This window comes from Marmota monax, unplaced genomic scaffold, assembly GCF_021218885.2.
Source record: "Marmota monax isolate L192 unplaced genomic scaffold, Marmota_monax_Labrador192_F-V1.1 WCK01_AAM20220418_F8-fsc00024, whole genome shotgun sequence".
Classification (NCBI taxonomy): Eukaryota; Metazoa; Chordata; class Mammalia; order Rodentia; family Sciuridae; genus Marmota; species Marmota monax.
In genome coordinates this window covers 35,541,067-35,673,045 of record NW_026695224.1, presented here as the reverse complement: position 1 = coordinate 35,673,045, position 131,979 = coordinate 35,541,067, and the positions used below count along the sequence as shown (strand labels likewise).

At 61.2% G+C, this 131,979-nt stretch overlaps 7 protein-coding genes across 23 annotated transcripts; 5 read left to right on the top strand and 2 right to left on the bottom strand.

The window, feature by feature from the left end:
- Positions 1-66: 66 nt before the first annotated feature.
- Galns (galactosamine (N-acetyl)-6-sulfatase) lies at positions 67-22,113 on the top strand. Of its 2 annotated transcripts, none has more exons than XM_046434342.2 (14): positions 67-275; positions 3,842-3,965; positions 4,618-4,692; positions 5,514-5,616; positions 8,410-8,553; positions 9,366-9,432; positions 9,503-9,630; positions 9,885-10,024; positions 11,297-11,400; positions 14,195-14,331; positions 15,172-15,274; positions 18,122-18,243; positions 18,801-18,918; positions 21,411-22,113. In XM_046434342.2, the coding sequence occupies exons 1-14, from the start codon at positions 156-158 to the stop codon at positions 21,495-21,497; spliced, it is 1,572 nt and encodes a 523-aa protein (XP_046290298.1). In that variant the 5' UTR covers positions 67-155; the 3' UTR covers positions 21,498-22,113. The 2 variants fall into 2 exon arrangements, with proteins under 2 accessions (XP_046290298.1, XP_046290299.1); XM_046434343.2 differs by lacking the exon at positions 67-275 and adding an exon at positions 1,699-3,172.
- A 581-nt stretch (positions 22,114-22,694) lies between these two features.
- Aprt (adenine phosphoribosyltransferase) lies at positions 22,695-25,284 on the top strand. 2 transcript variants are annotated; one of them, XM_046434782.2, is made up of 5 exons: positions 22,695-22,846; positions 22,989-23,095; positions 24,375-24,508; positions 24,600-24,678; positions 24,875-25,284. In XM_046434782.2, exons 1-5 carry the CDS (start codon positions 22,767-22,769, stop codon positions 25,015-25,017), a joined length of 543 nt encoding a protein of 180 aa, XP_046290738.1. In that variant the 5' UTR covers positions 22,695-22,766; the 3' UTR covers positions 25,018-25,284. The 2 variants fall into 2 exon arrangements, with proteins under 2 accessions (XP_046290738.1, XP_058431900.1); XM_058575917.1 differs by having other exon boundaries at positions 22,989-23,155.
- A 398-nt stretch (positions 25,285-25,682) lies between these two features.
- Positions 25,683-30,829, bottom strand: Cdt1 (chromatin licensing and DNA replication factor 1). 2 transcript variants are annotated; one of them, XM_046434744.2, is made up of 10 exons: positions 30,587-30,829; positions 30,062-30,172; positions 29,830-29,981; positions 29,160-29,357; positions 28,935-29,080; positions 28,694-28,791; positions 28,102-28,290; positions 27,679-27,819; positions 27,397-27,598; positions 25,683-26,610 (listed from the first exon to the last, which is right to left on the bottom strand). In XM_046434744.2, exons 1-10 carry the CDS (start codon positions 30,806-30,808, stop codon positions 26,450-26,452), a joined length of 1,620 nt encoding a protein of 539 aa, XP_046290700.1. In that variant the 5' UTR covers positions 30,809-30,829; the 3' UTR covers positions 25,683-26,449. The 2 variants fall into 2 exon arrangements, with proteins under 2 accessions (XP_046290700.1, XP_046290701.1); XM_046434745.2 differs by having other exon boundaries at positions 30,062-30,169.
- Positions 30,830-42,162: 11,333 nt separating this feature from the next.
- Positions 42,163-89,814, top strand: Piezo1 (piezo type mechanosensitive ion channel component 1). Of its 5 annotated transcripts, none has more exons than XM_046435258.2 (51): positions 42,163-42,317; positions 64,959-65,054; positions 69,714-69,836; positions 70,654-70,696; positions 70,796-70,934; positions 72,731-72,902; positions 73,028-73,241; positions 73,337-73,508; positions 73,604-73,714; positions 73,782-73,875; positions 74,478-74,578; positions 74,680-74,940; positions 75,455-75,566; positions 75,669-75,847; positions 75,938-76,086; positions 76,169-76,351; positions 76,688-76,794; positions 76,909-77,069; positions 77,173-77,349; positions 77,642-77,767; positions 77,839-78,039; positions 78,478-78,682; positions 80,329-80,433; positions 80,899-81,052; positions 81,135-81,378; positions 81,466-81,562; positions 81,652-81,823; positions 82,150-82,239; positions 82,315-82,415; positions 82,760-82,831; positions 83,143-83,243; positions 83,741-83,843; positions 83,912-83,965; positions 84,040-84,212; positions 84,313-84,419; positions 84,533-84,730; positions 84,808-85,066; positions 85,133-85,321; positions 85,453-85,744; positions 86,110-86,221; positions 86,301-86,448; positions 86,537-86,751; positions 86,838-86,996; positions 87,101-87,248; positions 87,871-88,059; positions 88,197-88,289; positions 88,383-88,555; positions 88,622-88,744; positions 88,824-88,903; positions 89,007-89,196; positions 89,277-89,814. In XM_046435258.2, exons 1-51 carry the CDS (start codon positions 42,254-42,256, stop codon positions 89,524-89,526), a joined length of 7,581 nt encoding a protein of 2,526 aa, XP_046291214.1. In that variant the 5' UTR covers positions 42,163-42,253; the 3' UTR covers positions 89,527-89,814. The 5 variants fall into 5 exon arrangements, with proteins under 5 accessions (XP_046291214.1, XP_046291215.1, XP_046291217.1 ...); XM_046435261.2 differs by lacking the exon at positions 42,163-42,317 and adding an exon at positions 43,292-43,310; XM_046435259.2 differs by lacking the exon at positions 82,760-82,831.
- Ctu2 (cytosolic thiouridylase subunit 2) lies at positions 88,517-96,380 on the bottom strand. Of its 7 annotated transcripts, none has more exons than XM_046435262.1 (16): positions 96,271-96,380; positions 96,046-96,120; positions 93,733-93,811; positions 93,504-93,563; positions 92,579-92,639; positions 92,063-92,172; positions 91,665-91,930; positions 91,456-91,591; positions 91,173-91,304; positions 90,759-90,850; positions 90,571-90,674; positions 90,358-90,496; positions 90,196-90,262; positions 90,044-90,102; positions 89,024-89,964; positions 88,517-88,625 (listed from the first exon to the last, which is right to left on the bottom strand). In XM_046435262.1, the coding sequence occupies exons 1-15, from the start codon at positions 96,336-96,338 to the stop codon at positions 89,826-89,828; spliced, it is 1,587 nt and encodes a 528-aa protein (XP_046291218.1). In that variant the 5' UTR covers positions 96,339-96,380; the 3' UTR covers positions 88,517-88,625; positions 89,024-89,825. The 7 variants fall into 7 exon arrangements, with proteins under 7 accessions (XP_046291218.1, XP_046291220.1, XP_046291219.1 ...); XM_046435264.1 differs by having other exon boundaries at positions 90,358-90,484; XM_046435263.1 differs by having other exon boundaries at positions 93,513-93,563.
- Positions 96,381-96,494: 114 nt separating this feature from the next.
- Rnf166 (ring finger protein 166) lies at positions 96,495-104,055 on the top strand. 4 transcript variants are annotated; one of them, XM_046435269.1, is made up of 6 exons: positions 96,495-96,671; positions 100,503-100,659; positions 101,058-101,170; positions 101,668-101,782; positions 101,959-102,122; positions 102,901-104,055. In XM_046435269.1, exons 1-6 carry the CDS (start codon positions 96,517-96,519, stop codon positions 103,124-103,126), a joined length of 930 nt encoding a protein of 309 aa, XP_046291225.1. In that variant the 5' UTR covers positions 96,495-96,516; the 3' UTR covers positions 103,127-104,055. The 4 variants fall into 4 exon arrangements, with proteins under 4 accessions (XP_046291225.1, XP_058432027.1, XP_046291226.1 ...); XM_058576044.1 differs by having other exon boundaries at positions 101,641-101,782; XM_046435270.2 differs by having other exon boundaries at positions 102,015-102,122; positions 102,901-103,101.
- A 7,345-nt stretch (positions 104,056-111,400) lies between these two features.
- On the top strand, positions 111,401-117,692 carry Snai3 (snail family transcriptional repressor 3). Its single transcript, XM_046434955.2, has 3 exons — positions 111,401-111,546; positions 115,194-115,814; positions 117,000-117,692. The coding sequence occupies exons 1-3, from the start codon at positions 111,471-111,473 to the stop codon at positions 117,179-117,181; spliced, it is 879 nt and encodes a 292-aa protein (XP_046290911.1). The 5' UTR covers positions 111,401-111,470; the 3' UTR covers positions 117,182-117,692.
- Positions 117,693-131,979: the final 14,287 nt, after the last annotated feature.

The following is a 131,979-nucleotide window of genomic DNA, read 5'->3' as shown; positions in this document are numbered from 1 at the left end:
CGGCGGCTGTGGCCCCGCCCACCCCGCACGCCGCCGCGCGGGCCCCGCCCCTCGCCCCGTCACTCTCCCCGCCCCGCGGCTGGGCCGGAAGGGGCGCGGGCCTCTTCCAAGTTTCTCCCGGCAGGTTGGGCCCTGCGGCGCCCGGTTCGGTTGTCATGAGGGCGGTTGCCGCGGCGACGAAGGGGTGGCGGCTGCTGCTGGTGCTGAGCACCGCGGGGATCGCGGCCGCCGGCGCTCGGCAGCCCCCCAACATCCTGGTGCTGCTCATGGACGACGTGAGTGCGGGCGCGGGGCGGGCGCGGGGCGGACTCCGCCGGGAAGCCGCGGCGCTTGGCCCTGCGCAGCCGCCCGCCGCCCCATTTCACCGCGACCCGCGCCGCGGCTTCCAGCATCTGGCCAGAGGTCCGGCGCGGAGAGTAGGAGGGGGAGTATCCCCGAGGTCCCTCGCCTGGCCGCCCTGCCTAGGGCAGCTCGGTTCCCCGGGGCACTTATCCGAGGAACCCGGTGTCACTGAGTGACCCGGAGACACGGGTCACGTGGAAGCTTGGCTCCCACTCTCCTAGGCTTGGACTTCAGTCTGCTCTCCCGTCGGGTGGACCTGGCTGTCCTAGGAGCACCCAGTGGGCAAAGACCTCATCCAGTTCAGGACAGTTGAGGCCATCTGGGCACCTATCAGTTCCCACGGGCTGCAGGCCGGCAGAGAGCTCCAAGAGAGCTTTCCCACCTATCCTGTGCTGAGCAGCACAGTGATCCCCAGCCATACCAGGTGTCCGCCAGTTGTGGCTGGTGGGAACTGAGAAGTGGCATATGAGTGAGATACACTTGGATTTCAGAGACTTGGTATGAGAAAAACAATATAAATATCACATTTTATGACTATTAAAGTACTAGTTATCTATTACAAAAAGTCAATGGCCCTCATATATGCCTGAAAATATACCCATCCACAATCCTCCTCCAGAGGTCACCACAGTCAAGTCATGCTGGTTAAGGTCACTGACAGCTTTCCACAGCAGGCTTTACCTAGTCATGAGCGGCTCCACAGTCTGAGAAGCAGTTTCCGTTGCAGTGTTCAGTCTTTCCAAAGTTTGAGTCCCTCTCAAGGGTAGCTGTGTGGTCTCTTTTGGAGGAACTAACTCTAGGGGTGTAGGGGTAGGGCTTAGTCTTTCTGCTCTGTGTGTCTTTCCTTTCCAGGATGACAGGGTGTGGAAAAGTCGCGTGTCCTGCTCGGAGTTCAATACTAACTTTTCACATCAAAGATCTGTTGAAATGATGGCGTTTGGCGTTATGTAAAATATGGTGTTAATCTTCATTTCATCTATATGCTGTTCTGCTGTGGCTAGAGAGTGTAAAATCACACATGGGCTCACAGTGTGATTTCTACAGGGCTGTTTTGGAGCAGGCAAGTTTTGGGTGGTGGAGTGTGACCAGCATCTCAGGGAGTTTGAGCACCACCCCCACGCGCCTGTCTGGGTTCCCTAGGGCTGGGGCAGGATGGCCCCTGCTGTGCCCAGGGGCTCTTTCCTACAGGTTCTTCTTGTGGTTTGGGGGTTCTTTGGCAGCAGAAATCCAAAGAGCTCTGGAGGATTTCCATCCTTCTACCCTGGTTAGTGCAGACGCATCAGAAAGACTGACAGCTGGGGGGGGGGGGGTGCTGGGGTTGTGGCTCAGTGTTGGAGCGCTTGCCTGGCATGTGTGAAGCCCTGGGTTCGATCCCCAGCACCACATAAACAAATAAACAAAATAAAGGTATTACGTCCATCTACAACTAAAAAAAAATATTTTTAAAAAAAGACTGACAAAGAACTCAAGGACTTTTTTATGCCAAAATGACAGGAAACAAAGTGATCTAAGCAGAAAATGGCAACTCCCTGGCTCTCCTAACTAACCTGACCAACTCACCCTGGCTTCAGGCAGGTGGGATCCCGTCTCCACCCTCCCATCCTCTGCTGTCTCTGAGCTGGCCCCAGAGTGGCCCTGTGATGGCCCCATGATGGCCCAGGTCACACCAGGTTCCCCCGTCCCTCAGTCAGAGACCTGGTGACACAGTGGCTGTACCCAGTAGTCCCACCATCCTGACGTGGGTCACAGCCCGAGCCAAGCACACTGGGGAAGGGGCCTGTGCTGACCTGTCCAGCTGGAACCCAGAGCCCACTCCTAGAAAGGGAGGCTGGTCCACCAGACCAGACAACACTTCGAGGGAGAGGGGGTGCAGCCAGAAGGGGCAGGGTTCTGGCGAGTGAAACAGGAGGCCCGACACGGCAGCTGCTGAGGGGGTGCAGGCTCCGGCAGCACAGGGTGCTGCTCTGTCCCCTGAAGCCCCAGCCTCCCTTTCCGCCTTCTCCACACATCCTCCCCATCTGCACACCACTGCCTGTCAGGTTGGTGTTGAACCTGAAACTGGGCATCGAGACTCTGGCCTGCTGCAGGATGACCTGGCTGACCTCCCAGCCCCAGGCCTGGCACCATCGGAGAATGAGCTTGTATCTGGTCGAGAGTCCCGAGGGACCATCACCCACTGTGGACTGGCTGCCCGAGGCTCCATCTCCTGGTCAGTTATCTGTGCCACCCCTTCCATCTGAGCAGATGCTGTTCCAAGAAAGGGGGTATCCCACAGCTTGGTACTGCACCTGGCAAGGTCCACTCCCCTGCTGACCACGTGACCTGCCAAAGGACCACACCCTCCCTGCAGGGGTTGGGGCCAGAATGGGGTACAGCTTACAGCCCCTCACCCATCCAGAGGCGCCCAGCCCTGTCTCGTCAGGGATGGCATCTGTTTGGTCCCTCCTGGGTGCTCAGAGTCTAGGACATGTGGGCGGGCTGGATGGATGAATGCGGGAACTCGGAGGTCTGAAGCCTTAGGGCTGCCGTCGGCCCTGCAGAGTGCTCCCAGGAGTGAGGAAGCACCCTCCTGCCTCCCAGGTCTCCTCTGGGTTTGCAAGATAGGATTAAGAAAAAACCTGCGGTTCCGGAAGAAGCTGCAGTCAGAGGCCAGTGCCTTCGCCACCGAAGTCTCCTGGAACAGAGGTCCTGAGCGGAGCCTCCAGCCCCCATGCACGCTGAGGCCTTCCACGCACCTTCAGCTGGGGAGCACGTCCTCTGCCTTCGTCAGGGCCACGCAGCCAGGAAGACATGCAGCACACTTTCTAAAGCCTCGACGTTCCACGGGAAGGTGGGCCAGGGCAGCAGAGGCCACTGCCTGGTTGTGGTGGCTTCACTCCTCTGGAACACGGACAGTCTTCAGTCTTTTGCACCCTTGACAGGAGAGAGGGCGCTGCCTGCTGCAGCAGCACCCCTCATGACCCGGCAGCCCCAGTCCTGGTACACGTCAGGCCTGGAGACCTGCGACCACACACAGGCTGGGCACAAGTGTCCACACAGTGCATCCAAACAGCCAGAAGCAGGAACAACCATGTGTCCATCCATGACCAATGGACAAGCAGGGTTGACGACACTAGCTTAGCTTGTGGGGAAACTTTGCCCCTGGGTTTGAGATCTGAGTTGGTGTGGCGGCTCTGTGACGACAGTGGGCGTGTGCGAGTTTGGCAGCTCATGTGACGGAGGGCGTGGGCCTGTAGCTGCCAGTTTCCCAGGGGCATAGAGGTCCGCGTCAGTCCAGGGAAGCAGACATGTCTACACCTTCCCCAAGTGAGGGCCAGGCAGAAATGGAGCTGAAAGCCTGTGAAGCCCAGTTGACCCTGCAGCGGTGCCGCCTGTGCCCAGGCCGCTGGTGTTTGGCACGAGCTTTGCTAGGGGGAAGGAGGCCCAAGACACACACTCCCCCGGTGATGGAAGTGCCACCTGCAAAAGGTTCATTCCGCATCTCTGTTCTTCCACGCAGATGGGGTGGGGCGACCTGGGGGTGTACGGAGAACCTTCGAGAGAGACTCCAAATTTGGACCAGATGGCTGCAGAAGGGATGCTTTTCCCAAACTTCTACTCTGCCAACCCTCTGTGCTCGCCATGTAAGTCTGCAGGCTCCTGGCCCAGGGATGGGGCCACAGAGCCCAGCCCCTCCCCTCCTTCCAGCCCTGAGGCCCGGACTTCTGGGCAGTGCCTGCTCTTCCAAGGTGCTAGGAGCAGGGGGCACTGAGCCTCCAGAGGCTGTCTGTGGGCTTGGGGACTGTCCAGGGCCTTCAAAGTTGACGTCCAGCCCTGGCAGCTGTTGTCTCCCAGCGCCAAGGTGGCCTCATCCAGGGAAGGGCCATGAGAGCCCTCTGGGTGCCTCCCACTCACGGGTATGAGGCGCAGGTGGGAGGCAGTGCAGCTGTGCCTTCTCCCTGCAGAGACTCGCTCCTGCTGGGGAGGCAGATACAGAACTCTGACCTTGAAGGGCTATGGGGAGCAAGGGGTCAGCACCTGGTGACGGTCCCTGTGGGGAGGCAGCCTGGTGGCCGTCCTGGAGCTGGGAGAGCCAGGCAAGAGCCGTGGAGACAGAGCTGAGCTGCAGGCCCAAGGTTCCACCTCTGCCTGTCAGCAGGCCGTTATGCCCATACCCCAGGACACACAGAGGCTGGCAGGGTTGCTGGACAGTGTACCAGGTGTGCTAGTGGGAGCTGCTCAGCAGGACACACCGTAGAGCTGTTCTCACCACCTGTTTGTATCACCTCCGTGTAGCCAGGGCAGCCCTGCTCACAGGACGGCTGCCCATCCGCAACGGCTTCTATACCACCAATGCACACGCCCGGAATGGTATGGCTCCCGTGCCCCTCCAGGGTGCCCTACAGGGGAAGGAAGGCTGGTGTCCCGGGCCTTCAGGCATGGGAGGCTGAGGGCCAGAATCAGACACCGGGCAGGGGGGCATTGGTTGGCCCTTGGCACCTGTGGCCTTAGTTCTGCAGAGCAGCACAAACTGCCCAGGGCCAGACACCGTGCTTCTGCGCTAAAGTTGCTTTAAGACAGATTCTGGCCCTTCCACCAAAAGCCGTTGTTCGGCAAGGTGGCACCTGGTCCCCAACACAGAGCCTTGCACAGGCCCTGCCTAGCCAGGCCTGCTTCTTTGTACTGACCCCACCAGGACAGAGCTGAGGCTGGGGCACCCCACCCCTGCCCAGCACCCCTCCTTCCACCCCCTTATGCTCCCTGGGACACTGCATGGCTACAGAGGGGGCACGTCCCTCTGTCCAGGGTTCCTGCACCACTCTGGCAGGCAGCCCTGCACCCACAGAGACCTGCGGAGGCTGGGGACCCAGGTCACAGCAGGGAATGTTCTGGAAATTACCCAGAGCTTGGGTGGGTTCTCCAGGACACCTCAAAGACTAAACGGGATCTCAGTGGGCCCTGAAGAAGAAGGGAGTGTAGGAATGACACATGTGCGGCCTGCGGGCAGGGGGGTGTCCCAGCTGGGAGGGCAGAGGAGTGGGAGGCAGGCCTGGGGCAGTGGCCTCCGTCCCACCCAGGCCATGGCGCTGGGTGTGCCTCTGCCTGTCGGTCCTGACAGGCCACTGTGCAGGTCTGTTAGGGGTGGGTGAGACCCCTGGGACTCCCTGCCCACACACACCACTGCCCTCCAGCCTACACGCCCCAGGAGGTAGTGGGCGGCATCCCCGACTCTGAGCTCCTGCTGCCTGAGCTCCTGAAGGAAGCCGGCTACACCAGCAAGATCGTGGGCAAGTGGTGAGTCCCAGATACGCCCGGCGTCTGCCCTGCGCGGCCCTGCTCACGCTATCCCAAACAAGGGGCCTGGGAACCCTGACTCCTGGGGCCTCTTAGATTGCCCACAGGTGCTTTTAAAAGCTGGTGTGGTCCCCAGGGCTATTGCTCTGATGTGCTGGTAGCATCTCAGTTTAGGCCTGAGACTGGGACACCAGCCCTGCAGAGCCACCTCATGGTGTCAGACTCCGTGAGTGAGCGGGCACATGGCCCCACAACACGCCTCAGCCCCTGTCGCCTCCCACCATGCTCTGCCACCTCTGCTCCTGCGGGACCTCCTGCCAAAGCCTGGTCACTAAAGGAAGCCTCACAGTGGCACACACAGGCTTGTGGTGGGTGAGGCGGGGCCCGAGCCAGCAGGAGGGAACTTAGGACGTCATGGAAGCTCGTGTTGCTACAGCAGGTCCTGTTTCAAGCACAGGAAATGTTTACCTCCTTTGCTCCCTGGGGACATTCAGGTGTGAAAGAGTCCTGGGGGCCCTTCCCCACGTTGCAGCCCACAGACCCCCTTCCCTCGGGAGGCTGCTCCTCTGCTGCCTGGGGCCCTCTCATGAGCTCCCTTGGGGACTCTTCTCTGGGGATGGTCATGGTCATGGGGATGTGGAGTCTGCTGAGGCCAGAAAATGCGTCCCATCAGAGGCCACCGAAGAGCACCGTCTGGCAGCAGGGAAGCCAGCCTGTTGAGCTGGGCCACAGCCAGGACTGGCGGCTGAGCAGAGCTGGGTGGGTACACAAGGACCAGGTCCTCTCGGGGAGGACAGGGCCCCTTGTTGCCTGCAGTCCCTGAGCAGGTGCAGGGAGGGCCCAGGGAGCCAACGCAGAGGCCAGGCCTTGAGGGCTGCACCAACGAGAGGAAGAGCCAGCGGTGGCCTCAGAGTGACGAGCCCCTGCAGTGACCAGCACACTCCGTGCCTGGCCTGGCAGCTCTGCCCTGGTGCAAAGCCGTCCGTTCACCATCCCTGACCCAGGGCAGCAGGAGTGGAACAGGGAGAGCATCTCCATGGAGCTGGCCGGAGAGGTGGCCAGGCAGTGGAGGAGGCAACAGGCCCAGAGAAGTAGCTGTGCTCTGACTTGGGACATGGGCACAGTGGGCAACAGGCCAGTGGGGTGGGAGGCCGCACAAGGGTGGGCTGCAGGAGGCCTGGGGGCGATTGTGCAGAGATTTCTCAGTGAGGGGGTCCTGTCCCAGCAGGCCCCATTGCAGGGCTGAGGGGATATTGTGGGCTGTGGCCAGGACCAACCTGAAGTCCTTCATCTGGACCTCAGCACCAAGGATCTGGATATTGTCTGCCTGACCAAGTCCTTGGGGCTGACCAGGATCTGCAGCGTCCTTGGAACGCTGCAGAGGCTGCACACACAGGCTAGTGGGGCTGGGACACACACCCAGGCACCACAGCACCCTGTTCCGGCTCTCCTGTTGGTCCACACCTGACCATTGTCATTTGCATCTGCGTCCGAGCAGGTCTATAGCATGACCCTCAAAGCTGAGGCCTTTGTGCTGACAGATGTGGACATGGGCAGCCACCTGCCCAGCAGTGTTCAGAAAGGACAGGCTGTCACAGCAGGGGGCCCACAAGCACATGAGACACAGAGGACACGGCCCAGGCTACAGCTCAAGGTCCATGAAGTCACAGGTGGTACAGGTGTACCATGGAGGGGAGAAGGTGGGGCACACAAGGCCAGTGACCTGCTCCAGAGGGCGGCCGTGCCAGCCAGGCCACCGTCCTGGGAAAGCAGCCAGCCTGTGCCAGCCTGTCCTCCCTGGTCCTCCAGCCCAGCCTTCCCCACAGCCCCCATGACCCTGCCCACCGAATGACCAATGATAGTGGTCAGGAGCTGCCTCCACCAGGGACTGTCCCAGGTGCAGATTGGAGAAGGACTCTTCGGCCTGGGGTCTCAGAGCAGTAGCTGCAGAAGGCTTCCCTTGGTGCAGGGGCGGAAGGCAAGCCAATAGGCAGCCCCCACTGGACCTGTAGTGGTCGGGAGCCAGCACGGGAGCCACCTCTCCGACACCTGTTCTGAAGACCAGGCGGGAGCTGTTCTTTCCAGGGCTGATGGCCTTGCCCAGCACCTGTGAGGCCACTGGCCCACTGACCGTAGGAGCTGGAGACGGGGGAGTGAGATTAGGTGCCCCCAAAAGTGAAGAGGGTGTGAGGGCCTAGAGTGCCAGCCCTTCTCAGGGTACAGGAGCCTCAGTGGCTTTTGCACATCCTCCTGTGACCACTGTGGCAGGTTACATCCAGGGCCTGGGGACATGAGCAGTAGCACGCTTTCTGGCTCTGCCTTCCCTTAGCTGGAGAAGAGACACGCGGTGTTCAGAGATAGCGAGGCCCTGCTGGACTGCAGCCCTGAGGAGGGACACTGGCGCTCTGTGTGCAGCTCTGGGAACATTCCTGAGAGCTCAGGGCAGGAGAAGCCCAGGGAACCTGGAGACAGCGGAGATGGGTGCTCAGGTCTCGAGTCGGTTGGGACAGTTCTGCTTCAGAGCTCCCCACAGCACCCTGCGGTCACCCAGCCTCCACTGAGCCTCCGGTGGACACCCTTGGCTGTGCCCATGTGCTCTGTGGTGTGGCAGCACTCTGTTGGAAAGGGAGGGTGGTTTCCAGGGCTCCCTGGGTGCTGTCCTGGTCTGTCTGTCTTGGTATGCCCAGGGCTCAGCACACACTGGGTGTTGGGGTGGCTTATGGGCGAAGGTGAGGTAGGCTGCTGCCCAGAGGGTATCTGGCAGGGCCCTGAAGTGCTGGTTCCTGTTCCTAGGCATCTGGGTCATAGGCCCCAGTTCCACCCCCTGAAGCACGGATTTGATGAGTGGTTTGGATCCCCCAACTGTCACTTTGGACCTTATGACAACAGGGCCAGGCCCAACATCCCTGTGTATAGGGACTGGGAGATGGTCGGCAGGTAAAGCAGTCTCTCCTTTTCCCTCCCAGCCCTGCCCTGCTGACGGGGTGCCCAGCAGTCCTCCCTTGGCCTCTGTAGCTGCCCCCAGAGCAGGATGATGGTTCTTGAGCCACCCGCTGGCCCATGCTGCATCTGCGCAGCCAGAGTCTCCTGAGACTCACACCCGGGCCACTGTGAGTCCAATGCCCGTCCCACAGGGTGCTTGCAGGACCCAGCAGTCGGCTGTGGCGTCTAGACAGTGGGCACGCAGGGGAAAGGATGGGTCGACCCTTGTCTGTGAGCGCAGCAGAAGTGGGGGGATGGGAGTCCCCAGGGAGGAGCCCTCCGGAGCTCAGGCCCGGTGTAGGGCAGCTCCTCCCGGCAGCACCTGGTCAGGGGCCCTTGTCTTTCTTGTTAGTTTAACTTTTCTTACGGATCACGGACCAGAGCTGGAACACCCATTGGCTTTTTTAAAGTGCAGCTTTGCTGGTTCGTGACTCTCACCCCGTAATGTTCACCAGGCCTGCAGTGGGTGTGCAGGGGTGCCCAGAGCTGTGAGACCACCACAGTCGATGTCCCGCCATGTTCACCACCGTAAAGAAGCCCTGGCTGGCGCTTTCCCGCCCCGCGGCCTCTGCTCTGCCCTGCTCCATCCTGGGCAGGGTCAGTGGGGCCAGGAGAAGTGTCCAGGGCAGTGCAAGCCTCCAGCTGGATTTGTTGCACAATTGGGACATTTCCACCTTCTTCTGAACAAGGCCATGGCTATAGGTGGCCTCAGAGAGAAGGGGTCTGGGCTAAACCCTGACTTCTGTCTGGGGCCGTATTGTTTTCAGATTTTATGAAGAATTTCCAATCAACCTGAAGACTGGGGAGGCCAACCTCACCCAGATCTACTTAGAGGTGAGGAGCCGGGTTGGGCAGGACAGGCCGCGGGGCTGCGGGCAGAGGAGGACGAGCCGTCTCCCCACAGGAGGCCCTGGATTTCATCAGGAGGCAGCAGGCCAGGCAACGCCCGTTCTTCCTCTACTGGGCCATCGACGCCACCCACGCGCCTGTCTATGCCTCCAGATCTTTCTTGGGTACCAGCAGGCGAGGGCGGTGAGTCCCTCAGGGAACCCAGACCCCGGGGGGCTTCAGGGTGCTAGATTGCCTCGGGACCGGCGCTAAGAAAACCCAGAGCATCCCCGCTGCAGGGCACTGGCCAGCTCGGGGCTGGTGGGCGGAGGCTGGCTCCCCTGTGACAGGCCACCTGGCTTGAGCCTCCCCTTCCGCTCCGTGGGCACCTCCTCAGAGGTCCCCCTGCTCACGCCACACTGCGTCCTGCTGCCTGACAAGCTGCCTGCTCTCCACAGGTATGGGGACGCCGTTCGCGAGGTCGATGCCAGTGTTGGGAGGATCCTGAGGCTGCTGCGGGAGCTGCGCCTCGGGGAGAGCACCTTCGTCTTCTTCACCTCGGATAATGGCGCTGCCCTCGTTTCTGCTCCCGAGCAAGGCGAGTGCTGGTGCTTGTCCTCCCGGCCGCCCAAGGAACCGGCCCGTGCGGCTCACAGCGCACACGTCAGAGGCCACCAGCCGGCTCCCGGTGGAGCGTGAAGGGACTTCCCTGCGTTGTCGGGAGATTTCTGAGCAGGGTGGAGGTGGCCCTTCCCGCCCGGGGCCAGCCAAAGTGTTGATCAGTTTGGCCTTGCTGAGGAGAGGTGGCAGGAAGTGGTGGGGGAGGACCTGTTCTCAGGAGAGGTTGCATGCCTCCTAGAGAAGGCCCCGGGCAGCCCGGGCAGCGGCCGGCGTGCAGGCGAGCGTGGCGGAGGTCGCGGTGCGTGGCCTGGGCCAGTCACCCATGAGACAGCGAGGGGCTCCACCAGCGCCAGGGTCCTCAAGGACTGGCCTTTTGTGCTCGCCCTCCCCACTCACCTGTCCCCACTCGGCCCTGGACGTCTCCTCTGGGGTGCACACTGGAGGGTGGAGGGAAGACAGCGGGCTTTCTGGTTTCAAGTGGCAGGAACCAGCACAGCCCACAGCTGAGTGGGCTTGGCTCTCAGGCAGGCCCCTTCTGTGCAGGCGGCGTCCCAGAGAGAGGCGTGGGGCCCGGCTCCTCCCAGCAGAGTTCAGGGTCAGCAGCTGCACACTGCCCACAGGGAGGGCTGCGGTCCAGCTCCTGTTCGGGCACTCTGAGGGAGGGAAATGGGATGTTGGTCACTGGCCACTCTAGCAGGATATGCTCTGGTGGCAAGGACAGCGCTTGTCCCTGTGCCAGACCCCACACACCCCAAGGACCAGGGAGAGACTGCAGCAGCATCCCAAGAGCTACGATGCAGGACCACCTGCTGCCGCTCCCTCTGGCTGGTGGGAAATACCCCTGGCCCACCCTGCCCACTGTCAGGACCAGAGGGGCTCTGCCCAGACCACAGGGAGCCTGCAGACCCCAGCACCTAACGTAAGCAGAGGCCTCTGTGCCCAGCAACCTGCTCCATGGGCAGTGTTTTCCAGCTCTGCCTGAAGAGTCAGCCTTGATGACTGCTGGCCAGGCCAGCAGTAGCTCCTCGTCAGAGCAGGTCTCTGGACACCTGCAGCCGAAGCATCTTAGGCAGCTGCCCGATTGGAGCCGTTTGAGGCCTCCCAACCCTGTGCTTAGAGCTGAGCTCCTTGGCCTGGTTCTCTCTCCATGATGGGTCTCGGTGACTACACTGCAGAACAGGAGCCAGCACGGGCAGTGCTACCAAGAGTGCCATGCCCATGTCCCTGATGGTGGTGGCTTTCTCCCCAGGTGGCAGTAATGGCCCCTTTCTGTGTGGGAAGCAGACCACATTTGAAGGTGGGATGAGGGTGCCTGCGATCGCGTGGTGGCCCGGGCACATCCCTGCAGGCCAGGTAAGTCATTGTCACCCACAGGATCTTACGGGGTGTGGGTGCCAGTGGTGGGGAGGACACTTCTGGGCCTAGTCCTGTGGCAGTCCTGGGTGAACGGTGTTCTGCTGCGCTGGTGGCACTGCGAACTCTGGAGCGGACACGTGGGGCCTGGTCTGTGAAGCTCACTGGGCCACAGGATCCCCACGGCTGGTGTCCTATGGACACGCTCTCAGGGAGCAGCACCCTGCCAGGGCACCCCTGATGTCCGTCTGTGGGGTGCAGACAGGGGTGTGTCCTGCCGCATCCCCGTCCTGGCCTGCCTTCATGCCAGGCACAGCGTCCACCCACCCACTCTGGGGACAGTGGCCTGGAGGTGTGATGATCTCAAGCTGCAGAAGCTTCTAGGCACTTGGGCCTGGACAGCACCCTTAACCCCTTGGTTCAGGAGTTGGGATCCCACTGTGACTGAGCCAGTTTGTAGGGTCGGCTGCTCCGGGGGCCCCAGCTGCCCCAGCCCCTAGGGCCATGTGGGTTCCCATTCCTACCGTGGCTCTCTGTGGCCTCCCTGGGCCTGTGCAGATAACCAGGGCCATCTCTCCTATCCGGGTCAGCTGATGTGTGGACATGAGGCCACGTGCACAGGGGGCAGGGACTGGGACACGGCGTCCCTGGAGCTGTCCTCCTGCCCACCACACTGTGCCCTACCACACACATTAGGAGGCAAAGCTTCAAGAAAGCAAGTCACGTACCAGCCTCTCAGAGCTGGGAGCAGCCCGCAGGCATCCTGCCCACCATGCATGGGACAGTCCCCGTGGGTGGCACCTTCCCCATGTGCCTGGTCTCTAAACCCCGCTGGGCTCTGCCCCTCAGGACCCTCTGCCCAAGACCTCCAGGTCACTCCAAGTCATCAGGACCTCCAGGTTTACTGCAGGCAGCTGCAGGCTCCCTGTCAACTTACCAGCTCCCTTGAAGGGCAGAAGTGGCCGTGGCAGTGACCACATTGCTGGGTGGGATACGTGTGGCCAGCAGGTAACATCTATGCACACAGAGGGCCACGTCCATCATCCTACTTGCTGTGCAAGAGGCACTGGGCTGCAGCTGGACGGATTCTGCCCCAGGGTCATCACTTCTAGGCCTTGTGTGGCCGAGGGAGTGACGGGCAGCGTTCCTGCCTTCTGAGGGAGTGGGAGAGGCGCGAGGGCCAGGACAGGCTGCAGCAGCCCTGCTCGCTGGTGAGGAGCCGGGTCCCAGCACTGCTGCACACGTCCAGCCCAGTACTGCCCTGCTAAGACACATCTGGGAAGGCGAGATGGGCTGCCCTTGTGCCCAGATACCTGCCCATCTGTTCCCATCCAGTGGGCTCGGGCATTCCCTCCCACCGCCCTCCTACCCAGCTGGAAGCCCAGGTTTGGAATCGCCTTGGGCCCTGAAGGAGACCAGAACACCTTGCAGAGCTCGGTGTCCACCTCTTCTCTGCCATTTCCATGGGCACAAACTGAAATTGAGTTAGACGGGGACCCAGGCCTGTGTGCTGTGGTGACAGATTTTGACACCAGGTGTCCGTCCACCCAGCATCACCTGCGTGGCGCTCCACTGCTGCTGCCGCCGCCTTTGGTTCGGAGTGGAGGCTGGGGCTCTGGGAGCAGCCTCCAGGCCTCCTGCTGGGCCACAGCCTCCTCAGCCTTCCTTCAGCCTCCGTCCTCCACAGGGCTGCCCACGCTGGTGGAGGGCGCCAGACCCACTCCCGCCACCCCAGCCAGGAGCAGCCACCTCTGTTGTTTGGAGACGGTGAAGGTCTCTCTTTGTCTCTTGTCCCCCATTTTTTCCCCTGTCCTTGAAAAATATGAAAACCCAGAGAGTAGTAAGGGACCTGGAGGGGGCACCAGTCGGGAGGCTCCTGCTTCCCCTGCAGTGACCAGAAGGCCTCTGAATCACGTTCCTGCCTGTGCGGAGCGGGGCCCCGACAGCTGCCACGAGGCTCCTCCTGTGGAGGGTGTCCCTGCATTCAGAGGCTCCTTACCCAGCTAAGGCCACGACTCTGGCTCAGCTGAGTGGGGCCAGGTGAGGGCAGCACCACCAGGGCTGAGGCCCTGGCCATCAGTGGGCTGATGCCTGCTCAGCTGACCACAGTCGTGCAGTCCAGGGTGGTGCCCACCCCACTCTGCACCCCAGGTCGCAGAGGGCAGGACCAGAGAGGAGCCTGCCTCCCATCCCCAGCACAAGCGCAGCGTCGCTGTGGACTCGGCATCCGGTGAAGGACCCGAGCCGGCCTGATGAGGCAGAGTTGTGGTCACTGCTGGTCACTGATGGTCCTGCCCTTGGTGTTTCAGGGTCTGGCCAGGGACCAGTCACTCTGCTGCCCACAGAGTCCAGCTTATTTATCTACAGAGGTGCACCGGTGGGTTCTGGCCCTGAGTACTGCCCATGTGCCTTGCCCACGTCAGCCCTGGCTGCCCTCGCTGTCCTCTACAGTATTTCTGGGGCCTGTTCCCAACTGCAGCCCGCCTGGATTTGCAGAGTTCACTGTGGCTGCAGGTGTCCAGTGTGAAATGCCACCATGTGTCTCAGGACAGCTGGGCCTAAGTGGACCCCCTGTGTCCATTCCCAGCTCTGGCTGTTTTCCTGTCTCTGTCCAGCCCTGGCTCCAAGGTCAGACATATGATCTGGGTCCTGTCTGCTGCCCCCAGGCCCGCGACTGAGCTTGACCTGACCCTGTGTGCGGGGGTGGCCCATGAGCACTTGAGTACATCTCCAGATCCAGCCACCCTCTGGCCAGGGTAGAGGTGCCCACAAGTGACTGCTCTGTCCATTTCAGGTGAGCCACCAGCTGGGCAGCATCATGGACCTTTTCTCCACCAGCCTGTCCCTCGCAGGCCTGAAGCCGCCCCGTGACAGGGCTGTCGACGGCCTCGACCTCCTTCCTGCCATTCTGCAGGGCCAGCTGATGGACAGGTTGGTGATGGACAAACAGCCTTCCCCCTGCCGAGCCTCCTCATCCACAATGTCAGCCTCTGCTGTAGCTGAAGGCCAACGGGAGGCTGGGAGCTCCTGGCCAGAGGACCTGGGGCCTCCGGGTGGAGCAAGGCCCCTAGGGCTCAGGGCACAGGGAGGCCCAGGCTCTCAGAAGCTCCTCAAAGGCGAGATGGAGGTGCTTTGTGCCTGCCTTCAGCCCAGTCACTGTGACCACCACCACAGTCCCTTGTGTGGGAGGAGGGCACTCCAGCCTGTGTGCCCAGCTGCAGACAGCTGGCTCCCGGGGTGTGAGCCCGAGAAGCTGGCACCTCACAGGCCTGCAGCCTGCGCCGAGCTCGCTGTGGGGCCTCTGCTTTGGGGAGGCTTGGGAGGAGCTTGCTTTTTTTTTTCCCCAAATTCCTTATGTTCTTTTCCTTTAAAATTCCTTAATTCCTTTTGAAACCTGAACAAGTAGCTCGCTTACATCGAGGAGAGAGGGGCCGATGCCCCGGCTTCACACCTGCACTTCTCCTGGTCCTCTGCGCCAGGATGGGCCCTTTGCTGCCACCCTTACCTCCCATGCTGGCCTGCCTTTGCCCCACAAGGGCTGGAGGTCCCAGAACGGGAGGAGTGTGCCCAGGCTTCGTGCCTGTCTGTGTGCACTAAGCCTCTGTCACTGAGCACCTCAGCCTGCCCTTCCTCCGGTGCCCGGTCTGCTCTCAGTGTGGTCATCTCTAGATTGTCAGCTGGGCCTGGCTTGGAGGTGTGGCTAGCTCACTGCTCACCCTGCCAGGAGCCCGTGCTGGGACCCGGTGGTGATCCTTACCCTCCCACCCACAGGCCGATGTTCTATTACCGTGGCAATACACTGATGGCGGTCACTCTTGGCCTGTACAAGGCCCACTTCTGGACTTGGACCAACTCCTGGGAGGAGTTTAAACAGGTACAGGGCTCAGGGTGCAGGGCCCAGAAAGGGGGCAACACTTGAAAGACTTATACCCACTTCTGAGCCGCTGTTGAGGCTGGCGAGGTGGGAGGTGGCCCTGTGGCCCCTGACACGCTCAGGAGGACCTTGCGCAGACCTCTGTGGTTGCCGAGGACTAGGTACTGGGGATGCCTCTTTCTGCCATGCATGTTGGCAGGATGCCCAGAGGGTGCTCAGGGCTGCAGGTGTTCTGCAGAGACCCTCAGGCCTTGCCACATCCTTACAGGTGCCCTGCCCTTCACAGGAGGCCTTCAGAGCAGGCACAGCCCAGGCCCACATCAGATGGCCCCATGGGCCTCAACATCCTGCCGTGCACATGAGCTCCTTTTCACTCCCTCCCAGACAAGGTGACAGAGTGGCCTGGCCAGGCCCAGGGAATAGAGCTGTGGGTGTCTCACCAGGGTGCCAGCCCAGGGTCGGGGTGAAATGCCACACGTTCAGGCTCTGGGCTCCTACTGCCTCCTTTACCCACTGCAGCCACCCCAGGGCCTGCCCTCTGGCCACTGGCTGGTCCTGCCTCCTCCAGCCCCCAGCCCCCCAAGGTCATTAGATACTTGGAGACCTTGCTAATTTTCCTTAATTGGGAAGGCAGCCGAGTTAAGCCAGTGCACAGTCTGAGTGCTAGAACACTCGGAGCCAGCTGGGGTCCGCGTGGCCAGCTCCTGGCTCAGAAGTTGGGCTGGGCAGGAGGCCGGCAGGTAGGCGTGCAACATAGAAGGTGCACTTGGAGCTGCTGGTGGGACTGCTGTCCAACCCAGGACACAAGTGCCTCCTGTGGACACATGGGCGGCCCAGGACAGTGTCCCAGGCCCTTGCTGGTCTGCTGCCTTGCCCGCCTCCTGCATGGCCCTAGCCCCTGCTCTTCCTTCAGGTCAGGATTCACCAGTGCTCAGGGGTGTCCTAAGCACTGGCCTTGCCCCACCAGGCCCTAAGCAAAAACTGGTGCCCCAAAGGCACCTGCCCCATTTCCCTTGGGCCCCAGAGGCCACACCTGGCCAAGTGGCTAAGAAATGCTTAACAGTGCCCTTGAGGGAGGGAGCAGGACCCCCAGAGATGGGGGCTCCCTCTACCTTTCCCAGAGGACCCCTATGTCCCCCCTAGCTTTCTCCGGGGTCCCTGTCGTCAGCTCCTTGAGAGTCTGGGTGGTTCAGACGTAGGAGAAAGGCCCCTGCCCTACAGCCTGGGAACAGGGTGGCTGGTCTGTCCCCTGGCTTCCCTAGCACACGGTCCTAAGGCCCAGCTGGGCTTCTGCCAGGCTGATATTCAGAGGGGATGGGGCATCTAGGTGGTCCACACCTGTACACCTGTAATCTAAGCAACTGAGAGGCTGAGGCAAGAGGATCACAAGTTCAAGGACAGCCTCAGCCACTTAGTGAGACTGTCCAAAATATGAGTAAAAGGGCTGCAGGTGTGGCTGAAGGGTGTGGCTCCCCTGGGTTGGATCCCCAGTGCCAAAAAAAAAAAAAAAAACACCAGAATGGGGGTGGGGCTACCTCCAGAAAGGTGTGGAGCAACTTCCACGGACAGAGCCCATGCCATACCATCTGGTGGCCTGGAGCTGTCTGCATGGGGAGAAGCCCAGGCTGGGCTCCTGGCAGGGCTTCTGCTCAGCCCACAGCTGTCCACTCGGTGCCCCTTTCATTTCCTGGCACTCCTGCGGGCGCCGGGGTCAGTGGCGCTTTGCTTCCTCTGCTCAGAGCAGGAGCACACTGAGCCCATGGCTCCAGTAGGTGCCCAGTGTCAGGGGCCCTGCCTGGCAGTTCCCAGGGGCAGACAGGTGGGAGCTGGCTGTGCTGTGGTGTGCAGGCTGGAGGGGGACACCCAGGGCCCATGAGCCACACACCAGCAGGTCAGCCTGGCCAGAGAGCCTGTGCCTACCAGCTCCACCACTGACCTCCAGCCCCTGGAGAAGGCCAGAGTGTCTGAGAATACCCAGTGGGAGGCTGCCCAGGTCATCGACAGGATGTGGAGACAATCAAACCCAGGTTCACCTGGTGGCCTCCACGCCCCCAGTCCCTGGGCCCACCTGTGGTCATGGTTCTGATGTCCTTGCCCCTCCACTTCAGCATCTGCCCTGGGTCTGTGGTCTCTTGGCTCTGGGACATCTGGTGACCCTTCACCCTGACTTGGTCTCCCACCAGAGGCCACCTCTCCTCCCAGACGCACAGGGGTTTGCAAGGAGAACTTCTCCATAAAGCTGGCAGCAGCCAAGGTGTCAGGCTGGTCAGGTGCAGAGGCCCACGCCTGTGATCCCAGCAACCCAGGAGCTGAGGCAGGAGGTCAAGAATTGAAGGCCAGCCTCGGCAACTTAGCAAGAACCTGTCTCAAAATAAAATAAGGAAGAGGACTAGGGTTCAGCTCAGCGGTGGAGCGTCCTGGGCTCAATCCCCAGCACTTCAGAAAGGAATCAAAGCTGGGCACCGTGGCGCACACTGTAATTCCAGTGGCTCCGGAGGCTGAGGCAGGAGGATCATGAGTTCAAAGCCAGCCTCAGCAACTCAGTGAGACCCTGTCTCTAATGAGACACAGAATAGGGCTGGGGTGTGATTAGTGAAGTGCCCCTGGTTCAATCCTTGGTACCAAAAAAGGAAGAACGTTGAAGAGGTTGACTAACGCGTTTCAGACCTGTCCTCCACAGGGACGGGATCATGGAGGGAGGCACAGAGGCAGGCTGCCAGACAGCGTCTGCCCCAGGCTTCACAACCTTTGCCCCGCGTGACCGTGGACTGTGTTCTGGAGAGCCAGGAGCAGGGCAGTGCAGGCAGGGCTTCCTGGGGCACCCACACTCCCTCCGGCTCCCCACAGGGCATCAACTTCTGTCCTGGGCAGAACGTCTCAGGAGTCACAACCCACACCCAAGAAGAGCACACAAAGCTGCCCCTGATGTTCCACCTGGGACGAGACCCTGGGGAGAGGTACCCGCTCAGGTGAGTCAGGACCAGGGCACCGGCCGAGAAAATGCTTGCCAACCCAGCCCAAGGCCAGGCCACACCCAGGCGCCTGAGCGGGCTCCTCTGGAGCACCCCGGAGTGCGGCCCTCCCAGAGCACCCTTGATGCCTCCTGGGTGGGGCCACCTTCTCTCCCTGGCCTCTCCCCACCTCTGCCCTCGCAGGCTCTAGCCCACTACCCCAACTCCGGGCCCCATTTGTGAGTTGTATTGTGGATGTCCTGACACCAAGAGCTTCAGGTCCCCAGAGAGCCTCCCCCCAGGACTCAGGAGACTGGCACAGGCCACCTGTCCAGAGAGGCCAAGTCAGCAGTCCAGAGGCCATAGCCCACACTGACCACTGGCTGCTATCCTCAGCCTGCCCATCTCTGGTGACCAGCTCAGAATCTGAGGCGTCCCAGACCCAGCCCCTCCCGGCCCTCTCCCTCCTAGAACAGCTGTGGGCCTTCCTGAGCACCAGCCAGGAGCCCGGGAGCGGACCAGCCCCAGATGCTGCCAGTGAACCTCTCAGTGACCCTGGGCTTTCTCATCTCCAGCTTTGGCAGTGCTGAGTACCAGGATGCCCTTGGCAGAATCACCCCAGCTGTCCAGCAGCACCAGGAGGCCTTGGTCCCCGGACAGCCCCAGCTCAATGTGTGCAACCAGGCAGTCATGGTGAGTGGACTGTCCTTGCTGGACCCGTCACTGCACCGGGCTGCAGCTACCCGCCCTGAACCCAGGGCCAACCATGGCCTGCATCAGAGCATCAGCACCCTGGCACACAGCCATCTTGGGTTGTAGTGTGTTCTAGAGCCCAGTGCCTCACGGAAGGGCCACAGGTGCACCAGGTATCACCTGGACCATGGAGCAGAAACTGCCCTCCTGCTGCTTCCCACGAGCTCTGCAGGTGGAGGATGAGCTAGAACCCTCAGGGGACCCAAGGACACTGTCTCAGGGAGGCAGCAGGCCCCAGGGTCCACCATGCCTTTCTCCTGCTGAGCTGAGCATGGCAGGGCCAGGCAAGCCAGCTGTCCAACCCCTAGCCCTGTGCACACTGAAGCACAGGAGGGACCACGCACCATGGCCCATGATTCACATGGGGGGCTGTCCCCAGGCTGGAGGTCCCACAGGGATCCCCAGAGGGAGTAGACCTCCACTCAGGTCGTAAGGGGCGTTGTGACAGCTTCATGGTAATGGTTAAGGACAGTAGATGTGAGGCCCAGACTGATGTTACCAAGGGGAGCAAGAAGGAGGCCTAAGTACGGAGAAACAGCCCAGGGCTGTGCTCAGGGCCATGGGGGCAGGGTGTGCACAGCCCCGGGGGTGCCCTCCTCCCAGCATAGCAGAAGCAGGTACCAGCTAGGAGGGACCTTGACCCCATGGGGGACCCCTGCAGTCCCCTTCAGACTGGAGTTCCAGTGGCCACACCTTGTGTGACAAAAGCAGCAGAGCCACAGGGTCTCCTGGAAGCCCCAGAGCCAGCCCTCTGCTCACCTGGCCACACCCAGGCTCCCGTGCCCACTGGTCATGCCAGCTGAGCCCTGGGGCTGCTCCAGAGAAGACCAAGCTTGTCAGACCTCCTTCCTCCTGTGCAGGACAAAGGCCTGATTTAAGGCCCTTCCAGGTCAGACAGTGCAGCCTCTGAGCCCCAGGTGCGGGCTTGGCCTTTCAGGGGCACTTCCACTCCCCTGAAGTGTGCCTGGGGCTCAGCCTGACTAGATGGACTCAGCACCCAGAGAAATCATTCTGGGCAGCAGGGAGGCAGTGCAGAGGAGCACCCTCCTTGGTGAATGTCCTTGTCCAGGGCCAGGGGGCCAGCCACCCTGCTAAGGGCTTACTGGAGACTGGGATGGGCAGAGGTTCCTCGGTTAGTCAGGGCCAGTGGGTGGCCTCATCTGTGTCCATGGCTGAGTCTCTCATGGGACTTTTGGGCCCTTCCTTCAAAGGGACACCCGTGCTACTGGTGTTTGGGCCTCTGTCGGCTGTGGAGCTGGGAGGTCCCTGTTTCAGGCCCGCTGTTTTTGGCCCCAGGAGCCCAGTGCCCTCTGGTCGGGCATTGCTGCTTCTGTGACTGTTCTGCAGGATCAAGCTGTCTCCAGAGAGCAGCTACCTTCCAACTGTGCAGAGGCCATGGTGGGCTTCCTGACAGGCGAAGGGCCAGGGAAGTGGGCGGCACTTGGCCAGTGTGCTGCTGCCATCTCCTGGGCGCTGGGAGAACTGCTGCAGCTAGCTGCATCCAGGCTCTTCAGTGCAGGAGAAGGGGTGCTAGGGTCCAGGACACCCCCTAGGCGAGACTCAGGGAAGGCCCCGCTTCCATTTCCATGGTGAGTGCTACCACGGAGCTTCAGGGGTCGCTAGTGCCCTGCCTTCTCCAGGGCCTCCCACATAGCTCTGCTCCTCAAATCCCAGGCCACACTGTGTGCGGGGCTCAGTGGCACCTCCTCAGTCTCTAAGATCAGTCCCCATGCAGCTTCTCACAGCCCCTGAAGAGGGACCTGTCCCACTGCCCACAGGACACACAGCAGCAGCCTTGAGAAGCATAACCCCGACCCTGAGTCTAGACACTCACACACACCTGCCACTTCTGTCCTGCAAAGGTTGGGAACAGCCCCCCACTCCAACCATCCTGCTAAGGGCTCACTGAGTGCCTTATGCCATCGGGGAGAAACATCAAATGCTCTGATTCAGACCATAGCAAACCAGGCTGCCCTCAGTCTCCCCACAAGAAGCCTCCTCCTAGGGGAACCTTAGGGGCACTCCAGTCTGTACCCCAGCTCCCTCCCAGAGAGATGCTTTCCTTTCCCAACACCGAGCTGGGGTGGTCCTCCACTTCCTTCTTCCACCTGGAAGCACTGCCCAGGACATGGGCAGGTGTCTGGTTTCCCCTGCCCACAGCTGGCCTCGTGCTGGCCTCACCCTGGCCGCTGACACTTGCCTTGATGTTCACCAGCCCTGCCCCAGCCACTCCCCCTCAGAGCGAGGCTGCAGGTTCCCGTGATGCCCAGCAAGGCCGCATCTTGCCTGACCAGGTGGAGATGGAGATGGACTCCCCACTGCAGCCCAGCTGTGGGTGTGAGACTCAACCTGGGCAGGGGCAAGCGTCTCACTGCAGCCAAGACAAAAGTGCCTGGAATAACTCCATGTTTTCTTGAATTTTCATTTCATAGAACTGGGCACCCCCAGGCTGTGAAAAGTTAGGCAAGTGTCTGAGGCCTCCAGAGTCTGTCCCAGAGAAGTGCCATTGGCTCCATTAGCACCTGCTTGAACCCAGAATCTCCACAGACCCTGCAGGTGCCCAAGAGCAGGAAGTGTCTGGCCTCTGCCAACTGCCAAGCGCTCACTGCCAGACAGCATCTGCAGCCAGCAGCAGGGCCTGCCAGACACCTGCCAGAGACCTGGTTCTAGAGTCCACTCCTCATTGCGCCTCCTCACCCACCTGGCCCTGCAGCCCATCATCTCAGCTGGCTATGAAGGAGGCCACAGGCGTGATTGCTGCCTCCCATGCTCCTGCTCGGTGATGAAGGATTGATGGCAGTGGTGTGATTGGATTCTGAGCCCCTCAGTGCTATTAGGGTGCTCTCCACACCACCCCACAGGGCTGTGGACAAGGGGGGATAGGGAGGAGGCAGACACTCCACCCCACATTGGACGCCCATGCCACTTCTTCTGTGGAGGGTGTCGGTGTCCTTGGCTCTCTGCCCGGGCTCAGCACACTGATCCTGTCTGCTGTGAGCCCACCTGTCTCAAGGCAGGTGGGAGCCGCCTTCCATGAGTGGGTTCTCACATCTGTGCCGTTCTGCCAAAACAAATCGTAAAAGTTGGGAAATGTCGAAGAAATAGGCTCATAATAAAGAACAAAACCTGTTTTAACTTTGTCGACTTGGGGTGTAGAAGGACACTGCACCTGGGGGAGGCAGGCATCTGGCCTAGGAAGGTGCCGAGGCGCTGACCGGGCACCTCGGGCCCTGGCTAGGGCGATTCGATGGTCCCAGCACAGGGACAGAAGGGCCCGTGGGCCTAGAGACCGGCCAAGCGTCCCACCCCCTGCACTCCGTCTCCGCGACCTGCTGAGGTGGGCCCCGGCCTCCCGCAGCTTGGACGGAGGCCCCGGCTCGCCCTTCACGAAGGCCGAGGGGCCTGTGGGGACAAGAGCAGGGCCACCTTCTTCCCGCCCAACATGCTTGAGACGGGAAGCAACTGTGGTGCAAGAAATGAGGACATGTCATGAAACTCGTCACCAAGGATTCGAGAAAACGGTACTTCCTGCAGGAGCCCCGCCCCTCGGCCTGGCCCCGCCCGCCAGGCGCCGCCCCGCCCCTTGACGCACTCCTCCCCGCGCGCCCTCCGTCTCCGCGTCAGGCCCCGCCCCTCTCCCGCTCTGCCCTCGTTTCAGACTCCGCCCCCGGTGTCCCGCCCCGCCCCCTCTCCGCGCCAGGCCCCGCCCCGCCCCGCGTCCGGCCCCGCCCCGCGTCCGGCTCCGCGGGAGCAGCCTAGCCCTCGCCCCCGAGCCCGCACACGCGGCCATGGCGGAGCACGATCTGCAGCTGGTGGCGCGGCGCATCCGCAGCTTCCCCGACTTCCCCATCCCGGGCGTGCTGTTCAGGTGCGGCCGCGGCCCGGGCGTCGCGGCACAGCCCGAGCGTTGACGCCACGCTCGGCCCCCGGCGCGAGTGCGTGGGCTGCTCCGGGGTCCCGCAGGCTGCACGCCCCGCCAGCTCGAGTCACCACCCCGTCCTTGTGCGCAGGGACATCTCGCCGCTGCTGAAGGACCCTGACTCCTTCCGCGCCTGCATCCGCCTCCTGGCCAGCCACCTAAAGACCACGCATGGCGGCAAGATAGACTACATCGCAGGCGAGTGTCCCGGCACGGCCTCCTCTGCCCCGCCCGTCCCTGTCCAGTGCTCCTGCTCAGGTCCCCCTTCCAGGCTCGTCCTCCTGTTCCGCGCCCAAGTTCCCGTTCCCCGTCCTTCTGTCGCCTAGCCTCCTGTCTTTCATCGCCGTGACCCTGCCCTCCCGTTCCTACATGCCCTTGGGTCCTGCTCCCTATACCTCTACCCCGACCCTTCTGTCCCCCCTTTTTTCCTATTCTTCTACCCTTTCTGCCCCCTCTTTCCCCGCTTAATGGGAGAATGGGACAGGGTGGGGTGACTTCCCGTTCCTCCCACTGTGGCCTGCAGTGTCTGCACAGCCTTGCACCTTTGCCCCCTGACCCCACTGGCTCTGCCTGCTTAGGGTGGCCAGGCATGCTGGGGGCAGGGCTGTGTGGGGTCCACGCATGAGCTTAGGGGAGGGCTTTGGGGGTTTTTCAGAAGACCGCCAGGAGGAGGGACCCATCTTGGGATCACCATCAAGGGTTGTAAGCCCAGGCCTGCTCTGGGCCACCGGACGCCCTGCTTGGTAGCGCTGAGACAGGGCTGCCCACCCCTACAGCCTCAGCCCTCGGGTGGCTGCTCCTGGGCCTGGCGGCACCAACTGGAAGCCTCCCTCTGGTGGTGCCCACTCTGGGTTCCAGGCCGGGTACCTCCTCCCCTAGAAGCTTGCTATATGGGACAGCCATGGCGTCTCTAGGACCGTCTGACCTCCTCGACCCAGCCACCCTCCTTCTCTTCTTGTTGCCTCTGCAAAAGCTTTTGTGTTGAGTGCCTGCTGTGTTCCAGACCCAGGACCCAGCCTGGGGCTTGGGAGGTGGCCCTGGATAGCTCAGTGCCCACCAGGGGCTATCAGGAGAGGTCACCCGAGGGGTACACATCCCACCCTGCTCACTGCCCTGAGGGACATACCCCAGGGGAGGGGTGACCTCACTTCCTGCCCGTGTGGGAGGGTACACTGAGCATCCTCCTCAGCTCAGTCCGCCTCTTGAGGTGCCAGCCTGATCACTGCCTGCTCTTGTGGACAAAGAGCTACAGAGCAGGCACTGCCCCTGGGGAGTGATAGGCAGTCTGTGAGCTGAACAGAGGCCAGGTGACCTCTCCAGGCAACCGTTCTCGGCCTGTAGGATCAACTAGGCCCTGGGATGGCTGTCATCAACCTTCTAGGCAGAGCCAACAAGACCAGGTGTCCCTTGTCACTGGCTGCTTGTCCCCATGCTGCTGTGCTCCGGGCTACTGCCTGACACCCTTTTCCCCTGACAGGCCTAGACTCCAGAGGCTTCCTGTTTGGTCCTTCTCTGGCCCAGGAGCTCGGCCTGGGCTTTGTGCTCATCCGAAAGCGTGGGAAGCTGCCAGGTCCTACAGTGTCTGCCTCCTACGCGCTGGAATATGGGAAGGTGGGCAGGCTGGGGTGGCCAGGGGGGCAAGAGCAGGTCCCTGAGCTCCCCAGGCTCACACAGCCAGTCACTGCCCACTTCCTGTCCACAGGCTGAGCTGGAAATTCAAAAGGATGCCCTGGAGCCCGGGCAGAAGGTGGTTGTTGTGGACGATCTGCTGGCCACTGGCGGTGAGCTGACTGGGTGTGGGTGGGAGGGAATGCTACCCACTGAAGTGGCATGGAGCAGGTGGCATCTCAGCCTTTTCTGGCTTACTGGGGCCAGAGGGGGCTTTGGTGCTGTGGCAACCACCTCTTCCCTCCCTGTCCCCTGGGGCTGGCCCAGCTCAGAGCCCGGGGCCTCACCCTACACCCACACCATCCCTAGGAACCATGTGTGCAGCCTGTGAACTGCTGGGCCAGCTGCAGGCCGAGGTGCTGGAGTGTGTGTGCCTGGTGGAACTGACCTCGCTGAAGGGCAGGGAGAAGCTGGGGGCTGTGCCCTTCTTCTCCCTCCTGCAGTATGAATGACTGGGTGACCAGGATGGCTGCCCACCCCCCCTGCCTGGCATCTTCAGCTGGACAAGACTGTGATTCTACCCCGAGTGCCTTAAATGACGTCCACAGGCCACCGGTGGCTGCCCTTGGAAATGTTTTACCTGTCCTTGGTTGAGTGACCTTTGGTACCCACAGGTATCCACCTGGGGCCCTTCCTGCAGGTTCTGGAAGTGCCAAAACCAGGCCACCAAGCCCAGTTACAAATGCAGCAAGATCACTCCAATAAACAGCTTTGCTACACCACCGTCTCTTGTCCATCACTTGGGCTGGGGGGAAGCCTGGGGCAGTGCTCAGCACTCTAGGCCTCACTTCAGTGGGAGGGCTGTACATCACAAGTCACAGACCAAGAGGTGGCTGCCACCTGCCCTGGAGCCCAAAGTGCCACAGCCAGGTGTCTGGAGATCCTGCCAGCTTCCCCAGGATTTCCATGACCTTGCAGACATCTTCAAATCTGGTATTCTAGAACCCTGTGGTGATACTGGGCCACCTGACAGTCCAGGGCCACCAGTGTTTTCCAGTTCCCCAGATAATTTGTGGCTGTCTGGGACTGAGACTGTCCTGGGCCACCCTCAGGTGGGACCTTTGCTCCCTTGTTGGCACTGTCCTGAGGAACTGAGCCCAACTCAGGAAGGCAGCCCTCTCAGCAGCAAACTTTTATTCAAATCTTTATGACAAAAAGCGAACAAGACTGGAAACTCCAAAGCCTTGGGTATTTGGAAGTTGACCTCAAAGTAAGCAAAAAAGATCCTCCTGGCGAGATACTTTTAAAAAGCTTAATTTTACAAGGCATTTTAGCTCAAAATCTAGAAAATCAAAATTCTCTTCATTCTTCAAAGGGAAGTCTGATATCATGTTCTCAGAACCTCATCTTTGTACATTAGATTTCTTTTGTAAAGAGGCTCCTTCAAGCAAGGTAGGAAGTGCCCTGGGAGGACACAGCTCTCAGCTGGCCTATGGAACATGTGGACCTTGATCCCAGCTTTAAGCAGGACCTTGAGCACCCTTCAGCAGCTCATGGTGGGACACCCAGCAAGCCTGTGTGTCAGTGTCCCCTCTGCTGTATGAGATCACAGCTCAGCAGGCTAGGACATGGACATCTGGAGGGACACCGCCCTCCCAGCCACAGAGCCACACTCTGGGTGGCAGCAAAGGCCAGCTGCCCCAGCCCACTTCCCTGATACACCCACAGGGGCTGGAAGTGGCTTCCCCACCCCAGCAGCCAAGACAGAGCCCACTGAGAGATCCCTGGAGCAGACCCACTCTCCACATGGCCAGAGGCCACACAGCCTGCAACCCATGTGCAGTATATGATGGGCAGGGCAGGCGGCCAGGCACCCTGGGAGGAAGATCCAAAGTTCATCCAATTAGTGGAACGAAAGGCTTGATTGTCCTGCTTGTCCGTGGCTCACAGCCCCTCTGCACGAGCCTGATGGGCCAGCCGTGCTGCGATGCTGGTCAGGTCAGTAGCTTTGTCCAGCTTGATGTAGGTGTCCGTGCGGATGCGGTGCAGGCTGAGCCAGTCTGGCAGCAACTCAGCAAGGAGCAGCACATGCTGCTCCATCTCCCCTGCAGAGATGGGTGTGTGAGCCAACCCCTGACTTCCCCCCCCGCCGCCACCACCCCCACCCCCATGACTGTACGCAGATCTTTAGCAGGGAGCCAACAGCCCTTCTGTATATCTATGTGCACTGGTTCCAAGCAGAAGCCCAGACGTGGGGTCCCTGGGCTGTGCTCCAAGAAGTGGAGAAAACAGGCTGGGGTTGTGGCTCAGCGGTAGAGCGTTCACCTAACACGTGCGAGGCCCTGGGTTCAATCCTCAGGCGCCACATAAAAATGAGTAAGTAAAATAAAGGTGTTGTGTCCAACTACAAGTAAACGTTATTTAAAAAAAAAAAAAAAGTTGAGGAAACAACGGCTGGGGACCCTCCAGCTCAGGCCCCAGTGCTGGGGAATTTGCCCAACTGTGCAGGCCCTGAGGCAGGCAGTACCCACCTGCTTGAGGCCTGGGAGAGTGGATGCTCAAACAGGGCTTTGGGTAAGAAGTCGGGATTATTCTGAGGACTGCAGGTAACTGGGCAGGTTTGTGAAGGTGAGGCTGAGCAGAAGCCGCCTCCATGGCGATAGAACAGGGGTGGAGCACAGTGGGGAGCACCTACCCTGCGTGCCTGAAGCCCTGGGCTGTCCCCAGCACCCAAAAAGCAAAGGCTCTACAAGCCAGGCAGGCTCAGGGTTCCTGGAGGAGTGTAGTGCCCAGCACCCAGCAGGGCACACAACAGGCACCCAGTGCACATTGGGCCAGTGGAGCGAGTGCACCACAGACAGCAGCCCACACCCACCCTGGCCTGCACGTACCTGGGCTCAGGGCAGCTCGGCAGCTGCCAACCATCCTGGCGCAGGCCACATCCATGGTGAGTGCTGGCTTGCGCTCGGACACAAAAACACCACGCAATACCCGGGCCAGCTCAGGTAGCCGCTCCAGCCGCTGCAGGCGCAGTTCCTGCTCCGGGGACCGTGTCATCTGTGCCAACTGCTTCTGGGCCTCCTTGGCCCGGATCTTGTGGCCAGGGAGGGAAGCAGGTCAGTAAAGCAGGTCACCACACGCCCCCCACCCCCTGCCCATCTGTAAGAACTCACCCGTTCCAAGAGGGCCTGGGACACACCCTTCAGGGCACTTGGAGGGGTGGCTGGTGGGGTGGCCGGCAGTACAGGGCTGGGGGGCCCTGGGCTGCTGGGCTCAGCTGAGCGCAGGGCCATGCCACTCAAGGCCTTCTCCATCTGCGGGGTGGGTGGAGTCAGAGGAGAGGTCACAGGAAGCAAGGAAGCCCCAACTCAAGACCCCCGTGTTGCTCTAGGCCTAACTCCATGCCCACGCACAGCCCACCAGCAGCAGCCCCAGGGATGCAGGCATAGGCTGCAGCTGGTGAACAAGGGCACATCCTGCCATTTTCTGCCCCTCAGCAAGGATGAGCTCGGTGAAGCCTCAGGAACCAGACAGGCACCCAGCTAGGCCTCACTGCCTCCAGAGACAGGGGCCAGGTCAGAGGTCAGCAGCCTCACCCTGGGTGACATCAAGCTTCGGGCCCGGGCCAGCACCTCCTGGGCAGTGGTGAGTCTCTCTGTGTTGGGTGGCTGGGGCAGCTCGGCCGGCTCAATGTCAGGCACACCATCCACATTGAAGCGTGGGTGCCAGCGAGTCAGTTGGTCCTCAGGCACAGCCAGTGGGGGGCTCAAGGAGGCCAGGAAAGCCTGTGGGAGAAAGGCTGGGTGTTGGGCCGCCTGACTCCCAGCAGGGCAGCCTGGGGGATGTCACCTAACCTCTCTGTGCCCAGATAGTGTTGCTCTAGGCCTAACTCCACGCACACACACAGGCCACCAGGAGAGCTAGGCAAGAGAACACGTGCAGTCTTGCACAACAAGGACTCACTGACCCACTGAGAGCCTTCTGGGGCCTCTGGTCAGCCCTGAGCAGCTATGTCTGACTGTGTAACAGGACATCTTAGAGTGCAGGGCAGCCCTTCCCCACCTGGGATAGCCATGGCGAGGGTTAGAGGGAACTTCAGAACTCCACCCTCCTGTGAGGCGATCACAAAGCCCAAGAGAGGGCTGATGGCTCACAAGGAGGCCCCAAGTTGAGGGCCTTGCTGCTCACCCTGTGGTGCTCCTTGACTCGCTCCACCAGATTCCTGCTGAAGAGCTGTCGGCGCTGCAGAAGGCGCGAGGCTGTGAGCTGGGGGGCACTGCCAGCCTCTGCGGGGACAGTCCAGGCCTGAGCCCCCGGCCAGGCCAGGCCAGCCCAGCCCCACAGGGATGCCTCATGCCCTCCCTCAGAGCATGCAGAGCTGCAAGGGGGACCCAAAGCCAGGTGAGGAGATCCAGCCACTGGCACTCACCTGAGTCCAGCACGGGCTCGATGGTGAGCTGGTAATCAGATCTTTTCACGCCATCCTTGAAGGTGGGGATGTTGCGCTCCTGGCGAAAGCGGTAGGACTCAGGGTACACAGTTTTGATCTGGCCCACGTTGCGCTCCTCAAAGCGCCTACAGCAGAAGGGGCTGGGTCAGAAGGAACCAGGCTTCCGGCTTAGGGTGGGCCAGGCCTGACCCTCAGCCTGCTCACCTGCGCATCATGTCCTGGACAGCCTGCTTGACCTTGGCAAAAGTCACAGTCTCAGAGCGGTTGTGGAGCATGCCCACGACGGTGTCCATGCTGCGGAACATCTCGGCCAGCACCTGGTACTTGTAGGGCAGCACAAGGCCTGGGGGCCCAGGCTGGGCCAGGGCATGGAAGCGCTGGTAGGCAGGTGCCTTCTCGCCACTGTCAAGTCAAGGAGAGCCAGGGTCAGAGGCAGGCCCAGATCACATCCCTTCAGTGCCCAGCCACAGGCCCCATGGCATGTACCCTTCAGAGAGCCCTTGCCAGCCTGCTGCCTGCCTAAGGAGCAGCCTCAGGGAGGCACACTTCAAAGCCTGCTCCACAACCAGCTCTACCACCCTCCCTCGGGCCCCAGCCCAGCTTCCTCAGCTCCAAAAGACATAGGGCTTGGGGAAGACAGTGACACTGGGATGTCACTGTGGGTGAACTGTCAGTGTTGAGCCCAGCGAGGCAGGAATGACCAGCACCCAGGGCTGCAGCATGCAGCTGGTGAGCAGCATGGTCTGTGCTGTCTGCTCCATGCCCTCTCCACATAACTAACGCCCTAGGAGAGGCAGCCCTGGCCCTCCACCTGCTCGGGCCCCTGCTGTGCCTGCTGGTCCCTGTCTTCTCCAGGGTGCCTGAGCACACTCACCATGGCTGCTCTGCAGATCCCTCAGCCTCCGATGTGCTAGTTTCCTTAGTGTCCTTCTGAGCACTGGCCCTCAGTGCCTGGGCCTGAGCCCCCAGCACCCGTGCCCGCTGCAGACATGACTGGAGCTCTGAGATGGTGTCCTTGGAGAGGGCCTGTGGACACAGGGTGGGTGAGCCATCCAGTCACCCCAGCCCCTCACACACTGCCTGGTCCAGCCTCACAGCCTCCTCACCTTGTCCTTGGGGGCCGCCAGGCAGGGCCGCTGACCTTCGGAGGGAGCAGTTCTCTTAACCTTCTTGCCCGGGGAGATAGGGGCAGGTGGGGAAGTGGGACAGCAGTCCTGCTGGGAAGGAAGCCACAGGTGAGCACATGACAGGCCTTGGGGAACCCCAAGAGAACCGACTGCCAACTAAATGGACCCTGCCAGGACCGAGCAGAGGTCCTGGGCATCCCTGCTAATCTGTGCTGGGCCACCGGCGGGACAGTCATCCGGCCCGTCCATTCTTGGGGCAGCTTCGAGGCCGACCCCTCACCCAGCACTGCAGGTGAGGGAGCTTCACGTGGCCACGACACTCCAGGGCCACGGTCCTTGGAGGCCTGGGCTCAGGCCCTCGCGACGCCCCTGCGGGTGGGCTCCCCTCCGGCTCCACGGTCCCCGCCCTTCTCCCCCGCCCCCACCCCCGTCCCCATCCCCCGCCCCGTCTGATCAGTCCGCGCTCCAGTTCCAGTCCGCCGTTCCGTCCCCATCTCCTCTGACCTCTGCCCGGTCCCCGTCCTGCAGCCGCAGCCTCCGGCGCGCGGGCGGCCCGGGCCGGCTGCTCCCGGGTGCGGCGGGAGGGCGGGCGCGCTTGCGGCTGCTGCCCGGGGTGAGCGCGGGGCCCGCGGCGGAGCTCGGGGTGCGGCAGGCCGACTTGGCCCGCCGCGCGGCGGGACCCGGGCGGCGGCGCACGAAGAATTCGGTGACGCGGCGCTGCGCCATGGTGAGGAAGCGGCGTCCGGACAGTCTCCGCGCGGTTTTCGCGCGGTTTTCGTAAGGCCCCGCCCGGGCCGTTCCATCCTGCGGAGCACGCGGGGGAAACGGACGAGGCCAGTGCGCGCACTGCTGCCTTGGAGTCACCTGCGCATGTGCCTCTATAGCCCCGCCCAGATCGTACCATCGGTCCGAGCGCGAGGGGGGGGGCAAAGGAACGCGGCCGGCGCGTGCGCAGTGCTACGCGGGCGTGCTAGCAGCGTCTCGCCCAAGCTGTGCTGCGCCGGGCAGCGCGGGACCCGCGCGGTGCAGCGGCACTGAGCCCGTGTGCGGGAAGGAGGGGCAACGTGCTTCCCTTATCCGGGAAGCCGGCGGCAAGGCTCTCGTTGAGAAGGCTTGGGGCGCCCGGAGAGCCCAGCCCTGGGGGACAGGCTCGTCCGCTGGGGAGCTGAGGGCCGACGGGGCCTTCTGCCCTCCCGCCGTCGACGGCTTCCGCAGGCGCGAATCGTGCCCTCGGGGAGCGCCGTCGGGCGTCGCGGCCAGGGATCGCAGAGGAGCTCGGGAGTGGGGGACGGGCCGAGGCCGGGCCGCACGGCGCCCGCAGGCAGGGCTCGGCTCGCCCCGTGGTGCAGACGGCCGCGAAGTCGCGCTGGGCCGGGGCGTGGCTCGGTGCCGGGGCGCTCTTTCCGCCCGACACGGAAAGCCACGAACGAGAGCCCAGGGCAGGTTGAGGCCGGCACACTGTTAATGGTCTTGTTTCCATACGTGTGCTCTGTGCCACCCGGTAAAGCTGCTTCTATTTATTTATTTTGAGCTGTAGATGGACACACTTTTTTTTAATTTATCTTTATGTGGTGCTGAGGATGGAACCCAGGGCCTCTCACCTGCCAAGCACGCGCTCTACCACTGAGCCACAACCCCAGCCCCGAAAATGTATTTCTTAAAACAAGAAGGGCCAGAAGCAACTCACAGCTGGTGGAAGTGGTCTGTATCATGGCAGTTGTGGGTTACCCAGATGTATGAATGCTCGGAGACTGGAGGGTACATCAAGATATGCATTTCAAGGTACATAAATTTGTACAAAAATCAAATTACAAACAAATATCAAGCTGTTATAAAGAGCATGAGTCAAAAAGTGTTTAGAAGTGACATCTGTCTGACTTAAACAATTATAGAACATTAATGTTGATGTCCAAGTAGCAGGTACATGAGTGTTTAATGTGACTTTTTTTCATCTTTTCAGTGTGGTTTTTATTTTTTATTGTGGGTTGTAGACAAGAAAATGTGAAAGTCCCTGTGGCCAGACAACCTCCAGCAGGGCACAGTAGGCTCGGAAAGCACCTTTGTAGAAAATAGGAAAGGGGCTGAGTGTGGTGGCACATGCCAGTAATCCCAGTGGCTCAGGAAACTAGGGCAGGAGGATTGCAAGTTTAACACTAGCCTCAGCAGCTTAGTGAAACCCTATCTCAAAAAAATAAAGAATAAAAAAAGGGCTGGAGATGTGGTTCAGTGGTTAAGCGTGCCTGGGTTCAATCCTTGATACCAAAAAAAAAAGGAATGGGTCACAGCCCATTACCAGTACACAGGCAGAGCCAAATGGAGCTGAGCCTTGCTGCCCCCTGGCTGGGCTCCCATATGCAGGCCTTAGCTTGCACAACTCTGCAGGGCAACACTTAGTTTTGGGTCTTCTCAGCTGTATATGAGTATTCTGCTGTATTCCAGTTCAGATTGGAAATCCAGCTTTTCTCAAAGGTGGTAGAAAATGACCTGGGGATCAGAGTAGAACGCACTCCAAAGCAGGAAGCTTGTAGGATTGATTCTAGGACTGTAATGGGAGCATAAATAACAGGCTTAGCCTCTTCATAGGGAATGTTGTAAACCTTTTGGCTCATAGCTGTCATCTGAGGGAGGAAGCTAACTTTCCTCCAAATAGCTTGGTGGTTCCCTGTTCTCTGAAACTCCAAGCTGGACATAGTGGCTATGCTTATAATCCCAGCTACTCTGGAGGCTGAAGCTGGAAGATGACAAGTTTGAAGACAGCCTAGACAACTTAGCAAGACCCTGTCTCAAAATAAAAAACTTTAAAATGGTCTGGGGATGTAACTCAGTGGTAGAGCATCCCTGGGTTCAATCCCCAGTACCTCAAAGAAAAAGAAACACCTGGTCTCAGGGAGGTAGAGGTAGTGGGACCTAGCCACAGCAACTGTCCAGTACCTGGGTCTGGGGCATGATGGTTGGCCTGGTCCCTGCCCTGCAGAGATGAGCCCGTTGGGGGTGGGGGCTGCCTCCAGAACTCAGCAGGCTCAACCAGCTTTCCATTTCTTTTGCCACAGGCTAATCTGGGCACCCATGGTTGTGTTGGGGAGTCAGAGTTTTGGGTCTTCCCAAGGTAGGAGGGAACCCGGGAGACCAGGACCAGGAGGGGCCTCCCTGCCCCTCTACCACCTGGCATGGAACTACACAGCAGGCCAGTCACTGCCTACCCCTGCTCCCAGGACCCTGGGCACAAGCCTGGAACAGGGCCCAGGGTGCTGAGGCTCTGAGGCTGAGCTGCGTCCGAGAAGCTCACATGGGGCTTGAGGATCCAGAATGTGCCTGTGACTCTAGGACAGCCTGGCCCGTGTGGGATGAAGTGCTGTGACTGGAGACTCATAGCAAGTGGCAGGGAGGAGGCCTGTGCACCAAGGACCTCAGGACCCTCCTCTGTGCTGAGGCCAGGGTCCGCTCTGGTGTCTCCAGGAACAGCCCCGCAGCTGTGAGACATGTGATGTCACCCTAGAAAGTAGGCCTTTAGGGCTGGGGATGTGGCTCAAGCGGTAGCACGCTCACCTGGCATGCGTGCGGCCCGGGTTCGATCCTCAGCACCACGATCCTCAGCACCACGTACAAACAAAGATGTTGTGTCCGCCAAATACTAAAAAAAGAAAAGAAAGTAGGCCTTTATGGGTGACCTCACTCAGCCTTGGAGACTCCTCAGAAATTTGCCTCCTTTGGCAACAGCGATGGAGTTCAGGAGCCATTGTCATGCTTACTGCTGAGCCAGTCACATGACCTCCTGGGATGAGGGGCACTAGAGTCAGAATCACCCCTCCTGAGGTGCAAGAGCAAGCCAGTGAGCATGGCCCAGGGCAGGTAACCCGACACACACAGCCAGCTTAGATGGCTTTAAACAGGTTCCACTGGGTCTCTGGCCAGGCCCCACAGTCCTTCATGATGCCCTGGGTTTTTATTAAGAAGCTGACTCCTTCCCATTTGCCTCTCTAGTGTATCTGACAGGGTTTCTCTTTTCTCCAACCCCTGGAGTCTTGATTTAATATGAAGCAGCATTAATAGAAGCATAGTCTAGAACTAGAGGGGAGGTGAAAGCCCTTTTCTGATTAGTGGTGTCCAGGTTCCACCCAAAAGATCATGTTGGCTTGTGGGTCTGAGATGCTAGGAGGACATAGCCTGGCTACTGAGCTCCCAGGGGAAAGAAACCAGATGGCAAAGCAGGTAGAACCCTTGTCTGCAAAAAAAATCAGTCAGTGTTTATAGGTGCCCACCAGGAGACTGGCTTCTGGGAGCCCATTACAGGCCAGGCCACTGAGGGCCACCTATGTACCAGGTTTGAGAATGAGACAACCATCATCATCACCATTGCCACCACTGTCACCATCACCCTTATCATCACTATTATACTGCTGCCATCACATCCCCAAATACCATCATTGTCATCACCACTATCATGATTTTAACCGCTGTTAAATAGGTGGTTAGGGTTGCGATGTCCTGAGGTGGACCAGACCAATGCACTGACCTTGCCTGTCTTCCCTAGAACTCACCCCAGTCCCCTGAGCCTTGCTCCTTGCAGTTGACTCCCTCACTACGTCCATGGAATGAGCGCTCGCCATAGCTCTTCCCCTGCCTTGCTGGCATCGTGCCCGTTACAATGACAACCACCCAGAGTTCACGCCGCCTCCCAGGCTCCAGAGCCATTGTGTGAAATAGTCACAGTGGACTCTGTCACATTCTGCTACATGCAGCCCTGTTACCTGTGATCAAAAGACCTTACCATCTCACCCTCAAAATGGGCCTCTGAGAGACACCCATCATGGTGGGCAAAGCAGCCAAGACTCAAGGGGGCAAAGCTAGGGAGCAAGGCCTGCGCCCCACTTTGACTTGCATCAGCTGTGTCAAGGCCAGGCAGGACACAAGGACTAACGGTGGGTGCAGGCTCATGGCACCCCCTCTGACCCTCAGAGAGCTGTCAGTCACCCGCAGCCACCAGGGAGCTCTTGATGGTCTTGGCTTAAAACACAAGCTCCGTGGCCAAGTCTGGACGCAGCTTTTACCTTCAATGAAGGCATTTGCGTCTTAGCCAGAATCAATCTGCCCTTGGCTCCCTGTCTGCCAGACGACCTTGGAATCCATCACTGGTGGGACAAGCAGGAAGATGGAGAAGCTGCTGCTGCCCACAGGTCGGGGACCAGAGAAGGCTCTTCTCCTCCGAAGCCTGAGCTCCCCATCTATACCATAGAACTTGCTCAGAGCAGGGCAGCCACAAGAGTCCTGGAAAACAGAACCGAGCATCTCCTGTTCATCTCAGAGACGACACTTGTGACTCACTTTGGAGAGCATTAAAGGGAAGAGAAGGCTGACCTTGTCTTGATTCCTGTGTGGGTACGTAGCCCTGCAATGTTTAATAGTAGGAAGTGTGAGCCCCTGGTGTTAAGTTTTCTAGCAGTTATATTAAAAAGCAAAGAATCAGGTAACAATAACTTTAGTAACATCTAAAATTTTACCCAGTATGTCCAAAATGTTGTCTTTCAAAACAAAGTCAGTGCATCACCACCACATTATCACCATCATTGCCACCATCAACACTACTAGCACCACCATCAACACCACCGCCATCACCACCACCATCACCATCACCATCACCACCATCACCACCACCATCAACACCATCACTACCATCATCATCACCATCAGCACCACCCACCGCCATCTACACCATCACCACCATCATTGCCACCACCATTACCACCACCTTCACCACCATCACTACCATCATCACCACCATCAACACCGCCATCTACACCATCCCCATCACCACCATCACGAACACTAAACATACAGTTTTCAAACTCTGATGAGTATTCTATACTTAAAACACAACTGAATTCAAAGGGTGCTATAATTGCATGAAAAACTTCATCCTTATCTTAGATTTCATAAAATTTACATTTGAAAAAGTGGATCCAAGTAACCAATTTGTTCTCAGCACACCAAAATGTTTCCAATATCTGAATAGAGTGTTAAAAATTAATTAAAGATAAACTAGACTTAAAGTCCAATTCCCCATTGTGCTGCTCCACTGGGCTGCTTGGTATCCACAGGGACAGCTTTAAAGGCACCACCATTGTGTGATGGTTCTACACAGCTGAGCCGCAGAGCCAGGAGCAGAGGCAGGGAGAGTGTGTGTGTGTGCGCGTGTGTGTGCGCGCGCGTGTGGTGGGGCAGGTGGTAGGCCAGGCTGTGCAGCAGAAGGGGGTGTACAGGTGATGTCTTCCGCTCTGTGGTCCACCCCCAGGGCTAGGGGTGTCAGCCCCTACCAGGCTGTCACCTGGAGAGGTAGGACAGCAGCTCCCTAGGGCCACACAGGGAGTCCGGAAGGTCCCTTGGGCAGCAGAGTCCCCATTGCCCACACAGAGAGAAACTAGGATCAGCCCCAACACTGATGTCCCCACATGCTCCCTCAGCGTCGCCTTCCCAGAGGGTCAGGCAGCTGTGGGGTTTCTGGGTGCACCAGTTGGTCCCAGGACTCTTGTGACAGGGGGGTCCTTAGCTTTGGGACTACCATCTGGCTCCTCTAGGCACCCGCAGACTCTCTTCTGGCTCCTGCAGACCTGACGCCCACCCTTGGCCCCCAGATGCAGGAGGTCACTGAATGATTCACAAGGCCTCAGGGGAGAATGCCTGGAAAGCAGGAATAACTTAAGAAGCAGCGCACGGGGTGCCTCTGAGTACGCTCTGAAACCAGGCACGCATCGCGGTCGGAAGGCCAGGCTGGAGCAACCTGAATCAGGAGCCCTGCCCTCACACCGGGAGACTGCAGGGGGCCCTAGACTACCTCCAGGTTCCCTCTGGAATGACCTGAAGGCCCTGCTCCAAGTGCATGGTGAGGTGACCACCCTGCAGGGGCAGAAGCTCACAGCCCGGCAGACAGGTTGGCTTTGTGCCTTGGAGCTCAGACTGTGAGGATCATTCACCTAGCACCATTCTGGGAGCCCAGGGGGAAGGGGAGACTCCTGGATGGAGACACCTGAAATGGGCCAGGACCTGCTTCTAATCATGCCTCTGGAGAGCAGTTGTGAGACAAATGGCCCTGGGACGAGAGTGCTCAGGACTTGTCCATCAAGGCCTGGGAGGGAGCAGCCGACAGAGCGTTGGGGTGTCAGGGCTCGCAGCGAGGGTGGGGTTGCAGGGAGAGGCCTAGGAGGTCTCTTTGGCCTCCCCAAACAGTGTGGTTTCCCAAGGGCACTGAGGCCTCGCTGAGTCTGGGAAGGAGCCTGAGTGGGTGGGAGAGCCCAGGGCAGCTGATGCAGGCGCCTGCACAAAGCCCACAGCATTTGCATTAAGTGGAGGATACTCAAGACTAGGTCAGCTGCAGCTGCTCAGGTGCTGGGCCACACGCACAGACCCGACACAGAGCCTGCACGGTGGCCACCCTGTCATCCCTGCAACTGGGGAGACTGAGGCAGGAGGATGGCAAGTTCCAGGATAGCATGAGCAGCTTAGCAAGACCCTCATCAACTTGGCGAGACCCTGCCTCAAAATAAGAATACTAATAATTTTTTAAAAGGGCTGGGGATATAGCTCAGAGGTAAATCTCCAGTATAAATGAATAAAATAAAATGGAGCCAGGCAAGATGGCACATACCTGTAATCCCAATGACTTCAGAGTCTGAAGCAGGAGGATCACAAATTTGAGGCTAGACTCAGCAACTTAGCAAGAGCCTCCCAGTGGGGTGGCCCCCTCCAAGATAATAAGAAAAAGGCTGGGGATGTGTCTCAGTGGTAAAGTGCCCTTTGGTTCTATCCCCAGTACCAACACAATTTTAAATAAAAGAATAAAAAATAAAATTAAATTGAAAGGGCTGGGGATAGAGCTCAGTCGTCCAGTGCCCCTGGGTTCAGGGCCCCGTACATGGGTGGGGAGACCCAGCACGGGTCTCCAAGGCATTGAGGGTTGATGGAGTATGTCTGCAGGGTGGGCAGCTGGAGGAACAGAAGCTAATTAATGGTGGGAATGGTGGCAGGTCCCAGGAGCCTCAGTGCCAGGTGAGGATGGTCTAGACACAGGGTTTGTGGCCGTGAGGAAGAGAGAAACTTCCAGAAGAGAGGCAGGCCAGGGCACTTGAATCCAGAAGCCAGGCGTGGCTGGATCTGTATCTTTGGAAAGGGGTGTTTGTAGAGGCAGGATCATGACACGGCCCCACATACCTCATCACTGTGAGGCCACAGTGGCCACAGCATCGGACCACGGAGGACTCTGAGTACCACTGAGGAGTTTGAACTTCCTCCAGGGGCTGGTGGGGAGGGAAGTGGCTGCCAGATCCACAGTGACTGCAACCCCTTGTTGTGCAAGGATGGGCAGGAGCTAAGGGAGGCCTGGGGCAGGCCGTGGACCAGCCAGCAGGGGACCTAGCATAGGAGAGAGCCAGGTCCCTCCTGGCCCACAAGAGGTGCTGCTACAGGGGGTGGCAGCCCACATGCAGCCTTCTGGGTCTGGTCCTGGGTCACGCCCCCTGCCCCGCCCAGCCCCAACCTGGAATCCTGGGAGACTCTCTGCATTCCTGCACAGCTGGAGAGAGGGCTGAGTCCTCGGTCCGCCCTACACCCAGGAAGGGAGGAGGGAGAAGGCCTGTGGGGGCCTCAGCTCTGGGGTGACAGGACTCAAGTGCGGCCTTGCCTCTCCTGAAGGTCAGCTGGTAGGGCAGCAGGCCCTCGCGCAGGGCTGTCAGCCTTCCTTTGTCAGCAGGATGGAAACCCCCTAGGTGAGTCTCTGAGCGGGGTAGATCGTGGGGCTGAGGGGTGCTGGTGGGAGACTGCAGCCTGGTGCCTCCCAGATGACTCTGTCTTCCACTAAAGTCCAGCCGCACGACAGGAGGTCAAGGGAAGGGAAGGGAGGTTCCTAGTGAGTGTGAGGGTGACCTGCTGGTGGCCAGTGCATGTGCAGATGTCGGAGCGGCTGGCCCCATGTGGGTGCCTGGCTGTGGGTCTGTCCTGTCAGGCCAGCCGCCTCAGCGTCTGTGGTGGGAACGTGGTTTGGGTTTGGGTTTTGGCAGGACTGGGGATCAAACCCAGGGCATGCACAAGCCAGGCCAGTGCTGTACCACTGAGCCGCAGCCCAGCCCAGCTAGGGCACTCTCCTCACCTGGGTTCTGCTGGGTGGGCTACACAGGAAGCGTGACCAGGAGAAGAGCCAGGTGGGATGGACAGGGTCATGGAAATTGGTTGTTTGTCCCTACATGCAACTGACTGCTCCATCTCACCTGAGCATCCTCTGAAAAGCAGGGTAGGCCATTCTCTGTGCCAGGAGTTACCCACTGGCTCTCACTGATTGAAAATCAGTCTCATGCCCTTCTGAGGCGGGCACAGTGGGCATGGGGTGGGTATCATGTCTGTCCATCAAAATAGCTCTGGGTAGGCGCAGGGTGGGTGGTAGGTGTGGGAGGAGCACAGAATCAGGCAGCTGGGGTGACATCATTGTTGAGAGACTGACCATGGCTCAAGGCTGTGGTCAGTGGTCAGTGCCATGCAATGGCATCTAATGAAGGCCCTGACCTCACACTTCTTTGGGGCCCTTCTATGTGAAAGTGACTTGCTGGCCCAGGGGGTGCAATGACCTGAAAGAGCTCCAGGAGCCCCCAGAGCCTCTAGGCCCATGGCCACAGATGGTCCCACCCCAGGAGGCCATGGCCATCACAGAGATGCCCAAGCATCTGGTGACCTGGGCAGTTAGGAAGGGCTCTCTGGGGAGGGAATTTCTGAGGTGTCCAAAGAGAACGAGAAGGACTTGGGGGGATGGCAATGTACTGGGGATGCCCGCTCAGGGCCCTGAGTGCAGGGCACAGTGGAGGTGCAACAGTGAGGAGGGGGTGTGGCTGCCCCAGCCCTGTGGTGATCATGCCACCCATGACTGCCAGGGGAAGAGTAAAGTGGCCAGCGCTGGGTGTGGTGGCTCACGCCTGTAATCCCAGTGGCCGAGGCAGGAGGATCGCTCAGCAATGGTGAGGCACTAAGCAACTCAGTGAGACCCCATCTCTAAATAAAGTACAGAATAGGGCTGGGATGTGGCTGTGGTTGAGTGCCTCTGAGTTCAATCCCTGGTCAGGCTCCCAGTCCCAGTCCCTAGACCTGGATGCCCATGTCTCTCTTCTCTGTTCCTGGTAGGAGCCCCAAGGCACAAGAGGACACAGTTTACCAGGGATTTTTTTTTTAATTTTTATTTATTTTTATTGTTTAATTTTCGGCAGACACAACATCTTTGTGTGTATGTGGTGCTGAGGATCGAACCCGGGCCGCACGCATACCAGGCGAGCGCGCTACCGCTTGAGCAACATCCCCAGCCCCCTACCAGGGATTTTTTAACTGGACAAATAGCAATCCTTTGTTTGAATGGTCTGTCCATCATCAGCTGGTGGGCATGTAGGAGGCAGAGCAGGAGTGCTATGGACAGCCGGGGCCAGGCAGGCTCCCCTTGCCCCTGCTGGCCCCACCTCTCCCTGCCTGGCCAAGTAGCCAAGTTCTGTTTCTGAGGGTCCACCCTTATTTGGCTAGGTGCATTCTGTGAATAGGGGGAATATGTATATAGCAAATCATGAAAGCAACACCAAAAGGTGACTCCAGGAAGGCCTTCCCCTCCAGAGGGCCCGCTGGCAGGGGGCTTCGGTGCAGTGGTAATATTGTATCTTACAGACTGTTTCCTATTGGTATACCTAGGTGGTGGGTTGAACTGCTACATAGTTCTGCTCTGAAAGATACACTTTTTCTCACCAGCTCCTGTGACTAGAGTTTTTGATCTTTTGCTACTTTAACAATTTTGGACACATTTGTAAGAAAATCACAACAGAGTTCTAAAGCTTCCCTTCTCTTTGCAGCTAATATTTTGGGGCCAAATCACAGAGTGGGTCTCAGAGAAATAGTCAGGATTTGAAACCTAGACTTCCCATGAAGTTCTGCATTTCTGGCTTTTTGGGAAAAGTTGGAGGGTCTGATCCTGTGATCAGCTCACATCAGTTGACTGTGCCCTGAGGCTCAATGGTGGTCTCTCTTGGTCCTTACAGCTCTTGCCCCCAGACTCCCTCATTTCCTAATGCAGCTGGGCTGGGGACCCATAGCCTGAGCCCAGCGACAGGGTCTATGCTCTTCCCCTTTCTCCTTTCCTGCCCATCTTAAGGGCAGATGAAGGCTGAACTGAGAAGGCCCAGGTGATGTACTCAGCACACCCTGGACTGGGGACCGACTCCTCTATTCAAGGGGATAAGCAGGTGTCTGGCTGCAGTTACTACTGTCTATGGCAAAGGGATCAAGGCCAAACCGCATGGTGGTGGCAGGTGTGGCTGGAACAAGTCCCCAGGGCCCAGTTCAGACAGCACTGGGACGCAGCAGGCATTCTGAGTCCTCCATCCCAGCTACCATGGCCACCCGTCCAACCGGTGGGAGCTCCTAACTACCCACAGTCCCCAGGGGGCGCTGTGTTCTAGCGTCCTGGGGAGCAAAGCGAAAGTCGCTCCGGCCACGCGGGGTGCAGTTGCGCGTGGGTGCTGCCCAAGGAAGCCGGGCCCTAGGAAGCCGGGCCCTAGGGAGCCTTTCTGTAACACCCGGGCCCTGGGCCACCCAGGGAGAAGCGCCCCCCACCACCGCACACACACGCTGAGCAGCAGTGCTAGGTTCCTGGGAGGGTGGGGGTCTTCTCGGGACTTGCTCTGGACGGAGGTGTCCCGGGTCTGCGCGGCAGCCGGGGCCTAGAGGGCTGGTGTGCGCGCGGGCGCGTGGGACAGCCGAGGGGATGCCTGGGCGCGCCCGGCCGTCGGGGGAAGCGCGGAGGCGGGCACGCCGGGGAGGGCGGGGGCCGAGCTTATAAAGGCCCGCGGGCGGGCGGAGGGCGGGAGCCACCGAGCCGCCGTCCGGCCCAAGTCGGCCTCTGCGAGCCGCGCTGCGCTCCGCCGCGGGCAGGCTGACTCCCGAGCGCTCGGGCCCCGACCGTCGGCACCGGAGGGCGCGGCGCGTCCGGCCCGAGGAGGAGGCGGCGCGAGGGTCCCGGCGGGCCAGTCGGGGGTCCGGGCCGCGCCGCGCGGCACGTGCGGAGACCCGCCCTGTGCGCCATGGAGCGCCGACCCCCGGCCTCCGCGCCTCGCCCTAGCGCCTCGCCTTAGCGCCGCGGCGGCGCGACCCTGGGCCGTCCCCATGGAGCCGCACGTGCTCGGCGCCGTGCTGTACTGGCTGCTGCTGCCCTGCACGCTCCTGGCCGGTGAGTGGGGGGCGGCTGGACCGAGAACGGAGCTGCGTTCCGGCTCCCCATGTCCCTGCTGGGCCGCCGAGCGAGGCCCGCGGGGCCAGGGCTGCGAGCGGGCGGGAGGGCGCGGAGATTCCCCGGGACGCGCGGCCCTGGGCGCCCGCATTCCAGAAGCATGAGACCGCGGGCGGCCGCGGCGGGCCCGGCGCGGGGTGGAAGGGCGGCGGCGAGGTGCACCGCGGGCGCCCAGGACCTGGCGTTTGGGCGCTGGGAGGAGGGGCCCGGGGGAGGGGGTCTGTTTGTCCCTAGAAGAAGGGCCGCTGGGATGGTGGTGGGGTGGGGAGTAGGAATCTCTCTCTCTTTTGTGTTAAAAAAAAAAGTGCAAACTTGCATCACGACTTCCTGACCAATCTGGGAGCAGGCGGCTTCCTGCCTGGAGCTGTTTAATTTGGAGTTTTCCTAGCAGAACTAACGTCCAGGTCCAGCCCCGGGCACAGCCCCTGGCCCTGCCCCTGCTCCGTCTGAGGCAGTCCCTTGCTTTGGAAAAGTACTTAGGGTTCCTCCTGTTCCTCGTGCCCTTTTTGGCTCAGTTCCAGAGGACCTGGGACAGGCCTGTGCCCTGCTGTGGAACAGGGCCACCCCTGGAGGCTCTGGCCTGGCATCAGCTCCAGTGTGAAACCCTGGTCTGTCCCTTGCTTGCCAGAAAGCACAGCGCCTCCCCCCCCCCCCTTCTTAGCAGAACACCTCTGCAATCCTCCTTGCCTGGGCCTTGCCCAGGGCACAGTGCCCAAGAACTCACCCCTCCACAATCCCTCTGGTCAGCTCCGCCCCACATGTGATCCTCTGCAAGCCTGGGCTTACCCACAGAGAAACAGCAATTGGCCTTGGGAAAGCCTGTCTGCAGTGTGGACACCCTGGTCCTCCGTGGGGGGGCTCCTAGCCGCACGCCCTTCCTGAGCCTTCCCACCCCTCCGGGAGTTCACTGTCCACTCTGTTCTAGGTAACCAGGTAGGCTCCCTGAAAGCTGGGGACCTGGTGTGGCTCAGGCAGATAGGACTCAGCTCCCCAAATGCTGGGGACCCAGCACAGCCTGGACAGAGAGCACTCTGATTTGCAGCACCAAAAGGTGGCCAGATGTGGGGAGATGTTCAAGGCAGGAATTAATGGGAGCCATTGAGGTTGGAAAGGAGGGCTCTGGAGCTGTCCTCAATGTGGCCAGCCCTGTGAGGACCACGCCGCCTGGACTGTGCTCAGGAGCGCGCTGGGTCAGAGGCCCACAGTGCTGGCCTGTTCTCCCCTGTGCCTGTAGAAAGCCAGAGGACCAGATCAAGTGGCCTGGGCAGGCACAGGGTCAGAGTTTAGAAGCAGCTGGCCCCAGGAGCGTTCTTAAAGGGGCAGGCTCACCTGAGTCTGTCCTGTGGCACTGCAGCCCCTGGGACTCCAGCACTTTGATTTGGAAGCACCTGAGTTGGGGTTAGGCGGATCTTCCCTTTTCTTCCTCTGAGTAGGAGGGAGGGCTTCTTCCTGAAGGGGCTGCCCCTTTCTGAGGGTGGGCTGTCCTTGAGCAGAGGCTGGAGTTTTCTCTCACTGGCCAGATGGTAAATATTTTACATGGTGAAATATTCTTCTGATACTTTTCCAGTCCTTAGAAATGTGAAATCTATCCCTAGCTTGTGGACAGCACTGGAGCAGGCGGCAAGGCCAGGTCAGGTGGGCGGCAGGTCTGTAGTCCCGAGGGACAGCAGGGGCCTGCAGCCTCCTGGCTCCTTGCCACTCTGCGTGGGCCATGCACGAAGCTTTGGCTCTGGTGTCTCCGGCTGGGGGTTCCCACCCCGGCTGTTAGTCACCTGGGGAGCTTTAAAATTGATTGATGACTAAATCTCTGGACTTTCCGTAAACCTAAAATTGCCCCCAAATAGAGTTTTTTCATGAAAAAAGTTCTGATGCCCAGGCCACACCCCACCTGATCTGTGCTGGGCATGGGGCTGGGCCTGTAGCTGGGGGAGGGGACACCAAGCAGCCAGGAGCCCTGCCTGAGGACACCTGAGACTCTAGGCACTCCTGAGGGAGCCACTGTCCGGCTGATGTCAGGGTCCAGCTGGCCTGGCTGGAAGTGGGATGGGGGGGGGGGGCTCTCTTCTGAGGGCTTCTTCGCTCTGAGGAGTGTTGGTTCTGTGGTATTTTGGAAAGGAGGCCTTCAGAGGGATTAGTCACCTTGTGCTGGGTGAGAGTGTGAGTCATCCTCCGGCACCCAGCCCCCATGACACTCCCCCTACAGGATTACTACCTGAGAAGCTGGCAGCGACTGCCCCTGCTCCCCTGGGAACTGGGGTCATCTGGAGCAGCCCCACCCCTTGTCTCAGAGCCCTGGGTGATCTGGACGCAGAGCTGGAGCCAGCTTCCAGCCAGGCTGAGGAAGGACGGGGGGGAAAGGGGCCACCGCTCTGACCCCTGGCCTCGCTGGGCAGCCGGGAGCACAGCCATCAGCAGTGGCAGGGTGGTGCAACTGGACTGTGGAAAGCAGTGCGTTTGGACAATGTGGCTTCTGCTTTCGGGTCGCCAGTGGCACAGGCTGGTGGGCACACCCAGCCCGCTGGGGACGGCACCGGGGCAGGCCTGATTGCACGGAGAAGACAAATCCTTCTCCGATATTGATCCCCCCCCCCCAGCAGCAGAGACTTGTCACACTCCCCGGCAGCTCCACTGGGCTCTGGGCAGTGAGAGGACCTAGTAGGACTGCCGAGGAGCAGTGTTTGTGGGTGGCTGGATCTTGGGTCCCAGTGCCAGAACTTGGCCTCCAGAGCCGGGCGAGGTCCCACTTCCCATTGCAGCCCTGGGGGCTTCCTGCCGAGTGTCAGCTTCCTGTGTGGCAGAGGGGAGGGCCATTGCCTCCAGGCTGGGCCTAAGAGGCTGAAGAATAAACAGGACAGAGCCAGGGAGGGCCTGCCTACCCATTGTGCGTGTCTGGGGGAGGGACCAGGGACCCTGGAGCTGAGGCTAGACCACCGTGGTCTTCCTGAAGGTGGTCACTGGCGCTCGGCGCTGGGGAGCCAGGTCCAGCGGGAGAGTCCTGCAGAGGAAGCATCCTTGCTGGGTGGGTGGAGGTGCTGGCCCCTGATCCTGGCCCCGGGCTGCTTCCTGGGTGGGCCCCTCCTATGCTGGCAGCACTAGAGATGGAGGGTGGGCCCCCTCCCTCCAGGTCCCTCCTGTAGATCCTGACCGCTGTGGCCTTTTGACACATCTGTTGTAGAAATGTGTAATTAGGCAGTCAATTTTTTTTTTTAAATATATGCTTTTCTTATTACTAAGAAATGAGAACCTTTCCTCACTGTGAGGAATCCAGGCTTCAGTCTGAGCAGCTGGCCGCAGCTCCGAGCCCTGGTATCCCCACCCCCCACCCCCCCCACCCCCCCCCCCCCCCCCCCCCCCCCCCCCCCCCCGCCAGGCAGGCAGTCACGGCCGGCAGCTGGGCCCTGGGCCCTGGGCCCTGGTGAGGGTCTGTCGGGGTTGCAGCCTGTCCATTTGAGCCCTGGCCTGTCCTGCCCCTGGGCAGGGGCCACTCACCTTCCACACTCGCCCTCTCTCACCCTTTGAACCTGTCAGCCTCAGAGCAGCTGGACAGCCTCCTCTGCATCCAGAATCTGGACTGCAGGAAGTTTTCTCTCTAGCCCGAGATCCCCGAGGGGAGGTGACACCCTGGGGCGAAGCCTTTCCTTCCCTGAGTCCACACCTCCTGTCTGCAGATGCACCTGCAGGTGCTGGGGTGGAAGGTTGCTGGGAGGACAGGGGAGGAGGCTGCAGGGAGGTGCTCCTGGGCGGAGGCTCGGCTTGGCCTCTCCTGCTCTGAACGTGCCAGCCCTCACCCTCTTACTGGGCCTCAGTTTCCTCCCCTGAGGGAGGAAGGACTATGAAATCTTTAAGGTGCTTGTAGGTCTTTGATCTCTGGTCTCAGGCTGTGGATGTCAGGCCCAGGCAACAGCGTGGGGCTGGGGCCTCTCGCAGGAGAAGGGAAAGGCTGGCTGATCCTGGGGGCGGGGTGTGGGCCGGCACCCCCAGACATGCTGCCATCGGGCCTCCAGGGAGCACAGGGGAAGGGGCCTCCCGCCGCGGGGTGGTTCAGCACCCACGCAGGTCCCTCTGCTCTCCCTGGCCTCTTCCTGAGTCCTGAAGACCGTTCCTGTGTCCTCTTGTCCTTGTCTGTGGGAGGAGCTCTGGGTGTGCCAGGAACCTGGTACTGGGCTGAGGCCGTGGTGCTGGGGGTTGGCGCTCACTCCTCTCCAGCTGGCCTGAGTGTTCTGCAAGCATCCCAGCATCTGTCCACAAACTGCAGCTCTCTCCAAAATGGGATCCCCAAACAATGCCACCCCAAACAGGGTCCCTATCAATATCATCCAAAGTCGGGTCCCCTAATGCAGCCTAAAATAGTCTTCCCAGCCACACAGATGGACCTCCCTGCATACACCTAAGTGCGCAGGTGGTCAGGCAGACAGGCCTGGGCTGTTGCCCTGGCACCATGCTCTGAAGGCCAGGCCAGTTTGGGTGTGCAGAGGAGACCCGTGAGAGGGGAGTGCTGTGAGGCTGGGGAGAGGTGGACAGAGGGTCAGGGAGTCCTGTCTGGCTGGAGGGAGCCATCTTACTTTGAAAATACAGCAGATACTTCTCCCCATCCATTTACACAAATCTGGCCAAGGCTTAACAGCCATTCAAAGAGGAGGTTAATGAAGACTCAGATGAGTCTCAGGGAGCCACGCGTCTGGCTGCACCCGACCTGACCCCTCGACGTGTGCTTCTCTCGTGTGAGTGTGTGTGTGTGTGCGCGCGTGCGCATGCGTGCATGCATGCGCTTGGGTCGGGTTCATCCTGTGACCAGCACACAGATCACCCCCGGTAACTGACCAGAAGACGGAGCCCTTGTCATAGAGGTCACGAAAGCCTATGGGACGTTCATTATGGAATCTCCCACCCGTCTGTTTGGACTGGGGCCGGCTGCAGGCCTGTCCCTGCCTTCGCTGTCTTTTCTTTCAAGGTCAAACACCCGCCATTGTTGGCCGCCTTGTGGACGCCGACTCGCCTGGCCTGTGGGTCAGGCCGTTCTGCTTTCATTTTAGGAGCATATTTGTTTCTCTGGGGTGGACGCTGGGTCCCAGGGTGACTGTCTCCTTTGTGCATGAGGACCTGAGGCCATGCTCAGGTGGTCACTTTATATGCTGGAACCTGGCCACCCCAGGACAGTGAGCGCCCGCCATGCAGTGCCAGCTCCCTGTGTGATGGGCCCAGGGCAGCTGTCTGGCCAGGTCCTCCTCTGGTGACACTAGCCCCTGGGCTGATGTGCCCAAGCTCCCAGCTCCTTAAGCTGGTCAGGAGCCTCTGCTGAGTGGGGCGGGTCAGTTTTTCTGGTGTGTTTTAATGACATAATTATAGGGGGTATTTTAGGTTCCCTCTAACGGGCCAGCCGGGTTGGCGTGGCTGTTTACCGGGCTGGGAGTATATATAGTTGGGGCCACTTCTCCTTCCCTGGGTCAGGCTACAGAGGACAGTGACCGCCGCAGCCTCCTGTGGTTTCCTTGGCCATTGAACGGGCAGCTAAAATGGGCTGGGGCATCTGCAGACTTTGAGATCAGGAAGGGGCTGGGGCAGGGGCTGGGGCTGGGCCTCCGTCCCAGGCCAAGTCTGCAGCTGGGAGGACAGTGCAGGTGGCACCCCGTGACACCAGTGGTGCAGTGTGGTGGGTCCACCCTGCCTTTGCGTTCCTCTCCCCTCCTGTGCCTCTAGAGCCACCTGCCTTGGTCACCCTTCCTGGGAGTCCCCAGGGACAGAAGCAGAGGCACAGTGCCGATGCTGACGGGACCCTGCGGCAGAGCAGAGAAGTCCAGGCGTGGGTCCTGGCGGGCAGCCTTCTGAGGAGCAGGCCGTGGGCTGCTCTCTCACCTCTGGGTAGCCCCAGGGTCTGCACCCCAGGTCCGCGGGTCAAGTGGGCAGCACCAGGTAGGGTCCCCCCGCCCCGTATTTGATTTCTGGCTAAGGTTAGAACACCGTTCAACACACACCAGTGTGACATTGTCCACTCCACCTCGCCGAAGGGCTCTTGCTGTTTTCCAACTTCCTTTGCACTCGTTGGGCGCCACAGTGATGGCTGCCATGGCACGAGGCCCGTGAGTGCCTGGCTGGGTGCCTCTGGGGAGGCTGTGTTCTTGTGCATAAAAAGAGGGTCAGAGGGTGGCCTGATTGCCCAGGCTGCCCTGTGGGCGGGTGGGTGCACTGCAGCCTGGCCGGCCTTGGCATGAGCCCAGGCACAGGTCTTGAGCTGCTGTGGACGGCACAGCCTGGGGCCACAGCTCCCCAGCTTCATCCCGCCTGTCCAGGTGCAGCGGGGCACCATGGCTGGGTCTCGTCCTCTTCACCTCTGCCATTGTCTGACTGCCCCTTGGGTCACTTGGGTGCAGATCTGCAGCCCCTTTCCAGCGCCCGCTGTTCCCACAGCAGGCGGCTGTGTCATGTGCAGATGGGCCACTGACCCACAGCGTGGGCCTTCACTCTCGGCCTCCTCAGCATCCTGAGGTCAGTGGACGCAGGCACACCTCAGTGGCTTGCTGGGTCAGAGGGGTGTGTGACCCCAGGTGCCACAGCCACAGGTGTTGCCATGAGGCGTGCCACCCGGGGCCATGTCCACCAGCAGGTTGGTGGTGAGGGGGCCTGGCCGGTCTGTCCTGCGGCTGGTGTGTCTCCCTTTCTTACTGACTGTGTTGTCTCTTAGGTCTTCCAGCTGATTTCAAAATGGGCCGTTGGTCTTTGTTTTTTGGCTCTATCAGCCCCTGCGCCACCCACCTGCCCAGCTTCCCTCTCTGACCAGTTTTTGGCACCAGGGATGGAACCCAGGAGTGCTCCACCTCTGGGCTCCACCCCAGCCCTTCCTATTTTTTGTTTTGGGACGGGGCCTCTCTCAGTTGCCCAGCCTGGCCTCAGGCTTGTGATCCTTCTGCCTCCAGCTCCGATGGCTGGGGGACAGGTGTGGCCTCTGTCTAATCTTAATGGTGTCATTTAAGGATCAGGCACTTTTAGCTCAGATGACATCGGGCTAACTCGCCTGGCTACTGTCCAGATGTCCACTTCCCGCACAGTACCCTCTGCTCAGTCCTCCTCCCCGTCCACCAACCCGATCCTGCTCGGCCTCCAGCCCGCAGTCAGACATGGCCTCCAGCTGACCCCGACCCTTCTCAGCTGCTCTTCTCCTGGGTGTCACGGGCATGATGGCGTCCGCCCCTCTTTAGTGCGGCCCCCTGGGGGCCTCTGTAGAAGTCTGTTGGATGAAGCAGAGTGACCGACCGCAGGCTCCCTGACCCCCCACTGTCCTTGCCCCAGGCCTCGGGGAGGCCGTCCTGGTCCACTGCCTGTTCTCCTGCCGTCCCCTGCTGCATCCTGGTTTGCACCCTGCGCCGGGCACTCGGCTTTGCTCTCGTGGACTCTCCGGATGGCCCTTGTGGGCCAAGAGGCCCCTGGCCGCCATCACCTCCTGGTGCACAGATGAGCTCTCCTGTCCTCCTGTGGGACAGTCAGGCCCTGAGTGGGGGGTCTCCCAGGACCCACCGGTCCCCCACTGTCCAGTGAAGCCTGTCCCTTTGTCCTCCACTGCGTGAGTGGGGGCCGCTGGGCCTGCTCCTGGGTGCTCGGGGCCAAGCCAGCGGGGGATCCGGCCCTGCCTGCGGCTTCCGGGCTGCAGCCGTGCTCATGGCGTGTTCTCCAGCCTGCCTTGTCTCGTTGGGCAGGCCCCGCTGGGAGCCACCATCCTGTAGGTGGGAGGGAAGGCCAGCAAGGCTGGGGAGGTGACAAGTGGGCGTGGCCCCAGCTTCCAGGTCACGCAGCCCATCCCTGCCTGGTGACGCATTCCGCGCTGCAGGGGACCACGTTCCAGACCTTATCAGCGGACACAGACCTTCCCGGCCAGGGGAGAGGGCATCTGGATAGGCCCCAATCTCCGGAGGTCAGGGGTGTGGGGGAGGAGGCCGGCAGTGCGACAGGGTTGGGGGCCCTGCAGGGAGCTGTTGATCAGGGGTGATGGCATCTGAGGGACGCTCCACATGGCCAGACGTGGACCCCCGTGGGGGGCAGCTCTCCAGAGCGCATGTGTTCCCTGGCCTCTTTGTTCTGTGGCCTCTGCAAGGGGCCTCCTGCCTCAGTTTCCTCATCTTGTGAAATGAGGTGGCTTCCAGCGAGTGGGGGGGCCCCTCAGAGGTGGCTCTGGCCAGTTTGGACGCTGGAGGACACGCGGCGAGTGGGATCAGGCATAAGTGGACTGCTCTGGACCCCAATTCCAAGACAGCCTGGGTGGACACCAGCAGGGGAGGTGGGCCGTCTCCTCCTGGCCCACTCAGCAACCCCTGCCCACTCAGCTCTGGCCCTTAGAAGCTGGGGACCATCAGCAGCTATGACTCGTGGGGAGGTCCCAGCTGCTATCCCAGCCCCCCTGGGCGAGGTCAGGCTTGGGCAGGACCCTGCTGGAGCCTGGCCCCCAGTCCTGCGCCCCTCCAGCCTCCCACCCTGCCCCTTGAGGTCTCCGCGTCCCGCCCCGGGCTCCTCCACCGAGCTCCGTGCCGCCCACCCTGCTCTGCGGGGTGCCGAGCCTCTGTGCTGCTGATCTGAGATGCCTGTGTCACACTCCAGTCTAGACCCTGAGTGGCGCTCTGGCCAGTGACCGAGGAGCAGGTATAGCTGTCTGAGTGACCTCAGGAGCTCCTGCCTGAGGGGAGGGACCTGGGTGGGAGGTGCCCTGGGGCTGTGGAGGGCATCTGAGAGGCTGCGGCCCTGGCGACCTGACTCTGCAGGTACAGCCCTGGGGTGTCCAGTCCCCCTGCCCAAGGACCAGGCCTCCTGATGTGGGCATGGGCAGAGGCCACCCAGCCACAGGACACTCAGGGCCCTGTGTTTACGGGTGGTCATTTGTGACCCAGGGGCATTTCTCTTGGGACTGTGTTCTGAGTGGCGGCCCTGGCTGGACTGTGCTGCCTGAAAGCCAGGCAGTAGCGTCTGGTGGCGTCAGGGTGTTGGGAGTCTGAGGACCTTGGTTAGGAAGCTGTTCTCCCTTAGCCTGGCAGGGCAGCAGGCCTGGGGCGTGGGCAACAGGATGGGGACAACCCGGGCTGGCTTAGGTCTCTCCTTCCCAGCCTCCTACTTTCAGACATGGCTGAGTCCCAGCTCTGCTGCTGGGTGCTTTGGGGGACTTACATAGCCTCTCTGAGCCTTGAACCCTCAGAGAGAGTTTAAAAGTGGGACATGACAGGTAGGTGGCCCTCACGGGGCAGGGGGACAGAGCTCCTAGCTGGTGCCTGGCAAGGCAGGCCCAGCCCCGTGACTGTTATGTTGGTGGGGACTTTCCCATCCACCCGAGGTTTATTTTCTTTTTTTATCTCTGGTTGCAAGATTAGCAGCTGCCCGGCTTGGCCCATGGCTCTGAGAGACGCCCTCTGGGTGATGCAGGTGCAAACACCTTGCGGAACAGAACGTGGTGTGCGCTGGGGCTGCGGCTCCACCTGACCTCATCCCCGTCCTCATCTTGGGCCCCTGGGGCCACCTGTCACAGGCAGCGAGGGGAAGCCACTGGGGAAGTGGTGACTGGGACCCGGTGGCTGCCATGTGCTCCTGCCCTCCAGGGCTTCAGCGCCTCCCGGGCGAGGCCCTCGCCAGTCTCTGTGACGTCTTGCAGCTCACAACAGCCCGCTCTGAGTCCAGCCTGTGGCTCTGCTGCCCAGGCAGGAGCCCTGGGCCCTGCTGAGGATGACGTGTGACTGCGCGGGCTGCAGCGGGCTGGCGGTCACGAGACACCAAGTGTCCACTTGGGCTGCTGGGCAGGGGGTCCAGGCTGCCAGCAGCCATTCCACTGCAGTGGCATCAGCCCCTCCCACCCTTGACTTTAAGGGCCAACTGAGTGGACATTCGGGAGCCCTCGCTAGGGAGGACGCTGCCCAGCAGCCTCAGCTGGACACCTCTGGGCAGACTCCGCTTGCTGTGGCAGGTTGCTGCTCCTGGGTGGGGTGGGAGTTGCTGGTGGAAGGAGCGAGGCCCGGTGCCCACTGCAGCCACGTCCCTGAGGCCCTGACCATGGCAGGCCCTCCACTGGACCTTCCCCCGCTGTCCTCGGGTCCTCAGTAGCAGCTGCTGCCATCAGCCTGCCAAAGACGAGAGTCCAGAGAGTTCCCACGTCCACAGCTAGAAAGTGTCACTACCAGGGCCTGACCCTGGGCAGAGCGGCCGGTCACAGGGAGTGGGGGCAGCGGGCCTCAGAGGCCCTGGGCAGCTGGTGGGAGCACACGTGGGCCATCCTGTGGCTGCCTGCACCCGCAACTGGCTCTGGGCCCTGTGGGCTCTGTGTGTGTCAGGCTGTGGGAGGACTGAGTGGTGGCCTTTGGTTGGGAGAGAGGTGGCTGGCCTAGCCAGAGGGTGTCCCCACTTACAGATGAGGAGACTGAGCGTCAGAGAGACCGTGCAGCTGTGCAGGTGGGACCAGCTGCTGCAGCCGGGTGCTGCCGGGCCAGGACCAGCTCTGGAGCACACGGCGTCTCTAGCGCTGTTATGACCTGCCCCTTGTGGGCAGCAGCCCCCTGAGTGAGGGCTGCCTTTGTGCAGGCTTTCCCTGGCCGCGCAGGGCGGGGCTGGCTGGTCTGGGGAGGACGGTGGACGAGACCCAGTCCACTCCTTGCTTCCAGGAAGGGGCCCCATCGATCCCCGGCTGCTCCCCGGGGGGATGGACGAAGCGGAGATGGAGGCTCTTGGTCTCGAGGGACCAGACTGGGGGAAGGCAGTGCTCGGCCACGCTGGACCAAGGGAGCCCTCACCCTGTGGCCCCTGGGGACCCTGAGGACGTCTGTCGCTTGCTCCGCTGTTAGGAATCAGATTAGTTTTCCATAAAAACAGGATGTGGCGGGGAAGAGGCCGCCGCCGTCACTTTTCTCACTCCTCTTTTTCCAGGAACTGGACATATAGCCCTTGGCAGGACCGTCCCCGTGTCCACCCTCCTCCGCCGTGTAGGGAACAAGGCTCTCTGCTCTTAAGTGGCTACTTGATCTGCTTCTGCTCCCAGCTGGGGAGCTGATTGCATTGCCAGGAGCCAGGGAGCCTCTGTGGGGACCTTCACCATGGTCCCCGGGCCAAATTGGTCACCGAGGAGGGGAGCGGGCAGAGCCAGAGCCCAGCCCCTGCTTGGACCTCCAGGCCCTGCCCCTCCCAGGAGTCCACATGCACTGGGGCTAGTGGGTCCCTGCAGGCTGCTGCTCCTGGGGCTCTGTGGGCAGACCTAGGCACAGAGCCCAGAGGAGCCTGGCCCCCTCCGAAAACCTGTGGGGGCCGCAGGAGGGGTCAGTCCTGGCCAACTGGGAAGACTGGGAATATTGAGGGCCTGCAGAGAGGGGCCAGTGGGGGCTGAGTTTGAGGCCCCCTGGTCCCTGTTTCTCTGAACCCTGAAGGGGGGTGAGGCAGGCAGGGCAGACCCCAGTGGGGTGGCTCCGTGGCGTGGCTCTGTGGCCCTGCTGTGTGACCCTGACTGTGGCCTGTGGGGCTTGCTGTGGCACAGTCCCTCCTCTGTACTGTGACAGCAGTGGTGCCTCTCCTTAGGTGACAGGGTGACATGGCTCTTCCTGCCTGTGCAGGGCCCGCTGAGAGGGGGCTTGGAGAGGAGAAGCTGGAGTGGGGTGTCCAGCTGCTGGGAAGGGAGGCAGGACAGAGGCGGAGGTGGCCTCTGCCCACCCGTGCGAGCTGGGCCTCGGCTCCTGTCTGGGGGCACCTGGACCTGCCCAGACACCAGGGGGTGAAGCTGCAGAGCTCAGGATGGCCCCTCCAGGAAGGAGGTCTCTGGGAAGGGAGAGACCAGCCGCAGCTCCCCATGTCCACTCAGGGGGCCTGTTGATAGGAAGGATGGCCGGGGGGGACAGAGCCGGCCAGAGACCTTTCACAGAAGGGAAGCCGAGGCCTGCGGGGCCCAGGGAGGCGGCTGCCCGCTTTGTGCCCTCTGTCCCGGGGCGCCAGGCTGAGCTGCCGGGCTGGTTGTTTGGAGCCCGTGGTGTTGACTTTCCCTTGGTCACTTCCTGAGTGGTTGTTTCCACAGTACGTGGGGGGCCCCAGTGCTCCGTGCACAGTGGACACACAGCTCTTCTGAGCGGCCTGGGTCTGGCCTGGCTCTTGGGCTTCCCGTTGTTGCTGGGCAGTGGTTGCCCTTCTAGCTTTGCCCGCCTGTGTCCAGAGAAAACAGGCGTTTACTGTAAGAGACGGGCCCACAGGCGGAAGTGGGCAGGGTGGCCGGCCGGCCAGGAGCTCCAGGAGATGCTGTGCTGGCTCCGTGGGGCAGCAGCCAGCAGCGCTGGCCTTGGCAGCTGCGGGGGCCCTTCTGGGAGCCCCCAGAGCTGACCAGCACCTGCCATGTTGGTGTCTGACCCACCTCGGGCACTTGGTGGCCAGCCCCAGGGTGGGACCCCAGCCCCCTTATCCCAGTCAGAGGTAGTGTGTGGGGTTCCCCAGCCCAGGTGGCCCTCTCTCCAGCTCTGCACACACACTCCGGGACCACCTCCTTGGGCAGTGTCCCCCGGGCAGCAGATAGTCCTTGAGCTGGGAGACCCCAGAATCACCTCCATTTTAACAAAGGGAAACCAAGCCAGGTGGGCCAGATGCCGGACCCAGCTGGACCGTGCCCCTGTGAGGTGGACGGAGCCCTGCCCAGCCCCCTCAACCCGGGTCGGGGCTCTGAAGGCTGCCGAACCAGGGAGCTGCCTGTACCCACTCCCTGCCGGACTTCCTCCAGAGGGCAGTGACCTCGCCTTCTGCTTGGCCCACCAGGGAGGCAGCCAGGTGGCATCCCTTCTCGGAAGGCCCTCGAGAGCAGGACCAGCCTGCACAGGTCCTACCGGACGGGCTGACAGGCTGCGTGAGTCATGGGAGGGGACCCTGAGTCAGCACCCAGTGTTGCATCCTGGCCTGGCGCTGCTGAGGGGCCTGGGCAGCTGGAGCTGTCCAGCCAGGTAGCCCTGGCCCAAGGGGTGGCAGTGAGCACACTCCAGCAGCAGAGTCTGTCTCCTCCAGGACAAGTGCTGACGGTCATCCTTAGTGGACACCAGTGTCTATCCCCTGGGGAGACACCGGGCTGAACCGAGGCCACAGCCGGAGAGCCCAAGGGTGGTGGCCAGCCTCCGTGCGCCTGCCGTGAGCTGTCACGTTAGGGAGGCACCCTCCGCGCGCCTCAGGCATGACGTCCACATCTAGCAGGTTGTGCCGGTAGATTTTGATGGCTGGTTGTGTGGCCTGCCACCTGCTTCTCCTCCCAAGGGGGGGTTCCGAGTCCATGTCTCCATGGGGGGCGCGTCTGCAGCAGGTGGGGGTGAGCCTGAGACAGTGACGCCCGCTGAAGGTCAGGTCCCCTGTGTCAGGCCCAGCCCCGCGGCAGGGCCTTGGCTCTGACGCCCCCCATAGGGGTCCTTGCCCAGGCAGGGAGCCGAGACGGGACTGGGCCTGCCCTCCATCACCGCTTTACCACCACGCGGCCTGCGGTGGCCACCCCCGCCCAGCAGTGGGCTCCCAGCCCCAGGGTCTGCCCTCAGGGTTCCGCCAACCTCGGACCAAAACATGAGGGAAATTCTGGGAAGTTCCAAGAAACAGAACTTTAATCTGCGTGCTCAGAACACCATGCTGCATGCCTGGGAGTGGACAGCGTGCGGCCACCCTGTCCAGCCCCCTCCAGCCCTGTCCAGCCCTGCGTCTCGCTGATATGTGGCCATGTGCCCTGAACTCTGGCTTCCCGAGACAATGCGTGGTGACAGCTGTCGCTGACGTGGGGTCAGGTGGCATGACACCCAGAGGGGATGCAGTGCCCGGGAGGGTGTGTGGTTGATGCAGATATACCGTCTTCTAGAAGGCTCCCGGGCACCCGGGGTGGCTATCCATGGGGCCCGGGGGCCAGTCCTTCACAGATCTCGAGGGGCAACTGTATTTGTTATTCGGGGTCCTGTGGCAGGTCTGGACCCCACCCTGACTGATGCCCAGTGCTCGTCTGCTGTGGGGGCCAGCTCCCCACTGCAGTGTGCAGGTGCCTGGGGCCAGAGTTCTGGTGGTCTCTCCCGTGTCCCCAAGGCTGGGTGTCCTGAGGTGGAGCATGGAGGCCGAGAGCTGGCCTCCCTAGGAGTGAGGTGCGCAGGGCCCCTCTGCCCGGCACCAGCCTGGTGTGTCTGCCTATGAGAGGGGCCTGGTGGGCCAGGCTCAGCAGCCTCAGAGCAGGTGGGTCTGGGGGAGGCTGGCAGCTGGCATTTCCCTGTGTCTCCAGGTACCTGGGACAGAGCTGTCCCTGTCAGGTCCTGCCATCTCAATTAGCCAGGAATGCTGGGGGCGGTGGCTCCAGGTCACTGAGCAACTCTGTTGACACAGCTTGGTGCCAGTCCTTCATGCTGATCAGTGTGTCCAGGAGGCCTCTGGAATGTGCTGTCCAGTCTAGAGACGTCACCAACTGTGACCTGCTCTGCACAGTCCAAGACTCAGCTGGTCAAGGGCTCCTGATGACGAGGTGGGGCATCCGGCACACCTCTCCCCAAGCCCCCACGTTTTAGATGGAGAGACAGAAGGCCACAGAGGGGTGGCAGGGGCTTGCCTCTGGCCTGAAGCTGGCTTTGCCCTGCCTTAGGCCACCTTGTCCACCGAGGAGCCCTCCAGGGAACCTGGTCCCAGATGGGGCTGTGACCGAGCTGACAGGGCCCACTGCCTGCCCGAGGTGGCCGCTCCCATGTGGCTTCCTCCTCGGCTGCCAGCTCACCAGCCGGGCACAGGACAGGACTGACTTAACCAGGAACTGCATCATCTGGCCCTGCACCCGGCCTTGGCTGTCATGTGCCGAGGGCTCCTCTGTCCCCTGCCTCCAGGGCTCTGGACGTTAGGCAGCCACTGTCAGGAGCCCAGGGTCCAGGTGGGCATGTGTGTTCGGGTCAGCTTGCTCCCAGGAGAGAGCCAGGGGGACCCGTCTGCACACTGCTGGTGGGCTGCGGCTGGACAGCTCTTCCCATCCAGGTCCAGGTGGGGCCAGGTGCAGGACAGCAGGCCAGGCTGTGAGAGAGAGGCCCTGACGTCCACACCTGCACCCCGTGCCTCAGTTTCCCCGGCTGGCCCATGATGCAGTAGAAGTCTCCACCCTGAAGGGCTTGCTGGGCGCTTGGCCCTTGCTTCTGCTGCCCTGCGTGCCTGGAGAATCACCTGGCCGTGACAGGCTTACGGGGTCTGTCTCCGCCCAGCTGAGAGCTTCCCGAGATGTACCCTTTCCTTCGGGCTGCAGGGATCCCTGGGGGTCCAAGCTGGCCATGATCTGGAGGGCAGTGGCCTGTGGGTCAGGTGAGGACAGTGGACAGGGCTTACTGCCTGAGTGCCCCTGGCGGGCCCCAGGGATTGTATGATGGCTGAAGGCAGAGACTGGGTCTGAGACTGGCCCTCAGGTGTCACCGTGAGCAGGGCATGGAGTCCCTCCTGGCCCACCCCCCGGGCCCCCGGTGGCTCTGCTGGCCCACTTCCCTTTCCAGTGCTGGGGACTTCTGGGCGGTTCTTCCTGGGGCCCTGCCCCCACCCCCGCCCGCCTATTTACCTGTGCTGCCCGGATGGCCGCCCAGATAAACCTGCTACCTCCTTCCTGCAAGGCTGGACTGGAGGAGGTCCGGGGCTGGCATGGAATGCCGCCCTCCCGTGCCCTGGAATCCACCCCTCCTCCTCCATGTTGAGGGCCATCTCCAGCCGGTCAGGGTGGCCCCAACTGGTGCTCAGAGTGAATACCGAGGCCTCCATGGGCTGTGGTCCTTTTCAGGGAAGGGCAGCAGGACACTGGAGAGGCTGTGGGAGGGCTGAGCTGACCGGCAGGACCAGCTTGGTCCCCCACGGGGGCTTTGGGGTGTCCTTGTCTCATCCCCAAGTCCTAAGCACCAAACATGCATCCCTGCCCACCTGGACCTGCCTGGCCAGCAGGATGCTTGCCACATGGGGGAGCCACTGGTCAAGGCCTGTGAACTGCCCCTGCTGATGCCCCGGAGGGGCAGGAGCCGCTCTCCACGGAGCTGGGCAGTCCAGCACTCTGGGCTGGGAGCTGGGACAGCTGCTCAGGCACGCCCCTGTCACCACTGGGGAGCTGCCTCCTACACAGGAATTGCCCCCGGCTCATGCGAGAATCTCAGGGCCTCACGCCCACTGGGCCCTACAGACTGTACCTGCTTCCTGGCCAGCAGCTGTCCCTCTTGCCCCCTCTATATGGCCATGTGTTGGGGCCTGCTGTTTTTTTGTTCCCTTCAAGGCCACCTTATCTGCAGCTGGCCCCTACTGTCCTGCGACCCTTCTGGGTAGTCACCATGGGCTGAGTGTAGCGGGGAGGGACCTGGCTGTCCAGTCCAGTGGGTTCAAGCAGGAGGACATGGTAGATGTTCATGGGTCCTTTGCTCTTGGGGGATCCCTCTGTGCCCAACCCACAGTGGCCATGAGGCCACCCTCAGCCTTGGCCACTCTGGCTTCATGATACCCCTGTGTGGGGAGGAAGCCCGGCTGTTGGTGACCTGCCTCGTGCAGGTCAGATGAGGCATAAAACCGCGTTTCCTGGACACCGTGCTAGTTAAACCCCGGACACTTGGCTAATTAAATGCTCTGAAAGCGCTTCGGGGCCCTGGGCTGCTTGGCGCGGCTCCAAGTAGGTAAGACTGTTTCCTGCCTGTTGCTCGCCCAGTCCCCACGTGTCCTGGCAGCCTCCAGGAGGCCTCCTGCCCTCCAGCCGTGCCCACCCTCGACCCCGGCAGACTCCTCTCCCACAGTCCTGTGCTCTCTGCCGTGTTCCCAGGCGCTCGCTTTGTGAAGTGGGAAGTGCTCCCTCCAACACCGTCCTTCCTGCAGAAGTCCCCGGGTCCCCAGCCCCTTTCCGCGCAGCTCCACCTCTGCTGGCTGTCCACGGCCACACTGCCTGGGCTGGCCCTGACCGAGGCAGGTCCTCAAGGCTGGGACATGCCCTGGCAGGCCGGCTTCTGTGCCCACTGCAGACCTCACACCCCTCTGCGGCAGGGCAGGGCCGGTCCAAGCCCTCCAGCCTCCTCTCTTTTGTCTGTGCCTCCTGCGGGAGGGCAGGGCACAGGTGTGGCCACTGGCCTGACCTCAGCTCCAGCAAGGAGCCGGGAAGAGCTGGCCGCTGCTGGAGCTCCCTGTGCCACGTCCGCCCTGTTCCTCCTCCGCTCTGCTCACCCCACCCGCTGGCAGAAGCCTGCCCTGAAGTGTTCATGGTTCTCTGGCTCAGCCACAGACCTTAACATCAGCCCACGTTAGGCTGAGTGCCCCCTGAGAGTTGGAGGGGGCCGGGGAGTGTGGCCGGGGCCTGGACCAGGCCCCAAAATCTGGCAGCTATCATTTGGGACTCTGGTTGTCCCTGGGCCCCATCCACTGTCTGCAGGAGAAGGCAGAGTCCAGCAGGTGCTGACTGAGGCCTGGGATCTAGTCTCCCGTGTCCTGGGCAGTGTCCCCACTTGACCACCCCCATCTGGGCTACTTCCTCCGACAGTTCACTTGTTCACAATCCGGTGAGGCATGAAAATGTTCCTGTGGGACCCAGGCCCTCCCCAGAGCTCGGCAGAGTCCCTCTCAGCCGTCCGGTGTGGATGTGCATGTGCGTGTGCAGGACCGAGGCCGAGGCTGCGGCTGCGGTAGCTTTCCTACAGCAGGGACCACAGTGGGTGCTCTGCTCTGTGGCTTGCACTGCACCCTTGCACCCCGGAGGTGGCTGCCTGTTGCCCACCCGGGTGTGTTGGATGACAGTGTGATTCTCAGTGGCCAAGCAGAGGTTGGGTTTGTCCCTGGTGAAGAGGCATGAGGGACTGGGCATGAGCCATGGCCGTCTGCAGGGCAGGTCCGGGCACACGCTGGGTCCCAATGCATGTGGCACTGCCCAAACTCTGCTGGGGGACATGGGGGCCGTTCCTGAGCTATGGCTTGGGGTGCCAGGTCTGCCCGCTCTGTCCCATCACTCCATGGCCACGTTTCAGATGGCAGTGTGGGCTGTGCATCTTCGGGCCAGAGGAGAAGGGGGTCATGTGAGCTGCTGTGGGCATCTGGGGGGCAGGAGCCCCTCACTTGGCTCTGGCGGGAACAGAGGTGGTCCCAGGCCAAGGCACTGCCCAGGCAAGCTTGGAACGGCAGGACACTGGCTGGCTGGAGAGAGAAGGCCACAGGCTGGGCAGACAAGAGGCCCAGAGTGGGGCCTCGGAACCAGACCACAAGTTGGATCTGCTCTGGGAGCTGTGGGGTCACTGTTCCTTTCCGGCCATCTCTTGCAGGAGGAAGGCAGCACTGGCCACTGTGTTATGGACACAAGGCTGAGGAGTGAGGGCCTGGGGAGTTCCCTCCTGGATGAGGTGCTCTGCTCCCCACTGTGGCCAAGTGGTCCAGCCCTGCCCCCTTCCTCCACAGCAGAGGCATGAGGGTGGCCAGGGTGCCTGGCCAGGCCTTCCTGAGGCATCTTCTTGGGTCCTCTGGAGTCCCGGACCCCTCCTGCGGCCGGGGTGCCTGCTGGAGCAGGGCCCTGCTCGGACTGGAGACGAGTCTCTTCACGGGCACCTGGGCTAGGTCTGCCTGCCTGTGGAAGGGCACACAGGGAGCGCAGCGTCCCCCAGGAGTGGGCAGCATGGTCACCACTCTGCCTGGCCCCGCCCCAGGTCCACCCCCCAGAACTGACTGGAACCACCAGGTCTTGACCACAGGACACCCCCATTTTGGTGCCAGGGATCAAACCCAGGGCTTCAAACACCTGGCAAGGGGCTGCTTCCAGGGACCCAGTGTGGGCATCTGCATGTCCCTCCTGTGGCTGGTGTCATGGGGCAGACCATGGCTGCCCACTCACAGGAAGAGGACTCAGGCTGCCTGTCTAGTGGCCGTGGCCCCCTTTGGGCAGGGAGGGTTCCCCATGTGATGCGTCTTCCCTGGCAAAGACCCCCGCCCCCCCTCCTGGACCTGACGGTCACATCGCCCCTGCAGCCGGATCAGGGGGAGAAGTGACCCGGGACGGTGCACCCCTGGGCTCTAGGTCTGGCCTCCTGACCTCCGCAGCCGTCCTTGCCCCCAGTTCCTGTTCGTGAAATCTCTGGTCGCCTGGGGGGCTCTGCCTGAGTCCAGGGCTGCCCGGCAGCGGCCCTGCCCTGCAGTAGGGACTGGAGGACCCCAGCCCTGGCCTGGCTCTACTCTGTCACGCCAGGGCCTTTGCCTGGCCCCTGCTCACAAAGCTCCCCACAGGGTGGCTCAGCAGCAGCTACCTCCTGGCCTGGGGTGCCCAGGAGCTAGGGCCACCGGCAGCTGCCCTAGCCTCTGCTCCTCTCTGCACGCGTCTGCCACCCGCCCTGCACCGGCTGCAGACGCCTGGCGCCGCAGCCCTTCCTGTTTCCCAGAGGCCCCTGCGAGCACACTGATGTGCTGCACACCTCCCTCCAGCCCTGTCCTGCCTGGCCTGTCCGCGATGGAGGAGCCTGAGGCTCAGGGCAGGTGTCTTGCTCAAGCTCCTGTGGGGACTGGTGAGCCAGGATGTGGGCTCTTTTGTCCCCCGCTGGGGCCTGGGCCAGTGCCAGCCCCGGGGGACGGGTCTCAGCCACTGCACCCTGGCCGGGGTCCTCTGCAGCCCTGTCTTTGGGCGTGGGCAGGACGTCCCGGGAGGGGCTCTGTGCTTTCCGCCCAGCTCTTCCCTTCCCGACAGCCCCAGCTGAGCAGCCGCTTTCTGGCCTCGGTGGGGCTCTGTGCCTGGAGGCTGGCTCGGGCCTTCGGAGGTCCCTGAGGGGCCAGGGGGTGCTGGCGCCAGACCCCCCAGCCCCCTGGTGCTGGTTCAGCAAAGGCGTGTTCCCGTGGGGCCCTGATGGGAAGGCGGGGGCTGCCAGACCCCCGCCCGCCCTGGTGGGGACCCCTGAGTGTTCCCACCCTGCAGCCAGCGTCAAGGGCAAGAGCAAGGCCGCAGTCACATGGATGCATTAGAGCAGCAGCGCCGCAGCCCCGGCAGCCTGGGTCACAGCCAGCGGCCTGTGCTCTCCCCATGCCCTCCCCCAGAGCCCGTTTCCTCGCCTGGACAGTGGGGAGGGGGCGCCCTGGCTCCTGCTGGCCTGAGGCCACCCTGCTGTGCTGGACCCTGAGGCCATACAGCTGAGGGAGGACAGGCTAGAAATGTCCTCCCAGAGCCCTCTCTGTCCCCCACTGGGGGCTGGAGCCAGTGTGCTTGGCCTTCCCTGCTCAGGGCTCCCAGGCGGGTGTCCCAAGCTGTCCAGGAGCCACGGCTTCCTGATGCCAGCTTCCTGGCAGGGCTAATGGCAGAAGATGGAGTCGGGGAGGCTGGCCAGGCGCGTGCCGCAGGGCCAGGTGGGCTGTGCTGGGAGATACCCCTGGGCCCCAGAAAGCTGGAGATCAGCTGGGCGCCCTGAGCCTCAGTGTCCTTCTCTGTACTGGGGAGGACGTCACAACCTGGGTGTGACTGGACTGCTGCCACCGCGGCTGTGCTGAGGGAGGGAGGGGGAGGGTCCCAGGGTGGGGCAGCACCCCCTGGCGTTCCAAGTGCCCCCCACTCCTCAGCTCCAGTCTCCTGCTCTTGGCAGATGGAGCTGCCCCGGCCCCCCGTTCCCAGCTCCCCCTCCCCTATCTTGCTCTCTGTCCTTGGCAGCAGACCACCCTGGGACCAGCCCTGCCCGCCACAGCTTGGGCCTGGTTCCTGAAATCCTTTATGGGTTTCAGGGGCTATTTGTTGTGTTGGTTAAATCCCCATCTTACCCACTGTAGTGCACGGGTCGGTGCTCAGCTCCAGGGCCCCTTCAGGCTTAGCCCTTCCCTGCCCACTGCTTCAGGGGCTGTTTAGTAAGTGGGCTGGGCAGCGTAGGGAGACACACTGGCCCCGCTCCCCGGCTGCCCCGCTTCCTGGAGCCTCCCTATGCCCACACCCTGCTGGGCCCCTGCTGCAGGCTTGGGTCACCAGTACTGGGGCACGTGGACCAGCTCAGGGTCCGTCACTCCTGGCCGATCAGACCATGGGCCCCTCGGGGGCAGGACTTGCAGCATCTGTCTCAGGAGAAAGTCGCTGGGGAGGGTGGACAGATGGGTGGATATGTTGGTGGGCGTCCCCTGGCTGGAGAAGCCCCCCCCCAGGCTGGTACACGGGGAACGTTGCCTGCGTGGGCTGGCACGGGTAGTCAGGGTAGTCGGGGAAGGCCCAGGGCTGAACGTAAGTGCATTTCCTCCTGCCTCTGGGCCAGATCAGACCGATTCTTGGTGAAAGTGTCTAATTGTTGGAAACTCCAAGTTCAGGGAGCTGGGCCCATTGCTGTTGCTGGAGGAGGGGGAGGAGGATGTGCCCCGACTCCAGGGACCCTGCAGTGCAGAGGGAAGAAGGCGCCGTCCAGCCAGGACCCTCTGTCCCACAGAGGTCTTGTGGGGTTGGGCATGTGTATCCCCCAGAGGCCCTGGGGAAGGGGGCCCTTTCTGGGTAGGACCCCAAGCTTGGGCGGCTTGGGGTGGGGTGGAGCCCTGAGCCAGAGGTGCTCCACAGGCCGAGACTGGTCCAGTGGCTCCGTGCCCTTCTGATCTGAAGGCAGTGGCCACCGGCTTATTTTAGACCACTCCCTGCTGTCACCTGCCTCTTGGAGGGAACCATCTTTGTTGCCAGCTCCTCTCTGAGATCAGGCGAGTGGCCACCATCTACACCAGCTTAGCCACTGTGGGCTCCTGGTCCTCACACCTGAGGTCTTGGGGACTGAGAATGGACCGTGGAGGGTGGCCCCCTGAGGAGGCTGCTCTGGGTTCAGGCTTCGATCCTGTCCCTCGTGGTGGGACAGCAAGGGATTGATGTCACCTCTGCTGAGCGCAGAGGTTGGGTTGTCCTAGAGGGGAATGGGACTCGTGATGCGTGGTGGCACCTGCGTCTCTCTGGCCTGGGGTGGGTCAGGCTGAGGTCAGCATGGTCCGTTTCTAGGAGCAGGGAGGTGGCTGTGGTCCTGGGGTGTTGTGGGTGGTCATTGCTGCTGGGGCCAGCTTGGGATGCATGGGGCCACTCCAGGCCTGGCCTGCCCGCTGTACCCCAGCCTTTGCTGGTGGCCCCCACTCCCCTGGTGCTAAGTCCCATCTCCTCATTCCTGGGAGCAGACTGGCTCAGCTCGCGAGTGGCAGGCCTCCTGCCACTGGCGTCCAGCCCTCTTCCAACCAGGCAGACATCGTCAGGACGGTGTGGGGGCAGCATGGGCATCAGGGAAGCTGGGTACTGCTGTGGGCACGGGCACCCTCGGGCAGAGCAGTGGGGAGCCGGGCTCCACACTGTGGTTCCGGTCAGTGGCCTGGAAAAGGCAGGGCGGTGATGGTGGAAGGTGGGTTGGTCAGCAGGCGCTGGGTGGGCAGGAGGGGCCCGAGCCATGCCCGCTCCCAGTAGCCCCCACGTGGGGCTGGAACTCAGTGGCACGTGGCAGATCTCAAGGACACAGCTTCAAGGAGGAGGAAAAGCCAGGAAAACTGATCAGGGCCTTGGTGCCCGCCCTCAGGGTGCCGCCTGTGCGGCAGCGGTGCACGGTCACAGGGACGTGGACACGGTCGGAGGAGGTGCCTGTGCGTTGCGCACAGCCCGGGGTGGGGGGGCGCTTGGCCAGGGTGCACACTCGCTGACCGCCTGTCTCCCTCCAGCTGCCCTGCTGCGCATCAGCGCCCTCTCCCTGGTGTACCTGCTGGTCCTGCTGCTGCTACCCTGGCTCCCAGGCCCCTCGCGGCACAGCGTCCCAGGTAAGGCCCACGCACGGAGCGGCTCCTCGGGTCAGCTGAGGTTTCCGTTGTGCACTGTAGAACCCTAGATATTTCAGGGCCTTTTCTGTTGAAGGTGGTGGTGGGGTAGTGGGGCAGATTCCCCCCTTGTCCCTGGGCGTCCCAGAGCCAGTGGCCCCTGGGTGTCCTGTCCTGCAGAGGCCCAGGTTTGACTGTTCCCTGGCATCCTGTGGCCTCGGTGTCCCTCAGACCACCTGTGTGTGGGGAGTTGGGCCACTGTGGCTTAGCCAGGATCTAGCTGGGTAGGGACACATCTCACTGGGTGGTGGGCAGGCCAGCCACGGCACTGTGTCCACAGCTCCAGGGGTGGCGTGGAGGCCAGGTGGCAGGCTGGTCCCAGCAGGCCTGGGAGCAGAGGTTCCATGCAGCAGGAGGATGGGCCTCCTGAGGGGGCCTCCCCTGGGCCCTCTGCCTGCACTATGGCCGCCTGGTGTCAGTGTGTGCCTTTGAACAGCAGAAAATCCCCAGACACATCCCCAAGGCTGCCCCAGGCGGGGACAGGTCCTCCGTCGGCCTGTAGGCTTGGAGGTTGAAGAGGCACCCAGGGCGTGGAGGGCCGCTGGGAAGGCGACCACCAGAGCGAGAGCAGCCACCTGGCAGAGATGGGCATGGAAAGCAGCAGAACAGGCCTGGGGGTCAGCGCCCAGGGCCTGTTGGTGCTCAGGACCCATGGAGGGGTGCTCCTGTCCCTGGGCACCATCCTTCTGGAGATGCTGGACACAGCAGACTGGCTGTGAGGGGCCTCCAGGTGTGAATGGACCTCTGACTGCCGCGGCGAGTCTCCATGACCGACGGGCTGAAACCCCGGCTCGGTTCTGGAGGCCGACCCAGCGGGCTGCAGGCTACAGTCTGGGCCGGGCTGTGCTGCTCAGGGGCTCCCGGGGCAACTGGCCTCCCTGACTGCTGGGGCGCCCCACTTCCTGGCTCGTGGCCCCTTCTTCCTTCAAAGCCAGAGCTGGCCAGCAGCTCTCGCGTCCTGCCGCGTGCCTCCTCTTCCCCTCTGGTGACCTCGAAGTCCCCTGTGTCCAGGGGTGGCGAAGGTCAGCTACCTTCACCCCAGGTGCTGTGTGAGGCCCTGGGCCACAGGGGCCAGAGATCAGGAGAGGGACAGCTTCGGGGTCCGCTGTTCTACCAGCTGTGGGGGAGGGCCACCTTCTCTCTGGCCGCCTCCCTGCCTCTCAGGGTCCGGCCCAGCTCTGGTGTTTTGGAGTGGGCCCTGGTCGTGGAACACGGGCAGAATTTGGGTCCTCAGCACAGGTGGAGGTCTAGGAACGGCTGGGACCGGGCCTGACCCCACCAGCACGCTCGGCTCGGGCAGCTGGGCAGCGGTGTGCTGGAGCCGGGTGGGAAGCGGTCTCCTGCCAGGCGGGGAGGGCTCCCAGCAGAGGGCTTGGAAGGCAGAGCTGGAGGACTTCCCCGCCTGACCCTCCATCTGTCCAGCCTCAGAGGCCCTTCAGGGACAGAGACGCTGCCAGTTTTTCTGGGCGGGAGAGAGGAAAATGTGAGGCCTGTAAAGGGCCGCTCAGGCTGATGGCTTGTGCAGCCCCTGGCTCTGGCCCTGGCCCTGTGGAAGGTCTGACGCTGCCCGTCCTGGTCCCCACGTAGGCGTTAGCCTGGCCCTCGGGCTGTGCAGGGAGGAGCCCTGGGGGTCAGCTCCCAAGCCTGCTTGCCATTTAGGGCTCAGGGAAGCGCCTCCCCAGGCTGCCTCTGCTCCCTGGAGAGAGACCCCACCTTTACCCCACAGGTCCTCTGCTCCCTGGAGAGAGACCCCACCTTTACCCCACAGGTCCTCTGCTCCCTGCAGCCTCCCCAGACCCTTTCCCTGCCCCCAGCCCAGCTGGGCCCTGGGAAGCCTTGTGATCCTGTGGCCAGCCTGAGCCCCTGTACGCCAGAAGGGCTCTGGCTGTGCCTCGGGGGCCCCTGTGAACCCCAGGGTCTGGGAGGTCAAGAGCAGGGTGAGACTGCCCAACAGCTTGGTGGGTGTGTGTGACCCAGGCCAACCCCCTGCCCACCTGACCACGTCACAGGACAGAGGCCTGCTCCCTCATCTGTAGCCTGGGGACACCAGCCATAGGTGGCTCTTAGGCCTCTGGCTTTATCTGGGACTTGGTCCTGAGTGGGCCGAGGGGACCGTCCCACTCAGCCCCTCCCCTGTGGCTGGCCCCCACCCTTTCCTCTGCAGGTGGCACCAGGGCCCCTCTGGTCACAAGCTCGCTCAGGACCCAGGCTCGGCCCTTGCCCAGCTTCCGTCGGGAGGTGGCCGCACATAGGTGGAGCCCGCAGGGCAGGCCTGATGGGCAGGGCGGCCGGCTCAGAGGGCGCCGGTGGGTGGGTGTCAGGAGGCTCCTCCAGGAGGAAGGGGCAGGGGTGGAGGGTGGAGGGTGGGAGACCCCCGGAGTCACTGTGGGATGGGCAGTGGGCCTGGGGACCTGGGCCAGGCCTTCCAGGGAGCACCACCCCAGCTGCTTCCTGTTTCCTGCAGGGAGCCCTGCCAGGACCACCCCGGGAAGCCCGCCCCTTGTGCTGGCGGGCACTGGCGGGGCATGCTGAGCCCTCCCCTGTGAGGAGGGGGTCAAGGGGGTGGGTCACCTGCTCTGGTGGGTCAAGGACAGTTCCTTTCCCGTGGACTCCCTCCATGCAGGAAGCAGATGGGCCGAGGCCCAGGCAGCAGTTGGGAACACAGGCTACTGGGTGGCCTGGAGCCAGGGCTTGTGCTCCATTCCTTGGGCCAGAGGAGCCAGGCCCGGCTCTGCAGTCCTCTGGAGCTCAGCCTGGACCTCGGGGCTGACAGGAGCAAGCTGGCCGCTGGCTCTGGGAGGGCTCCTGGGCAGTGGACATGCTTGTCCACCTTCTCCTAGCCTCGGTTTCCTCACTGAAGACGGGGGAACAGCAGCAGCCATTGTGGGTTTGCCGCAGGATGGGGGGGTGGTCCTAATGTGTGGGGGCAGTCAAAAGGCCGAGCAGGACCCCACCCCAGCTAGCTGTCAGGGGGGGGGGGCTCTTGCTGAGAAATGGACTCTTCCCGGCATCCTCCAGGCTGGGTCTGTGCTGCAGGGCCTGCGCCCACTGGTCATCAGCCAGCGGCCACCTAGCCCCAGCCCTCCCTGCTCCCACATCTGTGCCGCCGTGGCCCACTCAGGGCCTAACTGTGGGGTCTACAGAGAGCTCGTCTCAGCACCTCTAGAGGACACCAGCCCCATGTCTGTCCCCCTGGGAGGTTGCTGAAGCCTTGCATCTGCCTGACTCTCTAGGCCTTGCCCCAGAGCTGCCCTCCCTGCTGATCCTGCCCTGCACCCAGGCTGACCTCCATCCATCCTGGGAAAGCCTGCCCCAGCCTCGGGGCATGGGGGAACACTCGGGCAACAGTGGGGTGCCGCCTCCGGCTCAGCTTGGCTGGCTCAGCTCAGGTGGGCAGCCAGAGGGCCCGAGCTTGCACTGAGTGTGCGTGAGCAGTCGGTGCACGAGGCCTGCTGGGCCAGCCTGGCAGGGAGGCCCTGGGGCCAGTTCTGTATCTGTCCCACCTGTGCCCAAAACTGGTGAACCGGAGGACACTGGCCCTGGGCCTGCTTGCCGCCAGGGAGAGGCCAGGTTCCACGGTGACCTGTCTGTCTCTGTGGGAGGGACCCTGCTGCCTTGCCTCAGTGCCACCTGCTGGCTGTGTCCCTGGGTTGGTCTGGGCTGTTGCAGTAGGTCAGCCCCAGCAGGAGCAAGGACCTGGAGGCCGTTCCCAGGTCCCATCCAGCTGCCCACCTACTCATAGGGCAGAGGCAAGGCCAGGAACCCTGAGTCCCCCGCTCATAGGTGCAGCCCTGTCCCTGCGGCTGAGGACCTCCCTGCTGAGTAGGCTGATACAGAGGGCTGGTGGCTGGGACCCGCAGAGCAAGGCCCGGGTGGCTGGGTTGTGACTGTGCCTCCCGCAGCCTCAGCCTGTCCCCCAGGAGGTAATGAGGGGAGGTGTGGGGCTCTGGCTGTGCGGGCACACAGCAGCCCGGGCCCAGGGCTGCCGTCTTTCCCGTGGCTCCCTGCTCCTACAGGTGCTGAAAGCATCTCCGCCCTGCAGTGGTGCCCACTGCCCAGGTGTGTCCCTGCCTGTTTCACCTGCAGGCAGGGCAGACAGCTGTCCTGGGTGGAGAGCTGACGGTTCCTCCTTCTGTGTCCTCTTCACTCTTTGTAGTGCCCAGTAGATACTTAATGGGTAAATGGAAAAGCTCAGTCGCATTCCCCCAAGCCTGGGGACCGTCCCCTCTACAGTACTCAGGGGACATGCCCTGCAGGCGTAGGCCAGCATCAGCCCCAGTGGACAGGCATTGAGAGCCCCTCACCACGCGGCCGTGGGCTGGCTGCTCCTGCACTTTGTGCCACGTCCTCCTCTGTAAGTTGCGTGGGAGCAGCAGGGACAGGGCAGAGGGTCCCGGACAGCCCTGGACAGAGCCATGCTGTGAGGGCCACTCCTGTTGCTCGTGTCTCAGTGCCTGCTGGGGGCGCTTCCAGGAGCCATAGGGACAGCCTGCCCAGACCCCATGTCACGCTGGGGTGCACCTCTGGCTTCGTGACGGGGCAGTGGCCCGGCTGGGGGTGCGAGCCCAGGCAGAGGGCCACAGCTGTCGTGCACTCCCCCAGGTCACCCGGGTCGTCTCCTCCGCGCCCTGCTGTCACTCAGCCTCCTCTTCCTGGTGGCCCACCTGGTCTTCCAGATATGCCTGCACACCATGCCACACCTGGACCAGCTTCTGGGGTCAAACTGTGAGTCTCCATGAGCAGGGCAGGGGATCTGGGGATGGCAGTGTGGGCGTGGAGGGGAGAAGGGCCACCAGGCCCCTGCGGGGACCTGGGGGTCTCCTTGGAGAGGCGGACCAGCTCATCAGACCGCCCTGCCTCGCCCAGGCTTTACCCAACGTGGGCCAGCCCCTGAGTGCCTGGCCACAGTTTATGTCCTGCCCAGGTCAGGTGCTGGCAGTAGTGGCTGGGCCAGTGGGGCTGGGCAGGCAGAGCAGGGCTGAGCTGCGTCCAGGCCTGGGCGCACCCTCTTTCCCGCAGGATGCCCTGTCAGCATCTCTCTCCGGTGCCCGTTGGGGCTCGGCCACGCAGCCGGGTGGCACCGGGGGCCTCAGCTCTCCCCTGTCAGCGCTTGGGTGGTGTCGCCAGCTCGGGGACGAGCACCAGCAGGTGCTCTGAGTCCCCGCTACCCCAGGCCCCTTGCTCCTCCACGCAGCCCTCGTCCCGAGGCCCTGCTGCCGTCCTGGTGTTCGGAACCCAAGGCTGGGAGGGCCAGGGCCGCGGCTGTCAGCGGCCCGCTCTTCCCCACAAGAGCAGGCGGGGCCAGCACCTGAGATTGATCCCAGCCGGGCCGAGTCCCCTCTGCCACTCAGGGCTGATGGTGCAGCCAGGTGGCCCCAGTGTCCCTGGCCAGCTGTCAGTTTCCCTGTCTGAGAAGGCTGTGGGAACAGTGGGCACCCTGCCTACCTGGGATCTGGAGGACTGTGCCCACCAGGGCCTCCCAGCCACGCCAGCTGGCCGCTGGCCGCCTGCCTGACCTGGGGTCCCTGTGCTCCCTCTGCAGGCAGCTTCTGGGAGACCGTCTCTCAACACATCGGGGTCACGAGGTAACACCCCCCAGTGAACCTCCCTGGGGGCCCCAGCCCAAGGGGCAGCCTCCAGCCCTGCTTCCTGTGCTGACCATGCCCTTGCCGGGCCCTTCCTAGGCTGGACCTGAAGGACATTCCCAACACCACCCGGATGGTGGCCCCCGACCTGGGTGTCCTGGTGGTCTCTTCCATCTGCCTCGGCCTTGGCAGGCGCCTCACGAGAAGAGCCCAGCAGAGCCAGTGTGCCCAGGAGTCGGTGAGGGTGTGGGCAGCTGGTGGGGGCATTCTGGAGCGGCAGTCCCGGCCATCTTGAGCACAGACATGTGGGGGAGGTAACTGGGGATGAACCAGGGTGCTCACCACTGAGCCACCCCCAGCCCTTTCATTTAGAGACAGGGTCTCGCTAAGTTGGCCCGAGGGGGGTCTGTGCTCACAGGGTCTGTCGGAGTTCCCTCCGGGCCACACAGGAGGAGTCGGCAGAGCTGGAGGACAGTCGGTGTGGCAGAGCACCAGCTATGGGTCCTGAGAAGCCCTGCCGGGTGGGGGCCGGGCACTCTGTAGGGAGCACAGTGCAGAGCACAGAGCCCAGCGGGGCCTCGGCGCTGGGAGCCAAGCCTGGGCCAGTCTGTGCCCTCCAGGGTGAGGCAGGGTCACCCTCAGTTGCTATGGGGCCTGGGCGTTCCAGCCCTGGCTCTAGCCCATGGGCAGCGTGGGTGTGGAGCCTCTGGGCCCTCCTGCCCTGCTCAGGCTGCGGTCCAGGCACCCCCCACCCCACACCAGCCACGGCATGTGGCTGGGGCCAGGTCCTGGGGTTCAGCCAGGTTTTATGATGGTCCCAGGTCCCTGGAGCCAAGCTCTAGCGTCCACTTGCCAGCAGCTGACACTCACTGGGCATATGGGTCTTGACTTCCAGAGAAGCCCAGAGAGGGTGAGGGACTCCTAGGCTACACAGCAGGTCAGGGCTGGGAGGGTCTGGCCAGCCTGCTGCCACGGGTAGCCTCAGGGCACCTGTCCCCTGTCAGCAGCTGCCGGGTTCCCTCCCCATTCCCACGGCTGGTGCCAGGCCGTGGGAGGGTGATACAGGCCTGTTCCCTTCCCGGCCAGCAGGGTGGGCTGGGAGGAGGCGGGAGCATCAAGGGACGGCTCCAGGGCATGAGTGCCTCGGCCCCGCCGCCTGGCCTTCCTGTCAGCCGGCCGCCCGTGCCAGCTCAGGCCCACGGCATGTCCAGGCCGAGGCTGTGAGGGTTAGGGTAGAGCCGTCTGGTCGTGTCTGCCGTCCAGCTCGAGCTCCAATCTGCAGACTGGGAACAGTCTGAGAGGCCACCCGCAGGCTGCGCAGAGGGGGTCGTGGAACTGGGGAGAGCCAGGCTCAGTGTTTACAAGGGCAGCTGGAGCAGGGTGCCAGTGGCTGGCCAGGCGGGGTGTCTGACGACAGTCCGTGTTCTTTCCACCACACCCGCCTCTCCCTGAGCCCTGCAAACAGCTCTGCGATGGGAAGCCTCCGTCAGAGCCAGGGAGATGGGCCTGTGGGCAGGCAGTGAGGCCGTGGGAGAGCACTGGTCAGCTGCTGTGTCAGGAAGGCCTGGCACCTGCCTGCCCCACAGGCCTCTTGTTCTCCATGGACCTCAAGGGGGCAGGCAGGTCCCAGCGCTCCCGGCTGTGATCTGGGGAGTCACCGTCACCTCTGGGCCTGTTCTATGCCCGAGGGGCCAGGGCAGTGGGTCTGGGGCCTGCCGACGGCAGCATGGTGCTGAGCCTGTGGGCACGGCTCTCCGCTCGCGAGCCGGGGCACCCTGCCGCAGGGCTCCAGGTCAGGCGGCGAGCGGTCAGGATGGTCGGGAGATAAAGAGCAGACACCAGGCTGTTCTGGGACAACGTGGTCAGCCCACACCCTCTGGGGACGCTGCCCCCGGGCCAGCCAGGCCAACGTGCAGGTGGAGGGAGGGCGCGGCAGCCTCTGGGCCCGGGGACGCTGGGCGCAGGCAGGCAGGAGCAGCAGAAGCCTCGGTCTCACGTGCCTGACCCCACCTTCCCCTCTCTGGGCCATTGCAGGATGATGAAGGGGACATGGATGTGGACACTGGACCCCCAGCCTGGCCACAGGGAGCCCCGGCGCTGGCCCCCGGGCACAGGTTGCGGCTGGCTGCCCGGCTCCGGGTCACTGCCCACTGGCTGCTGGTGGCCGCGGGACGGACACTGGCCATCGTGCTGCTCGCGCTGGCAGGTACCGCGGGTGGGGGTGGGGGTGGGGCTGCGGCATCAGGAGTCAGTCCGGGAGGGTTCTCCGAGCTCCGCCATGACCATCCAGCTGGCCAGCAGGACCCAGCCCACCTCTGCCCTGCCCTGCAGGCATCGCCCACCCCTCGGCCTTCTCTAGCGTCTATTTGCTGGTCTTCCTGGCCATCTGCACCTGGTGGGCCTGCCACCTTCCCCTGAGCCCCCTGGGCTTCAGCACACTCTGCGTCATGGTGAGCTGCTTTGGTGCCGGCCATCTCATCTGCCTCTACTGCTATCAGACACCCTTGGTCCAGGCCGTGCTCCCCCCAGCCAGCATCTGGGCCAGGTGAGGGCTCCACACAGGCTCTGGTCCTCTCCTGGCTGGGTCCTTGGCCCTGTTGCCCCAGGGCGGGTGGTCAGTGACATGTCCTTTCCGGACAGGGTGTTTGGTCTTAAGGATTTTGTGGGCCCCATCAACTGCTCCTGCCCCAACGCACTGGTGCTCAACACCAGCCACGACTGGCCCATCTACGTGAGCCCGGGCATCCTGCTGCTGCTGCACTACACGGTCACTTCTCTCCCAAAGCTCCACAAGTATCGCCCCTCGGACCAGGTACCTGCTCTCCCCACCTGGGCCGGCCAGGTGTCCTGCTGCCTCCCAGCCCTTGGGTGGGTGTGCGACCGACCTTGAGGCTCTGTTGTCTGCAGAGGAAGGAAGTGGCCGGGCAGGACGAGGAGCAGGAGCTGGAACTGGATCAGTTGGAGCAGGGGCCACAGGGCCAGGCCGGGGCTGCTGCGCAGGACAGGGAAGCCACGCAGGTGAGTGGGTGGCCAAGCAGGGCTGGCAGCCTCCTGTACAGCTGGCTTACCCACGTGCCCCCCACAGCGTATGATGCCTTCCCCCCCGGGGCCTGACACTGAGACTGACAACTGGATCGTGCATGACCTGACAAGCCACAGCCCTGTCCAGCACCGTCCTTGTGAGTCGGACCTTCCTGCTCCCCATCCAGTTCACCTTCCTGGGGCACACGCGGGCTCCCTCTCCGCCCCAGGGGTGAGGCCAGGGCCCCCCCTAGTGGCCACTAGGTCCTATGTCCACCCTGCTGCTGCCCCAGCTGTCCAGGCCAAGACCCCTCGGGAGGCCTCTCCCAGCACTTGGCCTTGGCTGCGGTTGTCACAGGGCCCAGGGAGCTGCTGCTGTTGTGGCAGGGACTCTGGGGCGGGCGGCAGCACCGTGGGGTCTTTCCCAGGAGCTGCTTCTCGACTGAGCTCGGTTTCGCTCTCTGACCTGCCCTGAGTGAAGTGATGGGGTGCTGGCGCGGGCTGGGGTGTTCTTGTGCACCCCGTCCCCTCAGTGTCTTGAACTTGGGCCCCATAGGGGCCCTCCAGGGTCATGTGCCCCATCGGGTACCGGGTCAGATGTGGCTGCCAGGACTGCACAGTGCCCACAGTGGCCGTCTTCTCTGGCTGGCCCCCTCCTGCCTGCTGGGCCCTGCGCTTGTGCATGCTTTAGGCCACAGCGGTGTGGGGAGAGGACTCTTGGGTGACCCCACCTGAGAGCTGACCTCTGCTCTGCCCCCAGTGCATCCCAGGCTGGCAGAGCTGAGAGAGGCCTCTCCACTGCACGGCCTGGGCCACCTCATCATGGCCCAGAGCTACGTTTGTGCCCTCATTGCTATGATGGTAAGCCCCAGGGCCCTTGGCGGTAGTCCCGCTGTGTGGGGGAGGGGGACTGCAGCCTGCATCTCATGCTGAGGCTGTGATTGCTGGCTCTGGCTGCCCAGGTGTGGAGCATCACCTACCACAGCTGGCTGACCTTCGTGCTGCTGCTCTGGGCCTGCCTCATCTGGACGGTGCGCAGCCGCCATCAGCTGGCCATGCTGTGCTCGCCCTGCATCCTGCTGTACGGGCTGGCGCTGTGCTGCCTGCGCTACGTGTGGGCCCTGGACCTGCGCCCCGAGCTGCCCACCACCCTGGGCCCCGTCAGCCTGCGCCAGCTGGGGCTGCAGCACACCCGCTACCCCTGCCTGGACCTGGGCGCCATGGTGAGTATGCCCGCCGGCCTGGGAGCCCCGTGCTGGCTGAGGCCCCTGGTGCCCATGAGGATGGCACTGCGCCTCGTCTCCCTGCCCGGCTGGGAGAACCCGGGAGAGGGAGAGAGGGAGCCGGCTGGAGGTCACCATGGAGTCCCTGCCAACCCACCCGGGAGCTGTTGAGTCTTTCCCAGTGTGTTCGAGTGACAGCGTGCTGCTGTGGCCGTGGGCCAGTGTCTGTGTCTGCCACTGTCTGTGGGTGGTGGGTTTCAGTGTGTGTCCCGTGAGGCACAGGAGCCCGTGAGCCAGAGTGGGCACGTGAGCGTCTACACATGTGTGAGACACACGCATGCGCGAGTCCGGCGGTCACCGTGGGCCTGAGTGTGGGACCGTGAGCGTGTGGACCCACGTGTGTGACCCTGGGCGGCACACCCGTGTCTGGCCGTTGACTGCCCATGTCGGGTGGGCCTGGGCCCGGGTGGGGTGCCGTGCTCCCCTGCCCGGCTGTGACACCCCTGCCTCGCAGCTGCTCTACACCCTGACCTTCTGGCTGCTGCTGCGGCAGTTCGTGAAGGAGAAGCTGCTGAAGAAGGCCCAGCGGCCTGCCGTGCTGCTGCAGGTCGCCGTGGCGGACACAGGTGAGTGGGGCGGTCGGAGTCGTGCCGTCCCGCCCTGCCGGGCCCAGGGCCATCCCCCTGCCGGGTCCAGGGCCATTCCCTGCCTACTGGCTTGGCCCGCAGAGCCCACGCAGACCCAGACGCTGCTGCGGAGCCTGGGGGAGCTGGTCACGGGCGTGTACGCCAAGTACTGGATCTACGTGTGTGCGGGCATGTTCGTGGTGGTCAGCTTCGCCGGCCGGCTGGTGGTCTACAAGATCGTGTACATGTTCCTCTTCCTGCTCTGCCTCACACTCTTCCAGGTGCCTGGGGGTGAGCGTAGCCCCGGGGGCGGGCAGCCCGGCACCACTCCCCCTCCCTGGGCGCCGCTCACCGCCCGGTGCCGCCCGCAGGTGTACTACAGCCTGTGGCGCAGGCTGCTCAAGGTGTTCTGGTGGCTCGTGGTGGCCTACACCATGCTGGTGCTCATCGCCGTGTATACCTTCCAGTTCCAGGACTTCCCCGCCTACTGGCGCAACCTCACCGGCTTCACGGACGAGCAGTGAGTCAGAGGCCCTCCCCAGGCCCACCCGTCCCGCTGGGTGGGCCTGGGGCTGGGCCCGCCACTGCGCCTCTCCCCGCAGGCTGGGGGACCTGGGCCTGGAGCAGTTCAGCGTGTCCGAGCTCTTCTCCAGCATCTTCATCCCGGGCTTCTTCCTGCTGGCCTGCATCCTGCAGCTGCACTACTTCCACCGGCCCTTCATGCAGCTCACCGACCTGGAGCACGTGCCCCCCGTCGGCCCTCACCGCCCACGCAGGGCCCACAGGTGCCTCCCACCTCCCGGGCTCCCCTGCTCCTGCTGCAGCTGGAGAAAGGCCTCACCCGGGCGGGGGGCGGGAGGAGCCAGGACCTTGCTGGGCCTTCAGATCCAAGGCCCTGGGCGCTGGGCGTCCTCTCACACCTCATGGGGCTGAGGGCACCACCAGGTCGTGGGGGAATGTCAGCTGACCACCCTCGGCCTGGGCAGGAGGCACACCTCTGAGGGCCGGGGCACCAGGCCTAGCAGCTGCGGCAAAAAACACAAGGGGACAAGGGGTGTTGGTGGGGGGCATCTCAGCCCCAGGGAGAAGAGGACAGGCGGGGAGTGACTCGGATTCTCTAGGCAGGACATGGCCAGCGAGGCCCCTCTGCTGCAGGAGGAGGAAGAGGTCTTCAGGGACAGGGGGCTGAATGTGGACAGCCCCTGCCAGGCCACACAGGTCCCTGAAGGTGAGCGCAACAGTGGCCGATCAGAGTTGACTCTGCCATGCCCCAGCTGGGGGGGCACTGACGGTCCCCTCTGAGCCCCGAGCCTCACTGACCCCCACCCTGCCCCCATCACAGGCACAGCCAGCAAGTGGGGCCTGGTGGCCGAGCGGCTGCTGGACCTGGCCGCTGGCTTCTCGGAGGTCCTCTCCCGCGTGCAGGTGTTCGTGCGACGACTGCTGGAACTGCACATCTTCAAGCTGGTGGCCCTGTACACCGTCTGGGTGGCCCTGAAGGAGGTGAGCTGGCCGCACCGGCCCCTCCCTTCAGCCTCCATCTCCACAGGCAGGGTGAGGCCGCCCCCAGCCCAGCCTCCCTGACTGACGCCCGGGTCCCCGGCAGGTGTCGGTGATGAACCTGCTCCTGGTGGTGCTGTGGGCCTTCGCCCTGCCCTACCCACGCTTCCGGCCCATGGCCTCCTGCCTGTCCACCGTGTGGAGCTGCATCATCATCGTGTGCAAAATGCTGTACCAGCTCAAGGTTGTCAACCCCCAGGAGTACTCCAGCAACTGCTCCGAGGTACGGGCACTTCCACCTGGACAGTCCCTCAGGGGATGCAAGTCACGGTGTGAGGGACACCGGCAGAGACCCTGCCATGCGGAAGGGAGGGCCTCAGGGCGGCTCTGCCAGGATCTCGCCACTGCACATCTCTGCCTCCCCGGTCTGGCCTGTGGCCTCTCGTTTCCCAGACACTTGGACCCTCCCCCTCAGGGTGGCTCCGAGGCCACCCAGGGTGCCCTTGCTGGGTACCTGTTATGGCTGGACCTGGGCTGGAGACACAGGTGCTGACCTGACCTGACCTGCCTGCCAGCCCCTCCCGAACAGCACCAACCTGCAGCGGACAGAGATCAACCAGTCCCTGCTGTACCGCGGTCCCGTCGACCCTGCCAACTGGTTTGGGGTGCGGAAGGGCTTCCCCAACCTGGGCTACATCCAGGTGAGCATGGGCCCAGCAGTGCGCAGACAGCCCAGCTGTCCTCACTGCCCTGACACCGCTCCACTCTGCAGAACCACCTGCAGATCCTGCTGCTGCTGGTGTTCGAGGCCATGGTGTACCGCCGTCAGGAGCACTACCGCCGGCAGCACCAGCTTGCCCCGCTGCCCGCCCAGGCTGTGTGTGCTGACGGCACGCGCCAGCGGCTCGACCAGGGCCTGCTCAGCTGTCTCAAGTACTTCGTCAACTTCTTCTTCTACAAGTTTGGGCTGGAGGTGAGGTCAGACAGTGCCCCTGTCCCTTCCCAGCAGGCTCTGTACCTCTCAGGCACCTGGAGCTGCCTGGGGTGTGCAGCTGGGGCACAGCTCTGAGGCTGAGCTAGGGCCCTTCGGGTACCAGTGAGGTCCACCACAGTGCCCAGGAAGGCAGGGGGAGGCCAGGGCTGGCCGGGGTCTGAGGATAGAACTGCCTCCCAAGCCTCAGGTTTCCAGAGCCTGATGGAGATAGGGCTTACCTCTGCAGCCCTCCCGGGGGTGAGGCAGTCACCCTGGGAGCCTGGACTGCTGGCCCCCAATGTGTACTTGCTGCCCCATGGCCTCAAGCCAGGAGGTGCTGACCTGTCTGTCCCTTGTGCCATCAGGGTGGGCCTGGTGCAGGCCAAGGAGGCCTGTACCTAAGCCCAGTCCACCCCTGTCCCCACTGTCCCTCCCCAGATTTGCTTCATGATGGCCGTGAACGTGATTGGGCAGCGCATGAACTTCATGGTCATCTTGCATGGCTGCTGGCTGGTGACAATTCTCACTCGCCGGCGTCGTGAGGCCATCGCCCGCCTCTGGCCCAGCTACTGCCTCTTCCTGGCGCTCTTCCTGCTGTACCAGTACCTGCTGTGCCTGGGCATGCCCCCTGCCCTGTGCATCGGTGAGCCTTGTGGGTGCCAGTGGGGCAGAGGGCCAAGGGGCCGGGAGCCGAGCTGTGGGCGCAGAGGAGGGAGCCGTGGGCGCAGAGGAGGGAGCCGTGGCATTGTTCCCCCGACTCCCCGGGCCGAGCCTGGGCCCTCCACAGCCCAGCCCCGAGCCAGCACTGTGAGTCCCACTGCCCTTCAGCCTCCCTGTCCCAGCTGAAGCGTCTCTCTGGGGTGCTCCTGCCCCCGGGCTCTCCCTGCATCCATGGCTCTCTTCCCATCCTGAGAGGTCTCAAACCCTCAGAGAGGTCAAGGGTATCACCGGAGCATGTGTGTTTGTGCCCAAGGACCGCCTCTCACGGGACTCTGGGGATGATGGTCTAGTGCACAGCGCAGCTGCCAACGGCCCCGTTCCCCACAGCGCGGTCCTTGTGGCAGGGTCAGCCTGCCGTGTGCAGGGGGTCCTCCATCTCCTGTCTCAGTGTCCTGGCCTTTTGTCCTGGGAGAGCCAGCTGGTGTTCTTCCTTGTGCTGGGGATTGAACCAGGGCTGTGCTCTACCAGGCAGGCTCTCCGCCACGCCCAGCCCCTCCAAGGTCTTGCTGAAGGCCCTGAGGCCTGGCTGTGCTGCGGTGCCCTCGGGCTCTCAGAGCAGGTGTGGCCACCGCTGGCCTTCAAGGGCACCCCTTTGGCCAGCTCAGGGGACCCATGACTGTGCCTCCATGCTACAGACCTGACACTGGGGTGACTTGGGTGGTCATCTCACAGCTGCCACGAGGTTCCCTCCAGCTGTGCTGTGCTGCACTCCAGACTCCATGGCACTGAGCTGGGCCCAGTGAGTCCTGGTTTGCACACGGGCCAGCTCCCTTTCTGGGATATAGTTCAGTGTGGCGTCATCTGACCACCACGCCACAGAAGGCATGGAGGTCTGTGTCCTCCTGAGGAGGAGGATTTGAAGTTCAAGGCCAGCCTTGGCAACTTAGCGAGGCCCTAAGCAGCTTAGTGAGAACCTGTCTCAAAACAAAAAAGGGCTCAGGATGTGGCTCAGTGGTTAAGCACCTTGATTCAGCTCCCCAGGAACAAAAAAGCAGCACCCAGACCATAACGGCTACGTGCCATCTGATTCTTGTCCCCCCAGCAGTGGGACTGAGCTCAGTGACACTTTGCCGCTGAGACGGCTCCCCACCCCTTCTCTCTGGAGACAAGGCCTCGCCGAGTTGCCCAGGCTGGCTGTGGGCCTGCCATCCTGCCTCTGGGGTCACAGGTGTGGCCTGTGTGTGGTCACCATGTCATGGCATCATGTGAGCCATGCTCACCCAGTGTCACCTGCCCCCGGGAGGTGTCCCTCCTGCCTTACAAGAAGCCCAGCTGCCGCCTTACTTTCTGGCCTGTGGCTGGGTCCCTCTGCCCTCCCCCACCCCCACCCCACCCTGGTGCACAGACATCACAGAATATGCACGGTGCCCCGGGTCTGTAAGTCCTCAGGGCTCCCAGTGTGAGTGCATGTGACGGTGAGACCATGGGAGTGTCAGCATATGGGAACATCCCCTGTGAACACTGGAATGCCCAGCCCAGATCGTAAACCTCTGAGGCTGCTGGCCAGCAGACGGGTGCTGCGGGCCCTGGACAGGCCTCGCCCTTCCTGACGTGCCCTCATGCCCACAGACTACCCGTGGCGCTGGAGCCAGGCCATCCCCATGAACTCCGCTCTCATCAAGTGGCTGTACCTGCCCGACTTCTTCAGGGCCCCCAACTCCACCAACCTCATCAGTGAGTGCCTCACAAGCAGGCCCGCATCCTGCTCGTGCCACCCTGGGGGGCACACCTGCCAGCCTCCGGAGGCCACAGAGGCTGCACCTGCAGGGCATGTGGACCTGCAGGGCATGTGGACCTGCAGGGCATGTGGAACTGCAGGGCATGGGAGGGAGGGGCCCGCCGGGTACTGCCAGGCGGGCCCAGGGCCTGTACTTCTGAGCCCAGTGGGCCTGCCCCTGCCTGCAGGCACGTCTTGATAGGGTGGAGGGCCACTCCCGTGTACCTGAGGACAGGTCCAAGCACTCACTGTCCCCCAGGCTCACAGGCCACGGCCATGGTGTGCGGCCCACGTTTCCTGCCACACACACACACACGCAGCGCATGTATGCACCAGCACCACCTGCTGATGTCCTCATGCTGCCCTGTGTACAGTGGTGCCCACAGCATGACGTGGCCCCGGCAGCTCTCCTATGTCCGCAGGTGACTTCCTCCTGCTGCTCTGCGCCTCCCAGCAGTGGCAGGTGTTTGCAGCTGAGCGCACTGAGGAGTGGCAGCGCGTGGCCGGCACCAACACTGACCACCTGGAGCCACTGCGGGGGGAACCCAACCCTGTGCCCAACTTCATCCACTGCAGGTGGGTGCACATGCCCACCATGGAGGGCCCTGCTGGGAGGGGGCAGCCAGGACGACCAGCAGCTGGTGACACTTGCCTGCAGGTCCTACCTGGACATGCTGAAGGTGGCCATCTTCCGCTACCTGTTCTGGCTGGTGCTGGTGGTGGTGTTCATCACGGGGGCCACGCGCATCAGCATCTTCGGGCTGGGCTACCTGCTGGCCTGCTTCTACTTGCTGCTCTTTGGCACCACCCTGCTGCAGAAGGGCACGCGGTCCCGCCTCGTACTGTGGGACTGCCTCATCCTCTACAACGTCACAGTCATCATCTCCAAGAACATGCTGTCGGTGAGCTGCCCGCCCGCCGTCCCCACTTCCGAGGCTCGGCTGGCCCTTGTCCTCCCCCAGGCCTGGCTGACCCTCCCCCTCCCCCAGCTCCTGTCCTGCGTCTTCGTGGAGCAGATGCAGAGCAGCTTCTGCTGGGTCATCCAGCTCTTCAGCCTCGTGTGCACCGTCAAAGGCTACTATGACCGTGAGTGGGCGCGGCCTGGGGCAGGGGGTGCACAGGGACCCCCGGTGCTCAGGCCTTGACCCCTGGCCATGCCGGTTCCTGTCCCACAGCCCAGGAGATGATGGGCAGGGACCAGGACTGCCTGCTGCCCGTGGAGGAGGCCGGTGTCATCTGGGATGGCGTCTGCTTCTTCTTCCTGTTGCTGCAGCGCCGCGTCTTCCTCAGCTACTACTTCCTGCACGTCAGGGTGGACCTGCAGGCCACCGCCCTGCAGGCCTCCAGGTCAGCCCCAGCCCAACTAGCACTGGGTCCCTGGGCTGGAAGAGAGCACCATGGGCACCTGCACTCTGAGGCTCATGTGTCACCTGGAGGGAAGCCCGAGGAACACTGGCCCCCTATGGATCGCATGTGCCCTTGCCATCCCCAGACTGGAGCTCAGAGGCTGGGTGCTGCGTGGACCTGGAGTCAGCCCTGACTGTGACAGTGTCTTACCTCCTGGGCAGAGAGCTCTGACTTAGAGCCAGCCTCATCTGCCTCTCCCAGGGACCCCAGTGCCCAGGGGTGGGGACAGGCGGAGCTGAGTCCTGCCCTCACCTCTCTCCCCACAGGGGCTTCGCCCTCTACAATGCAGCCAGCCTCAAGAGCATCGAGGCCCACCGCAAGGCGGAGGAGAAGTCCTTGGCCCAGCTGAAGAGACAGTAGGTGCCCTCTGGGGCAAGGACCCTTGAGTTTTTCTGGCCAGCCTGGCACTCAGAGCCCACTCCCTCCCATAGGATGAGGCGGATCCGTGCCAAGCAGGAAAAGTACAGGCAAGGCCAGGCAGGCCGTGGCCGCCCGCAGGCCGTGGGCCCTGAGGACCCTGTCCAGCAGCCAGGTGAGCATGGATGGAGCCCAGGACCTTGGAGGGCTCCCCATGTCCATGCCCACCGGAGCCTGCCTGCCTCTGTGTCATGTGATGTCCCCAGAGTTCCCTGCCTATCAGTGTCCTGTGCCATGTGGTGTGGTCACTTGTCCCAGCAAGCTGTGTGGCCACCCTGTGACTGTCTGTCTGCACTCGTGGGCCCTCTTTCCCATCCTTCCAGGCCGAGCCACATGGCATCCTGTGGCACCAGCACTGCAGGGGCTCCGTGTCTGTGGTGGCCCATCCCAGGACAGGCTGCTCCCACAGCCTCCCCGGCCCCTCCCTGTCACCTCACTCTTCGCCCCGCCCCTCCACAGGGCCCAGCAGTCCAGGGGGCTCCTCCTCGCCACCGAGACAGTGGTGGCGGCCCTGGCTGGACCATGCCACAGGTACCCTGCCTTGACCATCTACTCCAGATACCCTGCTTCTCCCTGGTGCCTCCTTGTCCGGTCTGGTCTCGTCCTGCTCTCTGGCCTGCGTCCATGCATGCTCTGCCATCCCCCAGCCTGCTGGCCCCCCACTAGGGTGGCAGTTTGGGCAGCGCCTGTGCAGGTGGTGGGACAAGGGGAACATTCTGGGCAGTGCAGCTGGGTCTGCTTTTGGCTGATGCCCGGTTGAGGAACCGGAGGACCTCTCAAGGGTCTTGCTGGGAGGGGAAGCCCTGCCTGGGGGCTGGGTCTCAAGCCCTCTCTGCCTGCAGTCATCCACTCTGGGGACTACTTCCTGTTTGAGTCTGACAGTGAGGAGGAAGAGGAAGCCCTGCCGGAGGACCCCAGGCCATCAGCGCAGAGCGCCTTCCAGGTGAGATGGTGGCCCCCTTCCCCTCTGTCCGTGGAGGTCCTGGCCTTGGGCCAGGCAGCCTGAGGTGGGACAGAGGCTTGCAGGGTCTAGGCAGCCAGCTCTGCATACCCCCTTCAGACCTCCCCAGCGGCGGGAAACCAGGCCCTAGGCTGGGGCTGATCACCAGCAGCCACCTGCCCCTCTGCGCCTGTCTTCCCTAGGTCCTGGCTCTGGCCGTGCTGGACTGTTGCTGCCAGTGCCTGGTCTGTGGAGCCTGGCGTGGCTGCTGGGCACATTTGTGTCCTGGGGCCAGAAGGGCCCTCTCGTCCTTGGTTCTGGTTCTCAGTGTGGGGCCCTGGTGCTGAGTAGCAAGGACCTGTGGGTGGGCTGCATTCACTGTGCCCTCCCACTGCAGCCCTGGGGTCCCATTTCCAGAGGAAGTGCAAGGCAGCCAGGTCCCCAGCTGGTACAGCAGCCAGGGCTGGGGCCAGGGCCCTGACCCACTCCTGGGCTGGCAGATGGCGTACCAGGCCTGGGTGACCAACGCCCAGACAGTGCTGAGGCAGCGGCGGGAGCAGGCGCAGCAGGAGCGGGTGCACCAGGAAGGGCAGCTGCCTGCTGGTGAGTTGCGGCAGGGCTGTGGTGGGGACCTGCAGAGCTGAGAGACCCTGACCAGTCCCCTGTATCAGGAGGTGACCCGAGCCTGGGGGAGCCCGTGGAAGCCCTCGAGGATGAGGTGGCAGGTGAGTGGGCCCAAGGGCAGGGATCAGGACTCTCCTGGCCAACCCCTGTTTCAGCATCTCCTCCCTCCCTCCAGGCCGAGGCCACGTCATGCAGCGCGTGCTGGGCACCGTGCGGTTCTTGTGGGTGCTTGGCCAGGCTACGGTGGACGGGCTGACCCGCTGGCTGTGTGCTTTCACCAGGCACCACCGCACCATGAGCGACGTGCTGCGGGCAGAGCGCTACCTGCTAACACAGGAGCTCCTGCGGGTGAGCTGCGCGGTCACACCCACTGCAGACCCCTCCCCATCCTGCTGGGTGCTGCCCTGCCCGTCAGGAGCAGAGCCCTGAGACCCCCCACGCCCTGCAGGGTGGAGAGGTGCACCGGAGCGTACTGGACCAGCTGTATGTGAGTGCAGCTGAGACCACTCTGCCAGGCCCCCCAGAGGCCCGTGATGGACCCAGCACAGTGTCCAGGTGGGTGGAGGACTGAGGGGGCTGGAGCTGAACCTGGGCAGCTCCTCCCTCCTTGCTCTCAGCCCCAAAGCCGGGGCTGATCCCAGCCCTGTGACCTGGCTCCCCTCCCACAGTGGGCTGGGCGCTGAGGAGCCCCTGAGCAGCCTCACAGATGACACCAGCAGCCCCCTGAGCACCGGCTACAGCACCCGCAGTGGCAGTGAGGAGATTGCCACCGACTCCCGGGACCAGGCTTCCCTGCAGGGCTCCCAGGAGCTTTTGGCCAACGCCCGCGTGCGGACGCGCACAGCCAGCGAGCTGCTCCTGGACAGGTGGGGTGGGGTGGGGCTGGGCAAGGAGGGTCGGAGCCACCTGCCTGCATGGCTGCAGCCAGGTGGTCCCTCTGCAGGTGCCTGCACATCCCCGAGCTGGAGCAGGCCGAGAGCTTTGCGGCAGAGCAGGGCCGGACGCTGCGGCTGCTGCAGGCCGTGTGCCAGTGCGTGGCCGCACATTCGGAGCTGCTCTGCTACTTCATCATCATCCTCAACCACATGGTCACCGCCTCGGCTGCCTCCCTGGTGCTGCCCGTGCTCATCTTCCTGTGGGCCATGCTGTCCATCCCCAGGCCCAGCAAGCGCTTCTGGATGACAGCCATCATCTTCACGGAGGTGGGCTGCAGCCAGTGGGGCCAGGGAGGGGGCAGCCTGGCCCCGTGCTGACCCCCTCTTCTGCAGGTCACGGTGGTCACCAAGTACCTGTTCCAGTTTGGCTTCTTCCCCTGGAACAGCCACCTGGTGCTGAGGCGCTACGAGAACAAGCCCTACTTCCCCCCGCGCATCCTGGGCCTGGAGAAGACGGACAGCTACACCAAGTGCGACCTGCTGCAGCTCATGGTGCTCTTCTTCCACCGCTCCCAGCTGCTGGTGAGCACGCACCCAGCACCCCGGGGCTCGCGGGCTAGACAGTGGGCAGCCCAGGGTGGGCCTGGCCATCTTGCCTGGTCCCGGCATGTTTCAGCTGGTGTCCTCACTGTCCCTCCTGGCCCTCCACACAGTGCTACGGCCTCTGGGACCATGAAGAGGACCAGTGCCCCAAGGAGCACAGCAGGAGCAGTGGGAAGGATCAGGGGGCTGAGGCGGGGCCAGAGGTCCCACTGGGAGCCCAGGCAGAGCTGGGGGTGGCAGGAGCCACGACCAAGGACGACATCCAGGTAGAAGCGAGGGCGGTTCCTGAGGATGGGGCTCCAGAGCCCCAGGTGGACTTCAGGCCTCAGGACACAAGACGAATCAGCCTGCGTTTCAGGAGGAGGAAGGAGAGGCCTGGACCCGCAGGAGCAGCAGCCATGGGTGAGAGAGCCCTGACCACAGCTCAGTCCCACTGGTTCTCACAGGCAGTGCTGGCTCTCGGCTGTTTCAGGGGAGGTAGAGGAGGCCAGACGGCCCATCCCATCCCTTGGAGGTGCCAGGCCCAGCAGGGGACCAGCTGGATTCCAGGACAGGACAGCACTTGGCTGTGGGTTCTGGCTCTTCCAGGGGAACAGAGAGGTACACTGCTGTCTACAGGGCCAGCAGCAGAGCATGTGCCCTGGCTGGCCTCAGCTGCCCCTTGACAGGGCCAGGAAGAGGCCCCTGTGCTGTCTGCTTCTCTGTGAAGTGGCCAGAAGCCAGGCCCAGTCCCCCGTGGGCTCAGCCTCCACACTTCTCGCCCACAGAAGCTGTGGATGGGGAAGAGGAGGAAGAGGCGGCGGGAAAGAAGGGGCCGAGCCGTTCTCAAGAACGGATGAAGGCAGCCGCACGCTGGCTGCAGAGCTTCTGCCTGTCCCTGTGAGTGGCCGGCCCTTCTTTCCACGTGGCAGGGAGGGGGTCCCTATGGCCAGGCACCCAGCTGAGCCCCCTCCCACAGGGCACAGAGCATATACCAGCCCCTGCAGCGCTTCTTCCATGACATCCTGCACACCAAGTACCGGGCGGCCACAGACGTCTATGTCCTCATGTTCCTGGCGGACGTTGTGGACTTCATCATCATCATCTTTGGCTTCTGGGCCTTTGGGGTGAGCAGGGCTGGCTGCCCGGGTGGGTGCAGCCCCGCCGCTGCCAGCGGCCCAGCTCCAGCTCCCCTCCTCTGCCCTTTGGCTACAGAAGCACTCGGCCGCCACAGACATCACGTCCTCCCTGTCAGATGACCAGGTGCCCGAGGCCTTCCTGGTCATGCTGCTGATCCACTTCAGCACCATGGTGGTGGACCGTGCCCTCTACCTGCGCAAGACCGTGCTGGGCAAGCTGGCTTTCCAGGTGGTGCTGGTGCTCGCCATACACCTCTGGATGTTCTTCATCCTGCCAGCCGTCACCGAGAGGTGGGGTCTCCATCCTGGGGTGGGCACGACGCAGGGCAGGGCCTGGTCAGCCTCCGTCTCTGACGGTCCCTGCCACCCTGTCCCAGGATGTTCAGCCAGAATGCTGTGGCCCAGCTGTGGTACTTCGTGAAGTGCATCTACTTTGCCCTGTCCGCCTACCAGATCCGCTGCGGCTACCCCACCCGCATCCTGGGCAACTTCCTCACCAAGAAGTACAACCACCTGAACCTCTTCCTTTTTCAGGGGTGAGTAGTCTGCCCAGGGGTCACTGAGAGCAAGGGGCAGCTGGGCTAGGTAGCCTGTCAGACCTAGCATGGGAGACCCTCCTGATGGGATCCTGACCTGGCAGGTTCCGGCTGGTGCCATTCCTGGTGGAGCTACGGGCAGTCATGGACTGGGTGTGGACAGACACCACCCTGTCCCTGTCAAATTGGATGTGTGTGGAGGACATTTACGCCAACATCTTCATCATCAAGTGTAGTCGAGAGACAGAGAAGGTAGGACCAGGCCTGGGGGAGGGACAGCAGGGTACTGCTTCCCCAGAGGCTCTGCCTGTGTGGACAGGAGCCAGAAGCCAACCACAGGTCAAAGGAAGGGTTCTCCGAAACCCTCTGGAGCCCAGGCATGGTAGCAAGTGCCTATAATCCCAGCAACTCGGGAGGCTGAGGCAGGAGGATCCCAAGTTTGAGACTGCAGCAAGAACTGTCTCAAAGTAAAACAGGCTGGGGATGTGCTCAGGGAAGTGAGCTGCTGTTGCTCTGTGTATATTCTGGTCCTCTCCAGACAGCTAGTTTGGGGACATGCTCCCAGGCTGGTGTCTTTTGAAGCACAAGTTTACTTTCTTCCCTTCATGGCTCCCGTCTTGTTAACCTGAGAGGTCATGAAGATGATGCCTTGAGGCTCATGCGCCGGGGCCTGGCTGCAGGGGGGCTGCCTGCAGGCTGGGCCAAGCCAGCGCATTCCTTGGGGATGCTCCCACTGGACCCCTGGCCTGTCTAGGTCCAGCTGCGTGTCTGTGCCCACTCTGCCCCAGGCTGGCCACCGTAGCTTTGTGCTGACCCCAGCTGGAGGCTAGAGACCGTGGCCCTGAGGGGCTGGGTGACCTGTGTCTTGCCCCAGAAATACCCCCAGCCCAAGGGGCAGAGGAAGAAGAAGATCGTCAAGTACGGCATGGGCGGCCTCATCATCGTCTTCCTCATCGCCATCATCTGGTTCCCACTGCTCTTCATGTCACTGGTGCGCTCCGTGGTCGGCGTTGTCAACCAGCCCATCGATGTCACCGTCACTCTCAAGCTGGGCGGCTATGAGGTGAGCTGCCCTGGAAAGCAGGGCAGAGGCCCCTCCGCTCCCCGATGTCTCACGGAGCGCCACCCCCAGCCTGTCCGTGACCACCAGGTTCCCCATCACCCACCCTGGTGCCCACCAGCTGCCCTGTCCCCCGCCAGCCCCTGTTCACCATGAGTGCCCAGCAGCCGTCCATCGTGCCCTTTACACCTGAAGCTTATGAGGAACTGTCCCGGCAGTTTGACACCCACCCGGTGAGTGGCCCCCAGGCTGTGTCCATGTGGTGAGAGGGGATGGCCTGGTGGGTGTGGGGGTGGCCACCCCCACTGAAGCATGCCATGCCACAGCTGGCCATGCAGTTCATTAGCCAGTATAGTCCCGAGGACATCGTCACAGCTCACATCGAGGGCAGCTCTGGGGCCCTGTGGCGCATCAGCCCCCCAAGTCGGGCTCAAATGAAGCGAGAACTGTACAACGGCACTGCCGACATCACCCTGCGCTTTACTTGGAACTTCCAGAGGTGGGTGCTGTGCCCCGGGGACTGGGTGGGTGCTCCCTGCAGGGGTTCATGCTTGTCCGCCTCCAGGGACCTGGCCAAGGGCGGCAAGGTGGAGTACACCAATGAGAAGCACACCCTGGAGCTGGCCCCTGACAGCTCGGCACGGCGGCAGCTGGCCCGCCTGCTGGAGGGCACTTCGGACCAGTCCGTGTGAGTGGGGGGTCCTGGTGGGGTGGGCAGGGGTTGGGGGAGCCCTGGGCCTGACCCAGCCCATGTGCTCTCCCCATAGGGTCATCCCCCACCTCTTCCCCAAGTACATCCGCGCCCCCAACGGGCCTGAAGCCAACCCCGTGAAGCAGCTGCAGCCCAGTGAGTGTGGGCAACTAGGGGCCGGGACCACCTGGGCTCTGGGCGCGGGGGGGGGGGGGGGGGCGCCTCCTAGTTCCAACCATCCCCCCCGGCTCTGACCCAGACGAGGAAGCCGACTACCTCGGTGTGCGCATCCAGCTGCGGAGGGAGCAGGTGGGGACGGGGGCTGCCGGCTTCCTGGAGTGGTGGGTGGTGGAGCTGCAGGACTGCCACATGGACTGCAACCTGCTGCCCATGGTGATCTTCAGCGACAAGGTCAGCCCCCCCAGCCTCGGCTTCCTGGCCGGCTACGGGTGAGTGAGGGGCCTGGGGACACCCCACAAGGCTGGTGGGGGGCTCTGGCAGCAGCCCAGCCTCACTGGTCACCCTGCAGGATCGTGGGGCTGTACGTGTCCATCGTGCTCGTCATCGGCAAGTTCGTGAGGGGCTTCTTCAGCGAGGCCTCCCACTCCATCATGTTCGAGGAGCTGCCCTTTGTGGACCGCATCCTCAAGCTGTGCCAAGACATCTTCCTGGTGCGCGAGACCCGTGAACTGGAGCTGGAGGAGGAGCTGTACGCCAAGCTCATCTTCCTGTACCGCTCCCCAGAGACCATGATCAAGTGGACGCGCGAGAAGGAGTAGGAGCCTGGCTCCTGGCACCGGGAATGAAGGCACCGCCCCACGGGCAGCAGGGCCACCAGGGCTGGTGGTGCTCCTTGGGCCAGGGGCACAGCTGTCCCCAGTCAGGGCCATGAGCTGTGACATGTCCTCCCTGGCCCACCTGAGCCCTGATGCTGCTGTCAGAAGGATGCTATGTCCCCACCTGTTGCCCCTGTGGGCCCAGGACTGGCCACACCGAGCCTGGGGGCCTGGCCCTCCCTTCCCAATGCGTACTGTAGAGTTTTCTAATTAAAAACATTTTTATTTATACACGTGGACAGTCACAGGCCAGTCCCTGCATTCTCGCCTCCCTGCTCCTGTGTGGTCAGCCTTGCTCCTGGGGGCTGGGCGAGCGCATCTTCTGCCTCAGAGTCACTGTCCTCGATCAGGTACTCCTGGACCTCCGGCATGACCCAATCCCTGGGGAAGTGTGCAGTGGGAACCCACCCTGAAGGGCTCCCACCCACCAGGAGTCTTCCAGCAGAGGGGGCACCAGTACCTCTGGCTGCGGAGCTGGGCCTCGGCCAGGATGTAGGGGGGCAGAGGGTCCAGAGAAGGCTGCGATGGAAGCCGTGTAGGTGAGGAGCTGTGCCCCAGGCCACCTGACACCTCGGAGCAAGGGCTCTAGTGGCGCAGGGCAGCCCTACTCACCAGGTCCTTCATGTTCACCCGGCAGCCATAGCACAGCTGCTCCATGACCTGGGCCTGGACACCCTTCCTGTGGACATAGCTGAGCTGTGTGCCTGGTCCTGGTGCTGCCCTAGGCCATGGTCCCCCAGACCCCAGCTGGCCACAGATGGGGCAAGGACTCACTTGCAGGCTACCCTGCAGCAGGCCTGGCCCTCCCCTGCAACGCAGCCAGGCCCTGTGGCTGTCCCAGCCTCAGCTGGCGGGGTGGACAGCAGTGTCTGGGAGAGACGCGAGGTCTGAGCTCCAAAAGCTGTGGCACTGTCTGTAAGCAGAGGGAACCTGGAGCTCCTGAACCCACACCCACTCCCTCCCCAACCCAGCACCCCAGGTGCAGACCATCAGTGTCGACGTCCAGCGCGCACAAGCACAGGAGACAGCGGGGCCCTACGGGGCCGGCAGCACAGCCCTCCCGGGGGGCCTTCACCAGCTTCTCACTTGTCCTGCGAGAGGGCAGCGAGTAGTCCCACGGGGGCCCTGGCCAGGGGCTCTGCGCCCTCCCAGGCAGAGTGCCCCTTCACACCTACCTGTACACAGTGCTGATGGTGGAGGGGAACTGGGTCTGCAGCCTCAGGATGAAGGCCTCCATCAGCCGGTGGATGCTGGCCTTTTCGGGGGCCTAGGAAAATTGGATAGGGCTAAGGGAGGGCCCTAGTACAGATCAAGGTCCCCTGGAGTGGCTCCACACAGCCAGCCCTTGGGTCTACCCTTTCTGGGGAAAGCAGCACAGAACCCACTTCCAAAGGGCCACCCCATCATTCCCCTCAGAGACAGGACAGGGTACCAGTTACCCCTCCAAGGAGCAGGTGTGCCCAGAGGACCCTACTATTGGCACTACCAGAGGCAGGTGGCAAGTACTGAGGCCCCAAGGGGCCACTAGGACCTCAGTGTCAGCCCAGAGGAGGCCACTCCCACCCCTGCAGCTAACCTGGTGGGCCCACCTTAGTGTCAATGGCTGGTGTGAAGACAGAGGGGACAGCAAACAGGCGGTTGTAGAAGGCAACCTCCTTCAGCGTGTGGTCCCGCATGGGGCGCACCACCACCACATCCCCATGCCGCTCGTCCGAGAAGCCCTAAGGGTGGGTGCAGTCAGGCTGACCCCGCCTGCAGGTAGGTCCCAGGACCCTCTTCCATGTGGGAGTCCCCAGGATCAACAAATAATCCTGCGCAGGAAGCCAAGGGATAAGTGTGGGGAGGGGCACCCCGTGTCCAGATCCTACATACCGTGTCCCAAGCCAGGAAGGCCCCTCTCCCCAGGGCCAGATTGGTCATGAGCTTAATGGCCAAGCGAGTGCAGCTATCCCCGGTCATCACCTTGGAGTAGCCATGGACTCGGGCCACGTGCAGGATGAGGTGGGTCCTATGGCAGAGGCAGAAGGTTGCAGACAATGGAGGAGGGGTCTCAAAGGGCAGGGCCCCTGGGGGTGGCTCACCGCAGGGTCTGAAGAAGCTCCTCCTTGGCTGTGAGTGTCCTCACAGAGTCGAACAGTCTGCAGAGGGCCGCAGTCTGGGTGGCGGTGGGGGACCTGCCCAGGCTGCAGGGCCCCGGGGAGTCCTGGGTGTGGGGCTGGTGTGTCTGTTCCCCACCCAGCACATGCTGCTGCTGGAGGAAGCTGTCCACAGCAGACTTGTAGGCCTCCTCCGTCCCCACTGGCTCCTGGGCAGAGCCCTGCAGCACTGCTGGTGGCAGGCCAAATACCTTCCAGAACACAGGAGAGCGTGGTGAGGCACCTGCCCTCCAACACCAGTGGGGAGCTAAGTTCCAGGGCTGCCCCAGCAAGCAGGCACGTGGCCCTGGGGCACCCCAACAGTCGCCTCCCGGGCCTTTCACCTCTTCCAGAGCAACTGTGTGCCACGGAAAGCCGATGTTCTGTAGGACTGACTTCACCTCAGCCAGAGTCTTTGCTCTGTCCTCTGGGCTCTGACCACAGGCTGCTCCCTCTGCAGATCCCAGGCAAGAGGGGTTAGGGCTTACAGAGGAAAAGCCTGAGCAGCGCAGGCTAAGGCGCTGACTCCATGAAGAACTTCCTGCAAGGCTGCGCTTTGAAGGGCAGCAACTTCTGGGGTGATGGCAGGTGTCCACCACTTTCCTCTGGGGCCATCTTCAGAGCAGGCAGTGGATTCCCATATAGTGGCTAGAGATGTCCCAGCCCTCCACACCCACCCCTTGGCACCAGTACCAAACTCGCCCTTTTTAGCCACTGGACCCATGATAGGGCCAGGCAGGTGCTCCTGTCCACACACCCCACCAACTTTCCAACACAGTCTGAGACCCCAGGACGAGGGTGCTGTCCAATGCATAGTCTCCTTCAGGAAAAGGTCCCAGTTGGGGCCTAATCCCACGTACCGTCAACATAGACAACCCCTGGCACAAAACGTAGTCTTTTGGCAGAATCCTGACTCAGGCCCTGGAGAAAGAAGTCAGGATTGGGAACTCAGACCCTGGCCAGAACCCATGGGGTGTTTTCTGGCAAAGAATATTTCTCTGGCTTTAAAGCCAACCCAAAAGGAGGCAAGAGCCCCCCTTTTAGTAAACAAAGGCACCCAGACTTGGCCAGACAGACCCTGTGGGTGAGGCTCTGCCCTTGCTGAGGAGTGGGCCACAGGTCTTTCTTCCCCAGTGAAAAATACATCTGTCTGTAGAAGCCTCAGAACCTGCTTTCACCAGTCTCCCTGATGTCCCAGGAACCTCTGAGACAAGCAGCTAGGTCCACAGGGGCCACTGTGCCACCTGCCTGGGCACCTTGGACCACTCAGAAAACACAGAGGCAACAAGGCACTGGAGGTGGGGCATTGTGGGCATGGAAGGAGCAGTGCCAGATGCTACAAAACAGCCTCAGGAGGGGCTTATCTCATCACCCTGCAGGCAGGTGCCTATCTGGGCCAGTGCCCTTACCCAGGCTGACACCCCCACCCCATCCCAGTGGCTACTGCCTCCTCACCAGCCCCATGAAGCTTTGCCCCCCAGGAAGCGTGGAGGAAGTGTGCATGCCCTCCCCTCTGCGGAGGCCCCGAGCCCTAGGGGAGCCCTCAGGTACTCCTGTAGTTCAGGTTGGCAACTCAATCCCACCCACTCCCTCTGTCCCTCTTGCGTGTGCTGCCTCTCTGCCTACACACGTCCTCTGGTTTGTGTACCTGCTGTATACACATCCCAGCTGGGGGCTGTGATGCTTCCTAGTGCCAACCAACTGCCCTTCAGTGCTGGCTGAGAAGGAAGGCTCCCCACCCCAGCTGGGCCCAGTAGCCTGGCCTAGAGGGTAGTATAGACACACCTCAAGTACCTGCCAGACCATGGAGCTGGACGAAGGACCCCCAGACCATGCCAAGAGCACCTGGGGAGAAGAAATATTAGTCAGGATGCATGCTTTCAACACTATGTGCCCCCACACCCGTGGGTAGCCCCAGATACCAAGTCCACCCTCAAAGCCCAGATAGGCTACAGTGGGGAGAGGCTGCCTGCAGAAGAGGCACCAGGTGTTGAGAGCAGGGCCTCAGGTCTACCTTTTCACCAGGAAAGATGAGCCGATTCTTCCCCAGCATGGCTCTGAACTTGTGCACGTAGAGGGCCTTGAAGCAGTCCCTGCAAGACAGACGCTCAGCACGGGCAGCAACCTGGGGCCCCACTGGGTTACTCAGCCTTTTACAGGCAGCATCTGCACAAAGAGGCTCTACCAGCAGCTGGCAAAGGGCTTCCCCAGGGGGCACTAAGGTTCTTGGAGTCCCATCCAGACCCCAGCAGGTGTGAGCGACACAGGGCATGGGGCTGCATCTAACACCCCATGGGTGCTCAGGAAGGCTTTTGGCAGAAGAGATGGGGCAGGGCCTGAGTCCTGTTCTCAACTCTCCCAATAAGCTCCCTCAGAGACCTTCCAGCCCCGGGGCAGTGGTGCCTCCACTTCAACAACAGGCCCGCCAGAAGCAACTCAGAAGAAACATGCTGACAACCTGGTTTCGAGCCCTTCAGGCAGCAGCGCAATCCCTGGAATAATGTCAGGGGGAGAGGGGAGCACTGTATAAACTGCAGAGAGTGCCTAACATTCGGGGTCTCTAGGCCCACCTACCAGAGACTCCTTCATGCCAGCATGAAGCATGAATGGCCCTGAAGCACAAGCAAATAGAAGCCTGGGGTCTCCAGAATCCAGAGCAGAACTTCCAGCAGGACACAAGAGGTTGTGCCCTCAAAACATTCCAGCTGGCTCCTGGACCCCTCCCTGACTTGAGTCAGATTCCCAGGCCCAAGCCCAGCAGTTTCCATTTTAAAAGTTTTTCTGGGGTTGTAGCTCAGTTTGCCTAGCATGCACAAGGCTCTGGGTCTGACCCTCAGCACCACAAAGAAACATGCAGCCAGGGTAGAGCAATGCTGGATACAAGGGGAGCAAGGCTTCTGTGAGAGGCTGCCTGTGCCCCAGGTCTGCTTCCTTCCTGTCAGACACACCCCGTGTCCATGGCAATGCCTCCCAACACCGAATGAGCACTGGGTACAGGGGCCAATATTTCTACCCCACAGCAGCTCAGTGTTTCAACGTAAAATGATGAGCCCAAGGTCCAGTCCAGTGCCTGGACACAGAAAGTGACTTCCCAGGGTGCAGCTCAGTGAGGACAGTCTGATCATGAGGAGGCAAGGGTGTTGGCTGTGGGTGAGGAGAACCCTGCCATTCATTCCCTGCTTTGCCAGCTGGGGTTCCAGTGTGGTGGGTTCCTGTGAACAAGGGCTTTGCACTCACAAAACCACTCTCCCAGGGGCCAGGAAAGGCCAGAGTTTCTACACATGCCTGGTCTGGGTCACCAGAGCACCTCACTCAAAACCTAGATTCTCAAAACTTGCACCAGGAGAGCTGGCCTCCCACCCCTTCTCAAGACCACACATATAGGATGGTTAGGAATGAGGAAGTGTTTGGAAAATAATCTCCTTACTCTCTTCCTCTCCCAGGAACATTTTTAAAAGCAGGCTCCCAGTAGCCAGGCGTGGTAGCACACACCTGTAATCCTAGTGATTCAGGAAGCTGAGGCAGGAGGATTTCGAGTTCAAAGCCAGGCCCAGCAATTTGAGGAGGCCCTAAGCAATTTAGCAAGACCCTGTCTCAAAATAAATAAATAAATAGATAGATAGATAAGGCTGGGGGTTTGTCTCAGTGGTTAGAAGTCCCTGAATTCAATCCTGGCTTTAAAAAAAAAAGCCCCATAAGAAAAACTAGCAATAAAAATAAATTATAAAAGAAGAAAATTACATCTACTATGTTGCATATATCTTTATATTTTTAAGTAGTATATCTAGTATAATCATTCACATTAATTGTCACATTTTTTAAAAAACAAAGCCCAAGATTTCTGGGGACCAACTTAAGGACATGAGGTAACTCCCCCAATAAACATGCTATACAAAATAAGGCACACCGCCCTAAGAATGAGAGGGCTAACACAGGAGAGATCTAACCCTAACCCTGGGGAGCTACAACCTAGGGAAAACGGGAACACCAAGTGGTCACTGGCCAAAAGAAACGAGGGCGGCCAGAGTCACAGACACGACGGGAGGTACCCGAGCCCCGGCCCCTCGGGAGAAGCCCAGGCTTCGGTCCAGCGGCCCGGGGAGGCCGGAGCTCTCCCTCCAACTCTGACCGCCGTCCCACCCGGAGCACCTGCCCCTGGTCGCCGCCGCCCGCTCTCCACGCTCCCCACAGGCTCCCTCCGGGACCGCCCAGCCCCCTGGCAGTGGCGCTCCACTTCCCCGACAGGCCCCAGGGCCACTCGGAGCAGCGACGGCGGAGAGCGCGGTCCGGGGCGGCAGGGGGCCGACGGCGGGCTCGCGCGGCTCACCGGCAGAAGGCGTCGCCCGCGCGGATCACCACCACCGGCAGGCCTTCCCGGCACTTCACGCACTTCTGCGCCCGGCTTGGGAGAACCAGAGAGAGCAGGTCGCACGGTCGCCCGCTCCCGCCCCGCGTTCCCTCCCGGCTGCCCCCGAGGCCGGCCCGGGCCGGGGGCCTCCCGCTCCGCCCGCAGGGGACGCGAGGGCTCGTCCGAGCCGCCCGCGGCTCTCACCCCGGCCTGGGCGCCGGCGGGGGCTCCCGGGGCGCCGGCTCCGCGTAGTGCTCGCCCGCCTGGTACATGGCTGCGCCCGCCGCCTCCCGAGCGCAGGCGGCCAGGCGGGCGCGCCCCGATGACGTCTCCGGGGACCGTGGCGGGCGCTCCCCGTGACGTCACGCGGCGCCGGCGCGGCGGTGACGCGGGCCCGGCCGGCCAGGACCGGGGGGCGGGGGGGCGGCGGTGGCGGCGGCCTGGCCCGGGATGGCGATGTTCCGCAGCCTGGTGGCCTCGGCGCAGCAGCGGCAGCCGCCGGCCGGGCCCGCGGGCGGCGACAGCGGCCTGGAGGCGCAGTTCAGCTGCCCCATCTGCCTGGAGGTGTACCACCGGCCCGTGGCCATCGGCGGCTGCGGCCACACGTGAGCGCGCGCCGGGAGCCGCGGGAGGGGGACGGCCGGGCGCGGCGGCGGCCTGCGGGCGTCAGGGCCGCGCCACCGCCGCCCGAGCCCCGGGTGCTCAGAGGCCGCCGCCGCCGCCGCCGCCGCGCGGGGCCCCGAGGTGTGCAGACGGGCGGGCAACGCAAATAAATGACTTGTGGCGTGTGCTGTCAACTGTTTGTCCACCCGCTGTCCGCTCGCTCTGACGACAGAGGAAAGGAGTGCCCTTCAGTTGGGGGGGCTCGTTTGGAGCCTGGTGCTGTTTTGTTTTGAAGGACTGGGGTCACGCCAGAATGCAGGCCGGCACGGAGGGGACCGGACCCCAGGCATCCTGCAGGGGTTTCCAGCTGAGCCGGGCGCTTCAGGAACTGAACCTGGAGCATGTAGCTCCCCTCTGGCCCAGAGCTGTGCTCAAGTCCAAGACCTCTGGAGCTCCAGCCCGGTTGGGAAGGAGTCAACATGAGTGTGCGCTCCCACCTCCCCTAAGTGCTGCATGATACAGCTCTGGAGCGATTCCGGGGATGCGGGGAGAGGGCTGGAGGGCTTCCCAGCAGTGGCCATGCTGCTGAGGAAGCTGGGTGCTGGTTCCAGGGAGTGGGGGTGGGCAAGGTGCACCCAGCATGGTAGGAAGCCCTAGAACATTTTGCAAACAAAGGCAGCTGTCTGGAGGCTCCTGCTGCAGAGAAGGAACTGGAACTGCTGGGTGGGCGTGTGTGCCTGCTTGTCATCCAAGGATGAGGATGGTGTCAGGATCCAGAGCTGCCTCACGTTCCTGCCCCCTGGTGTCAGGCAGCACAGACACTTGCTTATACCAGAGAGTGGTGCCCTGCTCCTACTCAGTTGCTTGGCTGTGACATTTTGGCAGGACAGGCTCTGATAGAGACTTGTTTCTTGTGAGCACACGCTAGTAGGTGTGTTGCCTTCTGCATTTTCCAGACTGTGGTTGAGAGGACTGTGAGGCTTGTCTGCATTTTGGAAACCCTTTATAGGTTTGGAGCAGTGTCTCCCCGGAACCAGCACCTTCACCGTGATGTGGGCCACAGCCTTTTGGTTTCTCAATCTGTACAAATCAGTGTTTTCCCTTTCTCTTTTCCAAAATTGGTCTTTTCTTAAAATGAGAGCTGCATGACAGGATGGAGACTCCATGGGACTGAGAAGCATCTTTCTTGTCAGCTCTTCTCATTGCTGATCCTTAAGAACCCTTTGTGTGGCCTCTGCCTTGAAAAGATTTCCTCCCACTTTGCTGGCTTCATTTCTTGGCTGTTGCCTGCCTCTGACTTCCTTTGTCTGTCAGGTGCAACTGAGAGAGGTGTGCAGATGAACACAGAAGGTTTAAGGGCACATCCTGTCACCTTGTTAAAAGTTCACTGATGGTCTGATTCTTTCCTTGCCTTGAGCTCCAGAGCCATTTCCCTTCTGAAGACTGGCTTCCCTGTGGTGAGAGGGGCCCTGCCTGGAGGCAGAGGAGGTGATGGTAGGGGAGTCTTCAAGCCTGAGCTTTGGGCAAGAGGAACCTCAATGGAGCAGCTCGCAGACATTGCCTTAGGGCCCCAAAGGAGCTATTGCCTGCTGCCTAAGGAACAGCCTAGGGTGTGAGCCATATCCAGTCCAGAAGCAAGTGGGCCAGGACACACACAACCATGAGGCTGCCCAGGAAGCCTTTGTAAGGCAGCCTGCGCTGGGACAGCTGTCAGGCTTGCCTGAGAAGACAGGCCTGATAGCCTTGTGGCTCTCTGAAATTGGCCCTTCCTAGCTCCCTGGTGTGTACAGGAGCCCAGGGCAAAGTGACATTGGTTGGTGCCATTTGACCTGCAGCCCATCCTGGGCAGTCCCAAATGCTAGGCAAGTTGGCCCCACTCCCACCGTTCTCAGCCACCTTACTGGGCTGCAGAGGACCCTAAGCAGACGCAGGGGGACTTTCTGTGGGGGAAGCTGCTGCTTGCGGCTGCTGGCCCACGTGTGCCAGGGTGGTAGTCACTCACACCTGGTCAAGAGCTGTGCCTTATCTGTGAGTGTTCTAGTCTGCTTTCTGCTCCTAAAGGGCTGTGACTCAGGAGTCACCCCACAGGTGGATCAGGTTCCTCCTGAGCTTTCTTGCATCCTGCACAGGAGTACAGGGCATGCTGCCTTCTGGAAGAAGTGGCTGCCACTCAGCCTGACCTTTTCGTGTGGCCCTGCCTGCTATGGGTAGTAAGGATTCCACTGAGATGGAAGCCAGTGCGTTCACACAGTCACACAAACTCCCCATGGTGTAGAACACTCCGCCCTGGAAAGGAGCCCAGTGTACACTGTCCTCCCCAGCCCTGGCCGCTGCAGGTCTGCCTCCATCGTTGGGTGTGTCTGCTGGAACTTCGTATGGCAGCCCCGTCCACAGCACATGGCCTTGGTGTCGCCCTTGGCTAGAGCTCAGGGGCCACAGGGGACCTCTGCCTTGAGCAGGCGAGGCCCGAGCAGGCCCATGTATATCGGTGCTTTGCTCCTCTCACGTTTCCTCCACGAGTGTCACATCTACACGCTGTTGGACAGCTGGATGCTGCCACTGTCTGCCACCATGAACACCTGTGACTGGCCTTGCCAGCCCCTTCCTCAGGCTCACCAAACCCTGGGGCCAGGGACAGCACTGGGGGTGGTACGTGGTGCTGGCGAGACCCCCACCCCACTCGGAGGAAGTGACTGAGGCCCTCTACTCTGCAGGAAAGGCTCATAGGAACTTTTGTGTCCTGGAAGTCCTTAGGTCTTAGGGTGAGTCTTGCCCCTTTCAGGTGTAGGATAATCTGACTAGCCAGGTGGCAGAAGGCAGGAAGAGGGACGAAGGTGCCTCAAGCTCTGGGCACCACAAGAAGGACCTTCTCTTGAGAGGGGATGAGATCATGTGAGGAACTCTGACCTTAACCTTAACTGAGTCATCTCTAAATTCAGGACCGTTCCCACATCCCCTCTGTCCAGCCTGGCTTCCCCGTCCTTACCCCATGGCCAGCCTGCTCAGCGTGCAGGGAACTTCCTGCAGTCTGCAAAGTCTCCATCTTTCTGTTGGGGCTGGGCCAGCTCTGCCTCCTCCAACTGAGCTCCGTCCTCAGGGCTGGAGTCGCACTCTGTGTCCTTGTGTTCAGGTGCTTTGTTGAGCGGGCTGTCCCCACAGTGCTGCTGGTGAAGCTGTGCTGAGGTCATCCTGTGCAGCTGGCGCCCCCTCCTGGCAGGCGGCAGGTGGAAGTGTTGTGAACGCAGGCTGGAGTGTGGGCATGCCAGGCCAGGCCCCTGCTGCCAGCAAGCAGGGCTCTGGACAGTCTCTCCAGGTGATGTTGGCTAGAGCTCAGGGGCCACAGGGGACCTCTGCCTTGAGTGTGTGTCCAGTACCTGAGCCAGCCCAAGTACAGCCCTTCCTGTCACTGAGCCCCTCCTGCCGAGGAAGCTGTCCCCAGTTGACAAACTGGCCAGCTTCAGCTCTGTGCTGTCCAGTGAGTCCAGGGCCCTTCCCACAATTGTTAGTGATTTTACTCTCTGTGCCCCTAGGCTGTCCCCTGCCCTCTGAGGTTCTGTTGTCACCGTGACTAGGAGCCCATGGGACAGAACCTCCCCCTCCTGTAGGGTCACGTGTGCTGGAGGCTGAAGCCGTGACTCTGCCCAGCCTTAGAACACAGCAGCCCCATTGCTGGGAGGGGACCCTGCTCATCTTTTAGCCAGATGGTGCCCATCCTTCTGGTGGGCCTTGGGCACGGGCATAGTCATCTCCAGGAATGTTTGAACAGCTAGTCCTGTGTGCTAGTGCATGAGACCCGTGCTGGCCACCAGCCCTCAGGCCCATGTCCCCTGCAGGTTCTGTGGGGAGTGTCTCCAGCCGTGCCTGCAGGTGCCATCCCCCCTGTGCCCGCTCTGCCGCCTGCCCTTTGACCCAAAGAAAGTGGACAAGGCTGCACATGTGGAGAAGCAGCTGTCCTCCTACAAGGCACCCTGCCGGGGCTGCCACAAAAAGGTACACGCTTGACCTCTGGGGGCAGAGCGCTTGACCTCCTGGGGCAGGGCGGGAGGGGAGGCTTCAGGCTGCAGAGCCTGCCACCTTGTCCAATTGCCAGGGGAGACTGAGGTGCTAGCGCAAGGCGACTGGGATTGGCCAGCTGGAAGGGGTGTCCTGTTGGGGCGCTCCCTCCAGCAGAGGTGTCCTGCTGGGGCTCTCCCTCCAGCAGAGGTGTCCTGCTGGGGTGCTCCCTCCAGCAGAGGTGACTTGTTGGGGTGTCTCCAGTTGGTTCCCTCAGCAGGTATGCCCCTTCCCCTTGCTGGAATGCAGCTGCTAGGGCCTCCAGGTCTCTAGGAGCAGAAGGCGTGGCCACGGCTGCAGACTGAGCCAGCCTCACCTCCCTGCCTGTCTCCTAGGTCACCCTGGCGAAGATGAGAGTGCACATTTCCTCCTGCCTGAAGGTCCAGGAGCAGATGGCCAACTGCCCCAAGTTCGTCCCTGTGGTACCCACGTCCCAGCCCATCCCCAGGTGGGAAGCCTCCCCTCCTTTCCATCTCTGAGCAGATTGGGGGTGCTCAGGGGGCAAGTGACTTTAGGGAAGCCATGCCACTCATAGATGGGGATAGCTCAGGTGTGGGAGCCAAGATGGGGACCCACACCAGGCGGGGGGATGGACTAAGAGATGGCACCTCCCAGGGTGGGCAGCACAGGGTCTCCCCATTGGCCACAGCCCCCTACCCCCACTGGGCCGGGGTGGGGGAGAGGGAGGTGGTTCCCTGTGCGGTTCTCAGCAGTCAGACCCGAGACTGCAGATGTGTGGGCAGGTGTGGGCTGGTGGTCTTCAGGACTCCAGCTCTGCCTCCTGCCTGCCAACCACGATGCTCCTGCAGCCATGCAGCAGTTGACTCCTGTCGGGAGCCCACAGAGCAGAGGGCAGGCTGGCCACTCTGTGTGTGAGAGAAGCAGGGTGGCAGTGCCCTTTGCTCCCTGACCCCACAGTTGCTCACTGTCCTCCTGCTCCACCAGCAACATCCCGAACAGGTCTACCTTCGCCTGCCCCTACTGCGGCGCCCGCAACCTGGACCAGCAGGAGTTGGTGAAGCACTGTGTCGAGAGCCACCGCAGTGACCCCCACCGCGTGGTGAGCGCCCGCTGGGAGGCCGTGGGCAGGGACTGCCTGGGTGGCCTGCTCCCTCCAAGCCTGTGGTGCCCAGCTGCCCAGGGCCTCCCAGGATCCCAGGGGTGGTGGCATGTCAGTCTTGGGGTGCAGTGAGTGCCACAGTGAACCCTCATGAGCCCCCATGTGTCCCTGGGCAGTGGAGGTCGAGTTCCCTGTGGGAAGCCCTGGCCACACACTGGCCCCTTTGTTCCAGGTGTGCCCCATCTGCTCCGCCATGCCCTGGGGCGACCCCAGCTACAAGAGCGCCAACTTCCTCCAGCACCTGCTGCACCGGCACAAGTTTTCCTATGACACCTTCGTGGTGGGTGCCCTGCCCACACCCCTCCCTCCTCCTGCTCGACCCAGCCAGCTTTAGGGCCCAAGTGTCCCAAGAAGGCCAGAACAAAACCTGAGGGGCCCCATTGGAGCAGGACAGGCACAGGGGCCACTAGAGGACACCAGGCACCAGAGCAGCCACAGGTGCTCTAGTGTCCCTGAGGCGGCACCTGGGGGACAGAGCACCCTAGGTGGGCCAGGCTTCCCAGGTGTTTCTGGAGGGGAGCTAGAGGACTCCTCCCCAGTGCTCTGCTCTGTCTTCCTCTGCAGTGGGTCTGGAAGGGAGCCCCTCCAGGCCTGTGGACCCCTCACAGCCTCTTCTCTCCTCGGGCAGCCCCTCCTCTCTGTTTACTCCACCTCCCACCCTGCTGGCCTCCAGCCACCCAAGACTCCTGCCTACTCCGGCCCACTGCTGGAGGTCTCGGAGCCTTCTGGCTTGCCTGTCATCTCAAAACCCCAGTTCTTACAATCGGAGGCAAGAACAGCACTCCCATGCATGCATCCACCCTGGAGCACGGTCAGGGCATGCAGTGTCTGCAGACTGCCGGACTCTGCAGAGACCAGGCCGCCCTCAGGATCAGCTTAAGTGCAGAACTAGGGAAGGCAGACAGGTGTCCTGTGGTGTGAGCCGTGTTCAGGGAGACAGGGAGACCTGAAGCAATGGAGCGAGTCTGTGTGGGGCAGCTGGGACAAGGAGGTAGCCCAGCTCTGCAGGGGTCAGCTGGGCTCTTGTGACCTTGCCCATCTCCATTTGCTGTTTCCAGGACTACAGCATCGATGAAGAAGCTGCCTTCCAGGCCGCCCTGGCTCTGTCCCTCTCTGAGAACTGAAGGTGCAGCCAGCCACCTGCCCCTAGCCTGGGGTCCAGGACGCCCTCCCGCCTCAAGGAACAGGGCTGTTGCTCTCCTGCCCCAACACCTGCCCAGGAGCACACCTCACCGGGCCAAGTGGGATCTCCTGCATGAGGAGGGCTCATCCAAGAGCCTCTAGGGCTGGACCTGGCTGGCTACCCCTTGCCATCAGCAGGGCTGCCTGGGTCCTGGCCAGCCACGCTGGGCATTCGGTGCTTTGAGGGGCAGGTGCTGCCATCTGGGACTTAGAGCAGTCGCTCTCTTCCAAGCCACGATGTCCTCCTTGCTGGGAAGCATGGGGTGCCCTGAGGTGTGCGGCTGCAGGAACAGGGAGGAGGAGCCCCGTCGCCTGCCTGGCATCCAGCAGGAATGGGGAGGAGGAGCCCCGCCGCCCGTCGGGCATCCAGCTCGCTTCCACATGCGCACCTGGTACTGGCTTTTGTGATACTTAGAAACCCCAGCGTTTTTCTATCTTATCCCATGTGATAATCTTTTCACGTTTTATAGAGCAAAGACGAAGCAGTTACCTTCATATTGCAATATCTGTGTTTGACTAGGAAGAATAGTATTTTTATGGAACATTTACAAAATTATATTTTTAAAAAAAAAAGATTAAAAAAAAACGTGTAAGGGATCGGTGTGTGGAGTGCAGGAGCAGTGGGTGCTCTGGAACCAGAGGCAGCTGGTGTCCTCTGCGAGGGAACAGAGGTGGCATCCCCAGGCTGCTGCTAGAGGGGGCTCTGCTTGTGGTTTCTTTGGCGATAACCAGGAGAAGGCACCGCTCCCTCCCTGACTGCCTGCGAGGCTATGCCTACAGACGCAGGGTGGCCCGTGCAGTGTGGGGCTTCCTCTGCCAGGTCCTGGCCTCGGCCCAGAGTCACCTTCCAGAGCAGGCCACATCCTTCCCAGGCAGAGACTGCATCCGACAGTGGCAGAGCGTGGGGGGCCACCAGTGGCCTGCTGGGTGGTGGGTCACGCCAGAAAACACCTGTTGGCTCTCCTGTTGTGTCCATGGCATAAATTATTGCTGTCTTTTCAAAAAAAATTAAATGTTTCTGAGCATCTGCAGAGGCCTGTGTTGGTTCTGTCCTCAGTGCCCAGTGAGGACACTGGGAGCACCCGCCCTCCTCTGAGTCAGCAGCTGCTGCTTATGGCTGTGCCGCCCCAGGTGCCCTTTCCCTGCTTTCCTAGCCTCTTGTAGGGGCCCAGAACCACTGAGAAGACTCTGGCCAGGCCGCCTCCCTCTGAAATGTCCCCCCAGGCTCCTGTTTCTGGCTGGCCTGGGGCTGGGTTCCTGGGTCACAGGCCTTGGGCCAGCTGCTCAGAACCCTCTGAGGGGCCACCTTCACGGCCACAGGGTGCCTATGCCCTCAGGTCAACCAGAATCACCTCCCTGTGGCCATGCTCACAGGTGCCTCACTGCTCCCTCGGTTCCCAGGTGGTGACCAGAGGCAGATCTCTGTTCTGGACAGTCGTTCTCAGGGGAGGGTGTTCTGCGGAGCTTTAGAGCATGACGTGGACCAGATAGGCCCAAGACCCACGGGTTGTAACTCGAGGCACCTGGTTGCTGGGTCAGCGTGTACACCTTTGAGAGCAGAGTGGCCTCCAGGTGCTTTTGTGGAAGACACCAGAGTTCCACCTCCTCTGCCATCTGCTAAGCAGTTTCTGTGCCTGGGAGGCCCTCTCTGGGTTCTGGGCATCAGCAGAACTTCAGCCAGCCTGTGCTCCCCATTGCCTTCCAGGAAGAGGCCAGAGACACAGCACCCTGGAACCAAGTGAGGCCGAAAGCCCTCAGAGCAGGGCTGGTTGTGCTCACCCCCTGGTTGCTGGCCCGTGGGAACTGAGGTTGCTGTTCTTGCAGGCCCGGGCCTGCATGCCACTGACAGAGGAGTCGTCGTGGGGCATGACCCCTAGTGCCCAGGCAGCCCAGAGGTAAGCCCTGTCTCAGCAGGGCCTGACCTCAACAACATGTCTCTGCTGACCGCCCACCCGCAGGGAGACGCCACCAAGTTTCTCTGTCTCATCTGCAGAGGCCACAGTGTCTGCCAAGTCATTGAGGTCTGCACCACCAAGGGAAGGAAGGGAGGAGCTCTGCTGGCTTCCTGTGAGTGCCTGTGTGCAGGGTGCTTGGGACGAGACCAAATGGGGCCCAGAGGGGACCTGAGCACCTGGAAGGCAGGAGCCTGGGGAGGGAATAAGGTAAACTGTCCCAGGTGGGCTCAGGATGTCACAGAGGGGCAGGGCTGGAGGGGAGCCCTTTTCATGGGCCCAGCTAGATGGGCCAGTGTCCTCCAGGACCAGGTGGCCCATGCTCCCCTGGATGAACAGTAACCCAAGCTTGCCACATGCACAACAGAGACCCCAGTTAAACCAGAGGGAACCAGCACCAAGAGGAGGAGGAGGAGGAGCCAGGGGGTCATGCCGCTCCTGGCTCCCAACCTGTCCTTCCTTTCCAAACACTGGAGTCCAACCCGCCCCGCCCTGTCCAACCTCCAGATGGCAGCTTTAAGGCTCTGGGAGCAGGTGGGAAAGCCGAGAGGGTCTGCTCTGCCCTTCCCCTGGTCTGGCGTCTGGAGCATTTGGGGCCAGTCACCCCTAGCAAGGCCACAGGATGGCATCCAGTGGAGGTGCTCCCTCCATGGGCATTGCCACATAGCCTCAGTCCCCCGCTCAGTTGTCAGAGCAGGGCTGGGAGACAGCACAGCCTTCGCAGGCCTCAGGCAAATCAGCCAGTGGCTTGTCAGGTGGCCCCTCGGCCCACATCAAGCCACCCTCTCTAGGCGGGGGTCTCCCTCTACCCTGAGCCATGTAAGCATGCATGGCTCAGCAGGAAGCCAGGTGGGCCTCACCCCCAGGAGCCTGGGCTCTGTTCCCTACAGGGTCCAAGGAATCAGGCCCAGGCCAGCAGCAACATGCCCGTAGTTTCAGATTATGCAATGGTGTGGGAGCTTGCACCCCACTTCCTAGAAAGTGCCCCCAGGCCACCAGGTACCTGGAGCCTCTCCACGAGGAAGGGGTCAGGCAGCCAGCCCAAGGCAGATGCTCAGAGAACAGAGGTCCTTGACCTCAGACCCGGCACCTTGCGCCAGACTCAGGATTCCTGAGAAACTGTCTGGGAGTCCTACTTCCATGTCACCTGAGCTCTGTGCACTCAGCAGCAGCAGGTGGACACAATAGGTCTACAAGACCCAGCCAGTGTTGCAGATCTGCCAGTGTGCACAGGTCCCCCCGCCGCAGCTCATGCTGCCTGCCTGTGCTAGCAGCCCTGGCCGTGGCCCCTCAGGCACGTCTGGGCAGTGCCTGCGCTCTGTGGAGCAGGAAGACCTCATCTGGGGCTTGTGAGGTCCCAGAGAAACAGAAGTAGCTGCTTCTGTTTCATGAGTGAGGAGGTTTAGAGCACCTGCCGAACCCCTGCTGAGAGGGCAGCCCCCAGGACTGTTCTCCCCAGCACCTGGGAGGAGAAGGGAGCTGTCCTCATGCCACAGTTCAGGCTCGGGCCCCCTCCCCTGGACACAAAATACCTGGTAGGCCGAGCTGCCACTGCTGCCCTCCCTCCCATGACCCTCCCTCAGACAACAGACTCTCCCTCTGTCCCCTCACTGAACACATTTTTGGGGAAAGAGGCTTAAATTCACTCACAGCAAGGTGTCAAGGACTGATAAAGTCCAAGGACGTTTCAAAAACAGCCCAAAGCTGGACACAATGGAACATTCCTGTAATCCCAGGGACTTGAGAGGCCAAGGCAGAAGGACCACAAGTTCAACACAAGTCCAGCCTGAACAATTTAGTGAGACCATATCTCAAAATAAAAAGCAAAATGAGTCGGGCATGGTGGCATGTGCCTGTGACCCCAGTTATTCAGGAGGCTGAGGCAGGAGGAACACGAATTCAAGATCAGCCTCAAAAAATAAATAAAATGGGCTAGGCTCGTAGCTCAGTGGCAGAGCCCTCCTGGGCTCAACCTGAGTACAGCAAAACAAAAACAAAAGTGGCCCAAGGGATGTCTCTAAGTGCAGACTCTGGGAAGCAGTTGGGGTAGTTTGTGCAGGGTAACAGGAAGACCTAGGGTGGCCTCCCGGGCAGAACCTCAGGCAAAGGAAGCGGATAGGACCCTGAGCCCTGGGCTCGGACTTTCTCTCCATCTGTGGAACAGGAAGAGGAGCTGAGGCCGGTGAGGCTCTTTGCCGACCTGTGCCTCCCTGACCCTAGGAGCACCTGGAGATGGGAAGCGGGTGCACACGTGTGTGAGGAGTGGGCCACTGGGAATTGGGTGAGGTGCTTCCTACAAGCTCTGGACAGATGTGCTGTGGCTCACCACAGACAAAGCTCTGATGATCCTATTGGGCCTCAGAGTCAGGCCCAAGCCCCAGCCTGCAGCTCTGTCCATCCAGGATGCTGTCTCCATGAGCGTCCCAGGCTGCTGGGGCAAGGTGCCAGGGATGGCGGTGGGAACCCCAGAAATCTCGCCTCTGTAAGTTCTGGAGGTCAGGAGTCTAGCACAGAGGAGGACAGGGCCCTTGAGAGGATAGCCCAGGCCTCAAAAGCTCCTGGAAGTTCAAGCCTTTGGCTTGTGAAGCCTGGGCCCTGTGCCTCGCGTGGCCTCCCCTGGGGTCTGTCTGAGTTCATGTTTCCCCTTTTTATGAGACGCCAGTCATTGGATTAGAGCTGGCCCTGACAGGCTCATCCTGATCTGGTCACTTCTGCAAAGACCCTGTCTCTGAATAAGGTCTTGGGCCTGGGGACGGGGAGGACTCCAGCATCTTTTGGTAATTCAACTCACGACCATCTGTCTTCAGGCAGACAGGCCAAGATATGCACAAGCTGGGAGCCACCTCTCTCGGGCACATTGGGCAGGAAGCTCTGTTAGAGAGAGCCATGCTGGCTCCCATTCTTGTGAGGGCAGTGTCCTGGCTGCCTTGAAGCCTGCCCTGCCTGGAGGGCCACTGGGGGTGCCGCCTGGCAGAATGTGGCTGAGACCTGCAGATCTGGCCAGTCTCCTGACCAGGAGCCCTGCTGAATGTGGCAGGTGACTCAGTATGCAGGTCGGTGGAGAAGGGATTGCCTGCGCTGGGTCCTGCGGTGTTTGGCCCCCAGGTCTCAGCACCTTGGAGCAAGGCTACAGTGAGCTGTGAACCCCAGAGACAGGCCTCCCTGCGCTATTGGCAGGACAGGCTGGCCTTGTTGGCCTTTGTCCTCCTTGTGGCTGGTCTAGAGAAGCACAAGACACTGGCTGACTGAGCGAAGGACATCCAGTGCCCTGGAGACTCGCCCCCCCCAACCCTCCATGACAAAGGTGGCCTGCAAAACATCTCCATGGCTCCAACACCTGCAGGAAACCAGGCGTTAAGCCCACTGCCTGATTGACAAGCAGCCCAGTGGGCACCCAGCTCCCTGCTGGGACCATGCTGCGAACCTCACCTCACGGAGCCCTCCCTTCATGGCCCTGGACTCACTCCCTCCAGGCCACATCTGATCCTGCTCCTTGGAATTTCACAGGAGCACACAGACACACACTTGCACACGTGTGTGAGTATACAAGCACACAGAGTGCCTCCTGCCAGCCCCTCTGCCCTCCCCAGCACCCCTCCTCAGCCCCCAGCCTGGCTGTCTTAAGGGACCATGTCTATCTCCCAGGACCCCCACATCATAGGAACCACTCACCTCTAACAGGCCCCAAATGGTGTGGGCACCTGTGAGTGGTAGTGAGTTCCCTTCACGGAGGATGACCAAGCACATGCAGGCCATTAGGAGTTCAGGCATCGGGCTCCAATTTCCACAGACCTTGGACAATGGTGGGGATGCCCCAGGTCAGAGCATGATTGGGTCTAATCACACCCACCTGCCCTGGAGGACTGTGCTGCCCCTCACAGTGCCAGCCTCTGCCCCACCTCTCAGGACATCTAAGCCCCCAGCTGCCTGGCTCAGGCTGGGGCCTTGTACCTCCCCACGTCCCCCCGCCATGGGCACAGAGGGGTCTCATGCCCTCAGAGGACCCTAGGGCACAGGGCAGGTGTTCCAGCAAGGCCAGGCTGTTTGGGGGCCCTGATTCTTTTCCATCCAGCTCAACAAGCATTGGTGGTCCCCACTGTGGACCCGGCCACAGGCAAACTGCACCTAACAAGGGCTGTTTCCACCTGTCCATCACCAGGGCTGCCACTGGCAATATGCGGGCCATGAGGCCTGCTAGCAAGAAGGCGAGCACTCCATGGGCTACAGACACACATGTGTGCACAGATGGTGTGGGCACTGGGCATCCGGCACTGTTACACACTGAGGCAAGGGGACAACTGTCAACAAGAACAGAACGTGGCACGTTCTTCCTGACCTGCAGCCTGACCCACAGCTCCACTCCAAGGCTACACACTCCACTTGAAAACTGCACTGAGTGTCTGATGGAGGGCCTTGGAGGGGGGTGGTCAGCCCACAGCAGGCCGTCATCCTCAGGTCCCAGACTTCCAGGGAAGAGAGCCAGGACCTCGGGCCTTCTCAGGTTGGGGAAGGGGCTTCCCGTGCGGGCATGCAGGTTTAACCCCTGAGGACAGAAAGACTGAGCAGATGAAGACAGCCAGGTTCCTGCCTGGGGCCACACATGTGGGGACAGGGCCAGCACTGAGGTCTTCCTCCACGAGCTCTGCAGGGCCAGCCTGGACACAGCCGTGAGTCACAGCTGAGGAATGAGCCTGCATAGCCGTGAGGAGGCACCACTGACGGTCATGGGACCTCAGACTTCCTCTGGGGTGATGTGCTGTGGCTGCCCTGGGGCACCACTGGCCCCACCCCAAGGTGGACTCAGGGCCCGCAGGCACTCTGGGGAATTCCCAGGCAAGGCTGGCAGCCCCCACAGGCATGCCAGAGGCGCCTTACAATGTGAGCCTCAGGCTGGGGTCAGGAGAGAAACTTGCCAAGCCAGGGCTGGTGGCCACACAGCCAGCGGGTGGGTGGGTGAGGAAGGACCATGTGGGTGGAGGGCTGGCACAGCCCTCTGCAGGCATCATCTGTGTCCAGGAGGGGAAAAGTAAGAGAGGCTACAAATAGAAACCTTACCAGGCCAAGGGGCAGGTGAGTGAGTGGCAGGCAGACGCGTGTCCTCTGAGACCACATCAGCACAGAGTGCCAGGCTCTGCTGCAGGACAAGTGCTCCTTCTCAGGAGTGCCACCTGTGTTGACATGCTCCCTAATCAAGCCACAGGGGCATGGTCTCCAGCTGTCCGTGGCTGGGGTGCTAGTCGGTCCCAGTTCCGCTGCTCCCTGACCCCGAAGAGCTTTGGCTTCCTCACTGGCAAAGCAGGGGTGACACTACCCCAGCTGTTCCTGCCCCACAACCACAGGAACTTAGGTGCTCCGAGACCAGCGCCTCCCCCACTGTCCCCAGCCTTCTACAGGTTCACGCCTCCTTTCCCAGCTACTGCTTCGCCCAGTCTGAAGCAGGAGGATGGCAAGTTCAAGTCCAGCTGGGCAACTTAGAGACCCTGTCTCAAAATAAAAAGTTTAAAAAGGGCTGTGGGTGTCACTCTGTGATAGAGCACTTGCCCAACATGCAAGAGGTCCTGGGTTCAATCTCTAGTCCCGGGAGGCGGTGTCAAAAACAATGCCAGGGAGGCACCCAGTTAGGGCATGCCCTGTGGCTCTCAAGGACCTGCCAGGTGCAGTGACCACCCACCCAGAGACTGCCCACTAGGCCTCCAAAGTCCTGAAACATTGGGATGAGAGGGATTCACAGTAGACAGACTGCCCCCTACTCTTCCTTCCACACGACAGAGGAGGGGAGGGGGAGCGCTAGCCGGGCCTCGCCTCGCTGCAGGCATTGCAGAACACGGGATTCGCCCTTTCTAACTGCACTGCCCACACTCGGGGGAACCCAGAGTTCCAGGCTGCCTTTACCCCAACTAAAGCAGCTCTCGGGAGGTATGGGGCACACTCCCACAGCGTTGTCCCGGGAGGAAAGGCCACTCTACCCAGGCTGCCTGTGCTGGGCTGTCCAGGTACTGACTCTGGTCCCCGCTGTGGCTGCTCAGGTGGGCCAGCAATGGACTTGAGGGCTTGTGCTCGGTTTGCAGAGGACCGAGCTAGGAAAGGTGGTAGCCAGGTGTAACCTGCGTGCGACGGTTTTCCGAGGACCAGCGCTCGCACAGCGTGGACTGCAGCTCGGCCGGTTTCCACCCACCCTAAACTCTGCACTCTCAGCCGCGCGAGTGGGTGGCCAGCCCCCAGGGTCTGTGCGTGACCGCGGCGCGCGCCAGCCAAGTCCCGTGGGGAGGACACCGGCGGCCACGCGCCCGGCCCCGCCCGCGCACCTGTCCTGGGCGTGGCGCCGCGGTCCCGCCCCGCCGCGCCGGGCGCTGATTGGCCGAGGCGGCGCGTTATGCTAATGAGCCTGACCCTTCCCGCACCTGCCGGCCTCGCTGCCCGCGGCCCGGCGCCGCAGACGCTGCAGTGGGACCCCGTTCGCCTCCAGCGCCCAGACCACCACCCCAGCGGGCACCATGCCGCGCTCCTTCCTGGTGAAAACGCACCTCAGCCACAGAGTCCCCAACTACGGACAGCTGGAGACGCAGAGAGGTAGGGGCTGCCTCCCCGCGCCCCTTCCCAGAACTCGCCCCTGCGGGACGGGAGGGAGGCTGGAGGTCTCCGAGAGCGGAGCCACACCTGTCCCAGGTGAGAGGAGAAGGAACTAACTCTTCAGCACAGTTGGGGCCCAGGAGTCCTTCCTGGCCAAGACCGGGGCTGCAGACAAGGAGATGGCCCACGGGCCCTTCTCCACTTCAGACCTGCCTCTGGGCTCTTCTCCCTGCTTGGAGAAGTTTTTCAGGCCACCAGGTCTCCTTGTGGACCGGCATCCATTCCCACCACTACAGTTCCGGCTAAGGGGACCCTGGAGTAATTTTCCCTGTGGAGGAAGTTTGGGAAGGTCAGAAGGCCAGCCAGGCACTGTGTCCACCCACCCAGGGGAAGCCCAAGTAATCCCCAAAGTCGTGAAACTTGCCCTGGGGTAGGGGAAGAGAGAGGAAGGGCCATCTGGAGCTGCCCAGGGAGGATTCCCCAGAGCATCCTCAGGGGACCAGAAGAAGGACCCCTGTGTTCCCTGGGGTTCAGAGGCCCAGCTCTCATTGTTCAGCTGGGTTTCCAACAGCCTTCTTGCCCCTCTGATGGGGCCTCCCGCCCCAAAACTCCCCTCACCCTTTTGCTTACCGGGTGCAGGCTGGGTGGAGGGACTGCAGTTCTCCAGGCAGGCTCAGGTATCCACTTGTTCCTGTCCTCAGGGCACATGGGCTGGAAATTCGCTCCTCAGAGGAGAGCCTGCCCCAGTGCAGAGTGGCCCCCACCCAGCTGGGCAACTTCTCCAGAAGGGGACCCCCCTGCGGGTTGCATTCTAGAGCTCAGGACCCCCCAGCCACACCGGTCACCCGGTCACCCGTGGGAGCCCTGCCCTGTGCCTGGGGCAGGGGAGTGTCCCCTGGATCAATTGCTACCCAGGCTGCCACCAGGGGGTGCCACCTAGCACTATGCTCTTCCAGTTTGCATTTTGAAATCAATTTAAAGAGTCACCAGAACTTTTTAAAAACAAAATAGAAGTATTAGAGTGCAGAGCTCACAGTGAGTGAAACTTTTGTTTCAAATTATGTATGTGGATGTAACTATAGCTACGACAGGAATCTGGTTTCCATGGGTCACAGCCTCGTTTTTTCTTTTTTGGGTGACAGGAATGGAACCCAGGTCGTTTGTTGGCTGCCTGCATGCTAGCAAGTAATAACCACTTAACTCACCCCTAGCCCCAGGTCATAGTTTTCTGGGGGGTGGTGGTGGTACGGGGATTGAACTCAGGGGCACTGGACCGCTGAGCCACATCCCAGCCCTATTTTGTATTTTATTTAGAGACCGGGCCTCACTGAGTTGCTTAGGGCCTTCTTGCTTTTGCTGAGGCTGGCTTTGAACTCGTGATCCTCCTGCCTCAGCCTCCTGAGCTGGGATTACAGGTGTGCGCTGCTGAGCCTAGCTAGCTTTTGTTTTGTATTTTTAGAATCATAGATTTTTTTTTTTTGATTGATTCTTTTTGGTTATACATGACAACAGGATTCATTTGACATAATTATAAAAGGATGGAACATAATTTGTTCAATTTCAGCCCCTCTTCTTCCCCTGTCCCTCCCTCCCCCGTTTCCTTCCCTCTACTCTCCTGATCTTTGCCTGGTTAGATTTTTCTTTTTCCACGTTTTTATTGGTGCATGACGGTTGTACATTGGATTGGATTTGCTGTTATATATTCATACACGCAAACAACATAACGATAGAATTCCACCAATCTCACTGCTCAGCGCTTCCTCCTCGCTCCCTGAGGTCATAGTTAGAAAAGCTTAAAACCATTGTTGAGGGGCTGGGTTGTGGCTCAGGGCAGAGCGCTTGCCTAGCATATGTGAGGCACTGGGTTCCATTCTCAGCACCATGTATAAGCAAATAAATAAATAAAGGTCCACCAATAACTGATAAAAATATTTTTAAAAAAACATTGTTTAGGGTCACTGGGGTCATTCCGTGCACCAGCCTTACCATCTGAATGTGCACCTCTGAGCTCCCACAGGGCCCAGTGGGACTGTCTTCCTCCTCCTCCTGCCAGGATGTCACCTCAGAAGAGACCTGAGATGTGGAGGTTTGGGCCCCCCACTCTCTCCTTTTAAATAAGTGCCTCTTTAGGGCACCCAGGGAACCCCAGAAGCCAGAGGGGCACTCAGACCCCCTCCCCAGGAACCTGGCTGTAGAGTGAGCAGAGAGCAGAGGCTGTGGGAGACTCTGGCTGAAGACAGTCACTGGCCCCAGCCTGGGGGCCCTTCTGGCCTGTGCTCTGAGGTGGCCGCAGGGTCCACAGTTGGGACAGAGAGGGGCTGAACCTGAGTCGGAGCCTCAGGGAAAGTGACCTCCCCTGGAGAGAGGCTCTGATAAACCTGGGTGCAGGGGCGTGGCAGTCCCCTGCTGTGGGACCTCACTGTCACTGCCCTCCCCTCCTCTGGGAGGACAGAAGCCTGATGTGCTCCTTATGATTGGGGAAGCAGGAGAGGGCAGGAGGGCCAGCAGGGGATGGCGTTCTCCACTGGGCCTCCGTGTCCTCTCTGCCTTCTCTTCCTTTTCCTGTGCAAAATGGCATCCCACCATGCTGCCTGGGCTTCTGGTGACTCCCGTGTTGAGCACCTCTTCGTGGGTTCGTTGGCTACCTGTCTATGTCTTCTTTGGACGAACAGCTGTTCTTGTCTTCTGCCCATTTTAAGTTCTTTCCTGTTGAGTTGCAGACGTTCTGTATGTAGTCATGCTTTGTATATTCAGATCAAATATCTGATTTACAAATACTTTCTCACAGCCTGTGGGTTGTCTTTCTCTACTCAAAGGAGATGGAAATGGGGCCAGAGGTTTATCTCAACACATAGGAAAAAGGAATGGGCAGAAGGCTGTTTGGTGATTCAGACCTCCAGGAGCCCAGACTTCCTCTTACCTGCAGAGGAGCCTCTTTATTCGGGCATCCAGTTGGCATTACAACTGGATGAAACACACGGCGAGCTGGTCCTTAACACAGGAGCCAGGGCCAGAGCACCAGCCGAGCCAGGAGCAGGTCTGCTGCCCGCTAAGACGACAGTGACTGAACCCGGGTGGCCACCGAGCCCGTTCGTGCATGTTCCCAGAGAAGGGAGCATGTGCTGCCTGGAGCCGATGAGTGTGCAGAGCACAGCACATCCTGATGCACTCACGGAGACGTCATGGGGTGATGGTGGGGTGACTGGAGGCCAATTATCATGGGGGTGGGAGGGGTGATCTCACAGCATCCTGCTACCAAGTGTTCTGACCTGGGGCTGCCGCGTGGGAGCCTGGAGGGTGCTGGCCCAGCTGTTGCCCACCACCTCGGGGCATGATGGGAGCTCCCCAGAGGGGTCTGCAGGCAGGGCGTGCAGGGAGAGCTGGTGGCTGTGAGAGACGGTCCCTTCTCGCTGTTGGGCACAGCAGAGACTTGATCTTAGACCCAGGTTCCTGTGATTCTGGGCCCTGGCTGCAGTCACCACCACCTGTGTGGCCCCTGCATCTCGGTCCTGGGCAGTGTCCCCCCCTCCTGTGGGCTGCTGATGGCCTCAGAGATGGCTGTGGTCACAGGCATGAACGGGACTGTGAGAGCAGATGGCGTTGGGACTCTGTCTTCACCAAACCTTCTCTCCCCTCTGCCCTTCCAGCAGGTGATGACACCTGTTCTGCCTGTCGGGGGCCGGGGGCACTGCTCCACCCCCCCAACAAGGAGGCCGCTCCCACACCCAGGTCACCTTCCAGCCCCCGGGACAGCACGCCTGCCATCGCCTGCCTCTCCCTGCCTCTCCTGCCACATCATGAGGAATCACCAGGGGCCTCAGGGTCACACCCACAGGAAATCAGCTGGATGGGCCCTCGGGCTGGCCAGGCCCCCAGCGTCCCCCTCAAAGACAGCCTGAACCACTTGAACCTGCCCCCACTGCTGGTGCTGCCCACCCGGTGGCCCCCGATCCTGCACCCGGATGGGCACAGGGCTCCAGACAAACTGTGCAGGGCTGAGGGGACTCCTCGAACTACAGGGGGCTTCGAGTGCGGTCACTGTCACAAACCCTACCACACACTGGCGGGCCTGGCCAGGCACCAGCAGCTGCACTGCCACCTGCAGGCCGGGCGCGCCTTCACCTGCAAGTACTGCAGCAAGGAGTACGCCAGCCTGGGCGCCCTCAAGATGCACATCCGCACCCACACGCTGCCCTGCGTCTGCCAGCTCTGCGGCAAGGCCTTCTCTAGGCCGTGGCTGCTCCAGGGCCACGTCCGGACCCACACGGGTAGGAAGTCAGGGCTGCGGCCCCAAGAAGGGTCTGCCTGGGGGCAGGGTGTGGGCTGGAGGAGGGCGAGACGCGTCCGTGTCGTGTACAGCCTCTGCCGGCCTGGCCCGCCCCCCTCCTGCAGCTGCCAGGATGCAGCCCGTACCCTCTCTCAGCCCTGCAGGTCAGACACCTGAATTCATGGCGTCGGGGGCCACACTGCCCCGAAGGCTCTAGGGGAGGCTGCTTCCTGCCTCTCTCAGTTCCTGCCTCTGCCTGGGTCTTCATCTGAGCCCCCAGTGTGTCTGTGTCCAAGTCTCCCCCTGCCGTACGACACCAGTATCGGTCCCGTGGATAGGGGACACCGTCAAGCCTCCTCTTAACTATCATATCTGCAAAGACCCTGTTTCCAAGTGAGGCTGCAGGAGTCAGTGGACACATCCCTTTGGGGGACGCAATTGGACACGAGACTGGACCGAGCACTGGAGGGCAGGGCTCAGTGGGGCGTCTACCCATGTTTCAGGGCCTCCAGGACCTGCAGCAGGGAGAGGGGTGAGAAGGCCCAGTGGGCATCAGAACCAGGTCAGCAGAGTCACACATGGCCAGCACCAGGGCAGAGACTCTGGCTCTGGGGAGTTGGAGCCAACCTGTGGGCTTCCAACCAGCAGGAGGCAGGTGCTGTCAACACTCCACAGACTGGGGCACTGGGAGGGATTGTCAGCGACCCTGGCCTTGTTCTTGGTAGGGTCATCCTGGGGTCCACGTTTCTAGGGAAAGACCTTGTCCAGTCCCTGGTCACCATGACTGGAAGTGGTGCCTCTCAAGGACCATGCTTCTCCGTCCCTCTTTGCCCCCACCCTGGCCTCGGCTGAAAGCCAGTGGTTCCCACCTTCTGCTGGCCATGGTCCCAGAAGAGATGCCAGAGGCTCCCAGTGATGGACAGACCGGGTAGCCAGGGAGCCCTGCCAGGCAGAGCCAGTGAAAGTTAGCCAGCCCTAGGCGGACTGTGTCCCTGGGAAGGGCCTCAGATGCTGCGGCCTGGTCCCTGGGTGACAGACAGGCTATGGCCCCAGCAGCTTCCATCTGGGGCCTCAGTGTGAGGGTGCGTGGAGGGGAGGAGCGGACTGCTCACAGAGAGCCCCTCTCACCTCCGGTGGCATTGTCCTGGTCTGTGGTCACTCATCTGTCCTTGTCCTCCTCCCACAGGTGAGAAGCCCTACTCCTGCCCTCACTGTAGCAGGGCCTTTGCTGACCGCTCCAACCTCCGGGCCCATCTGCAAACACACTCTGGCACCAAGAAATACCAGTGCAAGGGTTGTGCCAAGACCTTCTCCCGCATGTCCCTTCTGGCCCGGCACGAGGAAGCCAGCTGCAGTCCTGGCCCCTGAGAGGTGTGGTGGGTGCAAGGGCCTCATCAGAGAACGGGAGGCTGGCAACCCTCGAGGCAGCCCCGTGACACCAGAGGTGACCAGCCAGGACCAAGAAGCCCAATGGGGCCACTAGTCGGCCTCCCACCCACGGAGCCCCTTTCAGAGATGCTGCACTCAGGAGGGCACTTCAGCATGAACAGCACGGTGCCGGTCTGACTTGGCCTGGTCTCTGCTTCCAGAGTGTGACCGTTGTCCCTGACGCTGCTCGATCCCGGCCACGAGGCTAGGTCCACCCAGCCCCTCTGCAGCTGTTGGGCAGCACGTTGACTTGTGGTGGACTCGGTTGCTTCTCACCTTCCTTGGCTTGGGGGCTGGGGAAACCTGCACCTGTGTCACTTTGCCAGACTCCCTAGGATGCAGGAGCAGGACCAGGAGCAGAGGGCGCTGGGCCCACTGACCCTGCTGCGGGACCTGGGCCCGCTCAGAGTGGGGGCTGGCCTGAGGCGGCACTGCCTTCTGGGGGAGCAGGGAAGGTAATAAAGAGCCCCTACTCCTGCCTCCTGTGCTCTGTGAGGTCTTGTGTCCCCCCACCCTGGCTCTGCAGAGGAAGTGGACTCTGGTCATCTCCGGGCAGCAGGCTTCTGGATAGTTGGGGCCTTTGCACTGAGAGTGTTATGGGGGCCCCACGGGCCAGCAGCACAGGGCCTTCTCTGGAAAACAAGACTCACCAGGAGACCCCCTCAGAATAGCGTGGAAGGTGAAGGAGGGGCTCCAGGGAGCAGGGCTGGGATGGGACCAGGGCAGGGAATGGTGGGGGTCTGGCTGGACGGCCTCCGGAGCAGAGGAGAGTCCAGGCTCTGGCTCCTCTCCATGGTCTAACTGGCTCCAGCTCAACCCTGGAGGTGACATCCAGAATGACAGGAGGCCGAGGCACCCACAGACGGGGGGGGGGCGGGGGCAGGCAGACCCGGGGGGGGGGCAGGCAGACCCAGGAGGGGGGGGCAGGCAGACCCAGGAGGTGGGGGGCAGGCAGACCCAGGAGGGGGGGGCAGGCAGACCCAGGAGGTGGGGGGCAGGCAGACCCAGGAGGGGGGGGCAGGCAGACCCAGGAGGGGGGGGGCAGGCAGACCCAGGAGGGGGGGGCAGGCAGACCCAGGAGGTGGGGGGCAGGCAGACCCAGGAGGGGGGGGCAGGCCTCCCATCAGGGAGCTGTGCTCTGGGTAAAGGTGGCCTGCCACAGCAGCTCCACCTCAGCCCTCGGATGGCTAGGGGCCTTTGTCCTGGCCCTGGAAAGAGCTGCCTGGCCACAGCAGAGGCTCCCCTCTCACCCACAAGGAGCCTGTGTCCACATAAGACAACACTCAGGAAGGTTTGCTGGGACCACGTGCACAGGGCCTGGTCCTCCAGCCCCTCAGCTGCTCCAGGCCAAAATTGGCAGTGAGTGTCCAGCCTGGGTGTTCCCACCTGCAGATTCAGCTTGCTCTGCTGGCCAGGCCCTGCAGGGTCTTGGGCAGCTGGTTTAATTATGGCCTTTGAGGGGCTTCAGAGACATCCCAGGGAAACTCAACTTGATGTTGGGCTCAAGGGTGATCTTGAGAGAGTAGCCCACCCAGGAGAGCAAGAGTCACAGCCTGCACCAGCCCATGCCAGGGTCAGGGAGCAGGCCTCTTGGACAGCCGGCTCGTCCCCGGCCCTGGGCCAGGGCTCCCAGCCCCAGTGCAGAGGTGCTGAACGGGGGGTGCACCACTCGGCTGCGGCTGCCAAGTGGAAAATGGGTTCCCTCCCAGCTCTGGAGGCCAGAAGTCCCCGGTCAAGGTGCCCTCTGTCTGGGGGAGAACTGCTCCAGGTCTCTCTCGTAGCTTCAGGAGGTGGCTGGCTGTCCTACTGCCCCTGGCTGGTAGCAACAGCACTGGTCCCTGCCCCAGCCTTCACCTGGCCTCTGTCTTGGTAAGATCCCCAGTCCCAGGACTTGGGCCCCACCCTGCTCCAGCCCCACCTGGTCTCAGCCAGTCACATCTGCACAGACCCATAGAGGCCGGTTCTGGTACTGAAGGTGGGACTTCAGTGTGTGGATTTTGGGGGTCACCATTCAGCCCAAAGACTGATGGGGGTCTGCAAAGACCACCAGGTCCTGATGAGATCTGAGGAGTGGGGCGAATCTGACGCCCTTATTTCCTCTCAGTCTACAAAGGGCCTAAGGGGGTGGTCAATTCCAACTGGTGGGACTTACTGGAAACATTTCCAAGGTTGGGAAAGAGTCACCTTCCTCCCCTACTCCCCTTTACTCCCCAGTCAGGGCAGAGGGAGGGAGGACGGGCACCTGGGCCCTGGACGCAATGAGAACGGGAACCTGCCCCTGGCCCCCCTCTGCTAAGCCAACCTTGGGCAGAGGCCCCAGCCTGCCCCGGGCAGGAGCTCCCACCAACCAGCCTGGACGGCTTGCAGGAAGGTGCTTTTAAAATAGTGTCCAGATGCCTAAAGGGAGCTATAGCGTAGATTGTGTTCTATTTTTGGGGCCCCACGTCTAAATGAGGCAGTTGCACCTGTTGGGTATGAAGGAAGGGAATTTCACAGGCCTAAAATAAAGCAGAATGTTTTCCCTTCAGTACCCACCCATGGAAAATGCTCTCACGGTTATATCTGGGTTGGCAGAGGGCAGAGGTAGTGCAGGGCGGGTTGGCAGAGGGGTAGAAGAGCGTGGGCACCTGCCAGGGAACTGATGGGAGTGAATGACTTTCCACACAACAGATCAGGCCACAGCAGCGGCCAGGCCCCTGAGGACACCTGTGCCTGTCCAGCTAGGTCCTTGGCCCTTCCTCATCTTGCCTAGCAAAACCAGCACACCCACCTGGGGCACTGTTTAGGTTCCGGTTTCCGGAGCCCTCTCCAGCACCTGCTAAGTGCCAACCAGAGGGGCACCTCCCCACCTCGCACTGGCGCTGGGTGAGGCTGTGGGCTCTCCCTGGGGGCTCTGGGCGCCACGCCTGCTCCTTTCCCCACCCCGTGGTTCCTGCCCACGGCTCCCCTCCTTCCCAGGGCCTTAGCGCCCACTGCCCAGGCTTCGTGGACCTCTGTCCAAGGCGGGAGTGGGATTGGGCCACTGCCTGGGCTGACACAGAGGCCAGAGCTCCCTGGGACTCTAGAGGAAATGGGGCTGAGCCGTTCTGCCAGCAGGAGGGCCCCAGGCCTCTGTGCCAGGTGCGCCCGCAGGCAGGAGCAGGAGGAGAGCGGGCTCCTGGTCAGGGCACACCAAGAGCAAGGGGACAGTGTGTGGGGACAGCGGTCTCTGGGGCCCCTGACCCTGCCCTCCCTGTTGAAAGAAGCCTCTCCCCAAAGCCCAAGAGGCACTAAAATCATTCCTTCCTTTCCACAAGCCCAGGGGGTTCTATAAATATCATTTTGGCCCAGAAATATTCCAGGGTGCTCTCCATGCTGGGAAGTAGCCCCCTGGTGACTGTCTATATTGGGAGAGCCCAGCCCGGGCCTCCACTGGGGGCTAAGTATAGCTCTCTGGCAGAGCTGCGGGGAACACAAGTTTCCAGGACGCACTGGCTTTGGATCACACGACAGTCGGAGAGCAGCTCGCCACCCGGCCGGGGCAGCTGAGAGGCCACACTGACCGGCACTCTGGTCTCCCAGCCCGAGCCTGTCTTGGTGGCTGAGTTCCCTTTATTTTTGGAGGGGGGAGTACTTACAATTGAGCCACCTCCCCAGTCCTTTTTATATTTTATTTAGAGACAGGGTCTCGCTGAGATGCTTAGAGCCTTGCTAAGCTGCTGAGGCCGGCTTTGATCTTGCCATCCCCCTGCCTCAGCCTCCTGAGCCCCTGGGATTACAGGCGTGGCCACCGCACCCCACTGTGGCCAGTCCTCCACTACCCAAGTCTCTCTGTGCATAGAGGAAGAGCAGAGGTAACTCTGTGTTGGAATTCAACAGAAGGCCAAGTAGGCGTGCCAGGGAAAGGCCCTTCCACCAGAGCCTGGGCCTCTCTGCACCTGTTTCTTGACCACTGAGTCCTGGCTGCAGGAAGTCCCTCCTTCCCGCCAGGGAGTTCTGGGGGTCAGTGGGCATGAGGGACAGGAGTGTCCCCCGTTGTCAGGCAGCAGGCCCCCCTGGGCCTCCCTGACACCCAGCTCCTCTGGCCTCTCCCTTCTGGTCTCAGTAGTTGCAGCTACTGCACAGAGAGGTTAAGAATACTTTGTCCAAAGTCACACAGCGAGCACATTGCTGGCTGGGATTCGAACCCGGGAAATGTGGCATCAGCCTTTCATTTCCCTCCCTAAGCTGTACAGCTGCTCAATAAGAAATTCTGAGATTTCCTTTTACTCTGAAGTAGGAATTCGGGGATTGGACCAGGAGGGTAAATACTGCTCTTTAAATTGGGGCCAGCCGGGGGTGAGGTGGCCAGGAGGACCTGCAGGAAGGGAGGTGACAGATCCAGGTAAGTATTTTGGAGCTCTGGAATTCCCATGTGGCAATCCGGGTCTCTTCTACCTCCCTGGTTAAAGGGGAGGAGATAGGATTGTCAGCGAGCAGTGGGGAGAGGCTGGGCAAGATGGAGCTCGCCTGTGATCCCAGCAGCTCTGGAGGCTGAGGCAGGAGGATCACAAGTTCAAGGCCAGCCTGGGCGATTTAGCAAGGTCCTGTCTCAAAATGAAAACTAGTAAGGGCTGGGGGTGTGGCTCAGTGATCAAGCAGCCCTGGGTTCAATCCCTGGTGCCAAAAGGAAGGGAAAAATAGAACGCAGAGTGGGAAGGAGTGAGAGGAGCCCGAGGGAGCAGGAGCAGGAGCAGACCTCCAGGATCTCGGTGACGGACACGGCTTAGAATGAGAAAAAGGCCCAGGAAGGCGGGGAGAGGAGGAAGGCCCAGGGCAGAGGCTGAAAGCTGATGAACCCCGAAGCCGACTGGGAAAGGAGGCCCAAGGCAGGTCTTGTGCTCACCCTGGCAGTGCGGGCCCAGTGTGGACCCTTAGCACTAGAGAAACTAGTCTAGGTCAGCACCTGGTACACAGTGGGTGCTCAATGAATGCTCAGTGCATGCACCCCTACACACACCTCTGCCTCACGGTCTTGGTCTTTCTGGTTTAAATTAGAAGGATCTACACATGCGCATCGGCGTACACCTGTAACCCCAGCTACCCAGGAGGCTGAGGCAGGGGATTGCAAGTTTGAGACCAGCTTCAGCAATTTAGCAATATACAAAGAAGAACCTTGGAGCTGGGGTTAACGCTCAGCATGTGAGGCACTGGGTTTGATCCTCAGCACCACATAAATAAATAAATAAAATAAAGATAATGAGTCCATCTTTAAAAAAAAAAGAAGAATCTTAAGCGCTTGCTTTTTAAAAAACCATCTGGGTAGTAGCATCTGTGGCCACAATATCTTTATTCTATGTGTTTATTGTATGTGGTGCCAGGGATCCAGCCCAGTGCCAGGCAAGTGCTCCACCACTGAGCCCTGGCCCAGCCCCTCGAGCACTTTCTACCAGAGCCATCATCAGGCTGTCAAGGACGGCCAACAGCAGGACCCTTGCCCAGCCCAGATTTGGATTTGGGTAGGAGGTGGCAGCTGAAAGGTGACTTGGGACTCAGCAGAACACGGCAAGGGGGGCTTGGGCCACCAGGGAGCAGCGGAGCTGCAGAGGGGACTCCTGTTACCCACGCCTGGCCCAGGCCCCCACCCTCAGTGTCTGGGACCCAAGGGTCAGCCCTCCGTCAGTGTCGGGCCGTGGCTTCGATGGCAGAATGTGTTTCCTTGCCCTTCTGGAGGCTCTGAGGTCAGGCCTTCCTCCGGGACCCCCTCATGTAGATGCCACCTGCTCCTTCAGGGTCCTGCTGTGTGTGACCATCCATGTCCCGTGTTCTTATTCCCACCTGACACGTTGCACTGAGTCTCACGTGACATGGCGCCCTAAGGGCCTCGGTTTACCTTAGCCACCTCTGTAGGCCTGGCTCGAATGCAGCCGCGATCTGAGGCCCTGCGGGTCATGTTGGGGAGGCCAGGTGGGGACACACCTCAGCCTCTCACAGCTGCCCTTGGCGGCTCCCTTGCAGGCTGCCTCCCTGGGCAGCCATGAAGCACGGCACCCTGGCGTGGCGCTGCCCATGTTGGGCGTGGCCAGCACACGTCTCCTCAGGGGTGGGAACTGCTGTGCTCCACTGCACAGGTGGACGGCACAGGTGGCCTGGTGACAGGAGACCCTGTCCTCCACCCAGAGGCAGGAATCCCCACGCCCTTCCTCGCAAGAGGTGTGGCTCTTCCCAGACGGGCCAAACCCCTCCAAGTTGTCCCTGGATTCCTCCCACACCTTTATCTCCTACATGTAAACTGGCTATTTATGAAAATTTTAACTTAGCAGCTTATTGCCTTTAAAAGATTGTTTTGGGTCTTCTCACATCTTTGTCTTCTAAACATCACAAATCTCCGGGCACCGTCTGGCGGGGTGGAGCTCCGCCTGCTCAGCTTCCCAGGGCCCTCGGCTTCACGCCTGTCCCCCTGAAGCTCGCCCAAGGTCAGCAACAGGTCCCTTACTGGCTGCCCCATGTGGCGTCGCAGGTCCTAGCTCACCTGTGGACCCTCCCCCACTGTCCAGGTCACTCCCTGTCAGGTATTGAGAAAGGCCGTTTTCTTCCTAAAATGGCTCCAGAAAAAAAACAAACAGCTCTTCCTCCTCCTCCTCCCACACTTTCCCACGGCCAGCCTGCCTGCTGCTCTCAGCTAGACCCAAGTCTGCCTCTCCTCCTGGGCAGGCCCAAGGGCAGGGCCTCGGTGCTTCCTGCCCAGGAGTTGACTCTCGTGGCCCCACAGAGGCCACCAGGAGGCACCACTGTGAGGACCCCTCCTCACCCACACTCCATCTCGGGTCCCCGAGACACTGTGACCCTTAAGCAAAAGCAGATAAAATAAACACCAGGAATTTAGAACCTAGAAATAAAATCCTCCTCTTTGTCACGGCCTTCTGCCCGTGCAGAGGAGGGAAGGGTGGACATCTGCTGTGTCTCTGCTGTCCAGGCTGGCCAGCTCTCCCCACAGCTTGACCGAGGCGGGACGGGTCCTAACTCCAGCACAGATGCTCTGGGGTGGAAGGACTCACTCCTGGAGAGTGGAAGAATCCCAGTCATTTCAGAGGAGAGGAGAAAGGCCACACAAGGTCACAGGTCAAGGTCTTGGCCCAGGCAATTTCTTGGGAGGGCTCACGCCCCTCCCAACCCTGCTGCTACCTTCTTGAAATTGTTCATGTGTTTAGAATTTCCTTTCTTTTCTGAAATGGGTCTGCCACGTGGCCCAAGCTCACACTTCCAGCCTGAATCCTAGGAGTGGGGCCCACGGGCTTGCACCTCCACACCTGGCTCTTCCCACTTTTTGAACAGGGGCCCATATTTTCATTTTGCATCAGGCCCTGGTGTTGGTGGTCCTGCCCTCAAAGGTGGATTGACAGAGACGTGGGCGTCAAACCCCTGGGAGGAGACCTCTGTGCCCAGTGCCTCACAGTGGCTCCCCCCCTTTCCTCATGCCTCGGGCAGCATGGCCACTGGTCCTTCTAGCAGCAGCCCACTCCAACGTGGGTATATCTGGTTGGCAGGGTGTATTTTGGTTCCAAACTTGAAGAGCAGCTAGTAAGGTAAGTGATTCAGCCAAGACAAGCTATCTGCAGAGAGAGACGGCACCTGGGGATCCCGGCAGAGGGGAGGACTCCTCCTGGTCAGAAAGGATAAGCCAGCCGTCTCTGACCCTCCTGTCCTTCCAAGGTAGCTCTGTCAAGGTGACACTGACAAAGGGTCAGCTGCTTACACTTAAAGGACCCTGTGTGGACCTCTGGCACCTGCTGTGCCTGCAGAACCATCACCTCAGCCCATAAGTGGACTTGCCCACACCCCAAACTTTCCTCCTGCCCTCCACCCCACTCCACCCCCAGCAGGCCCTGTGAACTCATGATTTGCTCTCCGCCAGAGAGTTCCCTTCACCTCTCCCAGCACTTTTGAATGAGTTGCTACGAGCAGCCCAAGGCCCAGGGACTTGATGTGTTTTGCGCTTTCTGTTCCTACGTGGAGTTGGAGACTCCTTTGATTCCTCTCATTGCCCTGGTTTGTGGACCATGACAGCCCTGTGTCTCATGAGACAACAGACCCATGTAGACAGTATCCACTGTAGATTGCAGACCAAGGGGACTACAGAACATTCCAGACTATAGAACAAGGTGGCCTGTGGGCCTCTCTAGACCCCAGGCCACTCTAAACGGCAGATGCTCTATGAGCAGAACACCGCACACACCGTCGCGTGCTGGCCAGGAGTCTCCCAGCTGTAGGTAGATGCTCCTTGGCTACAATCCACCTGACTCTCTGCCCTTAAGGTACAGTTGGGCCATGTCCTTCTCTGAACTGAAACAAGAGCATTTCAGGGAGAAGTGCTTCTGACCCCAGCATTTGCAGGTCGCCCAGCCACATGCCACCAGCGCCTGTCCCTTGGTCATGTTCCTGCTGTGGTGCTCACACTCATCTCCCGATGCTGCCCCCCACCTTGAGTGGCACCCTGTGTGCTCGTGGAGTTTGCATGTGGTTTGTCTGGGGTGCACTTGTTGGAAGGCTGGTCCCCACGGTGGTGGTGTTGTGGTGCCTCCGTGACATAGGGCAGTGGGCTGGGGTAGGGCTCCTGGCCGGGCGCTTGCCTAGCATGCATGAGGTCTTGAGTTCATCCCCAGAACCACAAAAACAAAACACAAAACACCCACCTTCCTAGCGAGGCATCTGCAGGACCCTGGAGCCTTGCCCTCAAGAGAGACTGGGGTGGTTCTCACGGGGCCCCCTTTAGTGTCACCAGAGCAGTTACAGAAGTCTGAGCCGGCCTGGGAACCACCCTGTCTCTTGTCTGTGACTGCTGCCTGACCTGCACCCCTGCCATTGTGAGGCCATCTGCCATAGGCCCTCAGCAGGGCCCTCTGGCACTGACCCTCTGGCATGGACAGCTAAATAAGTCTCTTTCTTCATAAGGCATTTTGTTACAGCAGCAGAACAAGGACTCACATGGGGTGGGTGGGGTTCCATAATGGTCTGAGAACCAACCAGGAGGCATGCGGACACTGCAGCAGGCTTCAGCAGACCTGCGCTGAGGCTTTGCGAAAACAACACGAACATTCCCTTGGAAAGGAGAGGACGGGAAGGACCTCTGTAAAAGCTGAGAAGCATGAGGGGCAGCCCTACCTCCATCCTCACGCACAGCTCCGATTCACCACCTCCGCGACACACACTTGTTAAAACTTATTTTCCTTTTCTGCTCCTAACCCTTGCCCTCTCGCCCCTGCCTTTCTCAGGATGCCGGCAGGAACTTTGCTGCTGAAGACGCTGGGCCCAATTCAGGGCTTGCTCCTTTTCCTTTTGCCTGGGAAATCCAGGGTGTTGACGTCATCCAATGAAGACAGTAAAGAATCTCAGAAACAGCTGTGCGTGAGAGTCACCCGTCTCAGGAGGAGTCGGGCGGACTCGGGTGGCACTGCTCTAGGCCACCGTGGAAGGAAGGAAGGAAGGAAGCCCGCCTGCGAGCAGACCCTGGGGAGGTGGTGCACAGGGAGGCCTGGGGACGCTGCCGAGGCGCAGGGGCTTGCTTGATTTTATTATCATTGCTGTCACTTTGTCGTATGGGGACTGAACCCAGGGCCTCAAGCAACCTAGGGCCCCAGCCCTAGGTCGTCTGTAGTGCTTCAAAGGACTCTGCAACCAGTACCCTTAATCAACAGAAAACCCTTGAAAGGAAACACTGTGGGGACGACAGAGACCTAACAGGGGACTGTCCTATCCCAGTCAATGGATGGGCTTCAGCCAGGACAAGCAGCCTGGGATCCCAGCAGATGCTAGGACCCAGTGAGGGACCCGTCCTCTCTACTATCTTCCCCCCCACCCTCAGCTGAGGCCCACTGCACCCTGTGTCCATGGTCTCCAGCTGGGAAGGATCAGACCACTGCAGTGGCCCCTGGGGTGACCCAGAACAGAGAAAAAGGCCAAGCAAACTGACCAGCTGGGATGGAGTCTGGGGTCATCCAGCCACAGGGCCTGTGGGCCAAACCAGTCACTACCTGCCTTCATGAAGCTAAGAACCAAGAATGTTGTGCCACAGGACTGAAAGACAGGGCAGTGCTGTCCACTGTGGCCGAAATGTGGAAACGGCCCCTGTCCACTGTTTGACGGAGGCCCAGGGGAAACGAGGGCCATTGCAGGGATGTCACGCAGTGCGGGAACCTCGTGTCACCACATACTGGGCCTGAGAACACCATGCCAGTCCCCAGGAGTCCCCTACATGAAGTCTGCAGAGGGCCCATCTGGAGAGACAAGCAGAGTGGCTGGCAGTGCTGGGCGGTGGTGGTGAGGGCGGCTGCCGGGCTCTGTCTCTGGTCATGTGTCTACGTGGTCAACGGGGCAAGTGTCACGGCACACATATTGCACCACAATGAAAAATTACAAAAATTAAAAGAAGCACATTTTGCAAGACCTAAAGATGACACAGGATCCACCTTTCAGCGTCTCTAAAGTCACAAGGCGCGCGGCTGCTTGCGCTACCCTGGGCAGGGAGAGTAGTCGCAACCCACTGTGTGACCCACCGAGCTGGTGGTATTTGCTTGCCGGCTCTTCACAGAAAGGCCTCACCCTGTTCCAGGGCCAGCCGTGGTTCATGAGTCAGAGTTGAGTGGTGTGCGGGGCCCTCAGAGGTCACCTGGCAGAGTCCTGAGCTTTCAGGGACAAGTAGCCAGTGCCAAGGTGCTGGCAGAGCCTTGGGGGAAAGGGGACGAGGAGTGGACCAAGCCTGGGACACTACCTGCAGGGAGGGAAGGCTCCCCGGCACTCGAGGCCTGGGTGCTCTCTCCTGGGCAGGCTGCCCCTCCTGCCTGAGGCCCTTGCCCCTGTCAACCCTCATTAATGTGGCTGCTTCTGACCTCAGAAACGTGCTGTACTGTTACTGCAAGGGCTGCTGCTGGTGCCTGTGAAGGGAAGGCTTGGGCTGCCCTCCAGGGGCCTGGCTGAGGGCCACTTTGCTGACTGCTGTGCAGACATTTGCCTCTGAGGACACCTGGACGCACTGGGCTGAAGTGAAGTGGACACAGGAAAACCCATGCACAGATCCACACCTTCCTTTCAGGTCACCTTCTGGGGTTGCAGTCCTGATGCTGGGGCTGGGAGAGGTCAGTGTCCAGGCTGCACTCTGGTCCCCTCTGCTGGCCTGTCGAGGCCCAGCAGGTACTCAGTCCTGGTTAGTCCTCCTTGGGGGCCCCATCACTCCCCAGCCTACAGCAGGGAGCTGGAATGACCTCGCTTCTCATTTACCTTCTCCAAGCACCTGGCTGCTGTGTTTGGTGTGTGTGTCCCTATGCTTAGCCACGCCCCCCCCCCCCCCAGGACAGACGCTTTACGCGACAGACACTTCAGAGTGTTTACTGAAGGGATAGAAAGCTCCTTCCCATTTTCCTGGCTCAGGGAAAATAAGGTGGGTCCCGGGGATCTCTAGCCTGGGAAGTGACCCTTAGCCTCTGTGCCCACCTCACACAGCGCCTGACAATGACATTCCAGGACACCCACGTCTCCGCTTCTGCCCTGGGCAGCACATTCCCGTCTCTCACACCACACAGAAGGCCCAACCTTTTCTTCAGGCCTTCGGTACCAAGCCCTGTGCCAGCAGTTGGCTCGCACCTGTCAGCATTTCCAGCAGCTCTGTAGGGAGCATGGCTCCCACCTTATACACAGGGCAACAGCCTGGCCTGACTCCAGGGCCGTGGGCCTCCTGTCATCTGCCTCTGCCACTCAAGGTGAGGCCACCACTGCACCAGCAGTCCTGGGTACAGCTGGAAACAGAGTCCCAGGCCCATCTCCAACCTCTGAGCCTGAGGTGCACCTTAACAGCATCTCCAGGGCCTCGTGGGCACAGGGCAATCCGAGACTGGAACGTGGCTGCCGACCAGGTGAAATGGGGGCAGAATGGGAGAGCTCATGCCTGCAGCAGGGAGAGTGCCCTCTCTCTGTTATTGGTAGGAAGCACAGAATTTCAAACTGCCTTTCCCCTTCCCCTGGGCCTACCACCTTCTGCTTTGAAACTCTTTATAATCAAACAAATCGGAAGACTGTTAGGGTATTTCAATCTCCTCCACTGTGACCCCACAAGCCACTTGGACAGCAAACTAAAAATAGGGGGAAATACTTTTCTCACTTAGTCATGTAAGAGGGACCCTTTGAACTCATCCTGGACATTCATATACGCCCGTGACCTCGTCATGCACTCCAGCCCCGCGAGTGCACCTAGGCGGAAGGCTTGCAGGGGCTGTGTCCTGCCTCTTGCTGGAGGTTCACGGAGCATTTCTCCACCAGGGAAGGCAGCCTGTGCCTGTTCACACACTGCCAGGCACATGCCCACACCACCCGACTGCGAACATGGTATACGTGATCACAGGCTGGAGGAGGATGGTGTGTGACTGGGAAACAGAAGAGAAGTCCTCATTTACTTAGCTCAGCTCAAGTCTCCCTTATCCAAAGTGCTGGAGTAAGAAGGTTTCTGGATTCCAGATTTTGGAGTATTTGCATACTCAAAATGAGATATTGTTGGGATGGGGACCAAGTCCACCCACACACATTCACTCTGTGTGTACCTTACACACAGAGCCCGGATGTCACATGTGCCTGTGTCTTAACTGTGATCATAACTCCACATGTGAACTCAACATCAGTGTTAAAAGCTTTCAGTTTGGAGAATTTTGAATTTCACATTCCCAGATTAGGATGCTTAACCTGTGGCAATCATGTGCCCCCCACAATAGGTTACACAGAAGAAACATGGAGGAAAATACACTTAAAAGTGGCTGCCTTTGAGTAGCTAGAACCTGGAAGTGGGTAGGTGTGGCAGGGGTCTGTCAATTGGCTTTAAATCATGAATATGTAATACTGTGATCCTTAAAAATGACATCGGTAAGGTACCCAGGAACACAGATAAGCACCTAGCCCTGTCTGGGAAAAAACAGATGCTCCGTACACATCTTTCTCTCCACTCTCAGGCCAGAGTACAGATCACTGAGGTCCACGGTCTTAAAAATGACATCGGTAAGGTACCCAGGAACACAGATAAGCACCTAGCCCTGTCTGGGAAAAAACAGATGCTCCGTACACATCTTTCTCTCCACTCTCAGGCCAGAGTACAGATCACTGAGGTCCACGGGGTTTCTGGCTCCACCCGTCCTAGTCTCCCGAGTTGTCTGAGCAGCCCACTAACAACTTTTTTCTTTTTTTTTGGTCCTGGGGATTGAACCCAGGGTACTTTACCACTGAGCCACACCCCAGCTGTTTTTACATTTTGAGACAGTGCCTCACTAAGTTGCTTAGGGCCTTGCTAAGTTGTTAGTGGCTTTTCAGGAAACAGAAAGTAGATTGCAAGAGAAATTAAAATCAAGAGTCATCTGAAATGCAAACTTAAGCAAGGACAAGATGCAATCTTGGGGCTCTCAGACTAACAATGGGCACCTGTCAGCAGAGGCATGTTCAAGCTCTTCTACTTTGGTAGAAAAAGCTGAACAACGGAATTGGTTTCTGGAGAGGGCAGCTTGCCAACAGCTATCAAAATTACCCCAGGCATATACTGCTTGGCCTGGCACCTCCACTTCAGGAATTTCTCCTACAGAAATGCACTGTCACAAGGCTGGGGCTGGGGCTGGGGCTCAGCAGTAGCCCACTTGCCTGGCATGTGTGAGGCACTGGGTCCGATTCTCAGCATCATATATTAATAAATAAAATAAATGTCGATATATCAACAACTAAAAATATATTTAAAAAAAAAAGAAAGAAAAAGAAATGCACTATCACACTGTCACAAGGGCTGGGGGTGTGGCTAAGCGGTAGAATGCTCCCCCATGGAAGGCCCTGGATCCGAATCTCAGTACCACATAAAAATAAATAAAACAAAGGTATTTTTCCAACTACAACTAAAAATAATTTTTTTTAAATGCACTGTCACAAAATGTGTGGGAAAGCATTGTTTACAGTATTAAAACAATTGGTAACAACTCAATTGCTCATCAACAGAGGATGGCTTAAATAAATTTATGTAATGTCTAGACAACAAATGTTTGGTACTGATTTGGGATGATCTCCAAGAGACATTTAAGTGGAAAAGGAAAGATGGGGAGGGTAGAGGGGACTATTTGCTTGTATTGTGCATAAAAACGTCAAAGAAAGATTGCAAAGAGTTGACAACATGATACCTCTGGGGCCAGAATTGGATGGCTGGGGCCGAGCAGCAGACTTCTTATTGTATACTTTCATGTTTTCTGAAATCTAAGCCCTTTTTTAAAAAGAAATATTTATTTTTTGATGTAGTTGGACACAACACAATGCCTTTATTTTCTTTATGTGGTGCTGAGGATCGAACCCGGGTCCTGCCCGTGCTAGGCGAGCGCTTTACCGCTGAGCCACAATCCCAGCCCTCTAAACCCTTTCAAAGCTTAAAATAGGGGAAATTGGAAGTTAGGTGTCCATTGGGAACCGTTTCTGGCATGATGAGAAAGTTCTGGAAACAGATAGTGGTAATGGTTACACAATGTAAATATGATTAATCCACGCAGCTGTACGCTTAAAAAAAAAGAATTACGATGGTAAATTTTTGATAAATACATTTTCCTACAATAAAAATTGTATGTATGTACGTATGGGGCTGGGGATATAGCTCAGTTGGCAGAGTGCTTGCCTCGCATGCACAAGGAAGACCCTGGGTTCCATCCCCAGCAGCAGCAGCAGCAGCAGCAGCAGCAGCAACAACAACAACACCCACACACACGTATATATGTCTATAGGTC

Coding starts and splice junctions, on each gene's coding strand:
- Snai3 (XM_046434955.2), top strand. CDS start 111,471: ATGCCGCGCTCCTTCCTGGTGAAAACGCACCTCAGCCACAGAGTCCCC. Junction 111,547..115,193: donor ACAGCTGGAGACGCAGAGAG/GTAGGGGCTGCC, acceptor CTGCCCTTCCAG/CAGGTGATGACACCTGTTCT. Junction 115,815..116,999: donor CCACGTCCGGACCCACACGG/GTAGGAAGTCAG, acceptor CTCCTCCCACAG/GTGAGAAGCCCTACTCCTGC.
- Cdt1 (XM_046434744.2), bottom strand. CDS start 30,808: ATGGCGCAGCGCCGCGTCACCGAATTCTTCGTGCGCCGCCGCCCGGGT. Junction 29,358..29,829: donor GGATCTGCAGAGCAGCCATG/GTGAGTGTGCTC, acceptor TTGACTTGACAG/TGGCGAGAAGGCACCTGCCT. Junction 26,611..27,396: donor CCGAGCTGCCCTGAGCCCAG/GTACGTGCAGGC, acceptor CCATCTCTGCAG/GGGAGATGGAGCAGCATGTG.
- Ctu2 (XM_046435262.1), bottom strand. CDS start 96,338: ATGTACCAGGCGGGCGAGCACTACGCGGAGCCGGCGCCCCGGGAGCCC. Junction 91,931..92,062: donor ACACAGTTGCTCTGGAAGAG/GTGAAAGGCCCG, acceptor GTGTTCTGGAAG/GTATTTGGCCTGCCACCAGC. Junction 90,675..90,758: donor ACCATCAGCACTGTGTACAG/GTAGGTGTGAAG, acceptor GCCCTCTCGCAG/GACAAGTGAGAAGCTGGTGA.
- Galns (XM_046434342.2), top strand. CDS start 156: ATGAGGGCGGTTGCCGCGGCGACGAAGGGGTGGCGGCTGCTGCTGGTG. Junction 4,693..5,513: donor CAATGCACACGCCCGGAATG/GTATGGCTCCCG, acceptor ACTGCCCTCCAG/CCTACACGCCCCAGGAGGTA. Junction 18,919..21,410: donor TGTGCAACCAGGCAGTCATG/GTGAGTGGACTG, acceptor TTCATTTCATAG/AACTGGGCACCCCCAGGCTG.
- Piezo1 (XM_046435258.2), top strand. CDS start 42,254: ATGGAGCCGCACGTGCTCGGCGCCGTGCTGTACTGGCTGCTGCTGCCC. Junction 73,509..73,603: donor AGTATCGCCCCTCGGACCAG/GTACCTGCTCTC, acceptor TGTTGTCTGCAG/AGGAAGGAAGTGGCCGGGCA. Junction 88,290..88,382: donor GGCAGTTTGACACCCACCCG/GTGAGTGGCCCC, acceptor GCCATGCCACAG/CTGGCCATGCAGTTCATTAG.
- Aprt (XM_058575917.1), top strand. CDS start 22,767: ATGGCGGAGCACGATCTGCAGCTGGTGGCGCGGCGCATCCGCAGCTTC. Junction 24,509..24,599: donor ACGCGCTGGAATATGGGAAG/GTGGGCAGGCTG, acceptor TCCTGTCCACAG/GCTGAGCTGGAAATTCAAAA. Junction 24,679..24,874: donor CGATCTGCTGGCCACTGGCG/GTGAGCTGACTG, acceptor CACCATCCCTAG/GAACCATGTGTGCAGCCTGT.
- Rnf166 (XM_058576044.1), top strand. CDS start 96,517: ATGGCGATGTTCCGCAGCCTGGTGGCCTCGGCGCAGCAGCGGCAGCCG. Junction 101,783..101,958: donor GCAGTGACCCCCACCGCGTG/GTGAGCGCCCGC, acceptor GTCCCTGGGCAG/TGGAGGTCGAGTTCCCTGTG. Junction 102,123..102,900: donor TTTCCTATGACACCTTCGTG/GTGGGTGCCCTG, acceptor TGCTGTTTCCAG/GACTACAGCATCGATGAAGA.